At 41.2% G+C, this 144179-nt stretch overlaps 4 protein-coding genes and 1 long non-coding RNA gene across 5 annotated transcripts in view; all 5 read left to right on the plus strand.

Moving 5' to 3' along the window:
* The window catches only part of LOC114572491 (regulating synaptic membrane exocytosis protein 1), a 44850-nt gene extending 39074 nt beyond the window's left edge, over nucleotides 1-5776 (plus strand). The window contains exons 3-4 of the mRNA XM_028604155.1: nucleotides 4061-4271; nucleotides 5714-5776. Coding sequence (XP_028459956.1) covers nucleotides 4061-4271; nucleotides 5714-5776 — 274 coding nt within the window. The remainder of the gene's footprint in view (nucleotides 1-4060; nucleotides 4272-5713) is intronic.
* Nucleotides 5777-30806: 25030 nt separating this feature from the next.
* LOC114571650 (uncharacterized) lies at nucleotides 30807-34096 on the plus strand. Its single transcript, XR_003694694.1, has 2 exons — nucleotides 30807-31198; nucleotides 33100-34096. It is a non-coding gene; the product is annotated as an uncharacterized LOC114571650 (long non-coding RNA).
* A 7863-nt stretch (nucleotides 34097-41959) lies between these two features.
* Nucleotides 41960-44369, plus strand: LOC114572492 (regulating synaptic membrane exocytosis protein 1-like). Its single transcript, XM_028604156.1, has 3 exons — nucleotides 41960-42249; nucleotides 43989-44284; nucleotides 44338-44369. Exons 1-3 carry the CDS (start codon nucleotides 41960-41962, stop codon nucleotides 44367-44369), a joined length of 618 nt encoding a protein of 205 aa, XP_028459957.1.
* Nucleotides 44370-44372: 3 nt separating this feature from the next.
* On the plus strand, nucleotides 44373-113324 carry LOC114572493 (regulating synaptic membrane exocytosis protein 1-like). Its single transcript, XM_028604158.1, has 28 exons — nucleotides 44373-44689; nucleotides 55505-55545; nucleotides 56553-56666; nucleotides 57275-57374; nucleotides 58763-58886; nucleotides 63759-63805; nucleotides 66274-66389; nucleotides 66481-66611; nucleotides 71825-71996; nucleotides 73701-73848; nucleotides 74180-74236; nucleotides 78052-78214; nucleotides 79698-79805; nucleotides 80384-80443; nucleotides 88248-88337; nucleotides 90738-90821; nucleotides 92245-92301; nucleotides 92621-92686; nucleotides 96285-96394; nucleotides 97390-97511; nucleotides 101206-101366; nucleotides 102954-103168; nucleotides 105750-105782; nucleotides 108639-108801; nucleotides 109480-109592; nucleotides 111676-111777; nucleotides 111902-112041; nucleotides 113036-113324. Exons 1-28 carry the CDS (start codon nucleotides 44491-44493, stop codon nucleotides 113252-113254), a joined length of 3255 nt encoding a protein of 1084 aa, XP_028459959.1. The 5' UTR covers nucleotides 44373-44490; the 3' UTR covers nucleotides 113255-113324.
* A 15633-nt stretch (nucleotides 113325-128957) lies between these two features.
* Nucleotides 128958-144179, plus strand: part of LOC114572494 (B-cell lymphoma/leukemia 11A) — a 65837-nt gene continuing 50615 nt past the window's right edge. Inside the window, exons 1-5 of the mRNA XM_028604159.1 lie at nucleotides 128958-129050; nucleotides 130950-131120; nucleotides 133111-133227; nucleotides 136432-136474; nucleotides 137372-137848. Of these exons, the coding sequence (XP_028459960.1) occupies nucleotides 128958-129050; nucleotides 130950-131120; nucleotides 133111-133227; nucleotides 136432-136474; nucleotides 137372-137848 (901 nt within the window). The remainder of the gene's footprint in view (nucleotides 129051-130949; nucleotides 131121-133110; nucleotides 133228-136431; nucleotides 136475-137371; nucleotides 137849-144179) is intronic.

Below are 144179 nucleotides of genomic sequence, written 5' to 3' on the forward strand. Positions count from 1 at the left end.
AGCTGGATGCCATAGCCTGGATGTCAGCCGAACTTAGCCCCGCCCACAACATTTGAGGTCGGGAAGTTGGGTCTGGACTTGATCCGTTGTGAAGCAACTATGCTCAAAGCAGAGCTGTTCGGACTAATCAAACTGTCAGGTGACAGATGATCAACAGTAACGACGTCCCACCACGTCACCAAAGAGCGCTTGGGTTGATTTTGTTTACAACAAAGATGGCTGCCGCTGGAGAATTGAGATGTTTAGGTTCCACGATTGCGTCTGTTATAGAAGATATCGACAGCGCATTCATTTTAAAAGAGGAACAGAGAACCGTGATCAAGGCATTTGTCAATCGGAAAGATCAGAAATACACGTCCCCAGAACTATAGGACTTGTTTTGTTTTTACTGCCTTATTTATTGTCGTTTATGTATTACTTTTAACCCTTTGTGTTGTCTTCCCAGGTCAGAATTAACACTTTTTTTAGACACTGTTTTTACATTTTTGTTGTTTTTTTCCCCAACGCATTCTCATGAAAATGTATGCACACCAAAACATATGATATCCTACAAAATTAGGAGACGTCCGGCTGGTCACGTGACACTGGCCAGCTGGTCGGTTTGGATTAAAACCACAATTTTTTTCACCCAGCATTTCCTAGGTGAAAGACTTTAGTTTTCCCCAGGAAGTGAACTCCGGTACCTCGCTTCAAAGTCCTGTATGTTAAAGGAACACGCCGACTTATTGAGACTTTAGCTTATTCACCGTATCCCCCAGAGTTAGATAAGTCCATACATACCCTTCTCATCTCCATGCGTGTCGTAACTCTGTCTGACGCACCCACCGCTAGCCTAGTTTAGCACAGATCCTGGAGGTAACCAGCTCCATCTAGCCTACTGCTCCCAGCAAGTGACAAAATAACGCCAACAATTTCCTATTTACATGTTGTGAATAACAAGGTCACATGAGACGCAGCCATCTTCTAACCGTATACAAACTGGGAACTATATTCTTGGGCGAAGTGATTAGTGCAACACCTGAAAAGCACCGTTGTTCCTCTCTGCTCCTCACCACGGGGCTTCTCAGGTGCTGCGAGCAAATCACTCCTCCCAAGTGGAAGAAGTAGCAGCGCTTCGCCTTCTGAGAATATAGTTCCCAGTTTGTATACGGTGCTATTAAATTGAATAAAACACCCAAAATTCAATGAAAGTAGAGATCTGATCCTTAATTTTTGCTTGTGAAGAGCGTTTTATGTAACCATCCATGTTATTTTGGGGAAATTTGGTTGAAAGAAACCCACATGTCTGATATAGAAACTTTAAAAAAGGGTCAAATTTGACCCGAGGACAACAGGAGGGTTAATTAATGCTTTTAGTTAATGAGCGGTCCCCATGTCTTTTTAATGTTTCCTCTGGCGTCTTTAACACTTTTAACTAGTTAGGTGAGTGTTCGTTGGAATTGACTGTATGGACTGGGAATCTGCAAATGAATACCATTGGGATTAATAAAGTGTCTGAACTGAACCGTAATGGCTTTCTCAATCCTCTGACTTTTCATCTAGAGCCACCAGTAGCTCTAAGTTTGGTCGTTTGTTCCACTGCTTTGATCCAGACTGAGATATCTCAATATCTTCACGATGTATTCAAACACAATTTTTTACATTGACATTTATGGTCCCCAGACAATGTAAGGACTTTGGTGATCCCCTGACTTTTTCTCTAGTGCCACCAATAGACTTGACATCTTTGATTCAGAGTGAAATATCTCAACACCTTTTGGATGGATTATCATGAAGTTTGGCATTCATGTATTAACTTTACCAATCCGCTTACTTCCAGTAGGGCTACTTTGGCTTACAATCAAACACCAGCAAAACTAAAGACATTACCATCAGCCTCAGCTTAGCGATTGCTCCAGTGCTGCTGGAAATTCTGGATGTCACTGTTTTCGGCCAGATGTCCGTCACCATCCACTTTCTTTGTGTTGGCGTTCTGAGGACTATGGTTAACTTCTCCTCAGATCTCTGCAGGGTAAATCCAGACAGCTAGACTAAACTATCTTTCCAATCTGAGTTTTCTGTCGCACGACTAAAACAAATTTGGAACGTACACATGTTCCACCAAAACAAGTTCCTTCCAAGGCTATTTTTTGCAGAGGCTCTGTTGATCTGTCCGGCGCTTAGCGCCACCCAAGATGATTGTGATTGGTTTAAATAAATGCCAATAAACCAGAGCATGTTTTTCTCCAATTCCGGAATGCTGTGTGGACTAGCCAGACCCTCCTCTGCAGCGCTGTTGAGGAAGGTCTGGCAAGACTAGAAGCGGGACTAAACTCAGCTGTACTTTACATTTGATGCTAATTACAATAGATATGTTTAGCATGCTAACACTTTAAACCAAGATTGTGCTACAGACTCTTATGGACACTAGCATGCTGATAGATTACCAGGGCCACACGGAATCGACAGACTCAGAGTTTTCCGGAGATTCTAAATGATATATATATATATATATATATATATATATATATATATATATATATATATATATATATAACTCAGCATTAACACATCTCCAGCCCAAGCAGAACAACAGTGTATATTCTGCAGATTTTCATTCTGTAGATAACGCATCAAAAAACACCCACAACCATTACTTTCTATATAAGCTCACACAATGGCTGTGTGACAACTTGATGTGTGTCAACCCACGGTATGTTGCAACCTGTTAGGATACACCACTGTCCTATTTCCAAGTGTTGACATGTGTCAATTTTTCAGAAAAGCAGTTATGTTAGCAAATGGTCTCCCAAGACCAGCACATCCCAGCTTCTGTACTTCGACTACTTGTCTACTTGTCTGTTTTTATCTAGTTTTATATGGTTTTGATGCGTTCAATGGTTGGTGTCTGTATTATGCATTTGGATCGTTTGATTGTCAAATGACCCCCATAAATCTTGTTGTGTATGTATTTCCACACTGTATATTAGGGCTGGGACAATATGCTTTTTTCCCCGATTCAATTCTTTCACGATACATGGGTGCCGATTCGATTTGTATTGCGATTTTTATTTATTGCAATTCTAGAAGTATTGCAATTGGATAGCATTCAGTAATGGGATTTTCTTTTCCTTCTTTAACAAAAACAAAAAGTTGAATAATACACTTCTAGAGACAATATATAAGGAGACATTTCTAAAAACTAACTGTTTTCTAAAAAGAATGCACATAACATGTCAGTCAGTCAGTCAGTCAGTCTGGATTTTCTGCTTTTTCTGCTTTTGCTCAGTTTTCCTGGATACGTATATGATGTAGTTGCCCTTTAACCTGACTCCGCCAGATGGATTGCTTCGCATTTGCTCTGCATATCCATCTGGGAACTTTCCGTTGGAGAACTTTTGGGAAGGGGCGGAATACTGGTTATTTGATTGGATGAACCATCTGTCTATCACCTATGTTGGTGATAGACGGGCCAAATCAACCAATCAGATCCACAAAGCGTATGAAAATACAACCACAAGCCCGCCCCTGCTGCTGCAGGCAAAGCATAGCTCGTTAGCTCAGCATGCAAGCAACATGTCGGTAAAGGATATTTGCCGTTTGTGTAACGAGAATTTAGGAATAAAAGGCACCATTTCAGGTTCCCGGACCATATTCCAAAAGAAGGATCCAAGAGAAAAATAGCATTAGCGAGCGGCTAACAGAATTAGGGCTACCGCTGGCTGATAATACTGGTTAGCTGATTGGATAAACCATCGGTCTATCACCACCTAACCCACCTCAAAACCAACGCTGATTGGCCCGGTTGTTTGGCTAACGGCTCCAAATTTTCTCTGCCTCAAGATGCCAGACTGATCTGCGAGTGGAAAACTGGAGCTCGCGAGATCAGGACGGTCTCACGAGGCTAGTTGCCCTTGGCGGTACCGTATAAACAGAAAATATTTAGGTGAATCATTGGTAAAAAAAATTATATATTTTTTTGCATGTACTTTATTTGCATTTCCATACTAATTCAGAACACTATGAACTTTCTAAGAGGCTAAAGCATTCATGTTTTCATCCTGTTCTATTTTTCTTCCAGAGGTATCCAGCAGCAGTTGTCCAGCTACAGGGAGACGGTGATCCGGCAGGCCACGGTGGCGGCGGGCTCGGCTGTTCACCGGGACGACGCGCCAACCTGCGGCATCTGCCACAAGACCAAATTCGCAGATGGCTGCGGGAACCTGTGCTCGTACTGCCAGACCAAGTTCTGCGCCCGCTGTGGGGGGCGAGTGTCGCTGCGCTCCAACACGGTAAGAGAAATGTGGACCACAGGGTGTCAATGTAACATCTTCCCATGGCTATTTACTCATACATCACGTAAGGGTTAATGCCCGACGAGGTGTACGTTGCCAGGTAGGCTATCAATGGACGACGGCAAGGCGTGAACTGCCCGACACGCAAGTCCATTAATACCTGACAATGGACACCTCGAAGGGCATGAACCCGCTTATACCATGGCTTATGCTGTGCTAGCAAGATTCTAATTAAATAACTTTATTTACATTTGGCAATCAGTAAATATAAACTGACAGTAAGTTTAACAACAAGACACGCTAGCTTTCCAGCCATGTCATTGTCCCCAACATTTGGAGGATTCCCTCATTCAGTGCTGTGATGACACGCCGCTCCAACATCTTCAATCGGTATTCTACTGGGTTTACATGTGATGTCTGTGAAGGCCACAGCACATGAGTCACATAATTTCCATACTCATCTAACCACTCAGTGAGCCATCGGGCCCTGTGGATAGGGGCGCTGGAGACCACTCCTATCACGATAGAAGTGTTTTGTTATAGATAGGATCAAGTTGATCACTCAGACTAACTTTGTAATGATTTGCAGTGACTCTTCCCACTAAGGGGACAAGTACTATTGGAGCCCCAAAACTGACAAAAGGCAGTAAAAGACAAATCAAAAATTTAATTAGAATTAGGGCTGTCAATTGATTTGAATATGTAATCACGATTAATCGCATGATTGTCCATAGTTAACTCACGATTAATCGCAAATTAATTGCACCATTCTTATCTGTTCTAAATGTACTTTAAAATGGATATTTTTTAAGTTAAGTTTTTAAATTTAATTTAGTGGTATCTGAGACTTGGATGTACTCCGGTGCTAACTCAGTTTACATCGACAGTACATATAGCATACAATAGCTTTAGTCTTGTGGATCTTGTGATTTAATGATCATTGATTTAGTTAAAAATAAATAAAAGGAATAAAGCCTGTTACTCAGAACGGAAAGTCTCTCTTTAGATTCAGTGTGTTGCTCTTGAAAGAGTCTTTTATTTGTGATTCAAGATCAGGATCAGTGATATTCACTACCAACAATGTAAAGAACCCATGACTTTAAGTTTTAACTGATCTTTTATGAAGACAAAAGGGGATTCAGATGTGAGGAATCAGCAGGAATAATGGTAAGACTGTGGGATCCTGACACTAAGCTAACGTTATGTCCGACATTACGTGTGTTAGCTTAATTTACGGACAAATGCCGTTACAGCAGATTTAGGCATTTCTCTGTTGTTTGCTAGCAGACGGAATTGACGAGAAGGCACCTTCAAATAATACAAGTCAATGGATAGTGGAGAGTTGTTTCCCCCTCCGGTGGGCGTGACTTTCACAGTATGACGCAATGCACTCTGTCTCTATTGCGCTCACCATCTTCCTCTTGGCGTGCTCGTGTTAGCTGACAGCATCACAGATACCGTTCTCCGGGAACACCTTCAGCACACCGCGGGTCTCCTTGTAAATCAGACGCGCTTCACTCTGCTGCGGCGAGCCAGACGGCGGATGACCATTCACAACGTTATTGCTGCATTTCTTCCTGATTTCCCAAACTACGGCGCGGCCCGAGGCCCAAGTCTTTTCTTTCTGCTCTCAGCGAAGGCTGTTGCTTTATCTACCTCTCCCTACCAGGCCTACCCTGCTTGCTATCTTGTCTCGTGTTGTCTGCTGTTAACTTTTTAGAGACTCTCCCTGCAAGGCTCAGGCTCTACGAAACCCAAATTATGGAACTGATTAACTGGTCTCTCAGCACAATTGACACTGTATTCTCGAGGAGGAGCACTGGTACGGTAGCCTCATGAGACCGTCCTGATCTCGCGAGCTCCAGTTTTCCACTCGCAGATCAGTCTGGCATCTTGAGGCAGAGAAAATTTGGAGCCGTTAGCCAAACGACCGGGCCAATCAGCGTTGGTTTTGAGGTGGGTTAGGTGGTGATAGACCGATGGTTTATCCAATCAGCTAACCAGTATTATCAGCCAGCGGTAGCCCTAATTCTGTTAGCCGCTCGCTAATGCTTTTTTTCTCTTGGATCCTTCTTTTGGAATATGGTCCGGGAACCTGAAATGGTGCCTTTTATTCCTAAATTATCGTTACACAAACGGCAAATATCCTTTACCGACATGTTGCTTGCATGCTGACCTTACGAGCTATGCTTTGCCTGCAGCAGCAGGGGCGGGCTTGTGGTTGTATTTTCATACGCTTCGTGGATCTGATTGGTTGATTTGGCCCGTCTATCACCAACATAGGTGATAGACAGATGGTTCATCCAATCAAATAACCAGTATTCCGCCCCTTCCCAAAAGTTCTCCAACGGAAAGTTCCCAGATGGATATGCCGAGCAAATGCGAAGCAATCCATCTGGCGGAGTCAGGTTACTGGTACGGGTGAGCCAGCATGTCCTGACGGAACGTTTGCTGCGGGGTATACGATGGACGGCTGGGAGAAATGGCGTGGCGTGTGTCTCTCTGCTCTCTCCGTGGAGGACGTTGAGGATATCTACCTATTCGGAACCATGATAACTGGACTACTGCTGATTGGAGGATGCTTCGCACTGGTTTATCGAGAAATTAAAAAAAACTCTGGTAGCTGTCCAAAGCCCAAGGAAGCTGCCTGGCCTGACTGAAGCTGTTGAAAAAGCGATCAGTTTGCAAACTGGGATTATCAGTGCGCAAACTGGGACTATTAATCGCGTGATGGAATACAACATGGTAATGACCCGCGGCTTGGATACCATCATGAAGAAGGTCACTGATTTGGAAAGAAAAATTGACCATTTGACCGGATGAACAATAGTATGACTGTTAAATTAGAGCAGCCGTTCGTGTAGCCCAAACAAATTTAATCTTTCGGCCCCCTTATCTTGGACGGACTTGCCAAGGCCGTTTCTTGAGACGAACAGTCGCCCTGTCGGGGCTCTGCAAGCGAGACGCTCTTGTTCCTCCCCCCGTCTTACCCTCTGCCTGCTGATTGTCGTATCGGCCCTGGACTGTTCAGGGGCGTCACCACGGCTTTGTGCTGTGTTATCGCTATAACATTCTGCGGACTGAGACACTAGTAGGCTGCCAGGCTGTGCGTTTCTCAGCAGACAGAACCCCCCCAGCCCTATACCCCCAGTCCCACGCCTTCGCAACTAAATGTGCAACTGTACATTTATGTAATGTTATGTTGTATTATGTTATGTTATGTTATGTTATGTGCAGCAGTGCAAATGTACTGTTTGTGTGCTTATGTGCTGAGGTGTTCTTTCCTGTTCCCACACTGTTCTTAACTTATGAGGATGGTCTGAGAGCCGCTTTTTTGTTTGCCTCTCCTCTCCCGATGTCATGCTGTATCTGTTGCGAGAGTTAGGAGAGAGTTGGGATGGCGCCGCATATGGCGACTCGGTGTGTTTGTGCATGTTGCTTTAATGCTTTAATGTGACCTGCACCTACGATACCAAGACACATCCCTCGTGTGTGTAAACATACTTGGCAATAAAGCTTTTCTGATTCCGATTCTGATTCTGAATAGTTGAGCGTTAATCGCAAATCAAAAATTGAGTGGCGTTAAAAGGCGGGGATTTGCGCTAAGTCATTATTATCACATTCATTTTGACAGCCCTAAACTGAATACATTAATAAATAATATTGACTGTTAACTAATTAAAATGGAGTGTTAGACGGAATATAAAGATGAATAATTTTCCTTTTAACTAGGCCTATTCCCTATTTCCTGTAAGCTATTATCTAACTTGTTCATTTAAACATCATAACAGTTATGTCAAGTGGTTTGAACCAACTTTTGTATGAAATTGTTCTTAATGAAAAGATTATGCGTTTGGTTCTGTTTCCTGCAGTCTTCTACCTCAAAGATGTTTTGTTTGCGGTGCAGCATAAAGTTTATACCCATCATGGGATCCAAATCTGCACCAAAGACACGTACAGCACATGCAGCTGTGTCCAATCAGGCCATAGCAGGGCCTCAGGTGTTAGAACTCAGGTGGAGGTGATGAGCAATGGCACAAATGTGTGTCTTTATGTGTGTAAGGTATGCCCTGGATGTGTGCTGATATTTACACACATCCTGTGTGTGTTACCACGTATTTATGCGTGCCTTCACCCATGTGTGTGAATGTAATCTACGCCTGCATGCGTGTATTTGTGTGTGTGTGACCCAGGCAGGAGCTTGTAAAGGTTAATTGGGCATTAGACTGAGCTGTGGACGAAGGGGGTGGTCTCCCACTCTGTCGCAGTCTCCCAGGGGTCCGGAGGTGCCCTATACACACAGCAGGGGGTAGGTGTGTGTACACACACACACACACACACACACACACACACACACACACAAAGTACATCCTAATTAGTTACTACCTGACATGGGGAGAGTTCATCTGTGGGGTCCCGGGTGTTGTGTTGGGGTGGGGGGCAGCTGCATTCAGTGGGAGAAGGTCTTTGAAAGGTGGATTTTGCACTTGTTTACACACACACACACACACACACACACACACACACACACACACACACACACACACTCACACACACACACACACACACACACACACACACACGTAAGCTATCTTGAACGAAGTCTTCACGTGCAAGGTTCTACTGTTAGACTTGTAAATTGTGTGTATAGTTATTCCTTAATATGATACTTTTGTCATTGCATAATGGTAGCAGTGTGTCTTTGCAGTGTTCATCATGTTACTTTTCTCATGTAGAGTAGTGAGAAGGGAAATTGCGATAAATAATGATGAGAAAGAATTATTAAAGGTAAATAAAACAGTCTGGAAATTTGACAAAGACAAATGGTTTGTCCAAGCACTTAAAAGAACAGTTTAACGTTTCATGAAATATACTCATTTGCCTGATACCGCTCCCATGTCCATGTGAGTGCGGAGCTAGTGCCAATTAGCCTAGCTCAGCTTTGGGTGCAGGGGGATTTCAACTTATAAACTTAAGTTTGGCAAGAAATAGTTTTAACATTCCTGTGTGTGTGCGTGTTAAATTGTGAGCTACAGACGTGCTAGGTGTATTTTTTAAGTTAGGACAGAGCTAGATGTTTCCCCCTGCTTTAAGTTGCTGTGCTAAGCTAGGCTATTTGCCGCACTCTAGCTCTGCTTGTCCTTTTTACATTTCTCTTTGTGTATTTGTTAAACATGATAGAAAGTGTTAATTAGTGAGCTTTACAGGTTTTGGTAGGCATATTTGTGAACTTAAGAGAGAAACAGGATAGCTGTTGTCCCCTGTTTCCAATCTCTCGCTAAGCTAGGCTAATCGCCACGTGGTACATGTACTTAAAACATGAAAGTGGTATCAATCTTCTCATCCTGCTCTTCGAAAGAAAGCATACAAACATTTCCAAAAATGCGGAAACATTCTTAAAAAAAAAACCTCATTGTGTTTTCTTGCCAAGCGACCTCTTGCTGTTGAGTGAATAATAGCTGTCCACTCTTTTCTGTCCAAACCAAGGTTCATGTTTTTGTTAAATTATATACATTTGATCCGGTAAGTTTTGGGTTCACACTGCAGTTATGTAAGTGCACTAAAGAACTATAAGTGACAAAACTACGTCCTGTTGTCATCACATACGTGAGCTGCGTCTCACGATACTTGTAACTGATTGGTTTGTAGACGGGCTTCCCCGTCCTCTTGTATCCTCTCTCTGCTGTCGGAGGTTTTTCCAGCTGACCGCTGCTCTCCCCGTGCTACCGCGACTCTTATGTTTTGTTGCATTGTTGAGAAGCAAGACACTGAAACTTTACTTGGGTTTTGAGGAGCTGTAGCATTAATTCAGAGACAAACTGAAACCTACACTATACATTTAACCACTTAACAAGTAAACTGCTGACTTACTCTCTGCTCTGATAGACGACAGCTGTCTGCTCTGAGCGCATTCACCATCACACTCTCTCACATGTAGCCTTCACACTAAGCACCGTGCTACTTCCCCGGTCTTGTAACATGTAGAGAGCCTGCCAGAGCTTCTTGTATTTGGTCCAAAAGTCCGAACCATCCGAAAAATACTTTCACATTAGAAACAAACCGGAGCATGGTTCAGTTTGATCCGGACCGCGACTACGTATTTTGGTTTCACACCTGTAATTTTGGTTTGGATCAAACTGAGAAGTCCGAATGTCCGTACCAAACAAAGTTGGTGTAAAAGCCTCCTTAATAGCAAAGGCGGATGTGGTGTGAAGTGTTTTACAAGAACAAAAAGTCTTAGGGTGGATGGTTCTCAGTACAAAGTGTGTGACTTTGACACCATCATCTGGTCTCCTGCCAATAGTTAAAGTGATGGTTCGGAGTAATTTCACCCTAGGGTCCTTTGCACCATGACCTCGAGCCAAACACCCCCCAGAAGCTTTTTTCACCTGGGTCGAACATTGGGAGAGTTAGCGTAGAGTAGCGTTATCAGCTGATTAGCTTAGCGCAGGGGCTAGTGGACCCACGTTTGTATCTCGTAAGTTACCCCACTAATAATGCCCGAAATGATACCAAACGTCTACAGTAGTACAAATGGATTGGAAAGTTTGTAAGTACACCAGAAGTTTATGAACACTTGCCTGCTCTCTTCTGCTAGCTGCTGCTGCTGCTGCTACCTGCAGTTAGACGAGTGCTTAGGGCCGTCTAAAAATTACAACACCGAAAAGAGATACAACAAAAATATTTATTAATTTAATGATTAAATAAGGTAATGTCTCCAAACTTACCTCCATTATTACTTGTCTCCTGCTAGTTATACTACAGCACTTACTTAAAAAAAAAAAGTTAAATTAAAAAATATTTTTGTTGCATCTCTTTTCGGTGTTGTAATTTGTAGACGGCCCTAAGCACTCGTCTTACAGCAGAAACAACAACTGCAGAGAGCAGAAGCCAGCAGGCAAGTGTTATTTACATAAACTTCTGGTGTACTTACAAACTTTCCAATCCATCGTTTTATGAGTGCATAACCTATTTGTACTACTGTAGATGTGTGGTATCAGGAATTCGGGAATTATTAGTGGGGTCATTTACAATACAAAAACGTGGGTCCATTAGCCCCTGCGCTAAGCTATTCAGCTGATAACGGTACTCTACGCTAACTCTCCCAATGTTCGACCCAGGTGAAAAAAGCTTCTGGGGGGGTGTTTGGCTCGAGGTCATGGTGCAAAGGACCCTAGGGTGAAATTACTCCGAACCACCACTTTAACAATAGTTAAGGCATTTAACCATTTCAACTTAAGGATACAATCTTGAAGTTCTCTATTTCGTTGTCTTTGGTGGCACTTATGTCGATAAGCGGTAATTGCATGTGTGTTTTTGGATGTCACTTTCACTTGTTTTTGAAATTTCATTGTCTGTAGGGATCACTCTTTTCTTTGATCGGCGATAGTAACCAATTACTAACGTTGCTAGTCGTGGAAAACACATCACTGTGTGCCGCTTGAGATTTTCCCCGGGAATGTCGCCATAGACACCCAGTTTGTAATACTATGAATGCTAGAGCTTAACCAGTGGGCCATAAGCTCAATCACCATTGTGTTACATCATTCAGCAAGAAATACTGACTAAACAGACATTTATGTAATTTAAAATCTTCATTATTACTTTAAATTGGATATTTTAGAGTTGTGGCATATTCTTTTCTGTTCAGTAACTGTAACGTTATTGGAAACTGAAATTTCTTTGTATTACAGTGTTTGTTACTGGTTTCGGCTGTAGGATCATTGCCATGCTTTCAGATATCATCTTTGCTCACATTCTCCCTGTCTTTCTTTTCATTATACATGGATGGCTGGCTGGGCTGCAGGAGGACAAAGTGGTGAGTGCTGTGCTTTTTTTCTTTCTTTTCTGGACTACATAACTCTGCCTGCAACCTTTAAGACAATCCGTCTTAATGGCTTCAGACAGTATGTATGTAAGGGTGTATGTAGGCTACCTATCAGTCATCCTAGGTGTCTATTATTATCACAAGTTGTGCAAGTTGTGTCAGTAGAAGCAGTAGTAGTAGTAACAGTAAGTAGGAGCCTTAGTGGTTTAAGATGTCACGCAACATGTATTATCATTTAATAAAAAGATACTTTAATCATCAACATATACAATGATCTCCCAACTAGACTTCATCATCTCGCGACTAGATTAAAACAATCCATTCATCCATTGTTTTTCCATACCATACTCAACTCAAGTCAACTTTATTGTCAATTTTGCAATATGTGCCAGACATACAGTACAGAGCAATTGAAAATAGGTTTCTCTCTCACCCACGGTGCAACATGACACGTACATTAACAAGTATAATGTAAAATATAAATAATTTTTACAAATAAAGACAAAAAAGAGAAGTAATATATACAAATAAGATTAAAAAAGAGAAGTAATATATATATAATTATGACAGATAAGTAATATGTACAATACAGTAATACATTTCTAAAGGCAAAACCAAACAATATAGAAAAAGATATTTAAAATGTGCAAAAGAAAAGGAAGGGTTTCTGAATTTCTTCTTTTATACAGTGGTTGGTGCTGATCCTGATGGGGAAGGGGGGTTCAGAGTCCAGAGATCTTGAGGGCAGAGGGGAGGGAGAAAGGGGAGGGTGTTGAGCTTCCCGAAAGCCTGGGGAATCAGTCAGGTAAAACAGGCTCGGAGGTTCCTCTGTACCTTCTCCCAGATGATAGGATGCTGAAGATGCTGTGTGGAGTGAGTGGAGTGGGACAGCATTGATCCGCCCAGCAGCCTTCACTATGCACTGCAGGTCTTCCGGTTGGAGGCATTGCAGCTCCCGTACCACATAGTTATGCAGCTGGACAGGATGCTCTCAATGGTGATTGCTATAGCATTAACCAGTATGCAAACATTGAAACAACCTGGACCAGAGGTAGCTCATAAAGACAAACCAATACACTATAGACAATATTCGATTTTGCAAGTGAAAAATGTACCGTGTGGGTGAAAGTGGCTACACACCTATGCATTCATGAAGAGAAGGCGTAAACTCCATGGAGAAAAGCCCAGGCTAGGAACACGCTTGGTATACTGACAACATTTAAGATACTTAGTTAACAGATTTTTGCAGATTTGTTTTTCACCATGGGGTACACCTCACAGAAAGCTTCTTTAAAGGCATCTGCCTCCTGAAAACTAATCCATACCTTTGACGTGAATGTTATATTATCAAACACAATTTAAATTCAAACAAGAAACACTGTTTTTTTCTCCATTCGTCCGTGACGATTGCACTCACAATCTTTGACTGTCACAAATTAGCTTTGTAGCTAAAAGGTTCACATCACACAAATCCCACAGTGGTTGAGAATTCTGTAACGCTGTTGTGCCTCAACTCCAACAGAATTCATTGGAGATGGGTTTGTTGTGCTCAAAGCTTTGATGAAATGACAAGCGAAAAACACTTTTCGAAAAAGAAATAAAAAAGTCCCTTCTACTCAGGACAATTCAAACAACTTGTAGACATTTTTTAATGTAACCTACATAGTGAATGCAAATTTCCGTTCGTACAAAAACGTATTTGTAATTCGGCTGACGTATAACTTTGTAATTAAGGATGTAATAATGATAATAATTATTTTAATTGGTTCAGTTTTGCTCAGCAGGAATTTGCCAAACTACTTTGTTATCAAGTGATAACATATGGTTGTTTGCTTCCTTGCAGCTTTGTTTGTTTAATATGAAACCACAGTGGGTTAGCTTAGCTTAGCTTAGCACAAAGACTGAAAACAAGGAGAAACAGCTAGCCTGGTCATGTAACAAAATCCCCCTGCCAGTACTAATTAACATTTTATTTCTCATTTGTTTAATGCACACAAAAAAGAAAAAGACATTGTGTCTTGCGTTGTGGTTATGTGTTTGGGCTATGTGTCAGACTATATTTTGGCCCGACGTGAGGTAGTCACAGAGCCAAATCTATATGTGTAAAAGTGACAGCCGGCATGGCGGGACTACGCACACACACACTAGATGCCATGTCTATTTTGCTTTCCAAAATGCCAGCATGCTAAACCCGAAATTGCACACTTGGGCAGTATTATGCCGGTGCTGTTTAGTTCTGTGTAAAAAAGGCTTATGATAACTCTTTTATTGTAACGATCTAAGCGCATGGTGTGAAGCGCCTGGCACAGGTGCGTTCAGGGCGGTTACGAAACCACTTTTGCTAGTTTAACGGCGGAAAAAAGGTTCCGTGCGCATGGTTCAAAAGGGTTGTTTCGGCGTAACATGCAATAAACCAATCAGAGTGTCCATCTCCCATTTCCTTTAAAAGCCAGGCACGTTTGGACCTTGGAGCATTGCAATTATAATGGCGGATTTGCTAAGCAGGAAGGAGAGATTTTCAAGAGAAGAAACTGATCTGCTCGTGTGTGAAGTGAAAGTGCGCAAGCAGATCATATCATAATACTATTTCACATTGGTCAATGTCGCGATCACTTTCTGCTGCCTCAAGATAGTAATACGGCAAGAATGCACCTGAACACACCTCCCTGTAAGACCGGCACACAGATGGGCGCAGGTGCATTTGCTATTTAAACGACATGGGCGCTGGATGTGGAAACTGACAAGTGCGTCGGTCTTAAACTAGCAAAGACACCTGCGTCGGGGCTTTGCGCTGCGCTGTGTGCAAGATAGGGCCCTTTAACTCTGAGCAAGAAAGCCAATGAGCCACTATCCCTATGGAGGACAGTGGGTTGAAAAACCTGACTGGCCACCCTCTCTGCCCTGTGTCTTGGGGTTTGTGACACACAGGAGTAAAAATGGACCGAAACGATCTGGAACGGCGCCTTCGATTATAATTGGCAGTTTCATACATCAGTGTTTCCCGTTTGTTTAAAATAAAGCCAAATAGCCATTCCAATGTTTCCCCTATTCATTCTCAGCAGTGCCTCGCCGTAGGTCTGTGAACAGGGCAACTGTCTGTGGTGAGTTCACGTCTGTAATAATAGCAGGACAGTCGCGTACTATCTGGTAAAGTCAGTTGAATAGGTGAAGATCACGTTGTCGGTAGCCTAACGGTTACAAACGGGCTTGGTAGTAAACGACTGTGAGTAACATGCTGCAGTTCCGATGTTTTTAGCAGTGCTAGACAGAACATTTTTGGTTGAAATAGATTGGTGATGCTGTTCCCGGTTTGTTTTATTCGGACTCTCTTTACATACAATCTATGGTTGGACTCAGCCTGGAAATAGCCTTTTACATGGTTGTCTGCAACTGTTCATCTGGCCTTGTGTGCTCTGTTTAATTTGGCATGCTGTTAACACACCAGTCTTAGTTTAGTTTGAATGAAATCCTCCTCCTGGCAATTGCTCCTGGTGTTGAATTTTCAGTGTAGTGGATAAAGACTTTAAAGTAGTAAGAAACTTTAAAGTGGTAAATTTGAGAATGGAATTTGGGGTTGTGTGCCCCCCCCCCCCACAGATCTTAGGGTTCCCCCACCTGCCAGATCCCACTTTAACCCCTGGGGACACATAAGTCTTTGGTGTATTGGCCTGTTCCATTGCTGCGAAGAAGACTTCCTCCGCCGTGTGGCTGCATGGTTAAACGAAAGTTAAGCAGAATCATCCGATATGATACTGCTGGAGAAACGTTCCCGGCGGACAGGCCTTTAACACCTTCCTCTGCTTGTGTAGTTGTGTCAGGTTTAGAACCTTTCTTGGCCTTGGCTGCCTTCCCTTAGGGCAGCTGCCAAACCAGCACTTTGATGATACTTGGCTGAGCTTGAACGCCACGGCTGTCCAAGAGTGCTTTGGTGGGCTGTACATAGCAGTCTCACTCCCTTGCTGAAGCTCGGTACAACAATCACTGGCTCTAAAGAGGAAGATTTTGGCAGACTGGAGGCCTTATGTAGCACTGGCTGTATAGCTGGACATGGATTCATTTAATTACTTGGGGATTGATTAATTTTGCCTGGCACAGCAGTACAAAAGTGCAAAGTTACTCTTCCTGCTTTTTCCACTCTACTCAAACTAAACACTCAAAGTTAAAGTGAAAGTGTTGGCAAGGGTATTTCCTGTGCCTGAATGATATTTAGCCTACAGTATCAGTGTGTTGTATTGTCTAGATCAGTATAACTGTTTTTTTTTTTAATAAAGTGCCTTTTAAACTGGGTTTCTGTGGGTCTTTAAGGTCAGTTCCTGGGAACATGTAGGTATAATGCAACATCACTTTTATTTAACTTTAGTTACAACAGTGAGATGTGAGGCATTTTACAGAGCGATCCATAATCTGAAGTAAAATAATTGAGAGCACACTTTATCAATATGATACTGTATATGTGATTGCTGTGGTGTTTTTGCACTGAACCTGCAGGAAGTTACTTGACCAATACAAACTACTTAATAACTTGTCTGTGAAACAGGAGTTTTCCTTTGGACTTTCTGCAGATGAAGTATGAGCTTTGTTTTCTTGGTTTCTTTAGAAAACTGGATATTATGATCCAATATTGTACCCCATTCATTCTAATAAAAGTTCTTCAGGCTCCCTGCATTTTTGGGCCTGTTGAGCATGTGCGTTAGAGTCCTTCTCTGGCTGACTTCCTGCTGACTTTATGTTTGTGTTAATACAAAGAGTCACTTTGGAGTGTTGATGACGTTCAGAAAAATGTATTCATTGTTTTACATCTTTTTTTCTATAGCTACGCATGCTAATTTGTCCTCTTTGAAGTCTATAAAATTAGGATTTTCCACCTATTTGGTCCAAAAGGGATTAATAGATAACAGGGATTTTGCAACAGAGAGTCGTAGCCTTGATATCACCTGTCACAGGGCTAGCTGTTGTTCTGCATGTAACTCTGTGTAATCTCTGCTAAAGTTAATTTAAAAATAATGAAATGTGTTTCATATTGCAAGGTAAATGAGTGTCTACTATAAATATCTATTAGAGAACCCTGTTAGAACCCTTTGTGATTTTACCGGTTAAAGAACAATTCCTTTGTTACAAAAAATAATTAACCAAAAAGCTTCAGGTCCCATTTTACTAGGCCTACAGCCCCCTAGGAACAGCGCTCAATTTCTTGCAGTGGCCACCCATGATATTGCAACGTAAAATCCTCCGGCGGCCCAGAAAGGATGTTCCCCATAGGCCACCATTGTAAAAGAGTCTTTAAATCTGCTGCCAGGACACCTCAAACTGCAAACGAGGTCGGTTATGACTCTTTCTATTCAGAATTTTTAATCCACAGACTTTTTATATTTGAAAAACTTCCGTCTAGCCGAGAATAGCGATTTAAAAACCTGTGATGTCAACACAATGTAAAGTTTTTGGGCCGACCTGGAACTTGCGGGCGGGGCACGTGTGAGGCTGCATATCAAGGAAGTAAACCCGGAAGCTTAGAATGTTTTTTGGCGTATGCGCCAGGTGGACAACTCCATTGAACTGAATGGACGCCATTTTGTAATCTTGTATCAGGGTCAATATAATACATCCATGTTTTACTACACTGCAAACCTTTGATGTAAATTTACAGCTAAAATCTCACAGTATCTTACTGTTTTAATGTTATACAGGATCATTCTAAATGGCAATGCATTCTGGGAGAAAATAATATTACAGCACTATCTGCAGGTGTTACAGATTACAGGTATTTACTGTTATTACCAATGCATCCTATAAAATAAAGTAAAACGCGGGAATTAGTTTGTACACTGCAACCAGTTACTGTAAATTCAAATAATACAGTAAGAAATGCTATGTCTATTTACATTAAAATACAGTATGCTTACTGTAAATAAACATTAGTTTACTAGGGAAGCTGCTGCCAGTATATTACTGTAAATTTACAGTGAAAAGTTTTACAGTGCTCAGCTTTGTGTTAAAAACTTGATTGTTAGTGGTGGATTATATCACCCAGGCTCTCTTCTAATGTCATCTAATATGATTTTTAGTTTTTAGTTTAAGCGTATAGCCATGTCTGAGCTAGCTGTGATCGGCCAGTTGTGTGAACAAAATTAGGGGTGTTTGTTAAAAGCTGCTGAAAGCACACATATTGAAAAAAACAATACTATTAGTACCATTCTTATCAAGATTTATGGAGTTAACCATAAATCCGTCTTCATGGCATGTGTCGCCAGCAGCGTCAGCCCGGTGTGCGACAGTAATAATCATCCTGCGGAAACGCCGCGAGCGATACAACGTTGGTAACATTGATTAAACGAAGCTTCGAGGCAAATCGTTTTGCATCGAGGATTTTTAGTAATTGAATTATTGGAGTTACTCGAGGAATCGTTTCAGCCCTACAAAGCAGTGAATCAATAGATATGCAGCAGTAGCAAGTATCTCACTATCACCACCCTTATCCAGATTCATATTTAGCGACTACAGGTGGAAATTAGCAATTGTTGCTATAACCTAGCCCAAGACATATTCTCTTGTATTACAGGTTTTGGCCTTTGCCTTTGTACACCGACGCATGTATCATTCCTATTTTGCACCCGACGCACAGCGGACTTTTCCCTCCACAGACGCACGTTGGTAAATTAGGGAATGTATTTGCGCTCCCGGGGGCAGTTTAGCGAAAAGAGGAGGCACTGACCAGGAAAAACCTGGTCTAAAGTCAGTGGCGCTTTATTCAGATGCTATTTTAGGGGCGCATGCTTGGCCATAATGTAGCATGTGCACAACGCGCATACACCTTGCTTCTCTCATCGCAGCAATTCCCATTTTTGCAAACCATACATAATTACAAGGAAAAATATTAATGAAAATGCGCTTCAGGTGTTTGGATAGATCAGGAGGCACTTTACAGTACAGTCCTCAAAAAGTTGCAGCATTCTTTTTGGCTTGGCATGAATCATGGACTTGTTGACATAAATGAGGATATATTAGAGGACTTAAGTAGACGTGGTGTTGAACTACGGTGGGATTGGACACTCCGGCGGGATCTGGTCTGGGAGTGGCAATGTGCGATGCGCTCCTGGTGGAGCGGGTGGACGGAGATGGAGTGGGGGGAGGAAGAAGGGGCACAACAGGAGCAGGTGGTGCGTTTGGAAGCCCACGCTCCATGGCTGCAGCAATCCTCTCCAGACTAGAGCAACATTGCCACCCGGTCAAGACGGGCATTTATTACTTTGCCGCATCCCGGACAGCTCCTGTTGGCGTGCGCCAGGAAAATCCACCGTTATAATAGCAATCCGCCATGGAACAAGCGCGCCTGCTCTTAAAGGGAATGTGAGATGACGCTCTGATTGGTTATTTTCATGTTACGCCCAAACCACATCTAGTTACTTCAGACCAACCCATTTTAGATTTGCATTGGGCGCAAGAGTCATTTAACCCGCCGGTATAATAGCAACAGCGCCCGAGATCCGCCCACAAAGCTACTTGCGTTCTGCGTTTCAATACTTCAAATTGTTAAAACATGGCCCTTAATGTCTATTTGTGCATTGTCCCTGTTTCAAATAAATACATTTCCATTCCATGCAACAAATGATATATCCAGCTACAAAAATAGCCTGAAAGTCGGAAGTTAGAATGGAAGTACAAAGAGTCGTTGCTATGGAGATGAACAGGCAGCTTTCAGAATGTTGCAGACCGTAGACTTGCAAGTAGCTACAAGTCTACACTCAAATCTCGTCCAGAATCTTTGGTCTGAACTGGAACTTCGCGGCGCTGCGAAGATTTGACTGTGAGACTGACAGTCGAATCAGGCTCTTTGGAACGAATATTCGACTATTCGGGGTCACCCTTAATTTGCGATATTACATAAGTTCTGGTTTCCCCTCATGTCTCCGCATACACACCAAAAATGAAAATATGTTCACTAACATCATCTTGTCCTTCCGGTGGATTCGTTGGGTGTACTGAATGAACTGGGATGAGTGTGCTGTCTTGCTCACCTAAGAACATGTTTTGAAAGTTGACGGTGGAGAAGAGAAAGATAAATAAAGTTAATAATAATCAAAACGATATACGGTGTGTGGTGCATGCAGCGCTGCGCGTTGTGCTAACAATATTCCGGGCTCATTATCTGCTGCGTTCTCGTGGAGAGATGAGTGTGTGTTGTGTGTTTTTTTAAGTCTCGATTCCTTCCTTATGGGACACTACACACACATGCTCGCACGCAGGCACACACACACACACACACACACACACACACACACACACACACACACACACACACACACACACACACACACACACACAATCACACAGCCATGCTCACTTACACCTCTCCGCTCTCTAATTGTAATGTCCTACTCGGCTGTTTTTAGACCAGGTTTGATTTAGGAATTACTGGCATGGCTATTTTGTCCACGGGCGTTTCCACTGCATTTCCCCTGGTGCTGTAGTTCATATAGACGTAATTTTGGTTTCATAAATGTACTCTATACAGAGCCTTTTCATGTTGAGGATGAAGTGCAGAGGACGGCGGTAATTGTCTGATTGAAATATTGTCAGAAGTGGAGAGAGTGGATGGATAGCATGCGAAATATTTTGTACATTTTCTAAATTCTTAATCATACATTCGGGGCTGCAACTAATCAACGCTTTCATTATCAACTCATTTGTCAATACGTTTCAGGATGCACAATATGGATTCATTTCAGCCGATACTAAAACCGATAATTACCTGCTTCTCGTGGCCGATGATATCACCGATAATTTCACATTTGCGTATTGTTTTATCTTTTCAATATTTTCATCTTATTTTTCTACAATTATTAGTTCTTGTTCAGCGTTAGCTCGGAGGTTGCTCTTGTTGTGAAGGGGCAAAAGGCTTATCCTGGCAATGTACTGTTGTCTAGACTAGAGTGGTATCAATCTTCTCAGCACATTCACAGAAAGTGAATAAGCTTATTTTCCAAAATGTTGAACTGCTTTAAATGACCCACCCAGTGGTGGAATGTAACAAAGTACTGTACTTAAGTACACATTTGTACTTTACTTGAGTCTTTTCTTCTCATGCCACTTTCTACTTCTACTCCGCTACATTTCAGAGAGAAATATTGTTCTCTTTACTCCACTACATTCATCTGACAGCTTTAGTTACCAGTTACGTTACACATTAAGATTATTACTACATGTCATGTAGCTGACGCTTTTATCCAAAGTGACATACAATTGCTATATATGTCAGAGCACGTCTCTGGAGCCACTAGTGGTTAAGTGTCTTGCTCAGGGACACATTGGTTGATGTACCGCAGTGGGAATTGCACCCAGATCTCCCACACCAAAGTCATGTATCATATCCACTGCATTATCACCACTCAAAACACACATAGTTCATAATATACAATGTTTTATTATAAATTACACTACCCAACAATATATACAGGCCTATAAGTCCAGCTCAAATGATTAGACCGTTTGGATTATTTCCAGTTTCTAAAATGTGAGGGTTTTTCTGCATTAAGTAACATTACTATGTTACATTTTCAATGCAGGAACTTTACTTCTAACCGTGTGGTATTTTTTTACAGTGTGATACTTTTCCTTAAGTAAAGGATCTGAGTACTTCTAGCACCACTGTCCTCTTCTCAGGACCGTCTTTCCGGCGCCACAGCAGTTTCCCTCCCTCCTCCCTCACAGCCCCGTCCTGATTTACTTCAAGGAGTTTGTTTTAGGAGACTCAGCATGTTTATTCATGTTAACATAATAGTTGTGTACCGCGGCTTTGCCCTGGGGGGGAGGTGTGTTCATGAGCTCCGAGACAAGTCTGTGTCATGCTTGCGTAGATTTGTTCCAAAGCATCACAGAATGCCACGCTCATTTACTTTTGTCGGCGTTAAAATGTCACTAACCTCGGGTGAAGGAAGGACCATCGTGTAAGCTGACACACAACTCCCTTTTGCTGGCCGCTGTGACCTAAAAAGTTGAAGAGGAATGAGCTACCAAATAAAGGCAAAAATGCCTGAAAAAAAAACTATTGCATTTGTGTCTGATACTTTTGCAAATGTATATCAATTGATCTAAGCCAAAGAGGAATTATGGCTTTGTGCTGCTTTGTGTCGGGGTTGCAGCGCACTAGAAAAGCCTGAGCGATGTGTCATCCGCTGTTAACGCCACAGCGCCTCATGATTACTATTGATCGCCAGTCTCGCTAGCTGCGTCCGTCTCCACGTCCATCTCTCATTGACTGGCTCACAAAAAAGCAGGCTCGCGCGCACACGCACACACACACACACACACACACACACAAATACAGTCTTACTGTATGCTGCGGAGGAGGGTCTGGCTAGTCCACACAGCATTTCTGGATGGGAGAAAAAAGTGCTCTGGTTTATTGGCATTTCTTTAAACCAATCACAACCGTCTTGGCCGGATGGAGCCACGGAAGGAACTTGTTTTGGTGGAACGTGTGCACGTTCAAAAGTAGTTTTAGTCGTGCAACAGAAAACTCCGATTGGACAGATAGTCTCGCTAGCTGTCTGGATTTACCCTGCAGAGATCTGAGGAGCAGTTAACCACAGTCCTCATGAATCCACCGGAAAGAACGCCAACACAAAGAAAGCGGAATCAATCCCGGAGGTGGAACGTCGTGGATGTAGACTAGCAGCGCACAAACAAAGACAACACATGCATATGTACGCATACATACATAAACACAATTCCCTTTCTTCGCTGGGAAAGGGAGCTCAATGTGGCTTTTAGTGCGACAAGTCCTCCAAACCACACGACGATGTCAGTCGTTTGTTCCTACCCTCTAATACGACCCACAGTTGCGTTTTATATAATAGCGCCTGGAAATACGAGCTAAACCACAGAACGTCGCTCGCGGTTTTGAACATAAAGGTCGCAATTTTAAACATGTCTTCCTGTTGTGAAATGATTGCAGTTTGGTTATGTTTAGGCACAAAAACTACTTAGTTAAGTTTAGAAAAAAGATTTTGGTTTGGGTTAAAATCAGACGTTACTTAACTGCCCGAAGTTTGCACGCGTGACGCTTAAAGTTCGTAAAGTTAAAAAACAAAACTCGCAGTTTGCTTTTCCTGCTCTGCTCCTGGCTTAATTACTATGGCTACTGAGGGCGATGCCACTAGAAACATAAATTGCAAAACTTTACAGCAAAGGTTGCAAAGTTACTAATGCAGGTCTGATAACTAAAAGTAACAGAAGGCCAACTGCATTTGCATGGATACACAAAGTTCCATTTTAGAGGTTCCACAAAGTTCCTCAAATTGCCGTTGATGTATTTTTTAACACAGTGTTGGGGATTTGAATGCTTAAATGTCTCAAACCATAGCTTTAAAGTTAGAAAAATGTTCCTTTCACACTGTACCTCAATGCGATGTTATTTTTCGGCCTGTTCCAGTGCTTCATTGAGGCTTAAAAAACGTATTGTAGTATGGTTTTATGCGCCATTGCTTAAATGGACATTCACGATGTCTACATGTCTTGTGCATTCAACAATTGTACAGTATAGTCCAGCCTGACAGAAATTGATTGGAATCTTTGGAAACTTTTTGAACTCCATCATTATTTAAAGCAAATGTGTCAAACTCAAGGCCCGCGGGCCAAATCCGGCCACTTACAAATACTGATCCGGCCCGCATATCAATTAAGGTTCACAATAAATTTTGGCCTGCCTAGTTTTGCACCAAAACAAAAAAATGGGAAACAGTTTTTCAACTTGCAATTATGCCACACTGAAAGCACAATTTGGCAAATTTGCCAACTTTGAGACCCAGAAATTCAGAAGCAGAGAGTTTGCAAAGTCAGGCTGTGAAACAGGTTGTTGTGAGTCGGCTGTGTGGTAGCCTGCTTTTAAAAATGTAATCTTTGTTTTGCGTGATTTACCAAATTCTATGATGGCTAAGGAACTTTTTTGCATCACTTTTTCAGGGCTTTATGTCGACAAAATTGGAAGTGAGAAGGCTATATGAGACCCCAAATTTAAAGGATTCAGACAAATTATGCCTCAGTTAATGCAAAGATCTTTTAACAATCACCAACACAATGGTCATCTCAGTTTTAGTCTCTCGGGGAACAAAGCAGTCACAATCTTTAAAAAAGTGTACAAACACACACACTTTCCTCTCTTGATTTCTTTTTCTCTCTCATACACATTCACACTTCAAGCACTCACCTACTCACACACTCAGGCAGACCTTTACTGTACATTATCTGTGCTTTGTTTGCTAACTAGAGACATTTAGTGGTGAGAAAGGGAAATGCAGCGTTATGACTACCCTCAACTGCACTGCTACAACTCAGTGTACTGAGGTCAGAGTGTGTGTGGTGGGTGTGTGTGTGTGTGTGTGTGTGTGTGTGAGAGAGAAAAAGTGTAAAACATGCTGGTGATTGAGGAGGGGGAACACACAATGAAATAGCAACACATTGCTATAATGGGAGAAGTGTGTAAATACTTGTCTTAGCACTCTATCTCTCTCTCTCTCCAACACACACACACACACACACACACACACACACACACACACACACACACACACACACACACACACACACACACACCAGCATCTTTGCATGTGTATTAAGTCATTATCATGTTGTCTCTCAATCCAGAGAAAACTTGTTTGTATAGAGAATGGAGCTGAAGTCAAAGTTGTCCTCCCATCAAACCGATAATATTAATAGAAGAAGAAGAAGACATACTTTATTGATCCCCAGGGGGGGAATTGCATTTTTACACTCTGTTGATATTACACTTGACACACAGGCCCGAAATACACACAAATCCACTAGAGGCGTTGAAATTAATCATTGCATCGATACGTCACAATGCGGATCTGGACGATTCTGCATCGATGCAGTGACAGACCATAATCGATTTTAGCCTACTGATGTTACTTGTTGGTTTTCTGCTTGCTGCTATTTGTGTTTCTGCCTTTTGTCTGCTGTGTTCAGACTTCGCTACATTCAGGAAGTGTCTTTTGCAAGAGCAGATACAATAAGAAGGAGATTTCATATGTCGGACTGCTTGAATTTGTTGATGCCATGTGTAGCAATATATAATAATATTGAGGAGGTGACGCATCGTCATATCGAATCGATTCGAAGACAGGATAATCTTAACTGAATTGAATCATGAGACCATTCACACCCCTAACGTACACAAACAGGACCTATACATGCATTAATGGAGAGATGCTAGAGTTAGGGGGCTGCCCATTAAAGCACCCCGAGCAATTTGGGCTTAAGTTCCTTGCTCAAGGGCACCCCAGCTACCAGTCTGTACAGAGACTTGAACCAATAACCCTCTGGTTCCCAAGCCAAGCCCCTACGGACTGAGCTACCACTGCCCCCAACATAGTGTGTGTGTGTGTGTGTGTGTGTGTGTGTGTGTGTGTGTGTGTGTCAGGAAAAAGTTTACTTGCCACTTCTATGTACGTTTGTCCATTCTGTCCTTTGTATTTATTTGTCTTTATTTTTTAATAGTTGCTCTTGTATTCTATCCTATTTATTATTTTTTGTATATTCTGTATGTGTGCTGTGTGTCTGATATGTTGCTGCTGCAGCACTGACATTTCCCAATTTGGGATCAATAACGTCTTTCTAATCTAATCTAAAACTTATGTTACATCTGGTCTGGTGACAGAGGCCCAACATCTGGAGGGAGCCAAAGTCAATTATTTACAATGTTGTAGATATATATAACTGTAGATATGCCCCATGTGCATGGATTTACTGTGTGTGTGTGTGTATGTGTGTGCGTGTGTCTGTGTGTGTAGGAGAAAGTGTGTGTAGCCCATCATGCACTGTGCTTGCTTGTAGGACTAGTGTTCCATGTATTATTGTACAAATACAATTCACTTGGGTGTCTGCAAATGCACTTCTGTGTGTATGAGCTTTTTGTGTGTGTGCATGCGTGTACTGTATATGTTGGTGGACTTAGTGTGTGTGTGTGTGTGCCGGTGTGTGTATTTTACTGCGGGGGCTGATATAGTACCTCATTAGCTGATGTGGACACTAATCTCCTTTGTGGCAGTCTTTCATCCTTAGCGCAGGATTTATAGAGGCCCTCGGTTACAGCACCCGCTTCGCATGCTGCCGGTGCCATACGTCAAGCTGTCATTGGCTGAAGCTACTTCCTGGTCACCCCCCCACTCCCCTCCCCTCCCTTAGGCTACATGTGGTCTCACCTGTTAGGCGGCAGGTGTTCGGTGTGTTTAGCCCAATCTGTGGCGATGGCAGGAAGTCCTACATGACAGCGGGTCATGTTTGGTGTAGTCTGTAAGGTCTGGCTGCTGACAGTCACAGACTCTGCTTTCATGTCATAGGCAGGGGTGCAGTGCTATGTGTTTGAGTACCGGAGCATACCACTGTGCCATAGAGCTCACCAGTGTGTTTCCGGAAGTGAAAATCCCATTCATTTTCTCCACAAAGATTTGAACTATCAGCCATGATGTCTAAACCAGGGGTCTTCAATGTTTTTTAAGTCAAGGATCCCTTAACTGAGAGGGAGACGGAGCAGGGACCCCCTGCTACATATATTGTATAAAATGAAGTTGCATATTAAAACTGGGCCTACAATAGTGTAGCCTTTATACATGGATTTTTAGTGCATAGAATAATACACTATTAAAATAATTGTTGATATTATTTTATAAATCAAGTTTTACATAGACTTACATGTGGCACAGTGAATCCTAAACTGTATCTGTGGATGGCTACCAGTGATTTCCTTACATATAGGCTACTAAGCCTATCATCAATGTGTTTTTTTTTCACAAATAGGCTGATTTATATATGCTAATAATATGTTGGATTCATATTTTTTTTTTTACAAAGTTGCAAAGAAACTCCCTTTATTAATTTTGCCTGATAATGGTTTAGTACCGAAACGTTGCCTACTATTAAAGGATAACTACTGTTTTTTACAACCTGGACCCTATTTTCCTGTGTGTTTGTGTCTAAGTGACTGATGGGAACAACAATGTTTGACTTTGGTCCAGTATTAAGCAAGATCGCTGCAGTCGGCAGTCAGCGAAATAAGCTGCAATGTAAGTTAATAAGGCAATTGTCCAGCTTGTATTTACCTTCACAAAAGTGCTAATTTTGTCACTGACAGACTCAGATTAATATTCTAAGTGTCTGACAACATTATGGAATGGATCCCTACAGAGATAGACCTTTAAAATCTCTTTGAGACCTTTCTGGTTAACCAGAAACAGCTCTGAAGTCGCTAGCACTAAACCCACCAGACTCCATTTAAAAAAACAATACTTTTAGCGTGTATAGAGCCAACATATTTTCACATGTAAATCGGTAAACTATGTGTTTATTTCAACCAAAACTAGAGTTGTAATGGTTGGAAAAGTGGAAAGACAACCCAATGGCTTTTCATAGTTTTATTTTGTTTCTGTCGACTTTGAATGAAGTGTGTTTTACGATGCTAAAATTACTGTTTATTTACATGGAGTCTGGTGGGTTTAGAGAATGCAATTTCACAGATGTTTTTATGTTTAAAAAAAGGATCTTACTCTTTAACAGAGAGGTGGACCGCCTTAGAATGTTGAATCTTGCTTACTACTGGACCAATGTCAAACATTGTTGTTCCCATCAGTCACTTAGACACAAAAACATGGGAAAATAGGGTCCAGGTTGAAAAACAGTCGTTACCCTTTTTTATAAGTTATATGTTTTTTTCTGTAATGAAAAACTTTTAATTGAAGAATTTAAATTGAAGAATAATTTGGTGGCCTCCCTGCAGAAACTCTGAGGTCCCCCTAAGGGCCTCGGACCCGCTGTTGAAGATCTCTGTTCTAAACCATCTGAGGTAGACTGAACACGAGCTACGTGGTTGTGAAACCTTGTTGTATCTTATGAAGAAATACTACACTACCCACAATCCTAAGCGTAACAGCGACGTCTCTGATTGATGGAACTCGCTGTTACCATGGAAATGTTTACTGAACCCGCAGACGACTAGAGCGAGCTGCTACCACTGCGGTCTATGATAGTTACCGTACACAGTCTTGTGCCTTTGCCTTTTTTTTTTGCCGATTTCAAAATGTTTTTTTGTGCCGAATCAAATGTTCTATGGTCACAATTCATCTCGTAGATGGTTGCCGATTCATCACTAGAAATGCAAATGTATATCACTCAATATCACTAACATTATCCCCATTCATATTTAACCAAAACAAATGATATATCCAGCTACAAAAAAAAAAGCCTAAAAGTCTGAAGTTAGAACAGAAGTACAAAGAGGCGTTGTTTTGGAGATGATACACCGTCTCTTCTCATCGCATGGGTGTGAACCGGCAGGTTTAAGAACGCTGCAGACCGGCTCGTTGCAAGAAGTTGCAAGTTTCAACTCGTCTCGCCGCGCATCTTCGGTCTGAACTGGGCTTTAAACAGAGACAATTGGAAACACTGCTGCTCCTGTTTTGGTTTGAAAACTCCGGGGTTGCGTTGTAGTCTCGACGGGGACAAACGGAGACTCATCGTTTAGGTAGGTGGAACGGTTACCTTTCAGTAACCGTTCCACCTCGTCGTCGGTCCAAGGTAACTAACCCCTGCTCTTACTTTTCGCCATTGTTGTTCTTCTTCCAGTGTATTTTCTGTATTTACGACTTATACATCCATGATTATCAACCGCAGAGTAACGTCAGACAGACTCCCGGTTGGCGTTTTCTGCCGCCTTTGTCGCCTTGCAGACACACGTTACTTTCAGTAAAGGTTCTACCACGCCGTCGGTCCAAAACAACAAAATATCTCGTCTTGTTTTTCGCCATTGCTGCTCCTCCTCAAGTCAACTAAAAGCATCTAGGGGTAAGGTATAGGCACCGGTGAAGAGCTTGGGAATTGAACCTTTCATTGTCTCACATGGAGTTCACCCACTTCACTGTACAAATGGTCTATAACTCTCTCCAGGAAACAAGCACAAACTCCCAGGATTTCACCACTGGATTTTTTCCACTTCATTGTCTCTCTCAAAGACACGAATAGACACATACGCAGATGGACAAACACACACGCAGATGCAGCAAAGACGCAAAACAAACACACACAGGGGTTTGGTGTCCTAGTTTCCATCTGTGGAGAAGCTATTCTCTCTATCTGGCTCTGTCCTTCGCTCACAAACCTTTTTTTGGGGGGGAGTCTTACTGTGGTCATGTGATACATTGCTTTGTGTGTGTGTGTGTGTGTGTGGATGACAACAGGCATTTGTATCTGCATGTGTGCATCACTACTCATGTGCATATATTTGATTGTATGTACTATATGGTTTTGTGTGAGTACGTCCAAGCCGCCTATATGTTTGTCCATCCTTTGTGTGTGTGTGTGTGTGTGTGTGTGTGTGTGTGTGTGTGTGTGTGAGCTCCCTGCCAGGCTGCTCTGTCTGCCTACGGTTCCTCCTCTCCAGTGCTTGTTTCACCATCAGAGTGTGATCTAATACAGGGATTACTATGGGATTAAGTGAGTCTCTTATAATATAACAGCTCACCACGCCATATCTCCGCAACGCTGGCCATTTGTTCGGCGGCATCAACACACTCTTTTACGTCTCACATACACATACCAACGGTGAAAGACAATAACTGCTTCAGCGGGGAATAAAATGTGCTTAGAAAAAAGTACACCAACAACAGGTTCATTCAAGTTAGCGGAGCGCTATAGTCTATATTCCACTTCCAGGATTGCTCCGTTGCCGCTGGAAATTCCGCCGGATGACACCCTTTACAGCCGGGTGTCCGTTACCTTCCGCTTTCTTTGTGTTCCAATGAAGTGTTGTGGATTTTTATGGTTAACTGCTCCTCAGATCTCTGCAGGGTAAATCGAGACAGCAACTATAGACTATCTGTCCGATCTGAGTTTTCTGTTGCACGACTAAAACTACTTTTGAACGTACACATGTCCAACCTAAACAAGTTCCTTCGCGAGGCTATTTTGCAGAGGCACGGTGGCTCTGTCTGGCTTGTCCGTCCATGACGATTGTGATCGGTTTAAAGAAATGCCAATAAACCAGAGCATGTTTTTCTCCCATCCCGGAATGCTGTGTGGACTAGCCAGTGTGGAGGAGGGTCTGACAAAGCGAGACTTGCTGAGCGCTAAACCAGAGGTAGCCAGCTCCTGCTCTATTGGCCCGATAGTGAGGAAGCGATGGATGTATCATAAGACCTGGATACAGTGTTTGAGGCGGAGCCCCCGTTAATTCCTATGTTAATTACCCGGCACTGCTTTCGCACTGTGCAGAGTCAGGGGGACCAGCATCTAACAGGGCAGAGAGACCAGTTTCTCTTTGATATATATTCAAACATGATACATTACATGTATTATTTAAGTTCATAATTATGTGCTGTATTGGCTTTTCTTACATAAAGAAATATTTTAGAAAATGTGCTTCAGTTAAAAGAGTGGTATCATGCTATGAAGGCATAGGCCTATGTTATTAGGACTTAAAGGAATACACCAAAGCTTATAATTTACTTTCATGTATCGGTTCATTTCAAACAGGGACATTGTACAATAAATGTATTGCATCAGCTATATCACAATGCTAACTCCCATCTGTTGGGGCATGTATACAGTGCACATATAACAAAATAAAAATATATAATTCCACATAGGGTGAATTTTCCTAAAGTGGGACATTTTTTTTGCATTTCAGACTGTGACATTTTACGATGTGAAGCCAAAACATAAAATCAACATCCAATTCCATTTTAAAAAACCCCGGATGTGCCAAATACACTAGTTAGTACACCTGTAGGACAGAGCAGTGTGTTTACTTTATTAGAGCGGTATTATCAGACCTTAATGACAACACGACTATTTTGCTTGAAGAGCTTGTTTAAAGGCTAGCCTGACCTAGCATACTGCAAAGTGCGCAGGTGGTTGCTGCTAGTTTGTGTGGCCAACCGTAAGGTCTTCTGCCAACGAAAATGTCTTGGATTGTTCTGGATAATAAATTAATCGAAACCCCCACATGGGACGAATGTTACGCCACCCATGACACCGACTGGCGGTCTCCAGATGACACATGGACGACAACGGTGAAGTCCGAGTTGAACGAGTAAGTGCGGACACGTTTTACAACTCTTTACCGTTAGCTTGCATAACCCTACCTTTTGCCATCAATAGAGAGAAGGCGCGAGGGCAATTTAAAAAATAAAAACTAGCTAGCCTTAAGGTTACTTAACTGAGCATTCAGGGCCAGTTTTGACCATTTGCATTGTCCAATGTGTTACATCTGACCTAGCTAGCTATAATATCTTGGAATTAATGTGAAACGTTAGCTACGTTAGAATATGCTAACGCTAGTTAGCAGTAATGTTAAGCTAGCTAGCTAACTGTACCTTAACCGACGCCCCTGCTGTTTTTGAACAGCGACAGCCTAACTATTATCCTCTGTCAGAATATAGCTACCGTTACAGGATTCTAATTAGTGAACGTATAATAATGTGTAATTTACGCTCTCCACAATGCGTGTTCAAGGCTGTGTGACATACATAACGTTAGCAATTGTCCGGTTTCAACCAAATAAGTAACGATATGTCAGCTTTGTAAAGGCGTGTAGGAACCCTTTTACAGTCACTGGTAGGAACTTAAGCTAGCTAGCTATAATTACTAATTTTCATGTAAAGTCAAGCTAGAGCAGGGCTAACGTTACGGGCTCTGCATTCACTCCATGATATGCAAAGTAGAACGTTAGCTAAGGTAATACGTAAAATGTGCACAAGTAAGGGATAATCACCGAGAGGCAGGGCAATAAACAGTTTGATATTCCCGGTTTATGGAAGGTTACCGCCCTCGACGAAGCCGTCCACAAGTCGGGCATATCAAACTGTTTATTGCCCTGCCTTGATGGTGATTATCCCGTTTATTCTACTTCTTGCTAGCCAACATAATAAAACAATTCAAATACTTTAATAATTATGCTTTTTCTTATTCGTATTGCATGCTTATTAAATGTATATTCTGTTTGAGTTCATCTCCCTCAAAAAGTAGTCCCCTTTAGAACTACGGTGAATTAAGTTAACTCAACTGTAGCTAATTAGTTTCTATAGCAATCACACAAGGCGTCTTAACAAATCGTTTAGTTCTTCGGCGCTGCAGGTGTCCGGGTCAGTTGTTACTGTCAGTCTATCCTTCTGGTGGCTCTTCCACTCGGTGAAGACCTCGATAGCAAAGGCAGTTGCCTTTTTCATGTTTGATTCAAGGGCCCCGTCTTCAATTGTACGCAGCTCCTCATCTGTCAGATCTCGGAAACGGGTACCCTGGGGGACAGTAACAACTGACCCGGACACCTGCAGCGGCGAAGATCTAAACGATTTGTTAAGACGCCTTGTGTGGTTGCTATAGAAACTAATTAGCTACAGCTGAGCTAAGTTATTCACGTAGTTCTAAAGGGGACTACTTTTTGAGGGAGATGAACTCAAACAGAATATACATTTAATAAGCATGCAATACGAATAAGAAAAAGCATAATTATTAAAGTATTTGAATTGTTTTATTATGTTGGCTAGCAAGAAGTAGAATAAACGGGATAATCACCTCAAGGCAGGGCAATAAACAGTTTGATATGCCCAGCTTGTGGAAGGTTACCGCCCTCGACGAAGCCGTCCACAAGCCGGGCATATCAAACTGTTTATCTCCCTGCCTTGAGGGGATTATCCCTTACATAGTATAGCCTATATTGTTTTTTAAGAAGTATATTTTTAAATTCTGACCGTCTCCCCTTGGTTACGTATAGTCTAAATTGGCACTTTGCTTTACTTAAATATTCCTCTTTTTATTTTTAATTGAAATAATTGCAGATGTGGTGAATGAGGCAAAGGTCTGAAACAGGCTCTATTTTTGTAGTATCACTTCCACTTCCAGTAACAGTTTGGTTTAATTTTGGCAAATTGTGTGTGTGTGTGTGTGTGTGTGTGTGTGTGTGTGTGTGTGTGTGTGTGTGTGTGTGTGTTCCAGTTCAGAGGCGAAACATCCTGTAGAGCCAAAGGATGACGGATGTATTTCAGTTCCTTTGCCTCCCAATTCCTCGTTCCCATCCCTTGCGACATCTTGGTCACCACCTCACAACGCTTCGTGGACCAGGTCTGTCACTCAAAATCAGTGGAGAGCCATCGAAGCTGCTGCATCCCACCCGTACAAGACTAGAGGGCACCGTGGGTTCAGAGCACCCGTTTTCATGCACCACAGGTGTGGCTGCTGCTGCTGCAATTGTAGCCACAGGAGATACCGACCGTGGAGATACCGACCCTGGAGATACCGACCGTGGAGATGCCGACCGTGGAGATACCGACTGTGGAGATTCCGAGCATGGAGAGTCCGAGCATGGAGACGCAGGCCAAATAGACGCACGGCGAGAGTAACATCATGGGAACACATTCCTGTGACCATCCAGCCTACCAAGTGGTACCAGGTTGTCGGGAGAATGCAGTGCAGCCAGTGCTATGCCCAGGGATGGCTCTGTATGACGTCTTGGATGTGCCAGAGCTGCCAGGTGCCCCTGTGCCTGTTGCCATATAGGAACTGCTACGCCGAGTGGCATGATCAGAAATGTTGAGCTCAGATGGCGGAAGTTGCCTTTCGTGGGAGCGAACGGCAGTGAAAGTTTACTATCTAATGATGGGATAAGTTCTTGTGTTAGTGCAACTTTAGTCAGCCTGTAGGCTGTTCCTGTTTATCCGTTACTCTCAAATCTGTAGGCAGCTTGCAAGCTGCTGAGTATTGTAATACAGAATATTGGTTTGGCGTTTACATGAGAGACACCACTTGTTTTTACTTTCTCTGAGAAAAATTATCTTCTAAAGTTCCTGTGAAAAAAATGTATGTTTTTTGGATGGTCAACAGGTTTGCACTCTGTTAGTCGTATAATTCCCATTGTGACTATATATTTTAGGAGCAACAATTTCTATTGGATTTTTCTGGTTCTGTTTCTAAGTAAATTGCAGTTATAAAGTTATATATGGTTGTTTTTGCTTTATTTCTATAATAGACCACTTTACATTTGGGAGGCACACTATGGTAGCGAAAAGGGTAACTGAACATTAAAGTGCTCATATTATGCTCATTTTCAGGTTCATAATTGTATTTAGAGATTGTACCACAATAGGTTTATGTGGTTTATTTAAAAAAAACAAAAAAAAAAACATTTTTGTCGTACTGCACATTGCTGCAGCTCCTCTTTTCACCGCTTCATCAGCTTTGTTGAGCTCTCTGTTTTAGCTACCAAGTGAGACATCACACTTCTGTTCCATCTTTGTTGGGAGTGGCACATGAGCAGTAGCTAGGTAAGCACTGCTAGCTAATCAGAAGCAGAGTATGAGGGTGTGCCGCGCTAGCAGCTAGGCTAGCATTATAACGTGTGTTACAAAGTGACCACGTTTGTCTCTGAAGTAAAGGCTGGACTACAATAGAGCTGTTTGGAGACGTTTGTGAACAGTGTTTTCTGTTGGAGATGGTAAGGCCCTTTGGGGTGGACTTTGGGATTTTTCACTTTTAAACCTATGATATGCACAAAAAAGATATATATATATATATATATATATATATATATATATATATATATACACACAAAATTAAGGAAAGGGGGAAAAAGCCAAAAAGCATAATATGAGCACTTTAATATCCTGAAGTCGACTTTAGGTGATGTCTGGGTTAGGCTATTTTTAGATTCCAACTATCAACCCATTTTCTTAACAAATGACCCACGGGGTTCTGCTTTCCATCCAGTGCTGTTGAATGTTCTGCAGTTATTTGTGCTGCATAACATTTTGAGGTTATTTGTTCTGTTGCTTAGTCCAAACAAAGACATATTTATATTAACTTGACTGTGTAACTGCAGCAGCAGATGACAGAACATTCAGTCTAGTTTCGACAAGGTATATCGCAAAAAAATAACAAAAAATGTTCACTGTAAACTTCCTTTGCTTTAACAAAGTACCTGCCTGCAGCATGAGAAATAATCTATTTCCTGTTATAATTCACTAGTAAAAGCCTTTCATTCTTTTAGTGTTGACCATGTGTTACTTTAATTATTTACTGTCACAGTTCTAAATCTGACAGAAGAAGGCGCTGAGCATACAGCATGGACATTTATGTACTTGCCCACCAGTATTCAGATGCCTTAGTCAAGTCTTAGAATTTTGCCAAACAGCTCAGAAAATTACAAAATTACACTGATGCCATTAAATGAATTAATTAAATGTACCTGTTAGGTGGCACTACATTAAATCACTGCTACAAAGTTTAGATTTAGTACTAGCACTATATTTTAGTCAGTGATGTTTAGCAGTGGGCCCTGAATGGACATGGGACCTTTTTTTTTTGTCTAGTGTGAACAAAATACTTTCTGGTGCGCACGAGAAACCAATCTGAGTAGCAGTCCAAATGGCTGCAGAGGAGAAGGGATTCATCTTCCTAAAAACACAACAAAATGTAGCTGATAGTGTCATCGACAAACTTCAAGATTTTAAGGCTATTGTTAACTGATTCCATGCTATGAATGTGAAATAACCTAAGCCACGTAGCATTAGCAGTACTTTGTCAGCATCATTTTGCTAGCCTTAGATTGGTTTCTTGTGAGCACGAGATACTTTGGCGCCAGAAAGTTTGTCATGCGCACAAGAAAAAAAAAAAAAAAGCCATGTCCCCTTAGAGCAGGAGTGTCAAACTCCATTTCACTAAGGGCCACACTGGGAAATGAGAATCACATCAAGGACCAGACATGTAGAGTTTATTGACATGCTTTTATTTAATCGAAAAAGTAAAAAGATCTTTGGCTGTATTATTGCATGTCTCATATAGCCTTCTCACTGACAATTTGGTTGACATGAAGCCCTGAAAAAGTCGGCAAAAAAGTTCCTTAGCCATCACTGTATTTAGCAAATCAAGCTAGATAATCATTCTGAATACATTTTTAAAATGTAATCGCATGCCTGAATATGCAAACTCATTGCTTCTGGGGCAATTTCTGAGCGTCAAATTCTGTTCTGAGTGTTGCGTAATTGCAGTCTTCTTTGGTGTGGTGAGCAACTAAGCGCCAAAATGTATTGCGAGCCTATATGCTATGCGGGCCTTGAACTAGACGCGTGCCTTAGGGGCTCCGTAGCTATGCGTGTACCTGTACAAGTACCTCGACATTTTGCTCGAGTACCTTTTTAGTAGTAACATTTTCAGTTGAAACAATCTATTAGTTGATCAACAGACAATGACTCTGCAACAGTTTTGACTGTGAATAGCTGAGGCCATTTATCAAACAAACATGTCAAACAATTGATGGTTCCAGTTTTGTCAAATTTGAGGATTTGTTGCTGTTCAGTTTTACATAATTGTAAATGAAAGCTTTTAGGCTTTTGGACTGTTGGGAGAACATAATTAGTAATTTGCAGATTACACTTTGGGAACCTATGATGGGCATTTGTGTCCATTTAAAAAAAAAAAAGGTATAAACAATATGTATAAAAAAATAATTACTAGTTGCAGCCCTTGTTATGTTCCAGCAATGTTGTACACAAATATTCATGCCTTTTATTTGAAGTAGATCATAAAAATGTGGAGCAATTTAAGATTTGATAGGAAAATACAAAAATATCCCTTAAATGTTTTTAGGCCAGGGACCTGATAAAGAGATGGCACAGGGACCCCGTATTAAATATAATGCTGAGTATTAAACTGGGCCTAAAATAACGTGCAGGGCGGCCTGGAGCCTTCAGATATACCTTTTTTACGGTGCATAAAATACTAAGCTATAAAATAATTGTTGACATATTCATATATTTATACCTCATGGTTTAATGTGAAAATGTGGAACAGTGAATCCTTAAGCTTAACTGTATCTGTGGATGATAAAAAAAAAGATTTTTACTTCTTTACTAGTTGGATTCATTAACGTATATTTTCAGCTATATATATATATATATATATATATATATATATATATATATATCAAACAATAATTTGGTGTCCCCCCTGCAGTAACTCTGTCCCGGACCCCTTGTTGAAGATCTCTGCCCTAAAGGATGCATTCAATTTCCTATATGACTACATACTGTATATAGGGCTGTACAATATATTGCTTTTTATATCGTAATGGCGATATCAATAAACACATCGCGAAAGACACTCTTCACAGATTTTTGTGTTAGTTGAAAGAAAATATCAATCATAATATAATTCTTTTTTTTGTTGTTTTTTTATATTCAATTCCCTACTATTCAGTATGTTCAATCAAAGAATGTTGGAAATGATTTCATTTGTTTTAAATCAAACAAGCAATTTGTTGGATTTTTAGCAGAATACTGAAATCAGCAGGAAGGCAGGACGGAGTACATTTTTATATCCGTTTATCACAAGTAACATTGTTATCGGGATATTAAACGTGATTGCATATTTTCCTCATATCGTGCGGCCCTAGTACTGTAGCTACCAGTCTCGGCCTGCCTGTAGATGTATGGGCGAGTAGACTAGCACTGCAGGCTGGATCTGGCAGCTGTCCACCGCGGCGGTCTGGCTGCAGAAAAGCGCAGATTGGTGGATGTCTTCACCAAAGCTATCATGTCCCACAAGAGGCGGTATTTTGCTTTTGTGTGTGTGTGTGTGTGTGTGTGTGTGTGTGTGTGTGTGTGTGTGTGTGTGTGTGTGTGTGTGTGCCCGCACCCGTTTTCCCTCTCTCCCTGGTGGTGCTGGGGTGTTTGGCAGGATAAATATAGCCGCGTTGGTGTAAAGCTGTTTTTCTCCTCGGCTTTTGTAGCTTTAATCAAAAGCAATCTGGAGGAGGGAGAAATGGAAAAAGGGAAAAGGGGGGATGAGAGAGAGAGAGAGATAGGTGGGGGGGGGGGGGAGCAGGATGATGGAGGGAGAGAGAAGAAGGGTAAGAGGAAGGGCGGTGGGTGTGCTGTGCCGCCGATGCCAAAGTGTTTTATTTAAGCTCTCTTTTAAAGAGTCGTTGGGGAGTGTTCAGGAGTAATGAGAGCCCTGGTGGCTGGAGGAGGGGGACTGACTCTAACCTCCATCCTCTCTCTCTATCTCTTCATCTCTCGTCCAACACGGGAGTATGTAGGGCTGGGCGATAATGGAGAAAATCAAATATCACGATATTTGTGGCCAAATACCTCGATATCAATACTGCAACGATATTGTAGTGTTGACTATTGGTGCTTTCACTAAATATTGACACAATGAGATTTTAGATAAATAATCATCAGTAATGTGGATATAATGACTAAATGGGTAAAGGCAAATAATAGAACAGCTAGAACAGTCTGGTAAATTCAGAAAAGTACATTTATGTCATATTACAAAATTACGATATCCAAAATCTAAGACGATATCTAGTCTCATATCACGATGTCGATATAATATCGATATATTGCCCAGCTCTAGTAGTATGGCTTTACGGTAGAGCTGGGCGATATGGAGAGAAAAATCATATATCACGATATGTTTTAACGAATACATCAATGTCGATATTGTAGGGTTGCCTCTCGGTGCTTTCACAAAATATGTCCACAATGAGATTTTAGGTAAATAATCATCAATATTAAGATGTTAAGTGGGTAAAGTCAAATAATAAAACAGCTATAAAACATGTCAAATTCAGAAAATGACAACTTTGCTGTAATGCAGCGTTTAAACCAGGAAAAGACAACACTTGTCATGTTGCGATATCACAATATCCAAATATGTATTACGATATCTAGCCTCATATATCGATATAATGTCAAAATATTGCCCGGCCCTTATTTGACTGTTTGATAAATGTGGTAAGCAGTTACATTTTTGCATAATAAAGGAATACTGCACTTTCTGTCTTCTTTCTCCTACATCAACAACACTGTAAGAAATAAATCTGTAAAATATCCGAAAAAGTTCTGGCAGCTCGTTACCCGGACTTTGCCCCATAATTTAAAGCTGAAATGTTGTGTGTAGCTTTCAGTTAAAATACAGAACATTTTACTGTTAGGCTTTGATTTGAAATTCTCTCGTGCAAAACTGCTCAGTTAGTAAACTTCTGAAAACGTTGGAAAAAAAAACTTCCCCCGGCAAAAACTTTGAATAAAGCGACAACGTGGACTTCTTTAATCTCCCCAAACCTCTGTGGCCGACAAAAGTTATCGGAGCACAAGTTATGCAAATCGAAATGTAAAAAAAATCTGTGAATCACGTTTAATTTCTGTTCAAATATACAGACATACATCATGTTAATACACAGATATTTCTTAGAGTGTATGACATATAACGTCAGCCCAGTAGTGCAGTGACCTTATACAGCTCATACAGCAGTTCCTCGTATCATATCACGACATTACGATATCCAAAATTGAAGGCGATATCTAGCCTGAAATATGGATATAATATCGATGTATGATTGCCCAGCCCTAATTCACGGCTGTATTCACACTCTGCTCTGTCTTTCTGGATGAAACCTCGTATCTGTTATAGGATTCAACCCACATCCCTCGTGGACACGGACTGACAGACAAAAGACGTCACATTTGTTTTTAATACGTTACGATACGATAGAAGATATTTGGGGTGGCAGTAGCTCCGTTTGTAGGGAGTTGGGTTGGAAACCGGAGGGTCACTGGATCAAGCACCCGTACAGACCGAAGTACGGAGTGTGGACTGGTAGCTGGAGAGGTGCCAGCTCATTATTTTCCACAATTTGCCACCGTAGCTAAACCGCAAAAAGGAATACGCTGAAGCCAAGGCTTATTTATTTTGACCTATCCTATAATCATTGCTGGAAGAAGTATTCAGATCCTTTACTAAAGTAAAAATACTCTGTTACAAGTAAAAGTCCTGCATTAAAAATGCTACTTAAGTAAAAGTAGGTAAGTATCATCAGGAAAACATACTTAAAGTATTAAAAGTAAAAGTACTCAATGCAGAAAAACCCTGACATTTTAGAAACTGGAAACGATCCAAACTGTTGTGTGTTTAATGGTCTAATCATTTCAGCTCGACCGTTATATTGTTGGCTACTTTCATTTATAATAAGACTTCATATTTTATAAATTACACGTGTTTTGTGTGCAAAAATCTTCATTTGTAAAGTAACTAGTAACTAAAGCTGCCAGATTTGCTGGTCAATAAAAACTCTGATTATTGGTCAAAAATTGCGCGTCGCACCGAATTCACGGTGATTGCCGTGGTGGAAAGTAACTAAGTACATTTACTCAAGTACTGTGCGATTCTTTTCTTTTCATGCCACTTTCTACTTCTACTCTGCTACATTTCAGAGAGAAATATTGTACTTTTTACTCCACTACATTCATTTGACAGCTTAAGTTACTTTACAAATTAGGATTGTTGCACCCAAAACACATGTAGTTTATAAAATATGATGTGTTTTTATTGTTATGGAACGTCGTGGAGATAGACTTACTGTATGTGCACATGCTGAAATGGAACACGTCTTGACTTTTTAAAGAAATATGAGCATCAATTCTAATTTGAGAATTGGGATGCAGTGTAAATGAAGCCGATCAAGAATAGCTGCTGTGGTGTGTGAACACAGCCAATGTATAGGCGGTGTGTATATTTGTGATGGGACAAATAGAAAGAAAGAAGAAGACGGGAGATATTATTCTGGCAAGTTGAATATCCTTTTATTATCCAGTTGGCTTTGTGTGCTTCATTTGGATGGCCCGAAGCCGCCCACAGTGGAAGCCAAGCTGCTTCCTGGTATATCTGCCATGATGTTGATCTTAAAATAAAAAGCCTTTTTTCTTTGTTCTGAACCACTCATTGGCAGCAGTGCACCTTTTTAGGAAGTGCATTGTTCCATTTCCTGTTTGACAGTCACTGCGATTGAAGCCGGGCATTAGATTGGTGGTTGGCAAAGTGTGTGCTGAGATGTGTTTTTTTTTTTTTCACTGACTGCAGCAAAGAATAGTTCCTTCCTGTTGGAAACATTATTGTGATACTAATGTCAGCTGCATTAAACACCTGAGACAAAAACGTCCAATTCTCTGAAATGTTGTGTAAGTGTATTACGGCGGCACAATATATGGTTTTTTTTTTCGCATATCGTGATATTAACTGGCGCAATAAATGGATCGCGAAAGGCTGCGACATATGCCGAAAGACAGTATTTTGTGTTAGTTGAAATAAAATATCAGTAGAAAACTGCACTTTAAAATGTCAGTAACTTTTAGTGGTGCCTTTTATATTCAATTCAATAACAGGGTTTCCACTGGGTCTTAAAAAGTCTAAAAAAAAAAAAATACTTAAAAATTAATTTCGCTGTAGTATTGTGTTCTACGCTTTCAACATTTTTAAACAGGTCTTAATGTCCCTACGTCCATTCTACGCTACCTCTAATGCTCATTGAAATGCTTTTTTTGATTCCGTGGTGTTATATATTTTTTTCTTTCGATAGTCCAATTATAATTTGCTGTATATGTATTAATATTACTCTGTGTCGCTTTTAGTCAATTTGAATACATTTATTTACTTTGCAAGTACTTTTGTGACTCTGCATTTCGTTGTACTTTTATGTCATGATATAGGTCTTACATTTCATTCATAAAGGTCTTAAAAGGGTCTTAAAAAGTCTTAAATTTGACTTGTTGAAACCTGCAGAAACCCCGAATAAGAGAATGTTGAATGAGTGTTAAATTCAACAAGCAATGTGTTGTATTTTCAGCCAAGTACTGAACGCATCAGAACTGAATAAACTTGATTATGATATTGTTATTGCGATATTCATCAATGTTATTGCATATGGTGCAGCCCAGTGTCATATGATTATCTAATCTGTTTGTACAAAAGCTTTCTAATGAAAACGTGTGTCCTATAGCTCTGATTGTAATCTCTACCCATGCTCCTTTGTAACCAGGTGATCTGGGTGTGTAATAACTGCCGGAAGCAGCAGGAGATCCTGACCAAGCCAGGCGAGTGGTTCACCGGTCAGGCTGAGAAACCCGCTGGCCTCGGTTCAGCCGTCAGCGAGCCGTCTGTGTGCCAAACGCTCGGGGACAAGAAGCTCCGCTCTCGCTCCCAAGCACCCCCGGGCTCCACCACCGCGATCCAAGACCCCAACCGACCCAGCGCACCTGGGACCACACCTGGCACCGATGCCCGGTCACACAGCGAACCGCCACGAGACACGTAAGCTGAAGCAATGTCGTAGAACTCGTGTTATAAGACAGAGAGTGAAGGCATTGCGTGAGGGAAAAATCTAAAGCCAACATCACTAAAACCCTATGCATCTGGAGATACATACAGATAGGGTTGGGCATCGTTTTGATTTTAACAATTCTGATTCCAATTCCGATTCTTTCTTTCGATTCCGGTTCTAATTGATTCTCGACTCTGATTCTTTGAGGGGTGGAGTTGAAACGGGTCACATGCTTATTTCACAGATAGGAGGAACATTTTGTTTTTGATTCAATGGGGATTTACAGTTTTACCGTTCTTTTTTTGAAGGTACAATAAAGCCACACTTTAGAGCGTGCTTCCTGTGCTCCATTGCTGCAACACAACAAGCGCCTTGAAGTACGTTGGCCGCTACCGAAACCAACACTGAGTTAGTTATTTGTGTTAAATTTGGACCCACTGAATTTTCCAAACGATCCCAGTAAGAAAACAATTCCATTTGAATCGTCATTTTTGAAATGATTCCCAGTTGGAACCGGTTCTCGATGCCCAATCCTACATACAGATGCGTGACCAACATAGGTAAAACCCAACCTAATGTGTCACTGGAACATTAATGGAGGGATGGCATTCTGGCCATGTCTCCACCATACATGATTATAGTGTACTACAGCTAGGACTAATCCTGACTAGTAATAGTGATGGTAAATATTGCTGGAGTGCCCCTTTAAATTGCAATCCCTCAGCCACACCAGAAAGAAAGCAGTCCTTGTAAAATATGTTAATATTTGTATTATTGTGCATTATCTCCAGCCTCCATCCTTTGCTTCTTTTATACAGTGGTGCATTATGTCTCTTAAGCAAGCCGTCTGTGGCATTGTTTCCTATGCCATTCTGCTAGTCTAATGGAAGAATGCAGTCCATTCCAAAACACTGGATAGTAGAATGCGTTGTCACTCGTGACTTTCCATTACTGGACATTCATTTTAACAATGACACGGTTACCCATTCATAATCACAGCAGTGGTATTTGTTAAGTGTGAGTCAAATAGTTTGGAAGTAGAAACTAAAAGCAGTGGAAAACATTGGAGTCTTTCACATATCATTTACTCAGGTAGCTATCATGTTTTTTTGTGACACCAAAATGCCCACATAATGGTTTATATTTTTACTGTCATGGCCAGTGTCGATGATAAGACAATCAAAAATGACTCACAGAGTCAGTGTGGAAGTGAGAATTGAAGTGTTTCATCAAAAACGTTCACAAAAGGTGGAGGAGGATGGGACCTGGAGGTCACGCCAAACGGAATTAATATGATCAAATATAATCTCTAGCTCTTAAAACAAAACACAAACCAAAAGACCTAAGGCACGTTAAATCTCATAACGGCGTGCACCGTTTTGCTACGGTTCCCTGGTTGAATTACATGTTTCCTCGAACGGTGTGCAACAAGCTTTGAGGTATGTTTTCTCTGGTTTGGTGGGCGTGTCAGAGATGTTAGCCAATCAGCAGCGACGTGTTTGGAAACTCGTATTAGAAAAGGCAGTATGCTTGGGCACACAGCAGGTTGTTCATTTATCCTGAATTAACCGGCGCATCTACTGATGCAGCGATTGATCGATGTTCAATGAGGCTAAATACAAATATCTTGAATACAGTATCCAGTGATCTATGTGCCTGAAATTAAATACCAACAGCTCTCACAGTTTCTTTTCTTTCTCTCTCCGTCCCCATATTGATTGCTCCCCAGGAGAAATGGAAGGGGAGGAGGAGGAGGAGCTGGTCGCGGAGAGCGCCGGCCAGGTCAGGCCAGGCTGCAGACCCAGGTCTCCATGGACCGGGACATGCGGGGGGAGTCCAGGGAGCGCAGGGAAAGCCGGCGGCTGACAAAGGGACGCTCTCTGGAGCACGATCCTGTGGGAGGGAATGGCGGAGTGAGACGGACAGAAGAGGGGGGCTACCACCACATGGACCACAGCGGTGCCCCCCCTCGCCAAGCAGGGCCGGTCCCTCCTGGAGGCCGGGGCCACCCTGGGCCTGTGCAGGGTCGTGGCACGGGCGTAGTAGGGGATGTTGGGGATGGCGTGCGGCCTGGTCAGAGGACGGTGGGCGGGGTTGGCGGGCCGCATGAACACACCCTTGCTCAGCAGCCCCCTCCCCCTGAACTCCGAGAGCCTGGGGGTTCGGGCCCTGGCTCGAACCCCGGCCAGGGACCCGTAGCGAGACGGACCAAACGGGAGAAGGCGGAGAGCATGCTGCGCAATGATTCGCTCAGCTCGGACCAATCGGAATCTCTGCGTCCGCCACCGCCAAGGCCCTACAAGTTGAAACGGGGGCTGGGGGCCGGAGTGAAGAGGCAAACCAGCGTCAGCAGTTCAGAGGAGGAGGGAGGGACCACGCCCGAGTACAGCAGCTGTGAGGACGCTGAGATCGAAAGTGTCAGCGAGAGAGGTGAGAGACAATATCAATCATCACTTTTTGTCCATGAAAAAACCTGCTGTTGATTTCAGCCAGGGAGGATATGGAAAGTATTGACATCTGTCAGTTCATTCATTTGTTTATCCATCCAATTTGAGGGAATGGTCTGTCTCAACACTGCTTTATGGCAGTACCTTACACTGCTCAGGCCAGGGAGGTACTTTCTATTTCACTACAGGTCAACACTAAACCGTAACAACCACTCATATCTCTCAGATGTTGAACTGACATGACATCTAATGCACATTTCCTTTCCTTCCTCTAAAGATTCACTATAGGACCAGCATGCTCCACCCTAAATCTGTCTTTTGAGGTAAAATGTCAAGATCCAGCGCTAAAAGGGCTCCAGCAGTATACATAATATTCCATCCAGGGTCCTGATAAGAAATTATAGAATTAGTGACAGATGTCAGTCAAACTGTGACTTTTGAATGGCAATTAAAGTTGCTGTAGGTCTATTTTAAAATAGACAATAAAGAAGGGGATGCTTTAGGGCGTGTCTAATGTTAATCATGATAGAGGCTTAGCAATGCTAACCATGGCACTGTGTACATTAAAATAGCCCTGAACTCGTTTTTTGGATGTTGTCCATGTTTTTGACTTAAACTTTAAAGGGGTGATAGAATGATTATATAGGGTATTTTACACTGTTCCTTAAGGTCTCCTAATAGGGTATGTAACATTGGTTGGGCTGAAAATTGCCCAAATGCTATTTTATTAGGCCCTTAACTACCCTGTGAATATGGCTCTATTTGGAACAAGAGCTTTTCTTCCAAATATGGTATGCTCATGAATATTCAGAATGAGCTACGTGCTGATTGGTTTGAGCAAACTACATAGAAACACATGGGAGATTCGACAGCAGGTCTCATATTTCAGACACTGCAAAGTTATACATTGTTTATTGGGCTATTTCGTTATTAAATTCACTTCTGAGACTTTTTTAGCGAGAAATCAACTATATAAAGCTCAAATATGGGCCGTTTTACGAAAATTGATGGCTAATTGCAAATTGGGTAAGACTGTGTGTCGGAGTTCAGCGGCCGGTGCTGCCTGTGTTGCTGCCTCGCCGCCCAGCCTGCCTTCCTTCACAGACCCCGGCCGGCTATGAGGTACTTGGAGCTCCGTCACGGCAGCCCACAGCACTCCATATCCGCGCAAAGTCACTGTTTTTTTGCGCTAATGGACAACCAAATGCCATTGATAGAGCCTGCGGCTGGATGTAACCCGTTTATAGCTACAAATCACGGATAGTTAGCTTCATTTCGGCATAATTCCGAGTATATTTACAGTTTGAATTTCGTCACGCCACGTATACAACATCTAGCTAAATGTCTTATAAAGCTAACAACGGTGTCCGATTTCAAATTAATGAATATTTGTGAAGATTAGGGCTTTCGTTATCTGCAACTGTCCCTTCAATCCTAGCTACCTGGGTAGCTACAAATCACGGATAGTTAGCTTCATTTTCGGCGTAATTCCGAGTATATTTACGGTTTGAATTTTGTCACGCCACGTTTACAACATCTAGCTAAAGGTCTTATAAAGCTAACAACGGTGTCCGATTTCAAGTTAATGAATATTTCTGAATTTCAGAGGAATTCTAAGAGGAGGCTAGCTAGGTCTCATTGATAGAGCTACATCCAGCCGCAGGCTCTATCAATGAGACTCGCGGACAAGCGGAGTTTATTTCCCAAATCGTTTGTTTAAATAACTCAACACATTATAATTACACACATTAAAAGATTTACTGAAACCTGTGGTAAGAGATTGCTGGTGTAACAAGCTCGCTGACCGCGCTCTCACTCACATACACCTGGCATTTAGCGAGCAGGAAGAGGGGAGTTGCAGGCCCTGGAGCTCTGTCAGGGCAGGGGCATTTGGTTGTCTATTAGCCCAAGAGACGGTGACTTTGCATATTTAAGCTTTACATAGTTGATTTCTCACATAAAAAAGTTTCAGAAGTGAATTTTGTAATGGGATAGCAGAGATCTGCGTGACTACCTGATCTCAGGTCGGTTGTGTAGCCTATGTAAATGTTGGGGCGTGACCGTTCTCTTAATATACCCATGGGCTGACAAAGGTTCCGGTTTTTGGGAGGTTGACGTCAAGTTCCAGCTTTGTTGAGATTCCCCGTTTTCAGCGGCAGTTTCAAAATATGAGATTTTCATACAGGGGTGTCAATGGGATTTTGAGCTTCTATGTATGTCCTATTTACCCACCGAACTGTTATTCAACTATGACAGGGTGAAATCAGTTTTGCATTCTATCACCCCTTAAATAACTCTCACTGTGTGTTTTCACTGCATCAAAGTTGATCGGAACATTTTGGTTTCCTAAAAATGTCTTGTCCTGCATTTGGTAGCACCTTGCTAATTAGTGCTAGCGTTAGCTGGTAACTTGCCGGTTAAAAATCGTCAACTTTCCCTCTTTAGCGTTTAGCTTCTCAACCCTAGACAACACTGGTCATCTTCCCAAGCTCCACCCTGTCCAAATATTGTCATGTCCGGTTTCAAAAAACCAAAATGGTGACAGCCAAATTGTCAAACTCGAGGCTTTGAAACGGCCGTCCACAAAATGACGTGACATCACCGATGCTACGTCCATTATTTTTACACTCTTGTGTAAATACTCAAAACCTGCCTAACAGTTAGAATGCAGTATGGAATTTGGACATGGCTATGAGTTTACAGACGAGAAATTGCCATTCATAGCGACGCTCTTATGTCATATCTGACACAGGGGAGGAAGTAAACAAACATATAGGTAACTCTGTTTGCTTCATGTGGAAGCATTTTGTATGCATCGGTGGACCATTCACCTCCTCCTGCATGAGGCACTAGATGCACACCATGCTGATACTGTTGGCTAATGCTAAGCTACATACAGACATATCACTGCAGCTGTGCACTGACACATTTTAACTGTTACCTGTCTTGATTCATTTTTTATTTGGTTTAATTCCTCAAGGCACCCAGACAGGAGCAAGGTGTCTCCTACAACTACATTGTGTAAATAAGCCTGATAAGGCCATTAGAATGATTGACCACGTCTTACTAACATAGAATTTACAGTTCTTGTGTATGAGGTATGAGGCACTGCAATTTTGGTGCGTGTGTGTGTGTGTGTGTGTGTGTGTGTGTGTGTGTGTGTGTTTGTTTAAACACTCCCACTGTAACACTGTGTCATGGGAGGTGATTGTACGAAGTGGACAGAGCTGTTTAGTCTCAGTGTGCCTTCTTCATTCAGACTTGAATCTGGAGACGCCGCTCTACTTAAACTCTCTGCGTTCAGTGATCAGAACAGGTAAGATTGCTCTGATACCGGCTGATTTGGGGAAAAACTGCTTGCTCGGGCTTGCAGTTCTTGAAAGTTATTACACACCAAGCTACTTGAAGACATTAGCACCTTAGATGCTTTCTAAATGCTGTCGTGTGGTTGTGTTTCCAGAAACATTGCACCTCACCGCAACTTCTGTGTACAGTGCGTGCAGCGGGTCGTAGCCGGCAGTCTGAATGTCAAAGTGAGCCACTGCACAGCATCCCAGCGTGTATGTTAAAGAGTGTGTGCGAACCCATGTGTGTGTATCCCAGCGCTTTCCTATGTGTCATATTGTATTGTTTTCAGCTTAGCCCTGAGGGGGGGGGCAATCCCACACTAAGCGTACATGTGTGTGCATGTTAGTGTGTCCGTGATGGGGCAGTTTGACCCCGGTTGATCCCAGCGTTGACCGTGTGTAGCCTCACATAGCCAACTATTTCCCCAAGCCTGAGTACACGCTACTGTCATGTCCAAGCTGGGTTTTGTCACTTCACTACTAACCATTCCTAGGCACTGTGGCTCACTGCTATGTATCCAACTGTGCTAAAAAAAGAAGAAGAAGCTAAATCAGTCTAGCAAAGGGTGGAGTAATATTCTAGTATTGTTTTATTCTAGATATGGTACTAGGATAGCACTACTGAAGGTTTGCTGCAAGTCTGCGTTTTCCTCGCAAAGAACACAAAGTAGACATCCTGGTTAGAGCTGGGAAATATTACTGAAGAGGAAAGATACAGTATGCTATGTATAAGTGGACCTTTAGTTTAGATTTATTTTTGTCAATCTACTGATTGAGCTGTCATGCTTATATGATATGGTTTTAGCATTTTACTGATAATGGCTTTTAACAGTTATCACAAACATGTTTCAATTCGTTCTTCTTGAATCGTGAGACACGTTTATAAAATACCATTAGCAGCAGAGATGGCAAAAAAGTACTGATTTAACTTCTTTATTCAAGTAAAAGTAACAAAGTACAGGCTTGGAAATTTGCAGTTTAAGTATAAAAGTAAAAGTAGCCTTGCGAATGACAACCATTTTTTATGCAAAGCTACCTGGACCACACAAATGTTACTAGTGCAAGCTGAGAAACTTCAGCGGACCTGGAAAAAAAGGCTCTTTATATGCCATTGCCTACATTTTAAATGGATGTCTGCCAGTAGGCCTAAAACATCATATATATGATTATTGTGACAGAGACTGGGACTCCAGGTTAAGAAGATTCTGATTGAGTAGCAAGATATGAATTCACTTGTGATTCTGTGAGAATTCACAGATCCAGTTTCTCTTTTTTAATCTTCCCCTTAACGTTACCGCCATCAAGCCGCAATGATTTGCCGCAAAATGAATGCCGTCGAATCTGTGGAGTCGTCTTGTAGTGGTGCGTCAAGTGCACATATATTCCCATCCAATTAGATTGAATTCGGTATTGATGACACAAAAAATAATAACGGTAACTCCACTGAAATAATTTGAAACTAAAGTAACGAGCCAGTTTTGTAAAATGTAAGGAGTTGAAAGTACCGATATTCGTGTTCAAAATGTAAGGAGTAAAAGTAAAAAGTCGGCACAAAAATAAATAGTAAAGTAAAAATATCTGACAAATCTACTAAAGTACAGTAACTTCGTTACTTCCCATCTCTGATTAGCAGAGACTAACCTAACTGCATATTTTTTTAATGACGCTTCCACAAAAAAGAAACTCAATGTTGATAAAAATGTCATACATGCATCATCCATCCTCAGAAATTACACTATTCCTATTGAAAAGTAAGAATCTTGCTTCTTTTTGGTCATATGAATGATCGTCAAAATGTTTTATTCCCATCCAGAGATTTACACACCTTTTAATATGCCAACGTTAAACTAGGAGAACTTGTAGGAGGCTGCCCGATGATGAAAAAACAGGCAACGCTAAATATAAAAGTTCTGCTGCTGTGCTAGCAAAGCATGGTCAAGTTTGTGAAAGGACTGCCAGGTAAATGTAAAGCACAAAGGCCCTGCAGAAAAAGTTTGTGAACCAGTGTGTTTCAGTAACACACTTTCGATACATTACCTGTCTGGTCTATAAAATGTCAGAAAATGTCGATCATTGTTTCCCAAAGCCTATATCCTTGACGTTCCACTTCCGGGATCGTTCCGATGCCAACGGAAATTCCGTCACATTTCACTCATTTAGGCTGGATATCCATCGCCTTGGGCTTCCTTTGTGTTGGCATTCTAAACTCCGGCGGATTTCTAAGGACTATGGTTAACTGCTCCTCAGATCTCTCCAGGGTAAATCCAGACAGCTAGCTAGACTATCTGTCCAATCTGAGTTTTCTGTTGCACGACTAAAACAACTTTTCAACGTACACGTTCCACCAAAACAAGTTCCTTCCCGAGGCTATTTTGCAGGGCTTTTCCCGGTGCCTAGCACCGCCCAAGATGATTGTGATTGGTTTAAAGAAATGCCAAATAAACCAGAGCAGTTTACTGTCACAAGCTGGAATGATTTTTTTCATATAAAATGACAAAATATCTATCAAAATAGGCGATTGATTTAATAGTTGACAACTAATCAATTAATCTTTGCAGCTCTAAAAATGAGCATACATTATTTTTCTAACATTTAGCACTTTATTACAGTATTTGCCACTTTCATCAATAACGTGTGTTCTGGTGGCTGTGGCTCAAGATTGGCGGTTCAATCCCCGGCTCCTCCGGCCACATGTCAGAGTGTCCTTGAGCAAAACACTGAACCCCAGATGCTGTAGGCCTATGTCTCTGTTCACTGCTCCTAATGTTTAGCACAGGTCAAGTGCAGAGAATTTCACTAATAATAATAATAATAATAATAATAATAATAATAATAATAATAATAATAATAATATTTTATATAAATTTAGTTTATATAGCGCTTTAAAAGGTACTCAAAGGGACTTATAAAAATAGCAAGATCAGTATAAAACCATCACTTACAACTAGAGAAAAGGTGCAGCAAAACAGCATAGCAAAAAGATAGAAACAAATGGAAATGGCTCAGTTGGTTACAGGCTAAAAGGAGCTTTAAACTGATTTTGGGCGTTTTGAGTGCGGTTTTGAGTCACTTAGCAAGTGATGTGTAAAGTCTGATGTGTTGGGGGAGAGAGTTCCAGAAGGAGGGGGTGGCACTAGAGAAATCCCTGTCCCCCCCATGTTCAGTGCTTGGGGCGGGTGAGAGTAGGGATGGGTCTCGAGACCTAGTTCTATTAAGGACCCGGTTCCAAATTTCTCAAAGCCCGAAAATCATTAAGGTCCGAGCTTATCGATACTGCTATCGAGACTAGTGGATCATATAACGTTATCTTTAAAAATAACATACGTGCGCCAACCGGAAAAATGATTTATGAGCACAGTGTGTGCGAAAAGACCATAGGTAAATTACTGTACAATTGTATGTGACAAATAATACAATTTCTTCTTCTTCTGATGAGAAAGAGGGTGCACGCAGCCAGGATGAGGGGCTAGAAGGGGGGAATGTGGTGACATTGGCCCCCCAGAAATATGATTTATACCACCCCCCCATCCATTGGGCTAGAGTGATGTCAATCTGAAAGCTGTGATTTCCATTGGATCAAAGTACTGTCACTTGGCTGCCTGTTCTGCCCAGTCTTCCCAGTCCTTGTCACATGACCAATTAATGTTTCCCCCCTTGTGCCACCCCACTTAAAAAAAACTGGAATCGCCCCTGCACGCAGCACCAGCCAGGACCCAGACCACTCTCTGTGACATTGATCAAGTGGAGGTTTAGGATGAGAGTGTTCTGTCAGGCCAGGTTTTAAACACACCGGCGTGGCAGCGAGACACTGCTTCCTTTTTTAGCTCGAGACTGAGACCAGGTCAGCTCGGAGATGTGCTTGCTGGCAGCCGAGAAGCACCCAGGCATGTAAATCATTGTAAGATCAGTGCAGGAAAATACACACACACACACACACACACACACACACACACACACACACACACACACACACACAAATATGCAGTCAGTCACAGTACAGTAGATCCTATTATGATCTGTGCAAGTATCCTCGTACACACAAACACACGCTACTAACTCAACTCATTCTCTGATAGAAAGGAAGGAAGGAAGGAAGGAAGGAAGGAAAAAGCACAGCACAAAGATCATAACACATCATAAAACATGCACCTTTCACTTTTGAATTCCTTATCCCAGAGTTTGTCAACCTTTTCTGGCTCATGAACCTTTTCATAGGCCCCCAAGTTCTTAAACAATTCATCATAGATTTGCTATTTAGATTTTTAGAAATCCACCACTAATATACAATTCCTACTTCATGTTATAAGCCAATAACTGACACCCCCTTAGTTACTGTTGATACAGTATTGGAGGTTGATTAACCTCTCGCAGTTTGTATTCATTTTTTAATATGTAACATGTTAGCAAAAGTAATGCTATCACAGATACTGCTGGCTGGGCTTGGAGAGTAAACGTCCCCCAATCCAATAAAGAGCAGGACAGAGCCGCTAACATTAGCCTAAAAGCGCCCAGGGCAGGTTTCCATAAAAAATACTACACAGTGAGTGTGCTAGTTGTAAATTGTCTTGTTTTTTAAACGCGTTTGTGTAGCCACACAAACTGATGTAGTAAATGGTTTGCTCCTTGCCCTCAGAAGTAGCATAAGGTTACTACTCTTAGAAGTAAGCTAGCTAGTTAGACCTGCTAACGTTTGCAGCTTTAGTTTGAGCAGGCAAGGCAAGCACTTTTTAATCTGTTCCCTACACATTTCCTCTTCCGATTTTGGTTTTGGAAAGACTAGAGAAAGAAAGCGACCACAAGTCCAAACTCTCGCTAAGCTATGACTGATATTCTATTTGATATAATAGGTTCGATTTTGGTTACATGGTTTCATCTGTATTGGTTTCTTTTTTATTCATTCCATTGTCAAGAACATAAAGGTAGCTCCAAAAGGACAGATGGAATAGAACGATTTATATTTCACACATTAATACTATACATAGATACATACATACATACATACTGTACATACATACATACATACATACATACATACATATATACATACAGTATACATACAGTACATACATAATATACATACATATATACCTACAGTAAATTAATTAATTCATACATACATACAGTACATACATAATATATATACATACATACATACATATATACATACATACATTAATTCATTAATTCATTCATACATACATACATACATACATACATACATTCAACATACATACATTTTAATCAAAAATGTATCAAACTATTATGGATGTATTAGTTTTTAAAATCTCATACAACCCTTATCTTCTTCACAACAAGTCACTCTGGTGGTCCTGACTCCATAGTGACTTTGATAGCCTTTCTTCTTCAATCAGGTCCTTGTAAATCTAGAAACACAAGACTCACCAACATGGCCCACCCACTGCACAAAATCGCTCAAGAGAACTCCGTTGTCTATCGTCAGAGCATTTGCTTTAAGATTACATAATGTCACTATAAGTTGTCACAACTCATTAACCTCACAGCCTCCTGGCTCATAGGAACGCTTGGCTCTGTTTTACTCTGTGTCATAACAGTGTCGTCGGGATCCTGCACACATTTCGACAGCGCCCCTCGGCCCATGTGTACAGAGCATTGACAGTATAAAACAGAGGAGCCTGTGTTTTAGGCCCAAAGCGGGAGACAGGCCTGAACCATTGAAAATATGTTGTGTAATTGTCTAAAATATTCCACTGAACATGAAGAAAATGCACCAGTTCCAACTTCATGTTGAGAAGTCCCTGAAAGACAGTTAATACTGAAAAAAAAAAAAAATCAATGGAGAAAATGATTGTTAAATTGTGTTTGCATACGTACAGTAAAGTTTACTCTGGCTTTGCCATTACTAAAAAGCACTTGAACGAATTGAAGTGAAACTGTGCCATCTACCAAAATATAGGATTTTATTTAGAAATATTTAGCAAAACAATCCACTTAAAGTCCCCGTAGCAGCTTTTTACGAAGCTTTCAGCCATATTACACTGTCCTCATCAGCGAATGGAGCTTGCTCACTTGTCCCAGAGATGGATCTGTTGATATTGCATAGCACTTTTAGGAGTTTTAGCCTTGTCCATTGAATGATGAGGACTATATAATAGGGTTGACAGCTTCAGAAAAAGTTTTTTTTAAAAGATAATTTTTTGGGAGCTTTTTCCCTTTATTACAAGTGACAGTGGATAGACAGGAAAGGGGGAGAGAGATGGGGGATGACACACAGCAAAGGGCAGTTGTTTGGATTCGAACCCACGCCACTGCAGGACTCAGCCAGCATGGGGCGCACGCTCTTACTGGGTGAGCTTCAGAAAAAGTTGGTAATTAAGTGGACCTGGATTTTTTTTGTAAAATTTTTGTCTTGTTAATTAAACTTTTTTATATTAAAGACAAATAAATTAAAACTGTCACAAGATGTATATGTTAAAGCAGGAAACTAATTGTAAAATGTCATATGATAGGCAGACACATCAGTAAATGCAATACAAACCAGTTAATTCAATTTTAATTTTTTATTTTTATTTTATATTTATCTTCATAGTTTTTTTTCTAACTGATTAAAATTATTAAAATCAAATTAAATTAAAATCAATTATTACTACATACATACATAAATAACTAAAAAAAACAACATGAAAAGAATAATTTGATTAATAATAATAATTTTTATAGCTTTACTTTTGTTTTTTTACTTTAAGTTTTATAATGTATCATTTGAATGCAAATGTATTTACTCGAGTTATAACAGCTTTTTGAAATTGATAAATTATTTAAACATGATCAAAGTCTATGGCTCCTCCTGTGGCACACTCCAGCCTCTGTATTTATAAGAGGTGAAAAGCATAATTGAATAGAGAAAATAATACAAAGGAAAAATATTCAATTTGATTTAATTTAATTTATAGTGTCAAATCATAACAGATGCTATCTCAGGACACTTGCTTCATAATGATCATCAACTTTCGGTCATCATTTACCAAAGTTTGTATTTAGCCTTACAACACTGCAGTACCCCTGGTGTAATTCCACAACATTTAATCTGTAAAATATCTGGGAGGGATTTCAAGCATTTTAAAAGGCTACTTTGTCACTGCAGTGATACAATTCTAATTCTAGCCCAAGCCTAACAATTCAATAAACTTAACCCTCTCCACTATATACAAATACTTTCCAAATTTGGCTGAGCTGTGTATGAGAGGACTCAGGCTGGTATGTGCTGTGTATACAGTTTCTGCTGTATGCGTGTGTGTGTGTGTGTGTGTGTGTGTGTGTGTGTGTGTGTGTGTGTGTGTGTGTGTGTGTGTGTGTGTGTGTGTGTGTGTGTGTGTGTGTGTGTGTGTGTGTGTGTGTGTTATAGGGATATGCAGGAGGTTATCGTCTCTGCTTCATGCACAGTATCTGAGCCGGTCTCTTTTCTCTTGTAGGTGACTGGGAGTGCTACCCCCATGACCCCACTGTATGGCATGTAAGTCATGTTTTTATTATTATTTTGTATCTAATGTTATTCATATTCAGCTTGAACGTTTTCAGATCATTAAGTGGACCCAGATTGTGCCAAGAGTGCCATTGGTGCTGTAAAGTGCCTCATTGTCATGGTGCACATTTCTCAACCAATGAGTCCTGTACTTTAATTTAATAAATACAGTAAAATATTTGTTGGCATGATTTTATAAATCAAGTTTAATGTTAAAAATACATATGGCACAGTGAATCCTTAGTATTAACTGTTTCTGTTGATGGCTATCTTAGTGACTACCTTACCTAATAGGCCAGTAAGCCTTTTATCAATGTGTTTTTTTTCACAAATAGGTTGATTTATATTTTCCAATAATATGTTGGATTCATGTTAAGACACTTTAACATTTGAAAAGACTTTCAAAAAATGTACAACAATTTGGCGCTATTTTTGAGTTCATGCAATTTTCGTTTACACACTCTTGTTACAGCGTAGGAAAACACGGTGTTCCCGCCAGATGTCTGACAACATGTTTGCTAATTGTTTCTGTAACCAGTGTTGGGTGGAATTAGCAAGCTAACTATGTTAGCTAACTAACATTCAAAAGTGATGCCTAGGAAAATGCTGCAAACTGTTGCGCCCCTCAGAGGGAACACGCATTCAATTTAGATGTAAATAAAGTGTGAGTGTGTAGACACCCAGACATGCATTTAGCCACATTAATAATGAAATTGAAAAGCAGTGCACCTTTGTCCCGATTTAGCCAGGAAACACAGGCAACAACATATTATCAACAGTCAAAGTTCTGGCAGATGAGAAACCCCTTTGACTTCATAATACTGTATATACTGCAGCCAAAACATAAAAATACTAAATACAGAGTATCATCACATTCAAAACTGTTAATATTTCTCCAGTATTCGGTGATTTTGTATTCCTGTGTATATATTGGCGTATATATCCTCTCAGTGTCAGTGTGTGCATCGGTACATATCTCTTGTTGTCTCCTGTTGCAGCATCCTGTAACCTGGCAGCCATCCAAGGAGGGAGACCATCTGATTGGAAGAATCACCCTCAGCAAACGGAGCGCCACCATGCCTAAAGAAGCCGGAGCACTGCTGGGGTTAAAGGTCAGATTAGGCAAACACACACACACACACACACACACACACACACACACACACACACACACACACACACAAACCAGGGTACCCATGGGGTCTTAAAATGTCTTAAAAACAATATTAGAATAAGCCTTACATTTCTTTAGAAAGTCTTAAATTTCCTTCACAAAGGTCTCATTTGTATTGTCCTTTCATAAGATTAAATAATTCCTTCATTGTGTCGTCACAAAGCATGTATGTAGTGAGTATTACAGTATAACATGTTGTATTAAGTTCAAGTACTTGGTAAACAATTATTTTTATAGCCTAAAATCCTTTCTTCCTTCTTCTTCATTATACCCTACATATTTTTGGCAGTATGTTTATGAAGTTGGTATTAAATTTCATTCTAAATGGTATTAAAAAGGTCTTAAAATGTCTTAAATTTAACTTCTGGAAACCTGGGGATAGCTTGCACACACACACACACACACACACACACACACACACACACACACACACACGGAGTGTTGCTTATTTATGGTTTGTGTTATAATTATTTTAACGGTATTCAGTCACCGTTGCTTATACAGTATGACTGATATCATATGACACTAATCTCTCTCTGTCTCTAGGTGGTGGGAGGCAGAATAACAGAGTCAGGGAGATTAGGTGCCTTCATCACTAAAGTCAAGAAGGGGAGCCTGGCTGACGTGGTGGGACATCTCAGAGCAGGTAATCTAAACCGTGACGTGTGTTACACTGTTTGAAGGTCTTGACAAAGACTGACAAAGTCATTATGATCTCAACATTAGGCCTTTAAAATTAGAAATCAGAAGATCAGAAAAGGATTTATTGCCAAGCAAGTAGCACCTATGACGATTTTGTCCTGGTTGTTGGTGCGTACATAAACATATTAAACATGAATATAAAATAAACAAACAATAAATGCATGAACAAATAACACAGATATATAACGTTTAATATATTTAAAGCTTTAGTGCGTAACGACCCTGTTGCACTAGGTCACATGACCTTATCAGACTTCAACCCCTCAATGGTTTTATTTTTGTATTAACTCTAATCTTGCTATTTTATTTAAATTGAAAAAAAAAGACAAGCAGTTGACATAAATGTCATTTTTTTTGTATGTAAAGCGTCTTTGAGGAGCGCTATATCAGTTTTATGTATTATTATTCTTATTCTTATTATTACCATGAGCACATTTTGACTCCATCCCACATGTTGTATCAATCCGCAGCTAAAAATAGTCCCCAAAAAAATGCACGATTCCCTCCTGTTTGGGTAACGTTTGTTTAAAAACCACAGTGACCAGCTGTTTTAGGAAAATTACTAAGCCTTTTTAAGAATTAAATTATATATTTGTGACCGGCTTTTCAAAATGCATCTCTTCAATTGCCATGAATGGGTTTGGGGCTGGGTAGAAAAGCTGGAAAATATTGAGAAGCGGACTAACGTGTTGTGGGGTTTGGTCTTTTTATGGTGTTCGTTGACAAAACGAAGAATATAGAATAAAGATTAATTATGCCTAAATTTGTCTGATACTCTCACTCATACCCAGCCCTCATGTCCAACTTGGTGAATATTCTTACACTAATATAATATAAAAAAATATATATATATAAAAAATGTGTATATATATATATATATATATATATATATATATATATATATGTATATATATATATATATATATATATATATATATATATATATATATATATATATATATATATATATATACACAGTATATTCTTATTGTGTTTCATAATTGTTTTTCTATAATGAAATATTTGTTCTGTGTGAATAGGTTTTAGATTGTGGGTTATTTGTAATGTGATAGTTACCGAGACTGTTAGTTTGATCTCTTGTTTATAGGAAGTGTGTGTGTGTGTGTGTATGTGGGTGTGGATAAGTGTATTGCATATTGATGTGATTTTACATATATTCTTGTAATGGAACATCTGTGATGTAATATGTATTGTGTGTCTAGTGTGGACACCAGGAAGAGTAGCTGACTGCTACGGCATCAGCTAATGGCGATCCTTTTAATAAACAATAAAAAATGTCACAAACAATTTCAAATGCTCGTCCAATTACAGGGGATGAAGTTTTGCAGTGGAACGGGAAGCTGTTACCAGGGGCGACCATGAAGGAAGTTTACAACATCATCCTGGAATCCCAAGCCGAGCCTCAAGTGGAGCTGGTGGTATCCAGGCCTATTGGGTAAGTCAGGGATACAACACACCTTATACACCTGTCAGTGTCATATTTTAATATGTGTGAAACATGCAACCCTTTAGTTATAAGTAGTCACCAGTCTACATGTCATGGCTGTAGTCAAGTCCACTTTTGTCGAGTCCAAGACAAGTCCAAGACCAGGACTGGTCGAGTCCAAGTCAAGCCCGAATCCACAGAGGTTTAAGTCCAAGTTAAGACCGAGTCCAAATGAAAGACTGTCAAGAACAAGACAGGAAAAAAAGAATCCTCTTCAAGACCATGAAGAACATGATACATATGCATACCAAATCTCATAGGTCTAGGTGAAACACACTGCAGGGGCTACTTCTTTGAAAGTTTGTAGGGGGGGCGCTATTGAGCCAATTTACCATAATCAAGCTTGAGACCCATGTGGATCACTTCAGGCCCGGACTAACATCATGTAGAAAAGATTTGGGGCTGATCGGACAATGTATATCTGAGTTACAACAACTTTCTGTTTCATGATGTGACAACGACGCCCTTCGACTAAAAAATCCCCATCTTCAAATTCAAAAATCATCAAGGTCTTAAGGCACTTTTGAGGTAGATTCAGGGGAACCAATACGCGCTTCATCAATGGTTTTGTTTTGAAGGAGGAAGTTACTTTAGAAAAAAAGCATATAGTGCTGGACTCGTTCGAGACCAACTTGAATATTTGGCGAGTCCAATGGCTGAGTCCGAGACAAGTCCGAGTCCAAATACCAATGAGTCCAAGACAAGTCTCAGACAACAGAAAAAACGCCTCAAGTCCGGACTCAAGTACTACAGCCCTGCTACATGTTGCTTTTAATTTAACCCTTATTTACCCGGGCAGTGTTGACTGACACTCAGACTTGGCTAACCTCAGATAAGAGAGGAGACAGGGACATCTATTTGTATTCTGACCACGATTGTGCGACGGCATTCAAAATATTAAAAACAGCCTGCCATTACCTGCTGCAGGGTTTGCCAAGTTTTTGAACAGAGGATTTCTATTTTGTCCCCCTTTAAAAAAGCACTTGTGTTTATTTCTAGGATGATATAAGGTAAATTATTACTGACTAAATAAAATCGTCTGTAAGCTCCATAAAAGACAAGACGTGGCTGCATGTGCAATATATTTTTTTGTTGGTTGTTGCCTTGTAAAAATTCAATCAAGCCGGTCATGGACACATCTGTGAGTACAATAGCAATAGGCCTGCGTTTTGTAAGTGACTGGTTCAAAAGAATGCATCCTATTTAGGCATGAGCGTCATAAAATGTATTTGTCTGATAATGTTTAATACCGTATGCTCTCTCTAGAATGACTATAGTCTGTAAAGGAACATTTAGCAATCCTGATTTTGGTTATAAATTGCTTTTGAGAAATGCTGGGAATGTAGTATTTACTATCTGATTAAAACTAATTTTATTTAAATTGAATGACATAGACCTATTCATTTGAAGTCTATGTGGGAGTGGGCTGTATTAGGGACATATTTTACTATTGTATGGTGACAGGAAATATCTAATTTATATACGCAGATTAACAGCCTCATACCTTAACTGATACACTTCTCTTGATCCAGTGCTGTTTTAATTGATCTCTGGCTATCATTGTTTTAAATGTCTTGAACAATTACAGTAGTATATTTATTGCTATTGATAATAATTTGTTAAAATGCATTTAGTTGTTTTTTGAGTAGGTTTAAACTACTGAAGAATAATGTGTGGGAAGTTCTGAGGATCAACGTGCTCGGATCAATGATGCATTTAGTGAGTTGGGATGTTGGGAAACTAAGTTTATTAAAATGATTGAAATGAAGAGCCACATTTTTATTGATAAGGGCTTGTTTTTAACACTGAGGCACATTCAACTTATCTCACTTTACCTCAATAGCAGATATGTATCTTGCAAAAAAAGAAAGTAAAATACTCACTGTTTCTCTAAGCTCTTGCAGCCTTTTAATTTAACCTTTGCTCTTTGATGGGGAAAATAGTTGAATGTATCAATTTCTCTCCAAACACTCACGAAGGGTGTATAGAAAATATCAGTAAGTAATCTGCCCTTTCATTAGGACCCCTTAATCCTCTCACGCTTATGGAAACAATTTTGGTTTTGCTGGTGCCATTTTGCATCCCTGAATGAACTGAACTGAATCCTATTAAGTGGAGATGTCAATTGATGTAAATATTGGCTTTTGTGAAAATAGCTGCAGTTTGTCATCTCCAATTAAATTAAACTGAAAGTTCACTGGAAGGGATGCAAAATGGCCTATGGGAAATGTCCATCAATGTAGCATTGCTTTTGCAAGCCTTCTAAACTGTTTGTGCAGCGTCTGGAATCCCTCTTTTTCAGTCTTAGGATCCCAAAGTGAAATCCAGCACTTACAGTGTCAAATAAGAAATGCTTATTTCTTTTTACTACCCTAAATCCCTTGGTTTGAAAGTTGGGACATTGGGATTCATAAAGCAAGTTATATGTTTGTTTTTTTGTCATTTACATATCTTCATTTTTTGATTTTGGAATGGGCTCCAAGGTAACCTAGGCCATGAAACACTTATCAGTTTAATATTTGTATTTAAAATCTAAAGTTCAAATGTAAAAACAGTTCAACATTTTGGGAGATATACTCATTTTCTTTCTTTCCGATGAATTGGGAAGATAGATATCTCATGTTTTTATGTTAATTACAGCATTGAAGCTAGGAGGCCATCCACCGTGCTGCTTCCAGTCTTTATGCTAAGCTAGGCTAACCACGTCCAGACTCCAACTCTGTCCGTAATGCACAGACATGAAAGTGGTATCTATCTTCTCTCAGAAAGAAAGTGAATTAAGCTTAATTTATGGTTCTGTGGTGAATCTACGCTGCAGGTACAAATGTAGGTACATGGACCCTACACCGAACCCTACACAAATGTAACTACACGTCGCAATGACGCAGGCAACTATGATTGGTCAGCTTGGCTGGGCTTGGTATTTCCTCTAGTCTCGCATTGCAAGACCTTCCTCGACAGCGCTGCTGAGGAGGGTCTGGCACAAACATTCCTGAATAGGAGAAAAACAAGCTCTGGTTTATTGGCATTTCTTTAAACCATTCACAATCGTCTTGGGCGGCGGACGGACATATGGTACCTCTGCAAAATAGTCTCAGGAAGGAACTTGTTTTGGTGGAACATGTACACGTAGGGAGGCGAGCTCTGGAATTAAAAGGACTGTCGAGCGCATGATGAGAATTTAATTAACATAATTTAATTGTCGGTTCTACATAGGAGGATGTTTTCCGAATCGACCGGAGTTTAGAATCCCAACACGGCCGAAAGAGAATGACATCTGGCGGAATTTCCGGTGGCACCGGAGCAATCCCGGAAGTGGAACATCGTGGATATAGACGAGAGGAAATAAAGTCTATATCAACGACGTTTAATTTACAGGAGTGCTTCAGTGCCGCCGGAAATTCCACCAGAAGTCCTTATTTTCGGCCGGATGTCCGTTACCTTCTGCTTTCTTTGTGTTGAAATTTTAAACTCCGGTGGATTTATGAGAACTATGGTTAACTGCTCCTCACATCTCTGCAGTGTAAATCCAGACAGCTAGCTAAACTATCTGTCCAATCTGAGTTTTCGGTTGCACGACTAAAACAACCTGAACTTACACATGTCCCACCAAAACAAGTTCCTTCCTGAGACTATTTTGTAGAAGCACCGGTGCTCCATCCTGTACTTAGCGCCGCCCAAGATAACTGATTGGTTTACAGCTAAGAAATGCAAATAAACCAGAGCCAGTTTCTCCCATCCCGGAATGCTGTGTGGATTTAGCTAGACCCTCCTCCACAGCGCTGTGGAAGAAGGTCTACTTATTTCCAGGTTGACCTTCTCCGTGAACAACATAAATTGAGGAGAGGGTTAACTTTTCCTGTCACAGCTTTACGACCGTGGTCAGAAAGCACAGGGGAGACACTTTGTCCCTCCGTCTCCGCCGCCGGAGTCGGTACTCGCTCCGAAGCTAATCCCCGTCACTCTCTCACTTGCTCTACCACACTCGCCACGCATACACACATACCGACTCTGCTGTTGTCTTAAAGAGATAATGCTAGATCAATGCAGACACACCATCGTGCAAGTATAAATCCTCACAATGCTGTAGGCCACTTACGTAGGCTATGGCATAGCCTCTGCGTAGAGCCTACGTACAACCATAAATCAGCCTTAAGTGTACATTACCACATGTTGAACTATTACATTTACAGAAAATTTTATGGAATATTATTTTGTCGCCTCATGGGTGAATTAAAGAATTTAAAATACTGCCTCCACAACACAAACACAAACTACTAAAATAAAAAACTCCAAATATCAGTGCTGCAAATTTGAAATACTGACCTTTTCCACTTTTTAGATTTTAAATATAAAGTGAGAAATTACACTGATAAGTGTTACACAGATTACCATGCTTTCTTTACATTACATGAAGCTGGTGCAATGGACTCTGGTGTTTCCTATTTGGATCATTAGTTGTAGTGGTTGTGTTGGACAAGAAAAGATGGCGATGTGGGCAGAATTGAGCTACTGTTTCCCATTTATTATTATTTCAAATAATCATTGGCCATACAAAATGTCTGAATGAGTCTGGAAAACACTGCAGGCATGAGAAGAACTTGGCTCTACTCCCATCTTCCCTTTGCTTCTCCATGTTTGAATCTCCAAATACTTGTTAATTACAGTGCTACTTTCTTATTCTTTCCACTGAACATTTATATGCATGTATGCCTGTGCATCAAGAAGACTAAACTATTAATTACTATTAAACTTTGTTTAATCCAGATCATATGCCAGTATTAGAGTGACTGACACAGCCTTTTTCTGCTTCACTTCCAGTGATATCCCAAGAATCCCCGACACGTCCCACCCTCCATTAGAATCTAGTAGGTATCTCCTGAGGGAAGTTGGAACATCTCTGTATTGTATGTCTGTATGTTTGTCTCTATTTCTGTCTGGCTGATTATCTGTCTTATACTGTACATAGAGTTTTCTTAAGTTTTTGTACAGCATGTGGTTTGTTCAGGTTCAGACATAAACATAATCTTAGGATAATTGTCATGTTTGCTGCTTAAAACTGCAATTAAATAGTTTTGATTGTATGTTAAGCCCCTGTCATGAATGAATTTCAAATGAATTTTTTGAGAAAAAGCAAATATGTCCGTGTGTTAACCATGGTGCTGGAGCCGGGAGGTGATTAGCTTAGCTTAGCATTAAGACTGGAAATGGGGTAAAACAGATAGCCTGGCTCTGTCCAAAGTAACTATTATGTAACACCTCTGAAGTAGGGTTGGGCGATATGGAGAAAATCCAATATCAAAATATTATTTATAATATATAAATATTATAACGATATTTCAATGATATGTAGGGTTGAGAATTGGTGCTTTCGCGAAATATTGACACAATGAGATTTGTGATAAATAATCATCAGTACTGTGGATATATTGACTAATTGGGTAAAGGCAAATAATAGAACTGCAAGAACAATCTGGAAAGTTCCAAAATCACTTTACTGTAATGTAGCCTCTAAAACCAGGAGAGGACAACACTTGTCATGTTACGATATTACGCTATCCAAAATCTTAGGCGATATCTAGTCTGATATCATGATACCGATTTATATTGATATATTTCCCAGCCCTACACTGAAGTACTAATGAATACATATCTCATTTGTACAATCTGCATACAAACAGAAATGTAAAACTACTTAGCCTGACTTCCTAAGTCCTGTTGTCACAGTGAGGTTGCCAGGTTATAATTATAGCGTGTTAACTCCTCGTAAAACCACTAATTGTAATTTCTTTTACATTTCTGTTCATGTGCAGATTAAATATTTGAGATACAACTGGTTAATTAGTGAACTTAAGAGATACTAGTAGGCAGTGGTGGAATGTACATTTACTCAAGTACTGTACTTATGTATAAATGTTGAGGTACTTGAGTCTTTTCTTTTCATGCCACTTTCTACTTCTACTCTGCTACATTTCAGAGATAAATATTGCACTTTTTACTCCACTACATTAATCTGGCAGCTTTAGGTACTAGTTACTTTACAAATTAAGATTTTTGCACACAAAACACATGTAGTTTATAAAATACAATGTTTTATTATAAATGAAACTACCCAACAATATACAGGCCTACAGTGATACAAACGATTAAACACTAAGTTGATTGACAGAACTGTTTGGATCGTTTCCAGTTTCTAAAATGTGAGGACTTTTCTGCATTGAGTACTTTTACTTTTAATACCTTAAGAATATCCTGATGATACTTGCATACTTTTACTTAAGTAACATTTTCAATGCAGGACTTTTACATGTAACAGAGTATTTCTACAGTGTGGTATTAGTACTTTTACTTAAGTAAAGGATCTGAATACATCTTCTATCACTGCTGGTAAGTGTAGTTTTTAACTTTGGAGCTAGTCTTACTGCAGTATATATGCTAAGCTAGGCTAATCGCCTCCCATTTCTATCAATCTTCTCATCTAACTTTCACAAGCACAATAAGTCACTGTGTATACATTCCCCTCTAAAGTTTCAATTGACAATGTAATGCTTCATGACTTTAATCAAAATATTTGGGCCAATATTTCGGGGTTTTCCGGAGTAACCAGCGGATATTCGGGCCAAGACTTCCTCCTTCCGTGTGCTTCCGATTAGCAACTTGAGACACAAGTTGAGACATTTCTATAAACAGCATGTGAATGCAGATAAATTAAAAGCTAATATGAGCTAAATAATCGTCAGCTAATTGGGTTCACGAGATTGCATTTTGGCCAATGGGTTCCGCCTCCACACGGGCAACCAAAGCCCGCTCAAACGTGATTGGTCAATACTACTACGACTACAAATGGACAATCATCACAAGCACAAAAAGTCACTGTGTATTCATTCCCCCCTAAAGTTACAGTTGACAATGACATTAGTCATGACTTTAACCAGTAAACTGCCAACACTGCAGGAAATCCATCATGTCTTATGTCTATGATGTATGTCAAGAGTGAGGAAATGAGTTTCTGCATTACTCAGTAGTTGAAATGATAGTTGATTATAGGACCAATAAATAAGACGTATGATGTACTTCTATACAAAAGCCTATTGGACTCAAAGTATGATAGAACCTTAGTAATAATATACAATGTTAGCTGTAGAATGGTCTGTGCTTTTTTTATGTGAAGGAATGGATGCTGGATATTGCATAGATATGAACTCACTGACCAGATTAAGTTTTCAGTCTTTTTAAACTAACTTTTTTCACTTTTGTTTAGGTTTGACTTTTTTGTCATAAATGGAGCTGACATTCTCTTCTTGGGGCTTCAAATCATACCCTATTGTATTCCTAGCAGGTTCCAGTTCTTTTGAGTCCCAGAAGATGGAGAGACCATCCTTAAATGTCCTGTCTCCCTCCAGTCCAGGGATGCTCCAAGATGCTCCACAGTTAATGCCAGGGCAACTCTCAGTGAGTGTGTGCACTTTGAGTGTGTTGGGCTGTTGACGTGTGAAAAAGAAGACCAATCATCATCATTTGTTTGTGTGTTTTCAACCCCCAGGTGAAGCTGTGGTATGACAAAGTGGGTCATCAGCTAATCGTCAACGTGATGCAGGCAGTAGAGCTTCCTCTTCGGCCTGACGGGCGGCCCAGAAGCCCCTACGTCAAAATGTACTTCCTCCCTGACCGCAGGTATGCCACTTCACAGGGAGTCCTAGTAATCAAAATAGATTTAGGACAACATAGGAACATAGATATGGACAGGATCCACCCCATCTGAGGTTTAAAAAAAATGGTTAAAAAACATGGTGTATTGTTGAAAATATAATATATAATTAAAATAATTTGTGTAAAACGATACAAACGGTGCAAAAATTGCGTTTTAAGTTTAAAAACATCTTGAGCCCCCCGCCCCCCTTCCTTGCCTCACAGTGGTTTGGTCCACTGCCTGCTACCCACTAGTGGTGTGCGATACTGCAAAATTTGATATCGATCCGATACCAAGTAAATACAGGGCCAGTATCGCTGATACCGATACTTTTTATTAATTAAGGTGGATTCATCATTAAATTGCTAAATCTGAATAAATTTTCATGACCTTTAAGAGGTTTTGAGATTTTTTTCCTTTGGATTATTAATAAATTAAAACCCAGGACAGAATTTTCATATGCTTGTTTAAATTTGTTGTGTTAACACTGTATCTTACAGCCTTTTGACAAAATATACAACTTGCCGTTGTTTCATTTTGATTGATCGATATCAATACCAACGTCGGAATCAATATTATCGATATTTGGATCGATCCGACCACCACAACTACACACACAAGTCCGTTAGGTGGGAGCAGCGCTGTTAAAGAGATACGCGCTGGGTGGGAGAGAACAAAGTTTTAATCACTTCAGTAATGTTAGTTCAGTCAGACAACTCTGTTGTCGTTTGAAATGTTTATTATAACAGCAGAACATTGTGTTTGGCGGTCAGACTCCGACCTCATCACTCCCCGCAGTTTGGGTTTACGTGAGATATTTGGGAGTGATGATGAAGTAGCTTCCCCTTGGCCCGAGCCGGCAGGTGGATGCTGGAGTGGTGGTGGGGCTGAAAGCAGGCAGCGATACAGGTGCAGGTCAGATGCAGCAATGGCAAGGCAGAGATGGGGAAATGTGCAGTTTAAATAGAACGCCAAATTGAGGGAGTGTGTATGGTAAATCATACGGAGAGTGAGGCATGTCACGTGTGCGTACAGTGGTGCAGCTCAAGTTGACTGCCTGAACTAGCTCGCAGGCATCGCCCCATTTGTGGAACAGAATTAACGCAGCCAAAATTGTACAGTTGTAGAGGATATGTGTAGTTGTGGAACTCCAGTAAGTAGGCTGGCGAGGCTATTTTATTCACTTTAAACATCAGATGAAGTGATTCTTTTCTCTAATACAGATGATACTGTGTCATTTTGATTAATTATAAAGTAGTGAATCCTCTTTGCTAGCGATTATAACATTACCTAGCTTGTTTAATAGCTTGTTGTGTAGTTAGTTAGCTAACTTGTTAATTCCACCCAACATGCTTTCACTGGTTACAGAAAATGAGCAGGCTGGCTCAGTTCAGCATCATCTGTATTAGAGAAAAGAATCACTTCATCTGATGAGTTCCACAACTACACATATCCTCTACAACTGTACAATGTTGGCTGCATTAATTGTGTCCCCTTCAAAAATTGCTCTTAAGAAAGTTTATTGTCCCCCCCAACTGTTATATGACATTTACGTCCATGGGTCATCCTTAAAGGCAGGGTTGGTAATGTTGAAAAGCTAGCAAGATTTGAAAGTAGCATCTCCTCGGCGCTTCGTCCATAGACAGTAAAAGAATGGACCCAGCGACGCCATATATTTCTACGTAGACCAGTGAAGTCACTTTTCCGGTGATGGCTGAGCGTTACTGGGCAGCCTCCAACTGAGAGAGACGACGTAGATGTGAAGTGAGCAACCTGTCTGAAAGTTGTAAGTCTTCTGGTAGCTGTGCCAAGAAAAATCTCAATAATTCCCAATCATGCAGAGACGGAGAGCGTAGGTACAGTGGGGGAAATAAGTATTTGACCCCTTGCTGATTTTGCAGGTTTGCCCACTTACAAAGAATGCAAAAATCTACAATTTTAATCATATGTACATTCTAACAGTGAAAGACAGAATCCCAAAGAAAATTCCAGAAAATCACATCATATGAATTTATTAAAATTGATAACCATCTGATGAGGAAAAACAAGTATTTGACCCCCTGGACAAACAGCATGTTAATATTTTGTAGAAAAGCCATTATTGGCCAGCACAGATGTCAAACGGTTTTTATAGTTGGTGACAAGGTTTGTGCACATTTCGGCAGGGATGTTGGCCCACTCCTCCCTGCAGACAGCCTCCAAATCATTCAGGTTCCGAGGTTGTCGCCTGGCAACTCGAATTTTAAGCTCCCTCCAAAGATTTTCAATCGGATTCAGGTCTGGAGACTGGCTTGGTCTCATCTGACCACATCACCTTCTTCCAGGCCTCTTCTGAGTCGTCCAGGTGGTGAATGGCGAACTTCATGCGGGCCTGTACATGTTTCTTCTTGAGCAGGGGGACCTTGCGTGCGCTGCAGGATTTCAATCCATGACGGCGTAGTGTGTTACCAACCGTTTCTTTTGTAACTGTGGTCCCAGCTGCCTTCAGTTGATTCATCAGTTCCCCCCTTGTGGTTTTGGGATGATTCCTCACCGTTCGCATGATCAGGGACACCCCACGAGGCAAGATCTTGTGTGGAGGCCCAGACCGAGGGAGGTTGGCGGTGGTGTGGTGCTTCTTCCATTTCCTGATAACTGCACCGACAGTTGATCTTTTCTCTCCAAGTTGCTTTCCGATTCTCTTGTAGCCCATCCCAGCCTTGTGCAGATCAACAATCTTGTCCCTGATGTCCGTAGAAAGCTCTTTGGTCTTGCCCATGGTGGTGATGTTGGATGCTGGTTGTTTGGGTGTTGACAGGTGTCTTTTATACAGGTAACGAGGTGAGGCAGGTGTATTTGATGTAGATAATTGGTTCGGATTGGGGCTGTAGGAGCCAGAATACTTGCTGTTTGTCCAGGGGGTCAAATACTTGTTTTTCCTCATCAGATGGTTATCAATTTTAATAAATTCATATGATGTGATTTTCTGGAATTTTCTTTGGGATTCTGTCTTTCACTGTTAGAATGTACATATGATTACAATTGTAGATTTTTGCATTCTTTGTAAGTGGGCAAACCTGCAAAATCAGCAAGGGGTCAAATATTTATTTCCCCCACTGTATATGTAAAGGAGATAATATAGGCACAGGCTAATTATTGCTAACTAAAATGCTAGTTAACATTAGTAATTAAACTTAACATGAGATACAAGGTAATGGAGCCTTTTATACATACGTATAAAACATACATACATATACATATACATAATATTATAATACCAAATGTTTAAAACAAACATGACTACTGTTAGCAATGCGGCAACGTGCGCGCAGCGGGGCAGGGAGGCATTTCATTGGTTCCTTCCAAGTGGACAGTGAGGCGTTTTTACAGGTTTACAGCAGCTACAGATGACGGATCTAATTTTTCAAAGCCTGTAAGTTAATTATTGCTGTTGGGGTGTAGACCATTTCAAACTATGAATCAAAAAGTGTTTGTTGGAAATAGTTACTGATATCTGGAAATGGATTGAGGAGAATTCACAGATGACCGATTCAGATGTCTTCAGATTAGAGGCAGCTTTATTCAGATCTATAACATACACACTCAATGGGAGAAACAGTCGCATACACAGATCGGGCACGGACCAGTTTCTCCCTGAACATAAGTGAACAGACTCCTTTATACTGTTTGGCATCACAGCTGGAGAACCAGTTGTCAATCACATAATCATAACAACTTAGGGTCCCTAGTCTCTGATGTCCCCTCCAAAGGTCACAGGTGAAGATTACATACATTATTGTTCAGCTCTCCTTCGCACGAAACATAATAATTACACCTGGAGAATATTAGTTCTTATGGCCTCCGATCCTGTCATGGTGTCATACCCAGATGTTTCCCATGTTTCCCATCAGTTGGCACGTGAGATTCACACACATAATAACCCTATGTAATATATTGTATAAGATATCTTTGAAAGCATGCAGACTTAATATTCAGCCTATCAGTTACCAATCCTGCCTTTAAGCAATGTTATCTACTTAACAATCTCAGAACCCATTGGCTATCAGTCTGACGACAGTTTATGGCCAATATTTCTGTGTTTTCCGGAATATCCAGCAGATATTCAAGCCAAGTCTTCCTCCTCTGTGCTCTGGGTCCTATTAGCAACTTGAGATGCAAGTTTAGGGACGACGTTTCCATAAACAGCATGGATAAATCAAAAGCTAAATAATCTTCAGTCGATTGGGTTCCCGAGATTGCATTTCAGCCAATGCGTTCCGCCTCCACACGGACTGTTTACCTGCATGCAACCAAAGCCCGCTAAAACGTAATTGGTCAATACTACTAAGACTACAAACGGACTACGAACGGAGACCAGACAATTTCCGGCACCAAAATATTGTCCTGTTGCCTACAGATTCCGCATTCATATGCAGATATCTGTTTATAGAGATTTAATGCAACTACATGTTGTGTAAACCTTTGATTAACAGTTTAGGGCTTCCCTCTTGAAAAGGATAGTTAGATAGAACCCTGTTTTATACAGCAGGGGTCTTCAAAGTTTTTTGGAGCACCCCTTAACTGAAGGAGAGATGGAGCACGGACCCCCTACACATACTTCAATAACTTATAGGGCGGCCTAAAGCCTTTATACATAATTTTTTTTGCATAGAATACTACGCTATTAAAATAGCCTAATAATTGTTGGCATGATTTTATAAATCATGTTTTAACGTTTAATGTTAAACATAAATCTGTGGATGGCCTTAGTGACTACCTTACCTATAGGCCAGTAAGCAGTGGGGATTTATATTTGCTAATAATATGTTGGATTTATGTTAAGACTTTTGAAAATTTGAAAAAAATTAACAATAATTTGGAGGCCCCTCTGAGGACCCCTTAGGGGTCCCGGACCCCATGTTGAAGATCCCTGTTATACAGTCTATGGTTAGAACCAGCATCTGGTGGCCATTTGAGGAACTGCAGGTTAAAGCCCCTCCATTGGTGCTTGGGTTCAATTAAGTAAACTGTAGCCTCAACTAAATGTCACTTGTAAATTGATTCCAGCATAAGTAGAGTAAATTAAGATGAATGAGGGGCAAGCGTGCAGTCTTGTGAATTGTGTCTAGGAGGTTTTTTTGTTGGACAAACAATAAATCTGAGTCCACTAAAAAGGGAACTGGGCTGGCAGAGTTAATGTATTTTTTTTTTTCTACAGTGACAAGAGCAAACGAAGGACAAAAACTATGAAGAAGACCTGTGAGCCCAAGTGGAACCAGACGTTCGTCTACTCTCATGTCCATCGCAGGGATTTCCGCAACCACATGCTGGAGCTGACAATATGGGACCAACCCAGGTCACCGGAGGAGGACAGCACCTTTATGGGAGAGGTACCACGCACACACACACACACACACGCACACACACCCACACACAGACACACACACACACACACGCACACGCACACGCACACACACACACAAACAAATTTTCTCGCACACTATTTCTCTTAGACCAGGGGTATTCAAGGTTTTTTAGACCAAGGACCCCTTAGCTGAAACAGAGATGGAGCTGGGACCCCCTACTACATATTGTATAAAACTGAGCTGCATATTAAACAGGGTGGCTGGATGGATATTAATACATTATGTATACATCATGTTTAATGTCAAACATACATGTGGAAAGGCACAGTGAATCCTTGCTTAACTATAGTATATCTGTGGATGGCTACCATTGTCCCTATACCTTACCTATAGTAAGCATTATCAATGTTGTGTAAATTAAAACGTTTTTTTTTTGTTTTTTTTCATGAATAGGCCAATTCATCATTGCTAATACTATGTTGGATCTATATTAAGGTATATTTTCAGAAATTTCAAAAAACCTTCATGAAATTAGCAAACAATAATTCGGTGGCCCCCCTGGAGTAATATGAGGACCCCCTTAAGAGTTGCAAACCCATTGTTGAAGATCTCGGTCTTAGACTTCAGAGAAAGGGAACATGAAGAATGCAAGACAAAGTCCTGTAAGTAGGCCTACATCTCCAGTTTCACTGGTAAAACTCACATTTCAATTCCATATGTGAGAACATCAGAACATCAGTTTCCACACATTCAAAAAAGTACTGTTCATAGTTACGTTATGAAGTAGCTCATCACGGAGCGTCTCTCTTGTGTTGATCACACTGGACGGCAGTAGAGGAGGTTGTAGAAAGTCTCAAAAGAAAAGTTAAGCTGACCTTCGCTAACATTTGGCAGGGATCAGAATTGGGTTATTCTGCCCTCAGCCTTCTCTATTTCCATCACAATTAGTTTTCTAGTTAGGCCACTTTGTGACTCGGTTTGCAATGCTGTAATCCTGCATTTTTCTGTGTACAGTGATGCAACTAGTGCAGGGTTTGAGTAACTTACAGCTTTAAAATGAGGTTTGACTTGGGGGTTTCTCGACTGATGATTTGAGTCATTTATGTTTGGGGGGGCAGCCCTATTTCTTGTAGTAGCAGGGAGCGGTTTAGTTTTTATCAAAAAAATCTCCAGTAAACCGATTGGACGCTACCTCCTCAGCACCAAATGGCAGACAAAGTTAGCGACTAGCGGGTGAACATAGTTATGCATTTAGCAGCTAAAGAGCCAGATATTTCCCTTAGGAGCTGGTGGAGACCACACCAGAGCTAAAAAGATAGTGAATATTGGACTTAGATTTGTCACTTGGACACAAGCGTGAATCCAAATGAACGCGAGTCTTGCTCTGTGCCTGCTCAATGTGTATATCGTGTTTGCTAACATGTTTGCCATATTGACTTTGTAAGGTGATAGATGAAATGTCCGTATGTCAGCTCGTTCCGCTGCCCCCCACAAAAATCAATGAAAGCTGCTTTAACTTATGTCTTTCAAAGAGAATGTTTGCGTTACTTTGGTGCAAAACATGAAATGCATCACTTCTTCTGTGACAGTGGATGTTTAGAGCTGCACATGTAAAAGCTTTCCTGATAGATTTCCATAAACTGCTTCTACTGTCTGTGTTATATCCATCAGCAGTCATGAACGGCAGCAAAACATTTCATTACTGTGTGTGGATTATGACTTGAGCAGATCCTGATAGAGCTGGAGACGGCCTTACTGGACGACAAGCCTCACTTGTATCCACTCCAAACCCATGACGTCTCATCCATACCGCTGCCCCGACCCTCCCCATACCTGCCCCGGCGACACACAGAGCCCCCTGGCAAGAAGCTGCAGCGTAAGTCTCAGTCTGTGAATGCCCTTTATTGGTTTGTACATATTTATGTATACTCTCCTTCATAACCTCTGTGTGTGACTGTGCGTGTGTGATTCACTGTATAAGAAACATTGGAATGTGTCTGGTTTACTGTCAGTGAGCAAAGTATACACATGTAGATCAATGTAAATGTCGGTTTTCCCTACCCTTTCCTAATATTGCATTTGTGCCTGGAAATGTGCATGCGTATATGTGTGTGTGTGTGTGTGTGTGTGTGTGTGTGTGTGTGTGTGTGTGTGTGTGTTGTATATACATATCTATGTGTGTCTGTGTGTGTGTCTATGACATTTAGGTTCTCAGCGTGTAACAGAGCCTGAATTTGATGAAGGTACAACAGTAATGTCGAAAGGTGGGTGGGGATCGTTTCCCAGTATTACCTTCAGTGTTTCCCACTGATTTATTTTTGGTGTTGTTTTGGGGGTTGCTTGGCTGGAATGCATTACTTTTTCTTTTTTGTATAGACACAATTACAATGTTTGTTTACAATAACTTCCGGGTAGAAAACAACCTGCGTCCCGTGCATACAATTTAACGGTGCCAAGTAAATGGGGGACAAGGAACAACTGGAATTACTCTCCTCTCGTTCATCTAAAATTCATGGTTGATGCTTTCATAACACCTAATTTACCTGTTGGGCCACAGACTAAAGATCATGAAATTGAAATGCTGTAAAATTGAATAGAACACCTAAATTCAACAAAAGAAGTGAACTGATCATTTATTTTTACTTATGGAACCATCCACGCTGTTTTTTTTACAATTTTGTTGAAATTTCTGATATAGAAACATTTTGAAAATGGGTTAAATTTGACCCGATGACAACAGGAGGGTTAAATTCTGGTGGAAACATGGTGAATGTGGTGAATATTTAAAGGGATACGCCACCGTTTGTTGAAATAGGGCTTATCACGGCATTTTTTGTGCATGCATTGTTTTAGTCTGGTGCAACACCGGCAGCTCCGCCGCTAGTTAGCTTAGCGTAGTGAATGGAATGTTGTGAATAAAAGCGAGCCAACAAAAGACAAAAAAACAACTTAATTACTTGCACTGAGACAAAAAAATGCATTGGCCCACCTATCTACAGCCAGGTTAGACCGTGATAAGCCCTATTTCAACAAACAGTGGCGTATTCCTTTAAACTTTTTTTTCTTTAATTTGGACATTGATATACAGTATTGAGATCAGCTCATAGTATCAGCCTCCATCAAAACATTATAGCTGCATTATGTCAGTCAAACTCTACTATATATCTGTGTTTCTTGTTAATGAGTAAGCAAGTTAAAAATAGAGACAGAAAGAGTGGAACAAATACGCCACACTACTTTGTCCACCTTTTTCTTTTTAATTCCCATGCATGGTAAGATAAAATGGAAAACCTTGGTAGCACTTTCCAAAGCAAAACTATTTCGCCCACTGTGAGCTTTGAGGTGCTGTCCTTTTTGGAAATGCAAGCAGTGACTTTGGGACCAACAACAAAGCTTGACACAGTCCCACAGATCCCTTCAAGGCTGATCAGTCTCTGTGTTTATATTTTTATCTTCAGAGAGAGAAAGAAAGAGAAAAGTTTTTTTTAATTACATTTTTTTTTTAAACAGGATGTGGTACTGAAAAATAGCCAGTTCTATTATTAGGCTAATTTTCAAATAGTCTGTATCCTTGAGACAGCCTGTCCTGTTGTAGGTTGCCATACAATATGTTTAATGGTATCACGCTCCGTGCTGAGATGTTAGCACTATGTTAAGAGTAGTAAACAAGGATACTTTGACATAGTTGGCTTTCAAACTGGAGCCTATTTTTTTATGTTTTGTGTCTAAGTGACTGATGGAAACAACGTTTGAAATTAAAAACAAGATACAATGTAAGTTAATAGGGCAGTTATCAGGCTTGTATTTACCTTACAAAAGTGCTTGTTTTGCCACTGACAGACTCAGATTATTGTTCTGACAACATTAGTGTCTGACAACATTATGGAAAGGATTTCTAAGGAGGTCGACCTTTCTGTTAAAGGGTAAGATCCTTTTTTTAAACATAAAAACATCCGCGAAATTGCATTCGCTAAACCCACCAGACAAACAGTAATTTTAGCATCGTAAAATACACTTCATTCAAAGTCGACAGAAACAAAATAAAACTATGAAAAGCCGTTTTGGGTTGCCTTTCCCTCTTTTCCAACCATGACAACTCTAGTTTTGGTTGGAATAAACACATAGTTTACCAATTTACATGTGAAAATATACTGGCTATATACACACTAAAAGTATTGTTTTTTTAAATGGAGTCTGGTAGGTTTAGTGCTAGCGACTTTAGAGCTGTTTCTGGTTAAACAGAAAGGTCTCAAAGAGGTTTTAAAGGTCTATCTCTGAAGGGATCCTTTCCATAATGTTGTCAGACACTTAGAATATTAATCTGTCAGTAGCAAAACGAGCACTTTTGTGAAGGTAAATACAAGCTGGACAATTGCCCTATTAACTTACATTGTAGCGTGTTTCACCGCTTCGAGCTTGCTTACTACTGGACCAGTGTCAAAGATTGTTGTTCCCATCGGTCACTTAGACACAAACACACAGGAAAATAGGCTCCAGGTTGAAAAAAACAGTTGTTACCATTTTTAGTCATTGTTATGATCTCTAGGCATTTCCAAACCCAGTGCGGGAATGGCAGACTCCGCCATTACCAGCAACGACTACTATATAGAGCAGGGGTTCTCAAACATATCACTCAAAGGTCCGCATCTGATTTTAATTCCAGGTCAAAAGTCTGGAACAATTGACAATAACAAAAAAACATTCCGTCTGTTTTTTGAGCTTCATGCAGTAAAACTACAGCAGTATTCTTTGCTTTATATAGTAAAAGGAAGTGTTTGTCATTTTTGTCTGCCGTTTTCCACCTTTTTTAAAAGTTTGCAATGCTTTTTGTCGTTTCTGTCCCCTTTTCCAATGTTGTTTTCCTTTGTCGATGTTTTTGTCGATTTATTTGTGTATAGTCAACATTAATATTGAACAATACAAAATTTATTTCAAAATGGAAAACGTTACCTTTCATGAAGTATTGTATTCAAGTATTGTATATTGGAATGACTTGCCGTTTGGTCCGGACTTTGAGAAGCGCTGATATAGAGAGATAATTCCTGAATACATTGAATTATTATTGCTACCATAAATAGAACAATGCGGTTTGGTTGCATGAAAACATAGGGAATATGATTTCAACTACTTTACTTTTTAGGATTCTAGTTTCTGATGATTTTGGGTGTCTGGATGAAGCTAATTCATATTCTGCAGTTCTGCTAAAGCTAATGTGTGATTGTAAAGGTCGCTGTAAATCAACAGTGGATCAGAGCTGTAAAGGCCTACTGTGAGAACTACTGAAAAACTCCTTGACACGGTGTTTTGCAAGCCTGGTGGCCAACCAGGCCTAAACCACTGGGCTTTTTTAAATTCTAATTTTTGCGATCCTGTGCATACGGAAGAGGATTAGGGCCACATGTGAAAACTATAATTGAGTTCTGAGTTTAAAGTCAGAATTCTGAGAATAAAGTCAGAATTTAGTTCTTTTTTTCGGCGTCCGGATAGCTCAGTTGGTAGAGCGGGCGCCCATATATGGAGGTTTGCGCGGGCACCCACATATGGAGGTTTAGCGCCACGACGCAGCAGGCCCGGCTTCGACTCTGACCTGCGGCCCTTCGCTGCGTGTACCTTTCCCCTCTTCATGTCTTCAGCTGTCCTGTCAAATAAGGGCCTAAAAATGCCCCAAAAAGTATCTAAAACAAATATATAAAAATAAAGATTTCTGACTTTTTTCTCTGAATTCTGACCTTTTTTTTAAAAAGTATTTTAAACTCTCTTTTTTACTTTTTTAAAAAGAAGTCAGAATTCTGACTTTAAACTCAGAACTCAAAATCTGAAATGTCATTTTTCACATGTGGCCTTAATCCTCTTCCGTATGTCCATGATTCTGGTAAGACAGAAAGTACTGGGCTCCACATTGAAGTGACTGGCCCCAGCCGGGCCCTTCGTCGAAAAAAGACACTTGCCACCGAGCTAAACAAAATTTCTGGGGGAGACCCTGTTATGACATATTTACATTAATTTCAGAGCAGTTACATTTACTTATGAGAGTGTGTTTATATGTATGTGTGTGCATGTGCACATTCCCACCCAGCAGCGGATGGGCGTGGCAGGGAGAGGCAGCGAGAGTCCACGTCTACCCTGGAGGTGCCGGACCAGCAGAGGACGCCCTCCCATCACATACGTTCCCGCTCGGTCTCCCCACACCGCGAGGAGCAGGGACGAATCCGCTCGCGGCCACCCAATGTTCCCACCCAGAGGTGAGGGATAAAGAACCAGAGAAGATTTTATTGTAAAGAGCAACGTGCAAAATGTCAACAGTTGTACTATTTTATACTAACAGAGCGAGTGGTATGTACACCCAAATCTTTTAAGCTAAAAGCTTGAGAGGTTGGCTGTTAAACATTTGTAAATGTGCCCTTCATGGAGAGTGGAGGCATATGGCCAGCGTCACAGTGACAAGTTTATGCAAGCATAATCCACTTCTTTGCCGCCCATTTATATCTTAGCCAAATATAACGCATATTTTACACAATTTCAAATCGTTAACGGTTAGTCTTAGAGGTGGGTGGCTTGGCCTGATATCTAACGATGATACTAATGAAGGACCCATAGCAGCCTGGTGGGAAGACACTGGCCACTTGTAAAAGGTAAAAGCAACATGGTTGAGGCAGAGAGGGGGAATGACAGCAAACAGAGTCCATCTCCTAATGAAATGTCTGTCTGATGCAGAACACACAGTGCTGCCAGCTCTGCTTTTACTGGCCGAGCCAAATGAGAGTCTGCTGCAACACCACCTGACCACTAACCTGACATAAGTCCTTCCTTCCTTCCTTCCTTCCTTCCTTCCTTCCTTGTCCTTCTTTCTGTCCTTCCCTCCCTTCCTTCTTTCTGTCCTTCCTTCATTCTTTCCTTATCCTTTTTTCTGTCGTTCCTTCCTTCCTTCCCTGTTCTTCTTCTTTTCCTTCCTTCTTTCTGTCCTTTCTTTCTGGCTTCTTTTCTTACCTGTCCTTCCTTCCTTCTGTCCTTCCTTTCCCGTCCTCCTTTTGTTCCTTCCTTCCTTCCCTATCATTCCTTCCTTCCTTCTTTCTGTCCTTCCTTCTTCTGTCCTTACTTCCTTCCTTCTTTCTGTCCTTCCTTCCCTGTCCTTTCTGTCGTTCCTTCCTTCCTTGTCCTTTTTTTCTGTGCATCCTTCCTTCCTTGTCCTTCTTTCTGTCCTTCCTTCCCTTCCTTCTTTCTGTCACTCCTTCCCTTCCTTCTTTCTGTCCTTCCTTCATTCCTTCCTTGTCCTTCTTTCTGTCGTTCATTCCTTCCCTGTTCTTCTTCTCCTTCCTTCTTTCTGTCCTTTCTTTCTGGCTTCCTTTCTTACCTGTCCTTCCTTCCTTCTGTCCTTCCTTTCCTGTCCTCCTTTCGTCTTCCTTCTTTCCGTCCTTCTTTCTATCCCTGTCCTTTCTGTCCTTCCTTCTTTCTGTCCTTCCTTCCTTCCCTGTCCTTTCTGTCGTGCCTTCCGTCCTTCCTTCTATCCCTGTCCTTTCTGTCCTTCCTTCTTTCTGTCCTTCCTTCCTTGTCCTTTCTGTCGTTCATTCCGTCCTTCCTTCATTCTATCCCTGTCCTTTCCATCCTTCCTTCTTTCTGTCCTTCCTTTCCTGTTCTTCCTTCCTTCTTTCTGTCCTTCCTTCTTCTGTCTTTCCTTCCTTCATTCCTTCCCCGTTCTTCCTTCCTTCCTTCCATCCTGTCTTTCAGGAGTCTGGATAATGAGCTCCCTCACGCCCGTCGTTCCCGTTCTCCGGCCCGTTACCATGACGCTGCCAGAGGCCGCCACCATGAGCAGGAGTACCTGGATGACAGCAGGTGAGTGTCTGTGTGTGAGCACCGCTTGTAATATATCTGATTAGACTAAATGTCATCAAAAACAAAACAGATTCTCTGACTGTGTGCTTTGTGTGGGTGACACTGGCCGCTTATTTGTGTGCACATGCAGTTGGAGCGAGACTGTGTGGCTGCTGATTCTGTTTCTACCTGTGGGTGTGAATGCCTGCCATGAAATTTGCTAAAACTTTATTTTACCATGTTGAAATCTTTTGTTTACCATTATCATTTTTAAAATGATACACTACCTGAATTAGTTTTTCAGCCCTTTCTTTCATTGATTTTCCCCCATTTTCATGTCTGTTTTCTCTGGGCCTCGAACCACACTCGGTGCAGTAGCTATCCGTTATTGTCATATTGTATAAAGTCACTTTGGAGCGGTGTTTAGACAAAACGTCTTTTTGTTACAAAAATCTGTGACATCTCTGTGTGCGTCGTGTGTATAGCAATCAGCGACAGCTTTTTTTCTTTCCTATTCACCATCTTCTCCTTCTGCTCTTCTTGGTGTTTTGACTGTTGTTAATTTCCTAATGTGTCATCCATCCCCATGGTAACCACAGTGAGGTCATCATGATCCACCAGTCAATGCGAGGCAAAAGTGCAGAGTGTCTCCACACCAGGTAAACTGGCCAATCACGACATTTTGTTTACATTTTGTTTACATTTTGTTCTGGATTTGGGTTCTGGATCAGTTGTGCGTAGTATTTGTTATCAGATTATAGGTAAATCTATCACTGAGAATACTGTTTAGAAAGGGATGAAAGAGTGAGAAAATATCCTACTGAAATCAATTGTCATTTAAAGAAGCCACTTAAAACACACCCACACACACACACACACACACACACACACACACACACACACACACACACACACACACACACACACACACACACACACACACACACACACACAAGTAGACGTAAAATTGTGGACTGGACTTAAAAGATAAGGTTATCAATTGTCTATACTTTTTGTTATAGTCAACAAATGGCATGAAAGAAAACTCCAACAATGTCTCAATTGTCTCTGAATTTGTCTCTCAATCTCTGAATGCTGTTCCACTTCCCTACCCTGTCTGTCGCCAACCCTAAGGCCATTTGTTTCCACTGAAATAGAAAATACTTAAAAAACTGGTCAGGAAAATGTAGTTTCATTTTGTTTTTTAAACGGGGGGTACAGGTTGATCAGACTGAGGAAAGGAAGCCAAAGAGCTGGTTAATAAAGTAAAGTTTATTTCTAGAGCGCATTTAAACACTGCTTTAGCTAACCAAAGTGCTGTACAGAAACGCACTAAGGTGCTGTATAAAAGAACATTGAAATGGAAAAATAAAAAGCACAAAGAAAAGTAGAAAGAAAACAGACCGAACATCCCAACAACAACACAGCAAGCAGCAATTTGCAAATACAGAATTACAGACATGACAGCAGACTGAGAGGTGTAGTGTGTTTTAAAAGGCCAGTGAGACAAAATGTGTCTTTAACCTAGATTTAAAAACAGAAATGGAGGGAGCACGTAGTTGTACTGCTGCCTCAGATCCACAAGAGGACACTACAGGACCACGCTTGCATTCACACTCAGTCTCATTCTTAGCATGCTGCTGTTCTACAGCCTTGCCTCTGCACTCTGTTTCCTAATACAGTTTGACGGATCGTGACTATTACCGTCATTTACATATGCGTATCACATGTACTGTAGTTACCCTCACTTGCATAGGCGTAGATTTCGGGGGGTGCAGGGGATATGTCTTCTCTCCCCCCCTCCCCAGATGAATGTAGTGGAGTAAGTACAATATTTCTCTCTGAAATGTAGCAGAGTAGAAGTAGAAAGTGGCATGAAAAGAAAAGACTCAGGTAAAGTACAAGTACCTCAACATTTGTACTCATGTACAGTGCTTGAGTACTTAGTTACATTCCACCACTGGTAGAGATGAGAGCCTGCTTTTGATGCTTGTATGCATGTCATGCTGTTGTTCTACTCGCTTACACTGCAAAAACATACACGCTTAGCCAGTGATTTAGCAAAGAATGTCTAGAAACATATCAGACGACAGTACGACTGACAGTCCTGAAACATGAAACTTGTTTTTTTAGTGTATGCTTGGATGTAAAAATGGAATGAATCAGCTGATGAGCTAAACCTGTTTGAACAACATATCTTTGAATAAGCTTAAAAGCATAATACATACAATCACTGGATAAGTTGGCACCTTTTTTGACCTGCAAAACTTTCTGTCTGTGCAAACAGTCCCACACAGACTTTTTCTTTTCCTCCTCTTCCACCCATTCCTCCCATTTTCCTACTTCTGTCTGCTGCATGCATGCTAACACAGGAGATCTACTAGGCACAATAACACACTGCCACCTAAGATGCCCCTTTTGTTCAACGGTATTCCCAAACATACAAACAGGTAAGTCCACAGGTAAGGGTTCAGTAGGCTTCAAACAAACAAAGTGTTTATGCCAGGAATTATTTTACTCTGTATTCCTTTTCTTGAAACAACCACCTCAATGTTACTGAAAATGGAAACACATCAACCCCCACCCCACTTACAATGTAACAAGCCACCCTATAGGTTTATGTTACAGCCACCACTTTGAATTATTTCAACTTAATTTCTGAGAAATCATGTTTTTTCTTTGTCAGTTTGGCATGGCAGACAGCTATAGATGATTCAATACCCATGGGCATTCACAGCCATTGCTACAAAGTTCAACAGTGTGGTTCCGGAAGTAAAAATCCCATTACATTTTCTCCATAAGAATTTGAATCATCAGCCATAATGTCTAAACCATCCAAGGTAGACTGACAGCGAGCTCCCAGGTTCTGAAACAAAAGTTTTTGCTCCTGTAGAAGCATGGTGGCCCAATGGTTAGCACTGTGGCCTCACAGCAAGAAGGTTCTGGGTTTGAATCCAGGTCGTGCCGGGCCTTTCTGTGTGGAGTTTGTATGTTCTCCCCATGTTTGTGTGGGTTTCCTCCGGGTGTTCCAGTTCCCGTGGTAGGTTCTCCAGTCTGTGCCCTTGATCAAGGCACTGGCTCAGATCTGGAGTTGATCCCCACTGCTCCCTTGAGGGATGGGTTAAATGCAGAGATTGAATTTCGCTTTCTTCGTGTATGTAACAATAAAGTACCTTTACCTTAGAAGTCTGTACGAAATCAACCTTGTTTGAAGAAATACTACACTACCCACAATCCTTTGCGTGGGCAGTCACTGTTGAACTCTATGGGGAAGAATCCAGTCCAAGTGACAAATCAGAGCAGTAGCAAGTTTAACTAGAACTGCAAGCAGTTATGACGGGGCCCAAGCCTCCGATGCCATTCCCCTCCAATGCCAGTCATCCGCGACGCCCCGGGGAGCCGCGCCAGTCGCCCCCGATGACCCGCGAAGCTGCGCCAATGCGGAACCCGATGCAATGACGTAGGGTGGAGAAACAGTGAATATCGAGAGGTTTGATGCACGAGGTCTGGGGTACTCTGCCGTTGCAAATGTAGTGGTTAACAGTGCCTCTCCATGCATATACAGAGTAGCTTTATCAATTCTCTACCATAAACAAACTTCTTAACCCCCTGACCCCAGGGGACAGCAGAGAGAAATGAGAGAGTGACTGAGAGGGTGGAGGGGGGGATGCAGGTGTGGTGTTTGAAAGAGCAGGGGAGGTGGTCAGGTTGTTGTAAATGGTGTCATAGGCGCCTATTCATGTTGCGCACGTCTTTTAAAAAAACATAAAGTAGTCAAAAGTTGTTTGCATTTCAGAACCTTATGAAATGGACAGCGGCCGACACGAGCACACGCGGCTATTAACTCGATAATAAAGCCGTAAAGTAGACTTTCAACTCCGGACAGAGGCACTTCTCACAAATACAGATAGGATTGGAGATGAGAAGTTTAACTGACACGTGACCGCGATCAACTTCGTGGGAAATTACCGACATAACCAATCACACTATGACAGACTCTCCACTTAGCACCAACTGCAATGTTTATTTGCACAGTATCAGCGCATATGAATGGTGTTGATTTTGGATTTAAAAAGTGGGAAAAAAGAGTTACATTTTCTCCACTGTGGAGATTGTAGAAACTTTGTCAGGTGGGTTAAGAAGTTTCTTTATTGTAGAACACCATGGGACCACGCAAAAGCGAAAACCAAAACGTAACGGTAGGAGGTAAACATCAGTAAATATTGAGACGTGTGAGCTGCAAGGTCTTTGATACAGTCCCATTGCAAATATTCGGTACAGAGGCTCAGAGCGGCATGCCGAACGAGCATCACAAGTTTTGTCTTGATTGCTTTTACTGTGGCAGAGATATTGCAATTGCAAATTTCCCAATGAAATGCATTGAGTTATTGGGCGAAACAAATAAACATTGCTTATAGCACCCCCTAAAGGCCGATCTTTGCAAAATTTGGTACAGAGCATTGCTGTGCAATACTGAACAAGGTTCTCAAGTTATTTGCTGATAACATTAAATTTAACCGAGATATGATATGATACGTGTGTGGTAGCTAGGTAGGAAAATTTGTTTGGTTGTCAAATTGGCATACTTTAACGTAGCAAAATTCCTTCAATAACTTTTTGTCAGGTCCATCTGGAGATGCTAACTACCCGGTTTCGTGCAGATCAGTCGCACGGCCTAGGACGAGTTCGAAAAAGTTGGTTTTGCACATTGCGCAATATTGCGAAATAACGTTTGTGCAGAAATGGGGTTGGCCTACATCAGGTAATTCAGCTTGATTAAAGGAACACGTGGATGTAAAAATTTCTAATGTGCGATGTGTAATGTGGGAGTTAAAGACAAAAAAAAACATTACAGCGCCACCTAGTGGTCCACATGTGTAATATTTGGTAGGTGTGGTCCATGGCCCATTATCCATCTACCCTGTAAATTTAAAGTTGTTCACATTAGTGTAAGTGGTATATCTAGACTTGGGTCACATTGGGTCCCATAGGCCACGCCCACTTCGACGCCTCAGTACCCCACTTTAGGGTTGGCCTCAGGATTGGCCCTTGATGGTAACCATCAAATTTTGTATAAATCGGATGAGCCCTTCATGAGATATAAACTTTTTGTAGTTGTAGCGCCCCCTAGTGACCAATTTTCGTAAAACGCATGGCGTACCTCCAGAGGGTCATGGCAAATAATGATCTAAAGTTTGGGGTTGATAGCATTTATTTTGGCTGAGATATGGCAAAGTTGGTGTTTTCATAGTTAGCTACACAAATTAGTTTGTGCGTTATATGCACAATTTTTATCGTACAAAAATTCCTTTTATAACTTTTTGTCAGTCTGGAGATGCGTTCCAAGTTTCGTGCAGATCGGTCGCACGGTCTAGGAGGAGTTGGAAAAAGTAGGTTTTTGATAAATCATGATTTATCAAAAACGGAATAATAATAATCAGTAAAAAAACAATAGAGTTCCACGCTCCGTTGGAGACGTGAACCGCCTTGCAACACGCGGTTCCCATGCCCCCTCGGGCTTGGACCCCTAAAAACACTTTGTCGTTGCATTTGGGAACAAACACGGCACAATGTTTGCTGAATTAATCAAAAACTGGCCCAGAATCCGAAAGAGAATTTATTTAAGCTGAAGATTGCTTCTGCCATCTGTTGTAAGGTAGGTTGTTAGGTTTACACAGGCTTATACATTTGATGTTTTAATCAAAGAACAACAGATTTTCCAATACAGGTGTTCTTCTTTTGTACTATTGATTTAACTGGGAGTGTTCCAGGCCCATCTAAGCTGAGGAAGTGCTCCAACTACAGTATAAGTCACCTTAAACTGTCTATGGAGAGAATTAATGTGATTTGAACTTCCAAAACCAAAGGGTGCCCAAAATAGGTTCTCCCAAAAAAGAATTCCATCATAGCTTCTTCTTGGATGGATAAAACTATATAGAGCATGTTTCCGATAAAGTATTTATTAGAAGGATAACCCCTTGAGATGAATCATCAAAATTTTTCAAGGGGGTCCAAACTGCCTTCCCAATCTCTCTCCACTAAAATTCCATTGTTTTTTTGCGTGCCTTTGTATTCTTGATGCAACAAAATAGGGGATAACTGCACACACTTTAGGAGTCTCTTCTCAAAGGAAGAACAACACACAAGTGACATACAGAAGTTGTGCAAAGAATGCTTGGGAGAGAAGTTCAAACCGTGCCTGCTTTTGCACCTCCGCACTCCTAGCCAATGTTCTGTTTCAAGAAAACCGAATGCTGAAAAGAGTCTTTTTAGACACAATATTCAACTAGCACTTTGTTTGAAGCATACTGAGGCCTTTACACATTTTCGTGGTGCCAGTGTGAAATTTTCTCAACCTGTGGAGAAGCCCGTACTCCCTTTATTGTCGTAAAAATGTTGATCGTCTCCAATATTAGAGTTCCGAACTCTGCAGACTTCCTTTAATGTGAGTATTTTCTACAGCAGCAGGAGCTTCACAGATTAATTTCCAATCTGTGCTTTCTTTCCTTTCTTTTGTTTTTGTTTCATTTGCGAATGCATGCTGTTTTTTTTTTAAACTAGTTCCACGCTGCCTGCATGTCGAAACATGCGCTCTGTTGTGGGATCTCATTTGTTCATGGCAAAACGAAGCTCAGGACCTACACACACAAAAACAGAAAATACAAGCAATGTGCTAGAAATAATAAATAAGATTGGTTAAAAACATTTTTATAAAATAAGATAACAAAAGATCAAAATACCAGAACACCTACTAAAAAAAAATACTAAGAAGAATGAAAAGGAATGTACTTCTAGATAGTGTAGAATAAAATGTACAACCTTCAACAAAATATGCATATTAAAGTGCTCATATTATGCTTTTTGGCTTTTTCCCTTTTATATGTTATATATATTTTTTTGCATGTAATAGGTTTACAAAGTGAAAAAGTCCCCCCCAAAGGGACTTACCATATCCAACAGAAAACGCTGTTCACAAACTGCTCCAAACAGCTCTATACTTCAGAGACAAACGTGTGTCACTTTGTAACACACGTTATAATGCTCACCTAGCTGCTAGCGCGGCACGCCCTCATACTCCGCTTCTGACTGGCTAGCAGTGCTGACGTAGGTACTGCACATGTGCGACTCCCAACAAAGATGGTACAGAAGTGAGATGTCTCACTCTGTAGCTAAAACAGAGAGCTAAACACACAGGGTGAAAAGAGGAGCTGCAGCAATGTGCAGTACAACAAATATATGGTGTTTTTTGAAAATTAAACCATGTAAACCTATTTTGATATAACCTCTAAATACAATTATGAACCTGAAAATGAGCATAACATGAGCACTTTAAATATGAAGTAGCCAGCGTGCAAGTAGCATAATAGTGCAATATTGTAATGTGTGAGATACTGAGATAGTTATCTCACACTCATACTTAGAGAGTAAACCGTGCCAGGTTTTGAGAAAAGTGCATTCCATCATTTGGAATCAGACAAACACATTTCCACTGTGAACCATTTTCATGACAGCCATGACAACTTAAGCCCAGTTCAGACTAAAGATTGGCGACGAGATGAAACTGTTTTAGAACGTTGCAGAGAAAAGTTTCAGCGGTCTGAACCTGCCCGTCTCAGCTCAACTCAATCTTTGGTCAGAACTGGGCTTTCATGCTCTGACACACTACCCCAACGGCCGACCGTCGGCAGAAAAGGCAGTCGGACCGATCAGTCAGCTCCCTGAGTGGGTCAAAAAAGTGCCTCGGAACACACCGAAGCGACGCCGACTTGAGAGTACGTTCTGCGCGTGCGCGACACGTAACACGTCTCCGTGGTTGCTCCGTAACAGCAGGCGGCGCTAATCTGTTATTTCTCCCAAAAAATGAAAACCAGAAATGACGGCACATCTTTCTAGACCCGGTAAACACAGAGAACACTGTCGTCAGTCATTGTTTTCATTAGACAGTATTCATAGTAGTCAAGAAGGATCGTTGTTGTCATTACTCGCTGAACGGAACTCTCGCTTAAAGAAAATACGATGGCTAGTAATAAGAAAATACTGGCGTTGTCACCTCCGGTTTTCTCGTGCACTGATTCGCTAGTCAGGGGCTAGCACTCCACCAATCAGATTGGTCATTGAGTCCGACTGCCCACTGGCCGAGTCAACAAGTCGTCGGCCAAAATGAACGCCGACGGCACGGAACACATCGAACAGACTCGAGTCACCGACCTCGCCAGACTGTCCGATGGCCGATAATCGGGTTGGTGTGTCAGCGCCTTTACAGACACTCCCATCCATACAGCAGCGAACCAGTCATGGTTTACCTCTCAGACTAGCATTACGGTTTTAGGGATTCTAACCGTACTTTCTTTTAAAACATTTGTTTCTGTTTGTCCATTGTTTTTTTTCTCTTTGTGTTTGTTTCTGTCCTCTCCTCCTGTCTCCCCGTCCATTGGATGGCATGTTGTGCCATGGTGCCTCTAGTGATCTGCAGCCTTCTCTGGACAGGGTTAGGAGCGCTAGCGCCAACTGTCTGACTCCAGACTATCATGCCCCCTCACCAGAGACTGAAAGGTACCAGCCTCTGTTCCCCACCACCCCTCCTGTAGTGCTCCAGTAGTCTCTTATCCCCTACCTCTCCTGGTCTTTGTAGTTCTTTCTCCCTTCTGAATGGTCCTACACTCGCTGAAGATTTAGCTTCCCCCTTTCTCACTCTACCTAGTACACTCATCGCCGTACACACCACTTTATTATTCCAAACAGCTGTTTCACGCAGCAGCTCCCATGTTTTGCCACAATCCTAAAGTTGTGTATGAAGGTGCAACGGTTTTCTAAAACTGACACGAGTAGATCATCCATTAGCAATAATAATTCATACTTTTATTTGTTCTATTGCTTAATAGGCTTGTGCTGATTGGCGATCAGATCGTATATCGACGATTGAAGAAATCAATCAAAAAATCAGCGATTGGATTTTCCTACGCCTATAACTCAAGCAATTTTAACTAACTTACTATCAGAACTAAGTAACTAAATAATATCACCTCCAACATGACAAATAACTACAGTTATACATGTACATTACCTACTGAAGAGGATTAGGGCCACATGTGAAAAAATTTACTTCAATTCTGAATTTAAAGTCAGAATTCTGAGAATGAAGCCAGAATTCTAAGTAGGGTTTTTTTTTTCAAGTAAAAAGAAAAGTCAGAATTCTGACTTTAATCTCAGAATTCTAAGAAAAAACTCAGAATTCTATGATTAAAGTCTAAAAAAACGAATTCAGACTTTAATCTCAGAACTCAAATAATTTTTTTTCACATGTGGCCCTAATCCTCTTCCGTAATTATCACTCAAGGAGGCAGAGGAATAGCTAAACATTTGACACACTGATCATCAGAGAGCCAGAGAGTGAGAGAGAGAAGCCATCGCTAACTACGTTGCTAATGTAGCTAACAGAACTGAATAGCGTGTAAACAACTGTGGGATTAGCGAGAAATTTGCTGAAAGGACAGAGCTATAAGTGCTTGATTGAACTAGCGTAGGTTTAAATGTAATGCGGATAATTAGCCGCTGTAATGAAGAATATGACAAAACCAACTGTGTGTAGCTACCGTAGCAATACACTATTAGCAAGACAGAAGCATCGTCAAATGAAAATGTAGCTATAACGTTACGCTTACCACTGCATTTCAGCCAAGCAGGAGGCAGGACAGCCAAGCTGGTGTAGCTAGTTTCATTGATTAAAGTGGAAGCCTCTCCACATGTGCATAATATGTTAAAAGTACGTGTTCAATGTAGCTAGTGCTAGCCTGTCAGACTACAATTAGATCGCATATTGGCAATCTTGAGTACCCACGATTGGATCATTTAAAAATATAAGCGATCGCTCAAGCCTATTGCTTAACTCTGTAATGATTTAGCCAAATTTCATATAATTGAAGTATCACCTTCTGGACAACTTAGACAAACCATCAAAGATTGATGGTGCACCTTGTACACCTTACCTTATTTACTGTATCTAAAGATGAATCACTTCACCTGTCAGACTACTTTACCCTGCTTAGCTTCACATGGCCCAGGCTGCTTGGAATCAACCCTTCAACCACTCATGCGTCTAATTTGTTAGCTTCACTCCTTAATTATAACCAGCATAACCGTCTCCAGTGTCTTTTTATTTTCACTGAATTGAATAAGACCAGCTGTCCTGCTTTATCCAGAGATTTCTGGTGGCTGTGCTGCTTTCTTGGTCAACCATCATCCACAAAAATGTATTCAAGTCTGTTTTATTGCAATACTCACATGCTATATGAATGTTGAAAGAGTTGTGGGTCCCTGTAATCATTCATCCTGTCCACACTGGCTGTGAAGGGATACCTTTGTAGTGTGACTACAGTGTAAAAGATAAGGGTCAAAATACTCAGTCCTCCTTCCGTTCATCTTTATCCTGGAAGTCGTGTGTAGGTTTGTTGTTGGTGTTTTGTTGGCAACAAATCTGCATGCGACTGCCAGGACATTGTTGATTGTTTACAGCTAAACAAAATATACATAAAGGGAATATTGTAATCAAAAGATTGTAACTTTGGATTGCCATATACCCAGATATTTCCCTCGGGAGTTGGTGGGCACCAACACAGAGCTTAAAGAAGAGGGAATATCTGACTTTTTATTCGTTGGGTGGACCGAAGCACAACTCCAAATGAAAGCTGATATTGCTCCATGTCTGCTGGATGTGTAAATAGGCAAATCTTTGCTCTAACAAGTTTGCCATATCTACTTCATAAGTTGATTGTTGTTCAGTGTTCTGCTGCCCTTAAGATGCCAAAAAATAGATGTAGTCATGTCAGGCAGAAAGACACACAGACAGCTTTTCACTATGTGCATACCCAATAATGGAATAGCATGGCTCTCTCATTTTGTAATGGCTTGCTGATTTGGTAATATGGGTGATATATTTTGTATGTGTACACATAGAAAATCTTTGTCCCATTCCCTGCCCCGGAGACGTCCGGCAAGCCCCAGGATTCTTATCCAACATGCTTCCCCTGAAGATGACAGGTACCCTTTTGTGGACCCCGCAGCTGCTTCCTCTTAGAGCTTGACTAATGCCTTCAAATCTGATGCCATTATGAAGCAAATCCAAAAGTTTTTTTGTTAAATAATAAAAGGAGAAATATTTTTTTACAAGGCACATCGTCACCCAGTACTGACTGAAATCCTCTGGGTTCAGTTGGGTCTTATTGGGTTCAGGCAGATGTCAAGCTCTTCCTCATATTCCCAGCTGGCACCAATCTCTTTGCTGAGTTGTGATATTTCTGATTAGCTGGGAGTGAATTTGCAACCTAAACTATTCCAACTTATTCTACTCTGATAAAAGTGTAGTGAGTGACTTTATCTTGTATCAAATAAAACAAGTATAATTTTAGCCTTATTTAGTGCAAATGCCTTTAAAGAAAAACAACATTTTGAGACATATGCTTATTCACTTCTTAATTTTTTGCTGAGATATTTGTCTGTTAAGTAAGAAGTTACAGCCAGGACAAAATTAGCTTAGCTTAGCATAAAGACTCCAATCAGGTGGAATCAACTAGCCTGGATCGGCCCAAAGAAATGGGTTAACAAATGAAACATAATGTGCTAATCAGGGAGCTGTGGAGGTGGATTTTGTTACCTGGAACATAGCCATAGCTGTTTTCCTCTATTTCAAGTCTGTATGCTAGGCTATGCTATAACTCTTGGCTTTAGCTTCATATTTAATGCAGATATGAATGTGGTATCAATCCTGCAGATTCACTTTATTTTACCAAAATACAAGATACACTCACAAGCTATTCTTGTCACGTTTTGCAGTTTAGCTTCCTATTGCTAAGCCTAAACTCCTGACTTGTGGTCAATGAGCTGGACACAGTGAAAGTGAACATTTTATACAATGTAGAACTTGTCAAAATAAAAGTCACAGTGTCCCGTAGGCATAGACAAGTTCTACTTTGTTTCATACTGTGTCAATCACATGGTGTAAAGGGGGTTGCTTGTATGGTTTTTTAGCTTGTGGGTGGTGTTTTTCTGGTTTGTAATTTGTTGCAGAGTTGTAGCGATAGTTTTCGTCCCTGGTTGTTGTTGCCAAACGTTTGTCCTGTTGCTTTTCTATCCTTCCTTCACGGTTTTTAGTTCCCTTGTTTGTCTGAACTTAGTAGCTTGTACTGGTTTTGGTGTGAAATCCTGCCTTGTTGAGTTTGCTTCTTGCAGTCTTTTCGAGTGTACTTTTTGTTCTGGGAATTGCATCTGCAGCTTCTGTGTGCTCTCCTTCTCCTCTCAGTCTTTAAGAAGTCCATCTTTTTCAAGGCTTAGTGCTCAGAAATGACTTAGAATTCATGATGTCCATAATTCATATCAGAAGTGTGACTGTGTGTGTGTGTGTGTGTGTGTGTGTGTGTGTGTGTGTGTGTGTGGGGCATGTATCATCCTTGTCATATTCATGGAGAATATGGATGCCACTTCCTACTCAAGAGACTTTAATTCACATCAGTACAAAGAAGAGGTATACACACACACACACACACACACACACACACACACACACACACACACACAGGCACACACACACAGTTACAGATGAAGCATGAGTGTGTGACATCCCTTATTCATACCACAATCACACCATCCATCACAGCATGCCTCCTATTTCCTGTTTTCCAGATCATAAACTTGTAAGGCCAATGACACCCCGCTGACAGAGTCAGCCTCTTCTAAATCTAAATGATGTATCCTCCATCATTCTCTCTTCCATCTCATCCATCCTTCCATATTTTTTTTTTCTCTTTGTGTATTGTTCCCTTTGCTCATCCACCATCCTCCAGGCAGCCTCGGACCTTGGAGGTACCTGTGTGTCAGGCTCATGGCAGGAAGCTCCCTGACAGTGGCAGGTAAGGCATGTACTGTAGGCTCAGCACATGTCAAACAGTAGTGTATGAGGTCATTGGCGGGAACTTGAAATTACACGATAGTACACAGTAGGGGTGTCACGATTTAAATCGAAAACCAATCAAAATGAGCTTTCGAAAAATCAAAAGCAGGATTGACGATTTCCACAGTTATCTTTTTCTCTCTCCACCCCCGCCTACTTGCTCACATCCAAAAGAAAATAACAACAGACAGCGACGCTTACCGACTGGTAGCATGCAGCTAAAGACAAAGGGTAACGTAAGCTTACCGGTAGCCTGCAGCTAAAGACACAGGGTAACGTAAGCTTAACGGTAGTCTGTAGCTAAAGACACAGGGTAACATAAGCTTACCGGTAGCCTGCAGCTAAAGACACAGGGTAACGTGAGCTTACCGGTAGCCTGCAACTAAAGACACAGGGTAACGTGAGCTTACTGGTAGCCTGCAGCTAAAGACACAGGGTAACGTGAGCTTACCGGTAGCCTGCAACTAAAGACACAGGGTAACGTGAGCTTACTGGTAGCCTGCAGCTAAAGACACAGGGTAACGTGAGCTTACCGGTAGCCTGCAACTAAAGACACAGGGTAACGTGAGCTTACTGGTAGCCTGCAGCTAAAGACACAGGGTAACGTGAGCTTACCGGTAGCCTGCAACTAAAGACACAGGGTAACGTGAGCTTACTGGTAGCCTGCAGCTTTACTTTTCCAGACACAATGGCCGCTGCCAGAGTTTGAGATGGCGGAGAAACAACAGAAAATCCTCCTGCTTCCCTGGAGTCACCTGCATGGCAACATTTTTGCCTTCCCTGTGAGTCAGTTATATAAACTTACAACAAAGGTAAAGCATGTGGTAAGAGTTTAATCTACCAGTTAGCTCTGCTGGTAGCTAAGCCAGGATACGTCACCCCGTGTATTGTTGTGATTGGACGTAGTGTTATCCAATTGCGTGTAGTGAGATTTTCAAATGCATGCTTGGTGCCGCCCCTGGAGTTGGGCCATTTTCATTACTCATTGCCAGACCCTTAATCTTTCGGATTTGGGACTGGATTTCCAGGCTACAGTTTGCCTGTAATTAATACTGGGATGTGGGTGACGAATTACCCACATACACGCTCTGGACAATGATGTTCTTACCATGTTAGCATACATTTGCTAATTACAGTAGCACTCAACACAAAGTAGGCTACATTTACAGATGACGGGAATGAATTTTTCAGGTATATAGGATTGGGCAAGCTAAAATGTTGATCTGGTATTAGTGTAATATTAAAGGTTATTCCAATTCACCTTGTGGAGGACATGAAGGTCTGTATCAAATTACATAATGTTGATGACTTTTTATTTATTTGTCTTCTGTTGCTTTTTTTTCTCTTCCATTTTTCTTCAATCCCATCTTTCTTCCAATTTTTGTTCCTGCATGCTGCTGCTTCCACACTGTGTTGCGGGCCTTTGGGTTTGTATGGCACACTGCGTGTGTGTGTGTGTGTGTGTGTGTGTGTCTGTGTCTGTACCAGAATCAAGCCCACCTCCATCTTAAGGGGCTCCAGAGGAAAGAAGGCCCCTCTGCAGCCCCTTGGTAAGGGGATTCCCCTTGAATGAGTGCCCCAAGTCCAACCCATTGACACAGAGGCAGTTGATTTACTAGAGATACTGGGGTGGAGAGGAACAAGACTGGGCTGTTCTCTCACTCCTCATCATCGTCTTTGCCACATCACAGACTTTGGCGCTGTTGCTGTTGTGTGTTTGTGGATGTATATGTAGATGTACAGTATATATGTTGCGTGGCTATATGTGGGCAGTCACAGGTCATTATTTAGTCATTTCTGAGCAGATGTGTAAGTGTTACGTTTTTGGGTAGATGTTAACAGGGGCAGAGACAGACGTTGTAACCATTCGGGCCTAATTAAGCCATATAAGAATGCCGTAAAATCTGTACATCATGGGAAAAACATGATAAAATTGTTCTCCAACTTTCATTCTGAAACCAGAACACAAATGTTGAGGATGACTCATTTTCACTCCTGCCGCCTAAAAATAGGCAAAAACTGTCTAATGTTACTATTTTCAAGTTAGGCTACATAATATAGGTAGGGTAGCAATTTGACGTAAACTGCATTACTAATCTTTCAGTAGAGTTCACAGAATAAATTGGCAACACTTCCCTAGTAACAGAAATTTTGATTTGCCGGTCCAGTCAGAGAGACTGAGGGGATGTGACACAAAGTTGAAGTTATTTTAAAAACCTAAAAGATTGAGGGCTTTTGAGAAAACATTCGTGGCTGCAGCACCAGAAGCCACGCATTCGCTTTGCCCCTGAATGTTAAATGCCCATTTTGCACATATTGGTCTGTGTCAACATTCCTCAAATAATATCTGAAAAAGTGTAATGGAATTATAACATAATTCATAGATTAAGCAGCAGTATATTATTCTCCTGCCATATTCTGAGTAAGTAAAATGTTTTATACAATGCAACTGTGCATTTTTAAACATATTAATAGACAATGGAATAATGAAATGATATTTGTTTTTTTGAGAACGTGATTGATCTGATTGGAGCAAAATGCAAAAAGACATGGAATTGACAAACTATTGGTAATTCACTGTGAAATAGGAAACGCAGGTTTCCTGAATAGCCCCTGTTATCTGGTCTGTTGTGAGAATGGATTACAGTGAATGGATGTCTGCAGATATGGTGGGATTTGTGCTTGAAGGCTTTCACCTTCGCTATGTGTTCTTCTTGTGTTATTTGCTGCTCTTTCTGCAACAGGATCCCTCACCATCGATCCCTTAACAAGCTTCACTTTTCTTCACTCTGAGAATATGTTGTTGATACTGATTTTTCACTAAACTATTGTTGCTGTGCTTTCATTTTCCACAACTGATGCTTTTCCCATAGCGACATTCTGTCACTTCATTTTTCACGCAACTTTATATATGATGTTACACGTTTTAAGACAAGAAAAATTAAATGCAGTGGCAGTTCTAGACCATTTTAAATGGAGTGGCCAGGCTGGGGCCACATGCGATTTTAGGGGAACCAAATATATTAAGCACAAGTGTTGCATACCACCAACCCTCCATAGATTTGGTTTTACAACAGGCCAACAATACACATATAACAGTTAAACACAAGAATACTCATTCCTACATTTTATTTATCATTGTACATGATTAATATCCCAAGTTTAGAGATAAAGGTGGGGTTAAAAATGTATGAAAGTATTTGCCACAGTTAGGGGGGCCAGAGGGGGGTTGAGGCTTAATATTACGAGGGCACTGACCACCCTTGCCCCCTCCCCCCCCCCTAGAACCGCCCCTGATGAAATGACGTCCGGTTCCGTTGGTTTATAGCTGTGTGGTCTGTTCAGTTTTTGTCTTCCTTTAGGTGAATTTCAACCACTTGTCATGTCAAAAGTATTCTGTCTGAATAGGATTAACTCAGGAAATCCAACCAGAAGGGGGCCGCAGTGCACAACCTGGATCACAAACTATATTGACTTTAATTTCATTTTCTCTCCATTCTTTTCATCCTTGGTTTTGTTCATTCTTCTTCTCTCCCCATCTCTTTATTTTGTGTCAGGGGCCACCTCCAAGGCGGTGCGTCTCTTTCCTCCTCAGTGACGTCCTCCTCAGCCCGCAGATCGAGGCAACTCCCACAGCTTCCCCCCCAGAGCAGCACCGTAGAACAAGGTATGTGCTGTTGTCTTGGGCACTTAACCCATGCTGCAGCCTTAGTAAAAACAAACAAACACAGACAGCATGTACAAACAAGAGATACTGTACAATACCACACAACAGAACGTACCATGGTCCAAATGGTGTATAAAACCCAACATGGTGTAATGCAATGCATTAGTTAAACGTTACTCAAAATAAATAAATAAAAAAAATCATTTTCTATATACACACACACACACACACATTTTTTTTCCCCAGCTATCCCCTATGGAAGAGGATTAGGGCCACATGTGAAAAAATGTATTTGTGTTCTGAGTTTTATTCTTTTCTCAGCATTCAGAGTTTTTTCTCAGAATTCTGAGATTAAAATCTGAATTCTGTGGAAACATTTTTTTAAAGTGTAATTTAAAATATATATTTTTTTAAAATCAGAATTTTGAGATTAACTGCTAGTGGCAAAATAGTCCTATGACTGTGACTGCTACTATTTACGAAAATGTTACACTCGCTGTTTGACCTTAATGAGGCGAGATTAATGAATACAGGTTGATTACCTGTCCATGCTGAAAGGTGACATCAGTGTTACTGTGTCCATCTTTTTCAGGAGTGAAGGTTAACGTTCTGCAATGTGCAGCGCAGTGTCGGATTAAGTGGGAGTTTATTGAGTTTCTTGCAGGGCTGTCCTCCACCAAATAAATTCTTAGTCGACTAACACTCGCATGATTTTGTCTACAAATTGAATAATTGATTTAAGTTTTTCCCACAAAGAATCACGCTAAAGCACCACTTTAAATCTTGTGTTTAGCAGAGAAGTGCTCATAAGTTTCTTGGAAATAAGTCATTCAGCATGAAAAAGCATAAAAAAATGACTAATCGACTAAAGAAATCTTAGTTGGCTAAGACCAAAACGACCAACTGAGTTTCTTGTATTTTGTGTGTGTGTGTGTGTGTGTGTGTGTGTGTGTGTGTGTGTGTGTGTGTGTGTGTGTGTGTGTGTGTGTGTGTAGCCCTGGTAGCAGAGGAGTGTGTTCGTCAGCTCCAGATGAGGGTTCATTCCAACCGGGCATCAGCTGCTGCCACCACCTCCAGCCAGCAGGACCTGGACCGAGCCCTCAAGAACAAACGGGAGGTGGGCCAAAAATATTTAGGGCGCCGACAGTGAAAACTGGCCTTATTGAAGCTGAAGGAATTCTTCTTCTTTTTTTTTTCTGCAAATGAATCGCCTTTTTGAGGGGCTTAACATACTCAACAACTCCCCAAAATTGGCGGTCACATCAAGCCTGGTGAACATTTACGTATTTTAAGGGTTTCGGGAATAGGCGCACATAAATGGCTCGCTAGCGCCCCTACAACATTAAAAAAATTGAGCCCCTGTAGTACGTTTAACGTAGACTAACGAAATGTCGTACACATATGTAGCATGTCAAGACGTACAAAAAAGCTCATTGGAGTCATACCATTATGAATGTGATTTTGGCCATTTCCACATGTCGTACTTCAATAGAGATTTCATCCGATCGACTTCAAATTTGGTCTGTACCATCTGAAGACGTTAAAGATGAAAAGTTATTAAAAGAAAAACTTTGATGATTTGCAGTGTCTGAGTGAGGCGCAAATGCATAGCCGCATGGAGCGGTGTCCGCCCGTAACCCCGACGTGCAAGGAGGTGCGAGGGCCCGTCCAACGCTGCTTGTAGCTTTAATTTATTTTGGCTTCATTTTAGCCTGATGGTTTACTTTAACCCTAGTGTTTTCTTCCCGTGGACCACGCACTTGTTGTCCTGAAAACGAACACTGTTTTTGTCACTATTTTTCTGACGCTTTTGGTGCTTTTTTGACGTTTCTTTTGCATTTTCTATGGTTTTTGGCACTTTTTTCAACGTTTTTGTCGCTTTTCCCCACTACCACCAGTACATCACTTACACCAACTTATTACCACTAGTTTTACTAATTATTTTTTCGAATTCATGGTCAAGAAACCTCAGTTATATGATTTAATACCACATTTTTCAGTTAAATAGCAGTAATTGTTTTTACTAATAAGATAAGACTAAGTTAAGATCAGATGAAGAGTTTTGTCAAAGTTTAGTCAGGATACTGTTTTGAAACCATTGAAACCGTTTTTCTCAAATGCTATGAAACTAAATAAAACAATTTTTGCTTGCGAAATGTGTTGTATGGGACCAACCATGTTATTTTTGGGCAATTTTGGGGAAAGAAACCCAAATTTCCAATATAGGAACTTTGAAAACGGGTCAAATTCGACCCGAAGACAACACAAGGGTTTAAACCAGCTCATCAAGAGAATGGAGCGGGACTATGAGGGTTCCAGGCAGAGAGCATGAGCCATAATGTTGCTCAAGTGCGTCGCAGTGAATTGCATTTACTGTCTAAGAAAGTAATAAATTATCTTACAGTAATGGTGAAGACCACTCAATAAAATTAATTGGTTCCAGCTGGGCAGTCACTGAAGAATGCACCTAGCACCTCAAATACAGAAGTGTATAATCCATACTGGCTGCTTTTCCTATCCCTAACTTACAAAGAACTGACAGTTTAATGGCCACATCCTGACTTTCAAACGTCCACATGCCAGTAGTTTCACTTTTTTTGCATGCATCATGTCAGTGCTGTCTTTGTGATGCATCATGCTGTCCCCCATCTGACTGAATGTGAAATGATTTAAATCTGACGGTATAGATCATCAGCACAAAGTGACTAAAAGTGCCAGTAATGCTATGATATGGATGAAAATGTGTAGCAGGCTTAATCATTTTGAGATTTACAATAGCTTTTTAAATCTGTTACAAAATCTGAATTGTTAATGTCTGCAGAACAGATAGGGTTGTGTCTGATATAAGCTTTTGCAATATCTTTTTTCAACTAATACTTATTATTATATTGTCTTTCCAAATGTGGAAAAGTGTCTGAAATAGCATTGTGATCATGGAATGACAGGAACTCTCCTTTAAAACTAATAATATCCAGTCCCTCCAGGATTTCTGAGATTGTTGCCTGATTTTGCGGGAGCTTGAAAGTTGCAAAATAAGTTGTGATTTTTTTTTTTTTTTGTATAGTTCTTTAAAAATAAAAAGGAAACTTTTTTCCGGGAGAATAAAACTACTCTGGGCTGAGTTTTCCTTAGTAACCTTACCAAAAAGGCTCAGGATGCTGCAAATGTTGATATAATATGAAAATGGCTGGTGGATTTAAGACAAAAAATAATTTGTTGAATGGATCAAATTTGAACATATGTGAGCGTAGCTGTCCTCAATTTAGGTCATTGTGTGGATTTCCGGTATTCCTGCATCCACTGTGTGTGTTTGTGTGTGTGCGCGTCAGTAGCGGGGGGAACTGTATGAGAAGCAGCCCCACCCGCTGCAGACAGCCAACAGGATTGAAACAGCAGCAGCTTTCAGCGACTTTAGATTGAAAAATCATTACAGCGTACATTGATGTTAAAATGTATACAGGTTGGCAGGACGGTCTGAAATGTTTTGCCCTTTCGCTGTACGTTTTGTTGGTAAATGTGAGAACTCGTCTTCATATCAGAATTTCGGAAACAAGCTCTTTCTTACTCCCGCTTGGTCAGTGGCACTCAGAGTCACATTATACTGAAGTAAAGTCTGGCACGTGGGACTGCTTGGATTGGTTGAAGTCGCGGGAAACTCCGGTTATTGGTCAAATTTACTGAAAAGTTACGGTGATTGGTTAAAAAGGTTGAATTGGCGCGACATCGCAAAATCCTGGAGCAACTGAATATCAATACTTATAAGGTGATATAACCAATGAGACTGTGCCATTACAATCCATTAAGGTTATGGGCTTCCTGTAGACCACCATTGTACTAAGACATTAAAATGACTAGTGTATCATTAATTTGACAATATACTAAATGTTCTGATTATAATGAATTGCACTTAAGATAGATAGTTGAAATTAATGACACTGTGGCAACTTTTAAAGCCCTACACACCCTTGGAACACCCACACAGGCATTTTTACTTATTTGCCTAACTTATTAGACATCTTCTGAGGGTTGTTTGGTGTATTGTACATCTCCCTGAGTCTCTGACAGTCCTTTTCCGCATTAGACATTTTGACTTGGCATTGCTGAAAAATCACAGGTGTAATTGGTGACAGTAATGATTGCATAGTTCCATTAAAATGTGCGATAAGCCAGGGAGTCAGAATGTGCTACGACATGATACGATACAATACGATACCATACCATACGACACGATACGACACAACACAATACGATACTATACAATATGATACAATACGATACAATAATGATACGATACGATATGACACAATACAATACGATATGACACGATACAATACAATAAGATACGACACAATACAATACCATACGATACCATACAATACGGTACCATACGATACAACACAATACAATAAAATACTATACAATACGACGCAATACGATACAATACGGTATCATACGATACAATTTGATATGATAGAACTATATTGTCAGTTTACACTGTAATTCATTTTGCTTTTCCAAGCAGCTCTGCTCAAAAAAAGAGGGGAAAAAAGTACACCCTCTACAAGTTATGCAACAATTACACATATAGTACATATGAATTATAATTAGATCTTGCTAGAAACACGCATGCTTATTGGCTCACTGACGCTGATGAGATTTACTCTTTAGGTATTGAAATTTGGTATTGAATGATGAGGCATTTTTTGATACTCGATACTAAGGAGGCAATTCGGTTGGTGCCTAAAAAGTATCGTATTCGGTATCCAGCCCTAGTGCTAGTATAGCAACATTTTGATATCTGTTTCCTGCAGCTCTACAAGGACCAGAGGAGGAGCAGTGAGAACATTTCCCATAAGTCCTCAGACAGTGATGTCAGCGACGTGTCAGCCATCTCTCGAACCAGCAGTGCCTCTCGCATCAGTAGCACCAGCTACATGTCCATCCAATCAGAGAGACCCCGGGGACGCTTCAGGTACACACACATACGCTACATTAACTTTGCTTTTATTGTGTATTATTGCTACAAGGTTACTTTTCAGTCAAGGAATAATTAAAGTATTAAAAACTGTCCTTTACAGAGATATTTTATCATGGAATAATCTCCCAAGTAACAACGTTTTATCAAAGGAAAGGAAAGTTAATAAAAACCAACCTCAAATCTCACCTTTACTTAAATTCTTATCTTGAGGTTTTATATCTTATTTTCTTTTGTTGTCTTAAATATTCGTTCTCCAATTCTTTGTCTTTGTGAGCTACTTAGATGTTAGCTCTAAACCCGTGTTGTGTAATATAGTGTAATGTTGTTTCCTTGTTATTAGGTTTGAAGGCCCTGACACACCAAGACTAATGGCAGACGCCTGGTCACCTTTGTCTGGGCCAAAGATTTGCACTGGAACACACCGCAAAAATAGCCTTTTGGCTAATTCTGGCTTTTTTAACCCATGGGAAATAATGTGTTTTATTAATTTGCACTGTCCCCTTTCATAAAATAAACTGAATTAAAATACAACAGTGGGACGCGACCGAACGGCCGGCAGCTGGCTCGTTTGCTAACGTTAGCTTGCTAATTTCACCCACCCTACGTGCCTTCATCATACACTGGTTACTGAAAATTACCCAAACTAAATTGTCACTCATCTGGCGATAGCAACTTACTTTTCTACAATGTGACAAGAGCGTGTGAATTAAACATTTAGTTGTTACATTTTAATAATTTAGAGCTGGCTGGTAAGGTAGCTAGCTTGCTAGTGGGGTAATTGTTTAGCGGTGCAGAGGGCACAGAGAGAGAGAGAGAGAGAGAGAGAGAGAGAGAGAGAGAGAGAGAGGTCTATTTGGTCTTTAGCTATATTAAATATCACGGTATAGGATATTAGTTTATTATCGTTAGTTTGTTTTGTAATGTGTAGGTATGTAGAGATCTTTTCTTCTAAAGTATCTGATATTTACAGTACTTCATTTTAAGAAGTAAAAGTAAAGAAAAACTTTGATTATGAACTTTATTGTGGCTGAAATTCAAAGTCTGACATCAATAAAGAGAAAAACCGAAACTGAGATTTCATTTCTTGTGAGGAAGAATCTTTCACTCCAACGTACGAAACCACTTCTTGCAAGTAACAAGTAACGGAGACGCTTAGGGGAAATGTAGCGACCTTAAAGTATACATTTTATTTAGGAAAAGTAGTGGCGTAAAAGTGAAAGTTTCCAGAAATAAGAATAAGAAATAAATGGACAAATACGTGAAAATTCTATTTAAGTACAGTAACAAAGTATTTGTACCTCCTTACATTACAACACTGCCTAAGTCATATAAAAGATACAGTTTTGGGCAACATGTTTGTTTTTTTATGATTTTTCTTTTGGCATTTTAGACCATATTTTTATAGGACAGCTGAAGACATGAAAGGAGATAGAGAGAGAGGGGGAATGACATGCAGCAAAGGGCCGCAGGTCGGAGTCGAACCCGCGGCCGCTGCATCGAGGAGTAAACCTCCATATATGGGCGTGCGCTCTACCAGGTGAGCTACCCAGGGCACCCTGGGTGACGTGTTTTGATTCTCAGCAGGGCCATGTGCGCAACGGGCCGCCACATGATGAAGAGCACCAGCGTGAGCGGTGAGATCTACGGCATGGAGCACACCGACGGCAGCCAATCAGACACAGCGCTCGGGAGCCTGGGAAGCGGGATCAAGAAGCGACGCTCGAGCCTCAGCCAACGTGTTGTTGCCATCCTGCCATCCAGACGCAGCCGGAGTACCTCACAACTCAGCCAGACAGGTCAGAGAGCACACACTGACTGACTGAGAAATCATCACACATGCATCTTGAGTGACAACTTGTCTGTGGAGCTGGGATAAGAGCAGGTGGGCGGGTGTCAGATCTGTGTAGAGCGCCGGAACAACAAATCACAGACAGTATGATAATAGCATTCAAAACATGAGATCCAAAATACTTATGTTTAAACATACAGTACAGGCCAAAAGTTTGGACACACCTTCTCATTCAAATGCGTTTCCTTTTATTTTCATGACTATTTACATTGTAGATCCCCCCTGAAGGCATCAAAACTATGAATGAACACATATGGAATTATGTATTTAACAAAAAAGTGTGAAATAACTGAAAACATGTCTTATATTTTAGATTTTTCAAAGTAGCCAAGCTTTGCTTTTTTATTAATAAGGGAAAAAATTCCACTAATTAACCCTGACAAAGCACACCTGTGAAGTGAAAACCATTTCAGGTGACTACCTCATGAAGCTCATTGAGAGAACACCAAGGGTTTGCAGAGTTATCAAAAAAAGCAAAGGGTGGCTACTTTGAAGAATCTAAAATATAAGACATGTTTTCAGTTATTTCACACTTTTTTGTTAAGTACATAATTCCATATATGTGTTCATTCATAGTTTTGATGCCCTCAGTGAGAATCTACAATGTACAATGTTTCTATGAAAATAAAGAAACACATTGAATGAGAAGGTGTGTCCAAACTTTTGGCCTGTACTGTACATTAAATGGCAGAATACCCAGAACTACCTATTACGTCGTGGATATAACCAGGGTGCGATTTGTGAAAAAAGAATTGAATCCCCTTTCCAATAACATGGATATAGTGTCACTCGGCTAGCCATGCCATAACACTTAATTATGAACTCCAATATAATAAAATAATCTTAAAATAAAATAGCACAACGTGGCGTTAACAAAAAATACAGTGTTTTCAAGCCGGAGAGCGGAGTTCACTTTGGGGCGAAAACAAAATACTTTTACCCTTGTTCACACAAACCACGATCTTTTTCTTAAACTTACCTAGTCCATACCTTACCATGACGCTCACTTTTTCTGGCTAAACTCCACTACCATGGCCCCTGAAAGGATCATCATCTGGCTGTGCCTGTAGCCGGCTCACAGTCACCTTTTGGCTGGCACTGGTAGCCAGCGTCGCGGAGCTCTAAATACAACCAGCAACTGCTGCTCTGATTTTATCATTTTATGGCACTATAAACTGTTCACGTTACAGCGCTTTACTTAGTTTAAAATAATTCTATTTTTAAGTATATAATATATGGTCTATTGATGAAGTAGCATATAAATAAAAACGAATTCAGCAGAGGCAGAGATATGTAACACTAGAAAGGGGGAAATCCCACGGTCCTTCAATGTGGCCCAGGACATATTCACATGCTGCGTCCAAAATTCCATACTAACATGCTATTTAGTAGCTTAAACACAGTATGTGAGTATGTCCGAAACCTAAGTATGAAACCAATAGTACAAGTACGCGACCTATTGCATACTATTTCCGGTAAAATATTGCAGTATACAATACTGGACACTGCACATAAATATCCCACAATGCAATGCAGTAGTAGTGACAAAGTTCATAACAGACAAACGGACGGAAACCAAGGAGCTCTTTAACGTCAGTAACGCTCTAATTTACATTTCACACATATTTCAACAACTAGTTTTTCCCCTCTTTCAGTAATTTAAGCATTATCTGGCGATGCCGCTAGAGCGGAGCTCGGCAGGGGTTAACATGGTTACGCGTCTTCAACGGCAAGGAGGCTCTCAGGAAGTGACGTTGAAAATTACAGCTTAGTGCGTCCGAAAAGATACACACTACTGTTTATTTACACAAAAGTATGTTGAACGATGGTATACATCTTGAGTATGTAGTGCAGAGTATACGATTTTGGACGCAACCATACCCACTGCTAAAAGAAAGTTAAATTAACATGTTGAAATCCAAACAAATACCTCATGGGTGCATTATTAACGGATTTGATGCATTTTTAATCGATACAGGAACACACTGGTCAGTTAAAGCTTTAGCGCGTAACTTTTTTATATTATTCGAAGCCCGTTTCATTCAAGCCGTCGCCAAATGAGTTGCTACAAAGCTAATTAAGACTATCAGCTCCACACAACTCTCTCTGGATCTCTAAGTGTGGCTATGTTCAGAAGATTGTGTCGTCCAGTGACTTTCTCAAGCAGAAGCTTGAGTGAAGATAATGACCACTTCTGAAGACTCCGTCATGTTTTTTTAATCCTCCGTGTCCTCCTTGGCTACTAGCAACCGGGTGGAGGACGGGTGGGGAGTGTTGCACGATCATGGAAGGCTTGTATCATGTGGACGCAACAACAGTTTTTTTGTCATTACCTAGAATTCCTCAAACTACGCACTATAGCTTTAATGTCAAAAACGCACACTTGCATACTTAAATAGAGACTTCAATGCAGATGGACAACAACCTGTAGGTCACATTTGAATCATTTTATCCAGTGTTGCTGTTGTTTCTGACGATGATGTTGCTGTTGTTTATTGGTTTTGTTGTTGTTGTGTGTGTTATTTCAGAGGCGGCGGGTAAGGCGGCGGACAGACAGAAAGGTAAAGCAATAGTTAGACGGACAGACAGTTTGAAAGGAAGACAGTCAGACACTGTAAGACAGGAAGAAAGGTGAACTGTACTTTACCTAAGGGGATGCTTCGAAGGATTTATAGGTGCCATTAATGTGAATTGTTGGTGCATGATAAACCAAGCAAGGTATTCTATCATATAGCAGGATTAAATACATTATGTAGCCGCTAGGTATTTTCTAATTACATTGAAAGTTGTTAAATAATCGGTGGTGGAATGTAACTAAGTACATTTACTCAAGCACTGTACTTAAGTACAGAGAGAAATATTGTGCTTTTTACTCCCCTACATTCATCTGACAGCATTAGTTACTAGTTACTTTACACATTAAGACTCTTGCACACAAAACACATGTAGTTTATAAAAAACAGTGTTTTATTATAAAGTTGACTGTAGTTGATTGACAGAACTGTTTCCAGTTTCTAAAATGTGAGGATTATTCTGCATTGAGTACCTTAACTTTTATTATTATTTTCCTGATGATACTTACTGTACATACTTTGACTTAAGTAACATTTTCAGTGCAGGACTTTTACTTTTTTTTTTACAGTATGGTATTAGTACCTTTACTTAAGAAAAGGATCTGAATACTTCTTCCATCACTGTAAATAATAATGAATTAATAAAGCTTCACAATACACACTTTGAAAGGTTTTGAGAGACACAGATGCAGACAAAACAGACCAAACGCAGCCAGACAGGGAGCCATAGAGAGAGAATGAAAGCAAGGGAGAGTTGTAGTTCTTGTTCTGTTAGACAGGTAAAGGTTCCTAGCACCTCCAGCCCTTCCTGAACTCTGTCTCCGGCACGCTTCCTTACTCCACCCTCTTCTGTCACCATTGTGTTCAGTTCTTCAAGAAGCCTGGCTGAATCAAACACCTTTTCCTCAGTAGTCTGATTGTTGCAATGGATCTGCCTTTTCATTTTGACTGCTTTCATTTCACTTACCAAAAGAAAGTAAATCTGAAACACTGGCAGTCTTTTTGGGTGGACTGAAAAGATGTCTTGTGGTCATGATAAAAAAAAAAAAAAACAGCAGGCTTTAGAAAAAAATCTGAACCGTGCACTGTATGGCTTTTATAACCATCCGAGTTTTCCCTTCACATCCCTGCCTAACATTCCAGATTGTGGTGGATTGAGTAAGCCATGTCATCTTCCTGCAGTGACCTCATCACCTATAAATAACAAAAGACATTCCTTCCCAATTTTCCAAAAATGACATGTGATTTTATACACAAAAACTTTTTCTAGCCTCCTGCACATTGCTATGTCTGTATCTCCTACGGAAATTATGTTTTGAGATGTTGCTGAGGTCATCGTGGGATATTAATTTGCATGGGATGGCCTGCATATTGATGAATAGAATATATAGTTATCAGGCTTGTCAGAGTTACTACCTGGAATTCAGTGCCTGAAATGGGCCAATACTCACCAATACTGAATACCGGCACTTTACATTTTTGTCCACATGTAAGGGTACACGTACCCTTCTTTTCTAACTTAATTAACAGTATTATTAAAAGGCTGATATTTCTACTAAAATAGGCTAGAAATCATGAATTATTGGGGGAAAAAACAATGTGTGGCAATAAAAGTGGATCAACTGGAGTGCTGTCCAAACTGACGTTATATATTATCATACACATTAAAGGAACACGCCGACTTATTGGGAATTTAGCTTATTCGCCGTAACCACCAGAGTTAGACAAGTCCATACATACCCTAAGGCTGTTTGACGCAGCCAGCAGCATCAGGCCATCACAGAACATGCAGGTGAATGGTTCCAGTAATCCTACTGCTCCGAATTGTGACAAAAGTGACAAAATAACGCCAACATGTTCCTATTTACATGTTGTGATTTGTAGAATGACAGCGTGTACAAAAAACAACGTAACATGAGACACAGCCGTCTTCTAACAGTAAACAAACCGGGAACTATATTCTCAGACAGGTTGTTGCAAAGCAAATCATTCCGCCCAAGTACTATATTCTTCCGCCTGATAATATAGTTTGTTTACAGTTAGAAGATGGCTGTGTCTCATGTTACGTTGTTTTTTGTACAATGCTGTGACTCTACAAATCACAACATGTAAATAGGAACATGTTGGCGTTATTTAGTCACTTATTCGGAGCAGTAGGCTAGTTGGAACCATTCACCTACAGGATCTGTGCTAGGCTAAACTAATGCTGGAGCCGTCAGACAGCATTACATCACGCAAAGAGATGAGAAAGGTATGTATGGACTTGTCTTACTCTGGGGGTTACGGTGAATAAGCTAAAGTCACAATAAGTCGGCGGGTTCCTTTAAGGATCCAGCAGCCAGCCTTCAATGTTTTTAAATTTCTATGTAAGTTAGTCTTATTTTTTATTTTCTTATTTTTTGGGGGGCGAAACAATTAATTCTATATGAAGTGTGACATTCAGCACTTCAATATAGCCCCCGAATGGAATGATCATTTGTTTCATAACCACAATTTCATACCTTACAACTTTTCAACTGTTAGGTTGGCAGTTGAATCAGGCTCCTTAGATCAAATCTTTGATAGTCGACTATTTGGGGTCACCCCTACAAGTTATACGTATGAATATACTGCTGAATCTGGCAAGCTTTTTTGGTCAAATTCAGGCACTGCTTGTATTAATGCAAAAGGTATGACTGGAAATAGAGTTTTATTATCCTAGCCTTTTTATATTCTGTACAAATGCAGGTGCACTTTGAGTTTTGGGTAGGTATGACATGAGATGCCTGATAACTGATAATAGCCTTTCTTAAAATGGCACATGCAAAGTCTATTTGTTTAACGCCTCTTTTCTGCCTTGTGCAGCGGCTTCAGCAGGTAAGAAGGTGGGCAAAGGCGGCAGCAGCATCCAGAGGAGTGTGGAGACGGGCATGGCTGTGGAATATCCACGGGGAGGGTCGGGCATGAACCGGCAGGCCAGCAGAGAGTCGACTGATGGCAGCATGAACAGCTACAGCTCTGAGGGGAAGTACGTACACACTAAAAGATAGACCTACATGTGGACACAGAATGCATGTTGTGTGGACTACATGTGCAGTGTGCTGAGCACATTGTGAGAGCTTCACAAAGAAAAGTGTCTTTTGAAGGGGTGTCACGATTTCCACTTAAACTCGAAAATTGATAGAAATGAGCTTTTGTTTTTGACTATTGTAATCAGAAGCAGGATCAGCGATACCCCCAGTATTTTATTCTGGCTGGTAGCATGCAGCTAGAGACACAGGGTAACGTTAGCTTACCGGCTGGTAGCATGCAGCTAATGACACAGGGTAACGTTAGCTTACCAGCTGGTAGCCTCCAGCTAAAGACACAGGGTAACATTAGCTACCAGCTGGTAGCATGAAGCTAAAGATACAGGGTAATGTTGCCTTACAGGCTGATAGCCTGCAGATAAAGACACAGGGTAACATTAGCTTATTAGCTGATATATTTAAAAATTACTTTATTGATTTAAACGTGATCCTCCAGGGTATTGTCAGAACTTCGTCCATAGCAATGGCCTGTTATTCATAGCAGAGACCGTATGTTTCCCCAGCAATGTTTTCCCCAACTAATAACTGTGCATCGTATGGTAATAGTGGTGATGTAGTAATTTTTTAATCATTTGTGTGTGTGTGTGTGTGTGTGTGTGTGTGTGTGTGTGTGTCAGTCTGATCTTCTCAGGTATGCGGTTGGGTGCCGACAGTCAGTTCAGTGACTTCCTGGATGGTTTAGGCCCCGGTCAGCTGGTTGGCCGACAAACACTGGCCACACCTGCCATGGGTGAGTGATGGTTTCAAAATAAATATAAATGTATAAAGATCATAATCGGTTCAGATCAAATGTAACGGCCTAACTTTTGATTTGACGTCTTCTTAGTTTTTCTATTTGAAGATTTTTTTTTCTATTCATTTAGTTATTTTGATTTTGATTTGTTTAAAAAAATCTAATTATTAATTTTGTTTACAAATTTTGTTATTTAAGATAATATACAATTTCAGTTGCACTTTTGAATAGAGGACACAATTGTTTCATACACAGTTTATATGAATAAAGGAATATTTTTCAGTTATTGCTCATTCTGTTAAAACGATGGTGGCAAAATCGTGAATCGTTACATCCGTACATATTTGTAACGCAAAAATTAAGCTATGAGGCTCTATTTTACATGTAAAATTAGAAGAATACTGCACTTTTTGTTAATGTACATAATGTATTCTGTGTATACTGTGTATGTACTTAGAGGTGTCAAAAGTATTCACATTCATTACTCAAGTAAAACCATAGATTCTAGGGTTTGAAAAGACTTTTGTAGAAGTTGAAGTATGAACTCAAGCTTTTTACTTAAGTAAAAGTGTAAAAGTACTCGTTTCAAAACTACTTAAAGTATAAAAGTAAAAGTAATGTAAGACAGAGATCTTCAACAGGGGGTCCTCAGAGTCATTGCAGGGGGGCCTCCAAATTATTGTAAATTTTTGAGTCTTAAATTAAAATACTTTACTTTAAAATTAAAATGCTAACATAATTCCAACATATTTTAGCAAATATAAATTCCCACTGATGATAGGCTTACTGGCCTCTAGGTAAGGTAGTCACTGAGATATCAGCCCACAGATACAGTTAATCCTAGATTTACTGTGTCACATATGTAACATTAAAATATGATTTATAAAATCATGCCAAAAATTAATATTTTAATAGCTTATGAAAAAAGGGTATGTAAGAAGGCTTTAGGTTGCCCTTACAGTTATTGTAGGCCCAGTTTAATATGCAACTTAATTCAATATGTAGTACGGGGTCCCTGCTACATCTCACTTTAAGTTAAGGGGTCCTTGGTTTAAAAAACGTTGAAGACCCCTGATGTAATGGGGAAAAAATGGCATTAAGGACAAAAGTTTATCCCCAAAACATGGGGACAAAACCCCACTTCCACAAAACATTTTTCTAAAGGCCATAATGACTGTAATAATGCTATATTAAAATCATACCTGCAAACTCTGAAAAAGGTGACACATCTCTTCTGTGTTTTTCAGACAACGGCAGCTACAGTCTGGTGTTACAGTTCTCTCCAGTGAAATACAGACACACTTTTACACCGTTTAGCTGTCGGCATTTTAACCGTGTTTACTCCAGCTTCTAGCTAAACGTATGCTAACGTTACCTGCTGCCAACTGTAGTGTTTACTAGCGTCCTGTGCGGCGATGTTTCAGTTCCCTCTAACATCTGTTTTCGGAGCATCAGAGAGAAGCGCAGGCATCTAAGTGGCCCCTAAATAAGGAACCGAAATCCGCGTTGCTATTCGGTCCGGTAGATAACGGTCGTTAAAGCACCAGTGGCGTATTAGCACCGGGTCTGTGCAGGTGCGATGGATCGCCTACAAACCAATAGGGTGTCGGAATGGTATATCTTTATACTTCTCATCCAATCACAATCAAATTCACTCTCTCCGGATGGCGCGATTTATCTGGATAGGTTTTTTTGTGTGTGTGTTTTTGAACGATGACGAGCCGGAATGAAAAAAAGCCGAACTGAAATAGGAGTAACGAGGCTATTTTTAAAATGTAAGGAGTAGAAAGTACAGATAATTGTGTGAAAATGTAAGGAGTAGAAGTAAAAAGTCTGCTGTAAAATAATGACTCCAGTAAAGTATAGATACCCAAAATTTCCACTTAAGTAAGGTAAAGAAGTATTTGTACTTCGTTACTTGACACCTCTGTATGTACTGCTTTGAGAACTTGGAGAACAGCTAACATGGGCAAACTCTGCATTTTGAGATCAGGATCAAAAAGTAGTTTATGATAATTTTGCAATAATTTGTGTGAATGTGGCTTGCGTGTGTGTTTGCGTGTGTCTCCTATACATACAGGTGATGTTCAGATCGGTTTGATGGATAAGAAAGGTCAGCTGGAGGTGGAGGTGATCAGGGCACGAGGCCTTACCCCCAAACCAGGCTCCAAATCCCTCCCAGGTAACACGCACGCACACACACACACACACACACACACACACACACACACACACCTCCATCATTTGATCTGTCCTCCCTCTTTCTCTCTTTTTGCTCCCTCTGAACCCTATCCCTACATTCCCAGCTCCCTATGTCAAGGTGTACCTGCTGGATCATGGAAGTTGTAAAGCCAAAAAGAAAACCAAGATTGCACGCAAGACGCTAGAGCCGCTCTACCAGCAGCATCTGCTCTTTGAGGAGAGTCCCCAGGGCAAGGTGCTTCAGGTAATCTTCTGTGTGTGTGTGTGTGTGTGTGTGTGTGTGTGTGTGTGTGTGTGTGTGTGTGTGTTTGTGTGTGCCTAATAACACTGCGATCTCAAATAGCCTTAACGACCAACCATAGCTCACTTTACTAATGAAAATGTCCATGAAAAGATTTGAGTAGAACCTTGTTTTGATTAATTGACATGCATTAGAGAAAGCTTTCAGCTCATTGTTTAACAGAAAATGATCACAGCATACTATAATTGTTTCTAAGCCAGAGCATTGTGAGAATTGGACCCAAACAGATGAGTAGACCTTGCATTGATGCACATCTCTAATGTTGAATATGCCTTTTCATTAAAAATGACTTCATTTCAGCTATTTTAAACATAATATTAACACATAATATCGAATCGCAATACAAATTCGAATCGGCACCCATTTATAGTGAACGAATCGGATCGCAACATAGGCATACGGTGTTTTCCCTCGCTTTGCGGAAGACTTAGGTGCCCTTATTTGCCGGGGGGTTTAGGCGTCCTTCCTCAAGAAAATGTTAAGTCTTTTCAATAACAGAAAATGCAATTTTTCTCATACATTTTGTGTCTCTTTGTGGGATTTTGCCTCTCTTTATGGGGTTTTGTCTCTTTATTTGTGGTCCTGTTGTGTCTCTTTTTTTGGTCATTTCTGTTTTCTTCTGGGTTGTTTTGGGTCTTTGTGGTCATGTGGCGTCTCTTTGTAGTCGCTTTGGGTCCCTTTGTGGTAGTTTTGCTTCTCTTTTTTCTCATCATTCTGGACCGTTATTATCACCATATCTGTGTCTGAAACACTGGAAAAGCTAGAACAGATACAGTAACACTCAAAAAGCAGAAATAGGTGCTGCCCAAAACTGCTCAGGTGCTGCACCTAAACCTGGCAGGGACAAACCAGGGCATTTTGTCCCAGCCCTAATGTGTAAGTGTTACCCCAGCTACGTGCATCGAGTTTAACTCCTCTCTACCATCCTCTCCTCTAGGTGATAGTATGGGGCGACTATGGACGGTTGGATCACAAATGTTTCATGGGTGTAGCACAGATCTTGTTGGAGGAGCTGGACCTGTCAAGTACGGTGATTGGCTGGTACAGACTGTTTCCGCCGTCCTCATTGGTGGACCCTACGTTAGCTCCGCTCACGCGGCTGGCGTCTCAGACGTCACTGGACAGCTCAGGACCGCCACCGGGCGTTCGGTCCTAGTGACCGAGTGGCGAGCGCAAAACCTTCCCCCAAATATCCCTCAAAGTGACAAAACAATGGACCACAGCTGCTGGACCAGAACTGAGCCGAGGGACGAGAACACGCCCCCTCCCGAGGACAAAAGCGTCGAAGCCCTCTTGGTCAACCAATGAAAAGCCAGACGAAGCAACAGGGAGAGAGAGAGAAAGGGAGGGAGGGAGGGAGAGACCGAACTAGCCAATCAAAGCTTAGCTGGAGTCTGACAATCACGTCTCACACCTTCCCACTTCCTCCTCCGTATGCCTTTTTGTTTGCAAAGCTTTGCTGACTTTGTTTTCTCCTCTGGGCTGCAGCAGCAGCGGAGGTTTCTGTCCAACACTTCTCGCTACTGTCTTTCTTTTCTCCTTACTTCCTTGTGCAGCCCTTTATCAGAGCACCCGATCACAGTGGAAAGTCCTCCACCTTAGTAGCCCTCCGGCCAATCAGAGTAGAGTTTGCTGCCAGACCACGGGGCGGGGGGGAATGAGCGGGGTGAACATTGTGCAGGAGTTAGTAAGTAGCAAACAGTTCATTTGGCTGTACCGTCGCGTAGAGGTTTCTTCGGTTGTCTCTACCGGTGTTACCGAGCGGTTTGGCACGATTTGGTAACCTCTTTAGATGAAGGGAGCGTGAACACGCACGTGCACATTCTTAGCCTTGTCGTGACATGAGAAAGCAAGCACAAGGAAAGCTTGACTCTTTTATTTGGACAGAATACAAAAAAAGTTTTGCTCTTCGGGGAAACAAAGAGGAAAGAAAAATAGAGGCCAAAATTTGCTTTTTTATTTTTTTTATTTATTTTTTTTCATTTGGAATTATTTTTTCTGTCTTTGTTTAGAGTTCAGAATGGTACCAAAAGGTGCAGACTCCCTCTGTGTATGTGAATGTTCTTTTTTATTTATTTTTTTATCGAGCGACGATGCGCCAATGGCAGACGATAGAGGCCATGTCCCATTCGCCCGAACACCCTTTGCCCAACCCTCACCCTCCCACCCCACCCCACCCCACCCCACCCCACCCTACCCCACCCCCCACGCCCCCCCACGCCCCCACCCTCCGGTTTCCTCCCCTTCCTGACCCTTCAAACTCCCCCTGTAGGAGGGAGCAGCATGACTCTGGGAAGCCCCGGCCCCAAGCTGCATGCACGTTTCTTTTGTTCCATTTGTTTCGTTTATATCTTTGTTTTGTTCTCTACTTTTTTGTAAAATAGAAGACGAGACAAAAATTTACGAACAATTCTCAAAAAAAAACTAAAAGAGAAAAAAAGACTAGACTATGTGTGTTAGTCCCACATACTTTTAGGCCAGCTTGTATGTTGCATGTTCTTGTACAGTTTGCTCGTACTGAATATGAATACAATCCGAGAAAAGCCAAGCCATCCCCGCCCCCTAACAGGAGCAGACCAATAAGGGAGGGGGGGGGGGGGGGAACAAAATCCGCCCAGGCCGCGCCTTCCACTCTGGATCTAAATATCCATATTAGGAATTCTCCGGAACTTTTTTTTTTTTTTCTTCTTTCTTTCAGTTTTTACTTCGAAACCCTTTGAACAACAGTGCTGTTCTGTGTTCTAGTACTGAGCATACTCGAGCCCCTGGCGTATGTGAGGGTGTAGCTGTCTAAACTGTAGTTTAACACAGTCGGGGCTAGAGACAGAGATAGAGAATGTGTGTATAACAGCTAAATGTATATGACCTATAATTATGAGTTTGACAGAAGTTATAAAGATATAGATAAATGAATATAAAAAAAGAGTTTCTGACTGTAAACCCGTCACTGACACACACACACACACACACACACATGCGCACCTTGTACATACAAACCAGGATGAGGCTTGAACTTAAGTTACGAACAAACAAAAACATCGCTGACACACAAACATTCCTGGTCTTGTTGAAGGGAATTTGCGTCCTGTGGATGTGCTCGAGCCGCTGAGCGGCACCGAGCCACAAGGAGGCGCTAATAGGCCTTTATTTTTGTCCCAGTTGCAGAAAATCATGCAGAACCAATTGGAACAAAGTTTATTTCCTTCTCCTTAAATCCCCTTTCCCCCCCTGTGTATTACTATTGGTTTGGACTGGACTTCTAAAGCCAATAAGAATCTGATTTTGCAGACATTTTTGCGGATGTTTCTGTTGAAACCCTTGGCGGTGTGGCCGACTGCCCTTTCCTTTGTCAGTATTACTCCAGGAATACTGATTGTTTACAGCCCATGGCTCCCCACTCCCAAACCACGATTTTAGACGAAAGACTAAGTATTCACTGCAACAGTTCTTGTTTGTATAACAGATGTGGCTCTACTGATGTGTATGTTTTATATTCAAGAGTTCATTTTTATTATTTACAAATAAAAGACTGTGGAAGAAGATCATGGCTTTTTTTTGGAACGGAGTGGTCTCAAATTATTGTGAAGAAGGTGACTTCAGAGCCTTATTTAACATGCGACTGTGACAAGTTTGTTTTTCACGGGTGCACATACGCAGAGAAAGCCGGAACGATACAAGGTAAACCTTTTACTCTTGCCATATTTCAGCTTTTTCTTGGATCCACCACCTTCATGACTGAAGGTAAGAGAGGAGCTGCTGTTGGAAAAGGTTTGTAAAATGTCCTGCCTTGTTTTCCCGCCAATCGAAGCTGTTAAACATAGTTCTATGTATATGTGGGATCAGGCTGTTCAAATGAACCGTTCACACGCATTGCAACAAAAAGTAATGCACAGTAATTTGTATGTATTCCACATATTTTACATTATCACATTACTGTTTGCACCACATTGACTGCTGGATCGGTGTTATTAACCTTAAACCTAATGTCTAAAACACAGGGCTTTCAAGTAGGGGAGCACAGTTTGTGTCCCAGGAGAAGTTAATGGGAAAACACAAGACTTTCACCCAGGAAATGGGTGTTTGTGTCCCGACAGCACTACTTAAGGTGACCGGTGTTTTAACCCAAACCCAAACCACAATCATTTTTTTTTTTCTAATATTTAATACACAGGGATTTCAAGCAGGGGAGCAGAGTTTGTGTCCCAGGAGAGGTAATAGGAAAACACAAGACTTTCACCCAGAAAACAGGTGTTCATGTCCCGGGAGTACTACTTTAGGGGACAGGTGTTTTAACCCAAACCGCAATCTTTTTTCTGATCTTAAAGTGCTCATATTATGCTTTTTGGCTTTTTCCTTTCCTTTATTGTGTTATATATCTTTTTTGTGCACGGTATAAGTTTACAAAGGGAAAAAGCCCAAAGTCCAACCCAAAGGGACTTACCATCTCCATCAGAAAACACTGTTCTACTATTGTAGTCCAGCCTTTACTTCCGTGACAAACGCTCGTCACTTTGTAACACACGTTATAATGCTCGCCTAGCTGCTAGCGCGGCACGCCCTCATACTCTGCTTCTGACTGGCTAGCAGTGCTGACGTAGGTACTACACATGTGCGACTCCCAACAAAGATGGAACAGAAGTGCGATGCCTAACTCTGTAGCTAAAACAGAGAGCTCAACACACAGGGTGAAAAGAGGAGCTGCAGCAATGTGTAGTACAACAAAGATATGGTGTTTTATGAACATTAAACCTCATAAACCTATTCTGATACAACTTCTAAATACAATTGTGAACCTGAAAATGAGCATAATATGAGCACTTTAACTAGTCGTTTTGGTGGCTAAACTGACATTCACCTTTTGTCGGCTAAACTCAACTGCAATGGCCCATGAAATGACTGTAACCTCACAGCTGAGCTCACAGTCACTTTTTCTCAGCTAAATTTGACTGTAAAGCTCGCTAAACTTAACTGTCATGTGACCGGCCGGCGGTTGCTGTAATTTCATAGCATGTCATACGAATTGTTGTCAGTGGTGGAAGAAATATTCAGATTCTTTACTTAAGTAAAAGTACTAATACCACACTGTAAAAATACTCTGCTATGTGTTTTCTGTGCAGAAATCTTAATTTGTAAAGTAACTAGTAACTAAAGTTGTCAGATCAATGTAGTGGAGTTAAAAGTACATTATTTCTCTCAAATGTAGCGGAGTAGAAGTAGAAAGTGGCACGAAAAGAAAAGACTCAAGTAAAGAACAAGTATCTTAACATTTTAAAGTAGTAAAAGTACTCAATGCAGAAAGAGTCTGTCAATCAACCAATGTATACTACAGCGTCATTATTTTCCAAGACACCAACTGTAAATTAAAATTGTTGTAATACAACACATGAATCAACAGAGTGATGATATATGCTAGTTTTCTTAGTACTTTCTGATAGCAAACTAAATATTTCTGGGTTTTGGACTGTTGGTTTGACAAAACGTTTTATTTTTGTATTTCCTAGCAGATATACAATATATCGTATGTTGAGAGTTTAAAAAGAGCAATATATATGCAGGCTAGACTTTGACTGACTATGGATGATTATTGATAAAACATGTAAAACATTTACTAGCAACTAGTTCTTTGTGTGTGAGTTCTTGATCGTTTTTGTTGCATCTTCATTGTGGACCTCAGCCCAGGCTACTACTGCCACTTTGTGGTGTGACTACGGATGACTGACATTTTTTTAAATCCATTCTGATGGTGTGTATTTCACTCTATATTCTTCTCATGACAAGAAACCTGGTTAATATGTTTAATTTTCTAATTTTATATTAATAATTTCCTGTTAATACTTCTGTCATACAAGAACAAAATGACATCTTAAAGATGTTATCTGTGTTTCCCACAGCCCTGTTAGGTGAACTTGTGTACCCCTTCATCAATTCACAATGTATGTTCTAAATGTATAACACTATTTATTATATAAAAGTAGATTATTTCATACAATTGAACTGTTAATAATAAGGTGGGTTTGGTCAGCAACCGTACTACTACTTCTAGGCTACTAGTTGGAGTGAAGCTGAATGTTTCAACTATAGCCATTAACATTACTTTAAGCCATTACTTTTAGTTAACTATTTCAACCATTAGCTAACTATTTCAACTTTTAGTTATTTTAATCGTTTCTCCAATACGTTATCTAACTATTTCAACCTTTAGCTAACTATTTAAACTTTTAGTTATTTTAATCGTTTCTCCATTACGTTAGCTAACTATTTCAACCTTTAGCTAACTATTTAAACTTTTAGTTATTTTAATCGTTTCTCCATTACGTTAGCTAACTATTTCAACTTTTAGCTAACTATTTCAACTTTTAGCTTTTTTGTTTAATTTCTCCATTACTTTAGCTAATCATTTGAGATGTTTAGTCATTACTTTTAACTAGTTATTTCTACCATTTATTCATTATTTTTGGCTAAACTTCTGTCCTGGCTTGCTAACTGTTTTTACACAGTAACATAACTGCAACATGTAGTGTTCTGGTTTTACATTGACTTAATGTTAATATGTGAATATATTCTTCCAATATAATCCTAACTTCAATTTCTACTTAATCTACTCTATGATCTTTCCACGTACCCCCTGGCAACTGCAGAAGTACCCCGGAGTACAAGTACCCCTGGCTGGAAATCACTGTTAGTGCAAAATACTAATATAGTAGTTCAATAGATACACGCATCGCTAGAATAACAGGACTTCTCAGGCTCATGAATGCTTATTTTTTAGAGTTAATAGATATTTCACATCTTTCATCTGGGACTCCCAACTTATTAACAGCGTAACAGAAGTTGAAGCATGGCTGGAAAAGTGATGGACTTCATCTTTCTGCAGGTAGAAAGTCAATTGGAAGATGTCACTCAAACTTATTTTATTCAGGACAGTTGGTTTGGGACAGTCAGGGTTTTATTACCATCAAGTTAAGCGTTAACAATTTCTGTCATCATGCTGAGAAGCTTATTGCATCGTCTGCTCAGAAAGGCAGGTATCAATTCTGACCTAATCATCATCATCATGACATATTTATGTATACTGACAAGAAAGTGCAAATGTTAAATGTAAGAGACTCTTTTGTTTCTAAGCCTTAGGGACTTTTATTGGATCTCATTTATCCATTCATAGACACACTCACACACCAACGGCCCGGCCATCAGGAGCAACCTGAGCCTCAGTGTCTATGTGGACAGGGAGGGCCGGGGTTCAAACCAGCAACCCAACCAGCACACATCAGGGCAGAGGTGAGTCCTGCTTATTAGGAAAGTCTCATAGCCATCCAGATAAACTCAGGGTTTGTTTTAAGATATGAACAGGGCTAACAACTTCAACTTCATATGAGACGGAATGTGTTTTTTTTTTTTGTCAGAAAGTCTTTAAACCATAGTTTCCATTATGATATGTGTGACAAGTTAACTCTTTAGCATATACTTTCATAGTTATGTAAAATATACACAGTCACACTTTGAATTCAACTTTATTTTCCCTTAGGTTAAAAATCATCCTGAAGTGAACATACGATCAATAAAACATAAGCATGCAATGAAAAGATGTCAAATGTGAAGAAAATATGAAAAAAACCCACACACAAAATCAAATGTTTTTGATCAAAATTCATCAGTGACAGCAGCTCTGCGGCCGTCCAGAGAAGAGAAACTCAAGCTCTTTATAAAGAGAGATATTTTAAGCTCTTTAGTGTCATCTTGTGGTAAGTTATAAGAACTGAATTACTTGGTAAAAAACTATTAGAGCATTGAAAATCATTCTCATTCCCCCCTCTCAGTTTAAGCTTATGGTATGACAGGTAAATACATTGTATTGACAAACCATTTAGAGAGTAAAATAATGAATATAGAAATAAAGAAAATGGCAAAACTGAACCTTGAATTGTGAAAGTTCTGAATGTGCAAATAAACAGGCCGTAACACAGCATTGTCTGTATAATATATGCTATATTTACAGTATTAAATGTGTTGTATTTAAAACATATCCATAAGAAACATCTATTAACCCTTTAAAATAAAAGTAGGCAGCTTAGTCATTGCATGCAACCAAGGCTACTCAGGACTGATTCATTATCAACATGGTTTTGAATACACACCAAAATAATCATTGATTGGATTTTTAGTGTGTTTTATGTTATTTAGAACTGCTACAACTATTATTTCTAGTCATAGTTCCACTATCTTTATTGTGACTATAACTGCCACTGTTCATCATTCCAACTGCTATAATTATTATGAATGATATTTCTCTGTATCTGTATATCTGTATCTGTGTCTGTGTCCAAACCGGCAGTGACAGATGAGATGACAAAGAGTCAGGTTCTGTCTGAAGTTTCTACCTACAAGGACGTTTTTCCTCGCCACTGTTGCACCAAATGCTTGCTTGTGGGAAACTGTTGGGTCTTTGTAAATTATAGAGTGTGGTCTAAGACCTACTCTATCTGTAAAGTGTGTCTTGAGATAACTCCTGTTATGATTTGATATTATAAATAAAATTGAATTGATTTGAATTTAGAGGCATCTCAGTTAGAAACTACAGATCATTTATTGGGTTTCTTCTCAGTGTGCAAAAAGCTAACTGGCACTGCTGCCATTGGACAAAGACAATATTACCTGATGCCATTAAATAGCTGGAAAAAGAATTTGTTTTATTTCATTTTTATAGCATTTGAAGAAAAAAAATGTAAATGGTTTCAAAACCTTATCCCGACTAAACTTTACGTCTGTGATTATCCATCGACACATTGAATTTCCTTGTTTTCTCACAAAAAACAAAAATGATCATATGATCATAAATGTGATCTCACAGGGGTAAATGGCAAATATGAATCATAAAAGATGTATATATCATTGGTAATTAAGCTAAAGTAAACATCTGTTAAGTATTTTTACATAAATTGTTAAGTCTGTATTAATTTAAAAGGCTAATAATGTGGTGGGTCCACCAGACCCGGGGACATTGGCTGTGTAACAAAAATATGAACACCAAACAAGGGTTAATACGAGATATCAACCAGGCCAGAAGACATGAAAATAAAACGAGACGACTTTGAGAGATGAAGTGTTTCATAGTGATGTTTCCCAGTGATTGCTGTCCCTGGTGAATATAATCATGGCTGACACGTGAACTGTTTTTGCATGAAAACGTTTCCCTGTAATGCACTTTGTATAACTTCATTTTGAAAAGTGTAAAAGGTTATAATTAGGTGCTTTGCTCTGGTGTAAGGCATCTCCCGATGCTAAAATATTACATGAAGTTTGCTGCAATAGTTGTGTTAATGTAAAGTACAGTAACATCCTGTACTTTATTATAGGATATGGGAAATAGCAGCCATGTGTTGTTTTAGCGTCTTTCTCTAAAGGGCACAATAAGTCTTATTCATCTTGTGTGATTTGTCATTCGTGAAAACAATGTTTCGATGACTTATGATGATAAATATGTTGTCAGTCGTCAGCCATCGCTCCACTGAAATATGCTCTGTGAACACAGAAGTTCAGGAGTCCTGAGATCTAGAGTTGACTAAGCTGAAATCATATTCAAATGTTTAGCAACTTTGGGATCCAAGTGATCCCAAAAGATGAGAGTCCACATGGAACATCTCAGCGTTATTGTTGTTATAATATCAAGGATGATGATTTCTCTTTGTGTTGTTGTCTCTTTTTTTTCCTCATCTTTTCTTTCGTCTGTAAGTCAAAGTAGATATGGGTGGCAGTAGCTCAGTCCGTAGGGAGTTGGGTTGGGAACCGGAGGGTCGCCGTACGGACCGAAGTAGGGAGTGGGGTGCCAAGGTGCCTCGGGGCGCATGTCCAGCAGTCACAGCCCCCCCCTCACTCTGACATCTCTCCATTTGTGCATATATAGGACCCCCCAAACACTTCCTTGTTTCTCCCTCACATGGAGCTGAACTAACCAATCATACGCTGAAACCACATACACTATATGTCAAGACGATAATGTCATTCTACCGCATGTGCAACAGTTATTTTGTATCTATATAAAGTCAGCAAAAAAAGAAACGTCCCTTCTTCAGGACACTGTATTTTAAAGATACTTTTGTAAAAATCAAAATCACTTTAGAGATCTTCATTGTAAAGGGTTTTAACAATGTTTTTCCATGCTTGTTCAATGAACCATAAACAATTAATGAACATGCATCTGCTGAACAGTTGAAAAGACAGTAACAGTTATAAGAAATTAGAAAAGTAAAGAGACCTTTCTAATTGCTGAAAAACACCAAAAGAAAGACGCCCAGGGGAACGTGCCTTAGGCATGGTGCAAGGAGGCATCAGGACAGCACATGTTGCCATGGCAATACATTGCAATGTCCCTACTGTGAGACGCCTAAGACAGCGCTAAGACGGATAACTTTGTTAGGCAGCACTTTTACACTTCATCAGCTCCACAATAACAACACGTCCTTGTCTCTCCCTCACAGGTAGCTGACCTAACCAATCAGACGCTAGCAGAGCTCATAGACTCAGGTAAATGTAAGGGGAAACCACAGAGGTAGATTCATAACTGCTGATGTAAATAACGAAACATGTAAATTATGCAAATACTGACTGTGTAAACACAAATATGTAAATAGTTAACTGTATAAACACTGTAAATATATTTTCAGTAAATTAACTTTAGTGCTCATGTTATGCTTTTTGGCTTTTCCCCTTACCTTTATTGTGTTATATATCTTTTTGTGCACGTTATAGGTTTACAAAGTGAAAAAGTCCTAAGTCCCCCCCAAAGGGACTTACCATCTCCAACAGAAAACACTGGTCACTAACTGCTCCAAACAGCTCTATTGTAGTCCAGCCTTTACTTCAGAGACCAACGTGGTCACTTTGTAACACACGTTATAATGCTCGCCTAGCTGCTAGCATGGCACGCCCTCATACTTTGCTTCTGACTGGCTAGTAGTCCTTACCTAGCTACTGTCAGGGCACGCCCTCATACTCTGCTTCTGACTGGCTAGTAGTCCTTACCTAGCTACTGTCAGGGCACGCCCTCATACTCTGCTTCTGACTGGCTAGTAGTCCTTACCTAGCTACTCTGCATGTGCAACTCCCAACAAAGATGGGACAGAAGTGTGATGCCTCACTCTGTAGCTAAAACAGAGAGCTCAACACACAGGGTGAAAAGAGGAGCTGCACCAATGTGCAGTACAACCAAAATATGGTGTTTTTTGAAAATTAAAACATGTAAACCTATTCTGGTACAACCTCTAAATACAATTATGAACCTGAAAATTAGCATAATATGAGCACTTTAAATATGTGAGTGAACATGTTAACCTTACAGGTGTGAAACCTGTATCAATTGAAAAAATAAAAGTGATTGAAAGAAAGAATTTTAGGGGTCAGAATCAGAAAAGGATTTATTGCCAGGTAAGTATCACTTCCTACTTTGCTTTGGTTAATGGTGCATAGCCTATAAAAACATATTTAAACATGTATATGAAACAAACAATGACTACATAGCATTAAGGAAGAAAAAAGAGGCTGTATGGATTAGTGCAGGAAAAAAGAAACGTTCAGGATATACAGAATGTGCAGAGGACAGGATGTAGTATTAAGCAATGGTGGAAAACTGGAATGTAACTAAATACATTTACTCAAGTACAAATGTTGAGATACTTGTACTTGACTTGAGTCTTTTCTTTTCATGCCACTTTCTACTTCTACTCCGCTACATTTCAGAAAGAAATGTTGTACATTTTTACTTTCCACGACGTTGATCTGACAGCTTCAGTAGTTAACTTCATACAGATTAAAGATTTTTGCACACAAAACACATGTCGTTTTTCAACTTAAGCAACATTTTCAATGCAGGACTTTTACTTGTAATAACAGTAAATAAGAGTATTATTACAGTGTGGTATCAGAACTGCACAAAACACATGTAGTTTATCAAATATGCTATTACCTACCCAACAATATACACAACAGCTGGAATGATCCGCCGATCAACTTTTCCACTTTCTAAAGGGTTTTTCTGCATTGAGAACTTTTACTTGTTATACTTTAAGTACATTTTCCTGATGACACTACACACTTTTACTTAAGTAGCATTTCCAATGCAAGACTTTTACTTGTAACAGATAATTTTTAACAGTGTGGTATTAGTACTTTTACTTAAGTAAAGGATCTGAATACTTCTTCCACCGCTGGTATTAAGATGATGTCATCCGCGTGGTGAAGTGACTCCGCGCTTAACAAGCCGACTGAAACAGAAGGGTGTCATGTCACATTATTTGTTATGCCCCACCCCCTCGGTGCTAATGGTTTGAATCCCCCACCCCCCCCTTCAGAGCCCATTAGAAACCCGCCGCAGTGATAGCAGTCATTACCGCAGTATTCCCCCGTCCGGCCGGCCCTCACCGCCGCTTAATCTAATTAGTTAGCCGGGCTCCTGGCTTTTTCTAATTTTTTTTTTTTTTTGGGGGGTGGGGAGTTCCTCTATTGATATTCATTAAAAATACATGATTTATCACTAAGCTCTCTGAGGTGCGGCCCGCTGGAAGCCCACGCTGAGCGGAGATTTACCGGATCCCAGTTCATTCTGAGCCGCTGCTCACTGCCGCGGAGTGATCGCACCGGATCCTAATCCTCAATCACTCGGGCAATATTTCCTATTACACCAGTTATATCACGCATAATGGAATTGTTACAACCCTTATTGGCATTATTAGGGGTATGAAAAGCCCTCATAATAATACTTAATAATAATAGTAACAGAAATAATAATAATAATAGACGTGAAATAAGATAAGGAAATAAGATATTTTTTACAGATTTGTCGTTGAGATTTCTAGAGGGTGACTCAAAGCAAGACATAAGTAAATAAATACACACAAATACCAATATTTTTTTTTCTTTACCTATCAGCATTTATAAAGACAATCGTTTTGTTTTGCCTCATGATAAAGTTGCTGAAATGAAAGTTGTCTTTGTGTTGTGAAGGACATCAGGATTTCAGGGTTTTAAAACCATAAACACCAACCACTGATCTAGTCAAGACGTTACAATTTGACAACCACTGACATCTTGAGCTATAAGAGATAAAAATAGATTGTATTGTCCCGAAGGTATTTTTTTTTTTCAACATACAATACCTGCTGTTTAAAGAATTCAACACAACATAGTGCATACATACATACATACATACATACATACATACATACATACATACACACATACACACATACACATACATGCATACATAAAGTACACAGACACAGACTGCTGCATCACTGCATGGACATGCTCATGTTGCATGCAGAGACTGCCGCTTTAGCCAACAAGATTGCACACTGCCCGTTGTGCAGCACATCATAATAGTCGTCATACAGTGTGAGGTAAGGTTAAGCAGCCTTATCAACATAAATATAATAATATAATCCGAACTATAAATCCTGACGAAAATCTATCGTAATTTATCTTATTTTCTGCTGAGGTTTTTTTATTCTCAAATGTAGCCTATACTCCCTCACTCCGTGTCATCTTCTCCACGCTGACTTTTTTTTTTTAGCCTATTTGGTTGATATTAATGGATATTTTTTCCAAACTAATCCGAATTGAATGAAGTTCAAAAATCCTTTCCTTCCATCCTGAAGCTCGGTGTGATGCTCCGGGCCCTCCGCGGGCCCAACTGCAGCCTGTTGGGGGCCCCTCTTTAGCCTACCTCTCCATCCACTCCATCTCCCTGCGCTCTCACACTGGCGGGATCCGGACACTAGAGGGGGCTAGAGTCCGTGTTTGAAGATGTTAAGGCATGAAAGCCCCCTCGACAGGAGTCAGTGGAGCTTCAGATGTTGACGGGGGTCTTTATCTATTTATTCTATCCTAAAGATTATTATATACACCAAAGACCTGAGGGGGGTCCTTAGAGTCCTTAGAGTCCTTAGACCACCAAATTATTGTTAATTTTTTGACTTCATGAGTCCAACACACGCACACATTGATGATAGGCTTACTGGCCTGCATGTAAGGTAAGGTAGTCATCCACAGATGCAGTTCATACTAAAGATTTTTTATTAAATTAAAACATGATTCATGAAATTATGCCAACAGTTATTTTAATAGCTTAGTATTATATGCACTAAAATGAATGTATGTATATATATATATTTTGCCACCATCCATACACGTTTGCATCTTTTTGACATGTTATAGTTTATTGCAGTTTTGCTGGTTCTTCTCTTCCGCTAATAACGCTTAATTCATTTAATCAGAATCCCGATTTAAAAAAAAAAAAAAAAAAAAAAAAAAAAACAACCTTAGACTTGCATTTATTTTCAAGATGATTTATCAACACCGATATTCATATGAAAATCAGCAGCTTTCAGTCCCAAACGTGCCATCAGTCCGACCTTAAGACCATCAGTAACTTCTAACCACGATGCGTTGGAGAACATCTCAGCATCAGCAACACCAATAGGCCCGTTTCAGACCACTCTACTACCCTCACATCCTGTGCCTGCTTTACAGATCCCTATAGCTATAGGCTAACCCTCACTCCGCTGTCCCAAGTGTACCATTTCCCTCCCGCCATTCATCTTCATAACAACCCATTTAGTGTAAAATTAACAACGACCTAACTACGGCGGCTATAAACACGTCCGTGCATTACAGGCAGATGGATGGATGGATTGTGTGGTGGTGGTGGTGGTGGTGGAGGGTGGGAGAGGGGATAAAGACACCGGGTCCTGTGTAGTCTGCTGCGGGTGTTGTGGTCTGTCTGGTACCCTCCGGGGGTCCTGTGGAGGTTTTTTCTCCCCAATCGGTCCCAAAGCAGAAGAGTGAGATATGCCTTTGTTACAGCTGTGTCAGTCATTGAATGTAAAGTTGAGATACTTAGGCTACAGAGTAAAGATGAATACAGCGTGTTCTCAAATATTTTATTTTTTTCTGGTCGCACAAAGTTTGGATGCCCTTCATGTCTACTTCCTTTGACTGAAATGATCGCTGACTATTTTTTGGTTTGTTTGTTTCATTAGATAGTGAAATAGATGGACAGGAAATGGGATAGGAGGGCAGAGAAGGGATGAAACCGCAGAAAAGTGCCGCAGGTCGGATTCGAACCCGGGCCGCTGCCATGCTTCCAGAGGTCGCCCCGTCTGTCTCTGACTCAGTGTCACACATTATACAGAGGAAGATCAGATCGGACGGTGGAAGGATGTGAGGGGTTGGTGGTGTGTGTGTGTGTGTGTGTGTGTGTGTGTGTGTGTGTGTGTGTGGGGGGGGTCCCTGATAATTTGCTCTATAGACGTGTAATCCCGCTTGATTTCATCTAATACCACCGGCCCGACGCAACGGTGTGCGCACACATCCCCCGATGTGATAATAGCACGTTGTGAAATCCATCCCTCTCCCTTTATTGTAAAGCTTTTGGGATGGGAGGCTGGGAGTGTGTGTGTGTGTGTGTGTGTGTGTGTGTGTAAAAGGATGTGGAGGGGGGGGGTAGCAGAGCCTGAATTCCTCCATAAAAAGCCAGGGACTAGATTTAACAGGGATTTGGAGTTAATTACCACTGGAAATAAGCACATGAATATATATATATATATTTTTTTTTTTTGGTCACAGCACTGGAAAGAGTTACTTGTAAAAGAAATATATTTTTTGTGTGATTTTTGTCGTTAAACATAAAATATTAGTTTAGCAATAACGTCCGCGAAACACAGGATAAACGGGTGCAGATGAACTGTGCATGAATGCCTAACAATTAACCATCCATTTCAAAGTGGGGCCACCCGGGGCCCCATTGACGATTTACAAAATTGCATTGAATTTCTACTTACTTTGGTTCAAGTAGGTTCAGCGGTGTAAAAGCACCTTAAACAGGTTCAAACGTTACTTTTGTATGTCTATGAATATAACCTGCCGATGCGAAATGGTTTCGTATGTACATTATTACATGTTTTTCTACGTTGATCACAGACTGGAGATCAGATCCTTTAATTAAAGACTCAAACTAAAAAAAAAAAACATCACTGTCAGGCCCCATCCGCCGTTGGACGTATTTGATGTAGCCTTTCCATTCTGACTTTGTAGGTTATATAACGCCGGTAATGGCAGTTTACACTGCGCGTCTTTACGCACGGTTTGGGAAATTATGATAAAAGCAGCGGCTGGAGAGAGAGAGAGAGAGAGAGAGAGAGAGAGAGAGAGAGAGAGAGAGAACTGAAGGTATGAAGAGTAGCATGAAAAACAGGAGGGGGACTGTGTGCGGGGTGGGGGTATGGACGGATTGGAGCTGATTTATCTCCGAAGCCCCCCCTCCGGTCATTTCCATATATTGAAATGCGCCCCCAGTCACTCAATTTCCCCGGAGCCGTCGTGCGTGCAGGGAAGGCGCGCCATGCATGTGACCACCGCCGGCCTGATGCCATGTAGTCTCTCCGCTCTTTTCACGCTCCTTACAAAGCCTAAAACTCTCCCTCCTCCCCGTTTTATGAACCATCATCAAAGCACGCCGCTGTCCATTCGCTCAGTGCACATAAGTAGAGAATATATAGGCTGATAGAAGTTGCAGCCGCCTTAGCAAGCGAATAAAAGTGCTGAATCGGAGAAAGAAAGTTAAAGACGGCATGGCCTACATATGGCGCAGAAAATATAGCGTACTTCTATATTTTATCTTAACACACACCTGAATGCGGCCTGTGGCTACCAAAGTAAGTCCGGATGATTCTTGCTTATTAGCTACTCTCAGTCTGTTTAAAAAAGAAAAAGACAATTTGAGACTCGGTGAGACATATCTATGCACATATATAGAGAAACATCCACCCAGGTCATGCTTCCTCCACATTAAGCATGCAGCCTGACTGATGAAGGACGGAACCGGCGACGCGCGGCATTTACATATAGAGAATCCCCTGCGCGCTCCCGGAGTCCGAGCAGCTCTACGGGCTTTGATCAATGTGAGTATATATGTGTGTGTGTGTGTGTGTGTGTGTGTGTGTGTCTTATAAAGTCAGAGGACGAGGAGAAGGAAGAGAAAAAGGAAAAACACTATGTTGCCAACAGATGGAGCGGGGTGTAGGGAGAGGTCAAGTTTGATGCTCCCGGATGTGTGTGTGTGTGTGTGTGTGTGTGTGTGTGTGTGTGTGTGTGTGTGTGTGTGTGTGTGTGTGTGTGTGTGGAGGGTGTCAAACGAGGGCCCCTTTAAGTGTGGGTACCAATTGGGGATGGCATGGGCTCAGGAGAACAAGTTTGACGTGATAGATGAGCTGCACGGCTCTTACCACTAACACAATGTTTAGAAAGCCATCAGTAGTTGCTCCACTTTGTGCGTAAAGGGACGTAAAGATTTGGGAGTTTTGGTGCCAAATGATGCAAGGGCTTTGCTATATCGACTGTAACGTGAAATGACATACTGCCCGTAGCTGAAAAGTCCTAAAAACGTAATCATAAATATTAATAATATGGTGAAGTCTCTTCCCCGAGGATGTTTTTAACTCCGGGTGCAGCTCCGAACGCTCCGCCGTGTCACCCAGCCGTAAAGGCTTCTAGTGTTACTGGATCAGGTTCGGTGGGTGCGGTGGCCGCCTGTCGCCATCCAGACAGCAATAGGCCACCCAGGACACCCAATGCCAGAAAAAATAAATAAAAAATGTTCCCATTTAGCCCCAATTACGCTCCTTAAAATACACTGTAGCTTGTCTCTGTGGGTTATGGGCATATTTAACGCGTGTTTAATCCTTATCACGACACATGGATGCGAAGAGGGGTATTTTATAAGGAGTGTAGCCTCTCCATCACTGACAGAGCCGTTTGTATTTTTCAAGCTGTTTTGTGAACAGAAGGTAAAATCAAAAGGGAAAGTGCCCAGGCTGACATCCAACATCCGCCTTATGAAAACTGCAAATCTTGAAAACCAGCACAAACATGATCTTATTCTCAAACGCGCTCAAATGAGGCAAACACAGAATGAAGAAATACAAAAATCTAAAATAAACTTCCACTTAACGTTCACTGTCTCCACCTTTTGGATCCACTTTGAAAAATGTCAAATTTAAAAATCAATTTTCCAAACCCATACTCAACCACTGTATCTTCCGAAATATTACAAATAATTGGTTACAAAAATGTATTCCTCTCACTAATCTACACCCTACCTTAATGGATTCCTGCTAAATTGTCTAAAGAAAATAATTCATATGGCTATAAAAAAAAAAAAAAATTAATGGCAGTCCATCTATATACAGGACCGAGTTAAAATCTACACGAGGAGAAATAATCCATAAATCTATTAGCATTATCATTCTGAATTGGCTTCGTGAGTGAATATTCAACGAAGGACTAAAGTACTACAGTGTACCAATTCATGGCCGATAAATCCAACCCGCCCATGCCATTAGATCACACTGTGTTTTGTTAGGATCAAAGTGTTATTATCATTAAAAATAAAAAATAAATAAAAAATCTCTTCTGCAAGGTTTAAACCTGCCTGCACTTTGACATAAGGTCACAAAAGCGATAATCACCCTGTGCGGGATAATGGCCACGCACGCACACACACGCGCGCGCGCGTACGTACGTGTACACACACACACACACACCGGTCCGTCTGATAAGCCACGCAGCGAGTTGCAACCTGCAAAATATTTCACTCACTGGTCATGCATTTTTCCCCCTTGACGTTGAACCTCCTCCTCCTAAACTCCTTCGGCTTCTCTCTCTCTCTCTCTCTCTCTCTCTCTCTCTCTCTCTCTCTCTCTCTCTCTCTCTCCTCTCCTCCTCTCTCTCTTGTCTTGCTCCCTCCACCACCCCCACCCCCTCGGTATTAAGTGCGCGTCCTCTTCGGTCAGTGCGCGTAGCTCCAGGTCTCCGAAGCATCACAAGAGTCGCCGCCGCCACTGCAGCTCCTGCTCCGGGCTCCTACTCTGGAGCCGCCGCCGGTGCCGGTGCCGGTGCCGGTGCCGCTTTCCCGGGCGAATCTCTACCGTCTTCTCCTCCTGTACCTCTTCCACCTCGTCCGCACAGCACCAGTGGGTCTCTATTTCTTCCCATTTTTGCGCCGTGTTTCCTCACCTCATAACCAGCGTTCTGAAATCCCCGGATCGCGTTGGGCAGCGCCGGCGCCTTTTGCCGTTTAAAGCCCCGCGTCTTATATTACCAAACCCCCTTTATTACAAGAGTATTTACAATCTCTTCCCCCTCCTCTTTTTCTTCCTCCTCCTTCTCCTCCTCTCCACACCCCCCACCACCACCAACACCCCCCCCCCCCCTCCGTACCGTATGCAGCTCGAACCTGAGGCACATCTGAAAGTTATTACACGGGGCGCGTATGTGCCCCGCTCGCACTCCCACGGTCCGCGCGGGGCGGTAGTGTGGATTTCACGCAGACAGATACGGAGACATCAGTCAAACAGACAGACAGACAGGCAGACAGACAGACAGAGGGCTTTGGAACCTATAGTGCCCCGTCTCTAAATGTACCCCCCTCAGTACAGACACACACTCATACCGTAGACAGTGAGCGGTATTCACAATGCGAGGGCTGGATTTGAATTGACGGCACATAAACACTCATGCACAAGATCAGACATGAATTCCTCTAGCTTCTAGAATAAGGTAATACAATAATAAAACGTTTGCTCTGTAAAATCATATGGTGCTCGTGTTTTTCTGCCAACCTTTTTGTTATGAGTGTAATATAGCGTTCATATAGATAAGTATCCACTATTGGGGGTATCCCGATCAGATCCGACCTAATAAATCATAATGCAAATTTCTAAACACTTGTTTTTAAACTGTTATACAAAAAACACGTGCAATATTGCAGATCAAGGTGCATGACTACTTGGATTCTTTCCTTTGTTTTACGGGGCCGGGATGTGATTATCATCTGCACGCAGAGCAGTAACAGACCACACCGTGTATATACATATATATATATGTATATATATATATATATGTAGAGCACACGTGAAGCCACCCAGGCTACAGCCTGTGTCTGTATTTCTCTTGCTTGTTCAACCTGTTCGTCCTGTTCGCTGCAACCGGATAGTTTGCTGCGCTCCTTGTCATTTTAACACGTGCATCTCCTTTCTCTCTATCTGCATAGCATAGCCTTAATGTGCACGCGCTTTAAGGAAACAGGCACACACACACACGCACGCACGCACGCACACACACACACACACACACACACACACACACACACACACACACACACACACTCCGGTCTGTATATGCAGCAGCATCATATCCGCCCCCCTCCAGTGAGCTCCTGTCCGCGGCTTCCCTTGCCCTGTTTTGCGTCCACCTCTCTCTCTCTCTGCATATTGCTTTCATTAGACACTCTCTCTCTCTCTCTCTCTCTCTCTCTCTCTCTCTCTCTCTCTCACACACACACACACACACACACACACACTCCTCCCTCCCTCCCTCCAAGAGCCTCTTGTCCGGCCCCCCTGATCTCTGTGTCCATTGGCTTCCACTGGGTCTATTTCTCATGTCCAGCCCCCCCTCCTCCCTCTCTCCCTCCCTCCCTCCCTTCTCCTCTCCTCCGTCCCCTTTTCTCTCTCTCTCTCTCTCTCTCTCTCTCTCTCTCTCTCTCTCTCTCTCTCTCTCTCTAATGACCGTCCATTGGTGTTGTTATTGCGCGTCCCGTCCGTCCCTCCTCCCACTCCCACTCCCACCCGGGTGCCTCGGCCCTGCCCATGTTTTTGTATGTCGGGTGTCCGTCCATCGCCTGACGTTCAAGTTCGTCGGGAACGTCACGTCCGTGCACTTGAACTTGCACGGCTCAGAGGGGAGGAGGGGGGGGGGGGGGGGCTTTTGCCATTTTTTCCATCTCTCTCCCCTTCTCTCTCTCTATCTACCTCTCTCTCACTCTCTCTCTCTTTTTTCTCTGCTCTCCTTTCTCAAAAAAGCCATGACGGCGATCCCGCGATCCATCTTCGCCTCCGCGCCATCTTTGTATTATTTCTAATTTATTTTCTTTTTTCCCCCTTTTTCTCGTGGATGTCAAAGGCGTTGGATGAAGACATTCTTTGCCCCACTGGAGTCTCCTCTCTCACCCCGGCTCTCCCCGATGTGATCCGCGCTGAACGCCGCCGCCGCCAGCCACCATGTCTCGCCGCAAGCAAGGCAAACCCCAGCACTTAAGCAAACGGGATTTTTCGCGTAAGTAGAGATGATAAAAGAAAGAAAATGTCACTTCTGACTTCCTTTCATTTCATTCAGCAAAGGGGATGGGGGGTGGGGGGGGGAGGGCAACAAAACAGGAGCTTGTGGACACCGGACGCACCGCTCGGACCCGCGGTCAACTGGACTTAACAGTGTGGAGAGAAAGTGCGACACCTCCGTGCGTAAAAGCCGCTCGGACATCCCGAAAGCCCGAAAGAGAGAGAAAAGTTTTGTGTGTCGGTATACGGCCGTTACTGCTTCTGTATTACACGGTGAGAATGTGCATTCATAGGCTGTTAGATGCACTCGCTGTGGCTCCGGTGCCCCCACGGTCGCTCCGGTCAGTGGAAACGCGCAGTGCTCCCGGTAACAGAGCGCGTCCTCTCCGCGGAGCTTCGTGGAGAAATCACCCCCCGGAATACCGCTGTCTGATAGCTCTGCGGGCAGGGGGTTTTCATCTGCTCTCTCTCGTTCTATTTTTGGATTATTTTCAGGGGAAAAAAAACTTGGAGGTGGATTTTTGGATCGAGGGTTGAAAAATCTCGTGTCCGACTGTTTACAACTGCCTCCCTCTTATCAGCAGCACCGCGTTACAGACAACACAAATCGATTTTTTTGTTTTTTACAAACTTATAAAAATCCCAATTCCTCTCATGTAAAAGGATATTTATTGGTGTTTAGTTTAGATGAGAAGCTTTCACTCTAAAACACAGACAGCAGAGCCGCTGCAGCCCAGAGTTAGAGACGAGAAACAGCAACAGGACAGCAGCGTATTAAGTCCTGTCGTTTTTGGTTATTTGTCAGATGAAGCCACATTTGGACCTGCAAAGATTCCAACTTATGATTCTAAAGCTTCATGTACAGTTAAGGTAAGACGGATCAAATCAGCTTGTTGGTGTGTTGCAGCTGCAGCGTGTGGGGGGAAAAGCGACCAAATTCCAACAATGTTGTAGTTGAGTCGGCCGTATCCGTCTTTACGCACGGCGTTTCTTTTTCACCAAAGCTTTATTTTTTCGAGTTTATTAGACGCACAAGTCTGATATGTGACGGCGGAGCAGATAAGTATGTTGGAAAACTGCGGAGCATTTGGCAAAGTGGCGCTTATCACCGCACCATGTGCCACACTCGCAGCGTTTTAGCGGCTCTCCACAGTAAGCGGCCCGCAAACAGAAAACAAGAAGATATTTGGGCATCTTTACGCATCAGTGCTTGATTATGTTTCGGTATGTTGACTGTTGAGTTTTTGGTTTGGAGAGCGAGAAAGAGAGAGAGAGAGAGAGAGAGAGAGAGAGAGTGTGTGTGTGTGTGTGTGTGTGGCCCCGGCTGGGTGACAGCACAGTCGCCATGTCCATGTGCCGTCGCTAGGAGGCAGAGCGCGATCAGAAAACCCAGCGCTGAACTTAAAACCTGATCAGTTTCACCGCCACCCCTATAGACGGGCTACTATTTGGTGATCTCTTTAGAATAAAGGGAGAGTATACAAGACATGGGGAGGAAGGAGGCGGGGGCGGGGGGAGATCGATGCAGGGAGGGAAGAGGACCCCCAGCACCAAATCTGCAATTCTTCTTCATCACCTCAAACCCATCTCTCCTTTTTTGTGCATCACATTTTTACATACAGTACATAAAGCCTGCAATCAGCATATGCAGCTACACTGTAGTATAACTGCAGACCCTCCACATTACAGCACACACACACACACACACACACACACACACACACACACATGTTTCATTTCATTTAGCTTACAGAGAACACATAATTTGGTTTGTCGTTTTCAAGCAAACACTCATCCCTGATTTATTCTTGTTTTTAGCGCCTGGATTTTCATTTTCTATATTTCTTACAATTCTATATTTCTATTGAATTATTTGGCATACATTACATATTCAGTGTTTGCTTTGTAACAGCATGATCAGGCTGAATTGAAGTAGCTCAAATGTAACAAGACTCAACAGTGTGTTACAAATCTACATTCCCTCCTCCACATTAAATTTCATTGTCCGTATTTCCCATATTTTGCAAAGATAGAATATGTATTTAAATAGTTTGATGGTATGCAGAGAGCCAGTCTTCCAACAGCTACGTTTTCTAGTATTAGCTGTTTAATTTATCAGAAAGGGGGAACATGGAAAAGGATTTGTAGTTGAGAGTACATTTATACCTTAATTTTTTTATTGTTATTTTTTTTCTCCTTTAGCAAATGTAATTGTGTTGTTATTCACGTTCTGATTTATATTAATACGGTGTAAAGACACATTATCCTCCTCTCTGCTCCTCATTCTGTTTATTTCACCCAGTCACACTGCCTTAAAAATACATACAAATAAGTGATTCCTATTTTATTGAAATTGAACTCTGTGCACGGAGACCCGCTTTGTATTTAAAAAATAAATAAAATATTTAGGTCTCCTACCCTCCCTGCTCATGCACCATTAAATCCAACAAAATGTTTTTTCAAACCCTGGATATCCACATCTTGAGTTCAACTTGAGAGATTATGCAGCTTTCATTAGATATGTTGCTGTTGTTTTATCCTGTGATTTTAAATGTAATGCCCCCACCACCCCACCCCCTCGGGAGCTGTTGTGTAACTTGCGTGGCGTTGTGTTGACCTGAAGTTAAATCAAAGAGGAGAAGGATGAGGAGGATGAAGAGGAAGAGGGGGTGTTGATACGGGGGTAGTGGTGGTGTGTTGGTGCAAGCCAGGAATTTATCATGTTATCTCCATGTCCTAGTTTGCACACAGATGTCGCGCAGGATTGCGTCGTTCAAATGATATTTCCTTGAGGGGATGTAGTCCACATTCAGACTCTATCTCTCTCTCACTTTCTCTCTCTCTCTCTCTCTCTCTCACACACACACACACACACACACTCTCTCTCTCTCTCTCTCTCTTCCACATGCATGCACAGGAACCCTATCCCTTTTATCAGACAAAATCTGTACCAATCACCCAGACAGTGAAAATTAAAATCTATTTTTTGATTCTCAGTGGTTTTAAGTTCATTAAAAATGTGAAATTGGCAGCTGCGGTAAAGAAGGTCAACATGCATTAGGCGGGCTAGCGCAGAGTCAGACTCTTCACCTTGGACTGGAAGATTCTTCTTTAAAAGAGAGCGAGACAGTGAATTATGTTCTCCCGTTTCGCTTCTCTAATTCAGCGGGGCCGCTCTGTTCACACTCCTCTCGCTCCACTGCAGGACGGTCTGAGCTTGACAAAAGGCTTTAAAAAAAAAAAAAAAAAAAAGTAGTCAGGAGTTAATCCGGCTTCAGAGGGGTGAGGAATCGGGGTTGAACGGCTCATTTTGGGGCGATTTCCTGCTGTACAAGCGGCTGGTATCTAAGAACCCTAAGTCGGACACAAGTAATCGAGGCCGAGGGAAGAGTTTTCCCTTTCCCTGACACACACACACACACACACACACACACACACACACACACACACACACTCTCTTCCCTTTCCTCTCCCCGACACATATGTTGGACATGTTTGTGACAGTTTTCCCTTCTGCTGATTACAGGATCAGAACCTGTACAAACAAGGTTAGGCAAGTCAAACTCATCCACCTATTTAGTGACTGTTGAGTCTTGTTACTTTTTCGGCAGAATGCTGTGTTTAACCATCGTTTTCCATGCTTTCTTCCCCCTGTCATTGGCTACGAAATTGTTATCTTTGAAGAATCTGATTTGAGCTTTGCAGCTACTCGGGATATTCTTTCCCACCATTTATTCTCTTATGATGTGTGATCCAGACATCGGCTTGCATTGTAATCATTTCCCCTCCTGCATTACATGCCTTTCTTTTCATTACAAGGCACATTTTCTCACCCCCCTTATTGTGTGCACCACATGTCAGGCTTCTGCTTAGCTCTGACTCTTTAACTCTGATCCCCGACGTGACAGGCACAAAGGTTTTCTCCTCTTGTCATCTAGTCCCACAAATAGCTGCATCAGATGAAATTACAAGAGACAAAAAAGAAAAATATGAAGATGTGGTTGCTGCTTTCTTGCCGAGCGTCACCTTCTAATTTCTTCTTTTTATGCTCCCTCTCCCTCTTTCCTCCCACCGTCCTCTTCTTGTCCCTCTGCCCGCCCCCCCAGCAGCCGAACCCCTCTCCACGGCCGTCGTCTCGTCGGAGGAGCTGTCGGAGCGCTGCTCGGAGCACTCGGAAGAAAGCGGCAGCCTCAACGGGCACCACCACCACCACCACCACCACCACCACCCGGGCCCGGCCGTGGGCCGGCTGGCCCGGCCGGGTCACGACGCCCACGGCTCCCTGGAGCAGGACCTGCTGACCTGCGGCCAGTGCCAAGCCACCTTCCCCCTGGCGGACATCCTGCTCTTCATCGAGCACAAGAGGAAGCGATGCCACGGGCCGCCCTGCCTGGCCGTGGGCCGGGGGCTGGACAAGCCCCCCTCGCCCTCCCCGGGCCTGGCCCTCACCCCGTCGCCCGCGTTTGGCTCCCTGCGCAGCCGGAGGCCCGTGGAAGTGGGCGTCCAGGCCACCATGGCGGACGATGATGACGAACGCTTCCTATTGCCTCGGGGGATTTGCCCCAAACAGGAGCCCCTCCCAGGTAACCAGAGCTGCTTCCGCACCAGCCAAACACACGTCAGCTATGTGTCGGGATCTGAGCACTGTCGCTGCGGTGCTCCCGTTAACAGAGAAGCAGCAGCTTTACTGAGGCAGTGGCTGCCAGATCGTCTTGGTAGAGTTCGGCAAACTTTCTTTTAATGTGCTGTGCCATTTTAAAATGTTCTCGTTAGCCAGTGTGCCATATCAGCATTTAGCCTGCCGTCATCTACCGAGCCCTCTCAGGCAGTGTTATTCTTTGAACTTCTCGCCGCATCCTGTAAAGAAGGCAGTGAGCGCTAGCCAATCAGAGGAAGAGTAGGACGGGTCTTCGCAGAATGCGGATGGGGGGGGGGGAAATGTCAATCATACCGCCGTGAATAGCAAGCTGTGCTCCCTGCCTGTGGCTGTGAAAGACGCAATTTGGAGCTAATGCGGATTGGATCGATTCCAAAAAACACTTAGCAACACCTCTTGCTCGCGTGCCATTGGTTGAGCCACCGCGTGCCTAAAGTTGCTGACCCTTGTTGTGAGGTTATGCCTATGTATCGGCTTTTGTGTGAATAAGGAGGTTATATCTGAAAGAATGTTTTTAAATAGATAAGTAGTTCTCTTTTCCTCTAAACATTCTCTAAAACGTTCCTCATCATGGGATAAATAAACTCCTCCGGCTCAAAAGCAACGTTTAGTGTCCGGATTCTACTTTTCTAATCGGAACACTCATGTAATTTTGTGTGTGTGTGTGTGTGTGTATTGCCCTGGATGGGTCTACATTTCTGCGTGTGTATGTGTGTGTTTTCTGCAGCATCAGGTTTAGTTTTTATATATCGTCGACACAAAGTGGGCGTGTCGCGGTACGACAAGCCAGCGCAGTCTAGCCTAAACGTTGCCCGTGATCTCCATCCAAACCTTGTGGGGGCTGTAGTAGTCTGAGCACAAGGTTTTTTAGGGGACACACACTTGCCAATCCTTGTTAAGGCGAGAAATTGATTGGCTGAGACATGTTTGAGGGGGGTGGGATGAGGTGGATGGGTGGGGTGAGTGTTGTCAGACAAACAACAACAGAGGGTTGTCACAGGTGGGGAGGAAACCCGAGAGAATACGCCTCTGTTCTTTTTCTTTTTTTTTTTTTTTTTTTTTTTACAGCTGGCACAAAAGCACACACACTGGTTTGATTTAGGATGGCTTTCTCTCCATCTGTATGTGTGTGTGTGTGTGTGTATGAATAGTCTTCTGTCTTTGCTGACTAGTGTAAAGGGCAGTGTGTGTGTGTGCGTGTGTGTGTATGTATATGTTAGACTGTCTGGTGTGTGTGCGTGTGTGTGTGTGTGTGTGTGTGTGTGTGTGTAAGAGAATGTAGCGGATCTAATCATCAACCTTAGTCTGACCAATTGTCCTTCCACTGATCCACTGAATTCAATGCAGAAAGTGTGTGTGGCAGGGAATGTGTGTGTGTGTGTGTGTGTGTGTGTGTGTGTGTGTGTGTGTGTGTGTGTGTTTTCCCAGTTTGCCCAGTTTGGCCACGGTGAGCAAATCCCATAGGCCAGTAGCAAAGAGACATGGGTGACTTTGACTTTGTGGTACCACTGGTCAGTGTATTAGTGCACTTGTGAGACCACCATGGTTTAAGTGTGTGTGTGTGTGTGTGTGTGTGTGTGTGTGTGTGTGTGTGTGTGTGTGTGTGTGTGTGTGTGTGCAGATGGAGGATCTGTGGCTGTATGTCGGCAAAACTGTGTGTTCGTGTGTGTCTTTCAGTCTGGAGAGTAACTGCAGCCTCTTTCTGGGATTGGGTACGCAGAATGTGTGTTCCTGCATAACATGTGAATTAGTTTGTGTGTGTGTGTGTGTGTGTGTGTGTGTGTGTGTGTGTGTGTGTGTGTGTGTGTGCGTCTCTCTCATGTGGCCCTAGCAGATGTGTCCTGCTCTGTGTGGTTTCCCCCCTTTCCACTGCCACATCTTACCCGACTAAATGCAGTCTAGCTCTCCATCGCTTTCATTCTTTTCCCTCTCTGAGTTTCCCTCCATCCGTACCAAACTTCATAGGTAAAACGCACGATTTTTCTCATGTTTAATCGCTCCTTTCCCTTTCCCTTCCGTCTCCTCTCCCCCCCAATACGAGAATCAAATGAGAGGCGAGCGAAGAGAGGGAAACGCCAGTTTTAGTTTCGCTCTTAGAGGGAAAGTCGTTTATTTAAAGCGTCCTAACACCACTAATTATTTGTTGCAGTGCCATTTTTTTTCTTCTTCCTTGTGCATTTTAATTAGCAGTAGTTTTTAGTGGTGGGCTGCCTGTACTAAATTAGCTGTTACAGAGAAAGAGAGAGGGGTGGGGGGTGGGGGGGGGCTGAAGATGAAATAGTGCAGCGGAAAGGAAACACACTAGCAAACTACACACTTTATCACTTTGCTCGTTGAAGGAATCCTAAACGCTGCAGTTTGTTTTCCATTTTGGAGTTTCTGTGTGTAGGGAAATATGCAGCGTGAGCCGTCGTTTCTCGCCTCTCGATCTCAGTTCTCCCAATTTTTACACTTGCAGGAAGTGAGGATGAGGAAAATAAATTGTTGTCATAGATGCATTTGACCTTTGACCCCGTGGTCTTTGTGCCGGGTTCGAGACAAAACTATCTACAGCGTGTCAGCTGGAAGGAGTTAGTGCAACATTTGTGGTTTTTTTTTGCCAAAGCTGCTTGTGTCTCTGCATTGACTATAGATTTCAAAACACACACACACACACACACACACACACACACACACACACACACACACACACACACACACACACACACTCTCTCTCTCTCTCTCTCTCTCTCTCACACAGACATTCACCAGCTAAACTGGGTTATTAGAGCGATTTACATCATAATACAGGCGTCTGGTTGCTTCAATAGCGTTGTGTGTGGGAACGTCTTGGTAGGAACAGCTGTACACTCAGACAGGAGAAGAAAACTGGACGGCAGCGTTATATATCTTGTCTGATGTCGACGTCAAGCTGAACAGCAGACAGACCGAGCATTATTAAATGTTTGTCATTTGGATTTTTTTTAAACTGAAAAGAAAAAAACTGAGCTTTTAAAAAACATATATATATATATATATATATATATATATATATATATATATATATATATATATATATGTATCCAATTTGTCATTGTGATTACATATATCCTCTTTAATCAATGCTTCTTTATTTTTTTCGGACCTTCTGTCAGCCACTGGGCACACACCGGCACAAACACCACCTCACATGCTGAATTGACGCAACACATCCATTCAGATAGGCCGTAATTAAAGCCAGTATTTTCCTCCACCGACCTCAGCTTTCATCCTAATTGACCCCAAACTGTCATGGTGAAGTAAATATGCTAAAGGCAGCAAAAAAAAAAAAAAAAAAAAAAAAAGAAAGAAAAATCTGCTGGAATTTTTAGCAGCGATTATAGCCATCCAAAAGCATTCCTAATGACAAAAAAAGGAGGCGAGGAAGGAATGCGTGTGTTTCTTATTTGTAAATGCTGGGCTTGGTGTTTCACTGTGTCTCGTAGGTTTTTTCCTTACAGTGTATAAAGCGTCTTCTCAGCCAGTAAGAAATCCAAATGACCAGAATAACAACAAATTATTAAACAGATAAAAAAAAAAAAAGCATATTTTCTTTTTTCCTCAAAGACTCACTTCACATATGCCGGTTTCATACCGGTGATTAAGATCATCAAGTATTTGAAATGAAACACTATTGAGTTTAGGTTTTAGCATCCCCATTACTAAATCTGTAGGGATTTTAATCAGTAAAAACATCATCCAAACGCCGTCATTTTTCAATTCATCTTCTTGTCTTCATTTAGGAATTTCCTGCTCTAATGGGAATAATATTTTATTCTGACTTCTTTGTGAAATCCAGGGAATATTTTGTCATGGTATGTTGCAGGAAATCAGACAGCTCTTTATCTCTGCATCTCCACCATGTGCTGTAGCTGGTTTTTCCTGTGTGCATCTGCCTATCTAACGTGACGGATGCATGTCTGCTTGTTGTTAAATGTGCACCAGTGTCAATGGTCAGAGTGCTACAGAGCCTCCTCTGGCTCAGAGGAACACAAAGCGTCGGACTTGTGCCGGAACGCTGCTATTTACATATCAAACAGCTCGGACCGAGGAGAGCCGAGACGTTACCTGTCTGTGTGTGTGTGTGTGTGTGTGTGTGTGTGTGTGTGTGTGTGTGTGTGTGAGCAAGAGAGCACTGTGCAGGCAAAATGCCGATCAGTGCTGTAAAAAGGCAGCATACCCACCCACCTACACCACACACAGATTCACTCACTCTCACACATACACACACACACACACACACGTGCGCGCGCACACACACACACACACACACACACACACACACACACACACACACACTGCCCATTTATTCTATTAATCCCTGACTGAGATGAAAATTCTGATTATAATCCCTGAGGCGCCCCTCATTCAGAAACAGCATCGCTAATGTCTCAAAAGAGAGGGGCTCACATGTGTGTGTGCGTGTGCACTTATGTGCACACGCACACCCCCCCCCCCCCCCCTCTTTCTTTTTTCCTTCTTAACAGAAGTGATTGTGATTGAAAAAGGAAATCTTAAAAATTCAAGAATGCATTTTTTTTTTTTTTTTTTTTTGTGTGGATGATTTCCACAGCGAATACAACGTCTGCGGTCCTAGTTTGCCAGTTGATTTCTCCCAATTAGCATCGAGAATGTAATCCTTTCCTCTCCGTAAAATCAGTCCTAACATTTTTCTCAATGAGCTGAATTGATAACGCCGGCCAGTGTGAAGAATTATTCATCTTATTGACCACTGATTTTATTGCGCAACATTGGCTGATAAACAGTGTTATCCCAGCAATAGCAGCTCATTAACAGAGACGTTATCAATGCTCGTACATGGTGATACATCCGACAAATGTCTTGAGACTAATTTATCAGACGTAATGGTAATTTCTCGCCCCGCAATATCCAGTTTTCAGTCCTGCATTGTAGTCAGCCCACTGTAGAGTCATCCTGGCTTGAAGCCTCGTAACATGAGAATTGTTAGTCTATGATCTAGTGATTAGCAATTAGCTTATCATCACTGGCTAATGCTACCCACCTCAATACACATTAGTGCATTTCTAACACCCATTCATTGTCTGGCTCGGTGTCAGATCTCTCTCTATCTCATGTCTATTCTCTCCCTCCTCTTCTTTTTTCTTTCCATTTTTCTCTTTTGGCTCATGCATCTGTCTCTCTGCAACATTAGCAGTCAATGCAAATCCGGGACAGCCAATTGATACTGAATCAATTACAGTGTGTTTGGTGTGTGTGTGTGTGCGTGCGTGCTTGCGTGCGTGTGTGTGTGTGCATGTGTGTGTGTGTGTGTGTGTGTCTCATGCTGTAGCACATCCCGGCGAGTCTACAAAGAGATTTCACACACTGGCTGCCATTACTAATCTATTGTTGCTCTCTCTTTCTTTTCTCAACATAAGATTTTATTTAGTGGACTCAAGTGCGGCGTTTGAACTCCGTCGTTTTTTTCTCTCACAGTGCAGTGTGAGAATCTGACTGTGTCGCCATTTCGAATGAGCTTACCGCGTGTGTAAACATGTTTGTGTGTGCAGAACACATCAGTAGCCAGTTATAATGCATACAGCAGGCCACTGGACTGACTGCAAAAAAAGCTACAAATCTGCCACCAAGGCCCAACAGGCTGTTATAGGGTTGGGAAGAAAAAAAAACCTCCATGAACAGCATATTGACTGAACTGAACTGTTGATTATTGTCTTGCTGTAAATGTGTGGGTGTGTGTTTTGCGGAGCGTGTCTGCAATCCAGACGGAACCAAAAAAAAAAAAAAAAAAAAAATTGGAATTCGCTGCCGACAAATTTTGGTAGGAATAAAACATGGAGCGGAAAGAAGGAGCTTTGTGTTGCTCGAAATAGAATATGAAGCACTTCACGTGTATTTAAAGTTGCTTTTCTCTAGCCAGTGCTTGGAAAGTCCAGACCGGTGAGCCCGCGTTGATTTATCCTTTATCCTGTTTGGTAATGCTCACAGCACACGCACAAAGACACACACACACACACACACATATTTTGTTACGTAAGATAGTATTAGGGCAGCAGCAGTGAATTGCTGGACTAAATCTAGGCTGCTTATGTCCTGGCTCTTTAATTAAAGGGATACTTTAGCAATTTAGAACAGCACTTTTATAAAGTTGGGGGACTCATGAGAGACAGGATTAAAAAAAAAAAAAAAAAAAAGAATGGTCAAAAACAAGGCAGCAGAAGCTGAGATAGCCTCACTTTTAGTTTGACCCAAACTTCAAA

Source organism: Perca flavescens, chromosome 17 (genome assembly GCF_004354835.1).
Source record: "Perca flavescens isolate YP-PL-M2 chromosome 17, PFLA_1.0, whole genome shotgun sequence".
Lineage (NCBI taxonomy): Eukaryota > Metazoa > Chordata > Actinopteri > Perciformes > Percidae > Perca > Perca flavescens.

Coding starts and splice junctions, on each gene's coding strand:
- LOC114572493 (XM_028604158.1), top strand. CDS start 44,491: ATGCTGCGCAATGATTCGCTCAGCTCGGACCAATCGGAATCTCTGCGT. Junction 92,687..96,284: donor AAGCTCCCTGACAGTGGCAG/GTAAGGCATGTA, acceptor ATTTTGTGTCAG/GGGCCACCTCCAAGGCGGTG. Junction 103,169..105,749: donor CTCACAACTCAGCCAGACAG/GTCAGAGAGCAC, acceptor GTGTTATTTCAG/AGGCGGCGGGTAAGGCGGCG.
- LOC114572492 (XM_028604156.1), top strand. CDS start 41,960: ATGCTCCTTTGTAACCAGGTGATCTGGGTGTGTAATAACTGCCGGAAG. Junction 42,250..43,988: donor AGCGAACCGCCACGAGACAC/GTAAGCTGAAGC, acceptor ATTGCTCCCCAG/GAGAAATGGAAGGGGAGGAG. Junction 44,285..44,337: donor CCACCCTGGGCCTGTGCAGG/GTCGTGGCACGG, acceptor CGGCCTGGTCAG/AGGACGGTGGGCGGGGTTGG.